The sequence below is a fragment of the Tubulanus polymorphus genome, chromosome 4, assembly GCF_964204645.1.
Source record: "Tubulanus polymorphus chromosome 4, tnTubPoly1.2, whole genome shotgun sequence".
Lineage (NCBI taxonomy): Eukaryota > Metazoa > Nemertea > Palaeonemertea > Tubulaniformes > Tubulanidae > Tubulanus > Tubulanus polymorphus.
In genome coordinates this window covers 2,705,211-2,829,857 of record NC_134028.1, presented here as the reverse complement: position 1 = coordinate 2,829,857, position 124,647 = coordinate 2,705,211, and the positions used below count along the sequence as shown (strand labels likewise).

At 36.1% G+C, this 124,647-nt stretch overlaps 7 protein-coding genes and 1 long non-coding RNA gene across 19 annotated transcripts in view; 2 read left to right on the top strand and 6 right to left on the bottom strand.

Moving 5' to 3' along the window:
• Nucleotides 1-16,240: 16,240 nt before the first annotated feature.
• On the bottom strand, nucleotides 16,241-32,853 carry LOC141904734 (PDZ and LIM domain protein 7-like). 5 transcript variants are annotated; one of them, XM_074793382.1, is made up of 15 exons: nucleotides 32,628-32,853; nucleotides 31,110-31,261; nucleotides 28,362-28,449; nucleotides 24,629-24,711; nucleotides 24,230-24,270; nucleotides 23,878-24,040; nucleotides 22,189-22,437; nucleotides 21,513-21,532; nucleotides 21,032-21,197; nucleotides 18,980-19,507; nucleotides 18,471-18,740; nucleotides 18,204-18,384; nucleotides 17,998-18,118; nucleotides 17,761-17,876; nucleotides 16,241-17,638 (listed from the first exon to the last, which is right to left on the bottom strand). In XM_074793382.1, the coding sequence occupies exons 1-15, from the start codon at nucleotides 32,739-32,741 to the stop codon at nucleotides 17,552-17,554; spliced, it is 2,379 nt and encodes a 792-aa protein (XP_074649483.1). In that variant the 5' UTR covers nucleotides 32,742-32,853; the 3' UTR covers nucleotides 16,241-17,551. The 5 variants fall into 5 exon arrangements, with proteins under 5 accessions (XP_074649483.1, XP_074649484.1, XP_074649487.1 ...); XM_074793383.1 differs by lacking the exon at nucleotides 23,878-24,040 and adding an exon at nucleotides 23,329-23,359; XM_074793386.1 differs by lacking the exons at nucleotides 18,980-19,507; nucleotides 21,032-21,197 and adding an exon at nucleotides 20,544-20,565.
• A 353-nt stretch (nucleotides 32,854-33,206) lies between these two features.
• LOC141903273 (E3 ubiquitin-protein ligase MARCHF8-like) lies at nucleotides 33,207-45,711 on the bottom strand. 2 transcript variants are annotated; one of them, XM_074791362.1, is made up of 3 exons: nucleotides 45,613-45,711; nucleotides 40,968-41,246; nucleotides 33,207-38,142 (listed from the first exon to the last, which is right to left on the bottom strand). In XM_074791362.1, exons 1-3 carry the CDS (start codon nucleotides 45,658-45,660, stop codon nucleotides 37,693-37,695), a joined length of 777 nt encoding a protein of 258 aa, XP_074647463.1. In that variant the 5' UTR covers nucleotides 45,661-45,711; the 3' UTR covers nucleotides 33,207-37,692. The 2 variants fall into 2 exon arrangements, with proteins under 2 accessions (XP_074647463.1, XP_074647464.1); XM_074791363.1 differs by lacking the exon at nucleotides 45,613-45,711 and adding an exon at nucleotides 44,627-44,737.
• A 1,295-nt stretch (nucleotides 45,712-47,006) lies between these two features.
• On the top strand, nucleotides 47,007-51,227 carry LOC141903274 (PDZ and LIM domain protein 7-like). Its single transcript, XM_074791364.1, has 4 exons — nucleotides 47,007-47,210; nucleotides 49,303-49,454; nucleotides 49,860-50,017; nucleotides 50,102-51,227. The coding sequence occupies exons 1-4, from the start codon at nucleotides 47,109-47,111 to the stop codon at nucleotides 50,137-50,139; spliced, it is 450 nt and encodes a 149-aa protein (XP_074647465.1). The 5' UTR covers nucleotides 47,007-47,108; the 3' UTR covers nucleotides 50,140-51,227.
• A 339-nt stretch (nucleotides 51,228-51,566) lies between these two features.
• On the bottom strand, nucleotides 51,567-58,786 carry LOC141904194 (PDZ and LIM domain protein 3-like). Its single transcript, XM_074792744.1, has 9 exons — nucleotides 58,577-58,786; nucleotides 57,982-58,133; nucleotides 57,490-57,622; nucleotides 56,559-56,728; nucleotides 56,124-56,251; nucleotides 54,487-54,628; nucleotides 54,100-54,185; nucleotides 53,657-53,760; nucleotides 51,567-53,479 (listed from the first exon to the last, which is right to left on the bottom strand). Exons 1-8 carry the CDS (start codon nucleotides 58,682-58,684, stop codon nucleotides 53,660-53,662), a joined length of 1,020 nt encoding a protein of 339 aa, XP_074648845.1. The 5' UTR covers nucleotides 58,685-58,786; the 3' UTR covers nucleotides 51,567-53,479; nucleotides 53,657-53,659.
• A 253-nt stretch (nucleotides 58,787-59,039) lies between these two features.
• On the bottom strand, nucleotides 59,040-62,335 carry LOC141903929 (vacuolar fusion protein CCZ1 homolog). Its single transcript, XM_074792316.1, has 11 exons — nucleotides 62,144-62,335; nucleotides 61,965-62,062; nucleotides 61,770-61,860; nucleotides 61,303-61,425; nucleotides 61,134-61,217; nucleotides 60,880-61,055; nucleotides 60,200-60,492; nucleotides 59,793-59,904; nucleotides 59,552-59,707; nucleotides 59,342-59,469; nucleotides 59,040-59,230 (listed from the first exon to the last, which is right to left on the bottom strand). Exons 1-11 carry the CDS (start codon nucleotides 62,273-62,275, stop codon nucleotides 59,175-59,177), a joined length of 1,449 nt encoding a protein of 482 aa, XP_074648417.1. The 5' UTR covers nucleotides 62,276-62,335; the 3' UTR covers nucleotides 59,040-59,174.
• A 2,766-nt stretch (nucleotides 62,336-65,101) lies between these two features.
• On the bottom strand, nucleotides 65,102-67,158 carry LOC141904545 (uncharacterized). Its single transcript, XR_012619141.1, has 5 exons — nucleotides 67,098-67,158; nucleotides 66,677-66,908; nucleotides 66,414-66,588; nucleotides 66,200-66,326; nucleotides 65,102-66,111 (listed from the first exon to the last, which is right to left on the bottom strand). It is a non-coding gene; the product is annotated as an uncharacterized LOC141904545 (long non-coding RNA).
• A 37,695-nt stretch (nucleotides 67,159-104,853) lies between these two features.
• Nucleotides 104,854-107,160, top strand: LOC141904078 (MIF4G domain-containing protein A-like). 5 transcript variants are annotated; one of them, XM_074792530.1, is made up of 5 exons: nucleotides 104,854-104,962; nucleotides 105,425-105,514; nucleotides 105,606-105,724; nucleotides 106,146-106,409; nucleotides 106,643-107,160. In XM_074792530.1, the coding sequence occupies exons 2-5, from the start codon at nucleotides 105,430-105,432 to the stop codon at nucleotides 106,859-106,861; spliced, it is 687 nt and encodes a 228-aa protein (XP_074648631.1). In that variant the 5' UTR covers nucleotides 104,854-104,962; nucleotides 105,425-105,429; the 3' UTR covers nucleotides 106,862-107,160. The 5 variants fall into 5 exon arrangements, with proteins under 5 accessions (XP_074648631.1, XP_074648633.1, XP_074648629.1 ...); XM_074792532.1 differs by having other exon boundaries at nucleotides 104,859-104,962; nucleotides 105,428-105,514; XM_074792528.1 differs by having other exon boundaries at nucleotides 104,859-104,962; nucleotides 105,303-105,514.
• A 2,839-nt stretch (nucleotides 107,161-109,999) lies between these two features.
• Nucleotides 110,000-124,647, bottom strand: part of LOC141903179 (ras-related protein Rab-37-like) — a 22,607-nt gene continuing 7,959 nt past the window's right edge. For 2 of the 3 annotated variants that reach the window (XM_074791210.1, XM_074791212.1), the window contains exons 4-8: nucleotides 119,593-119,659; nucleotides 118,287-118,339; nucleotides 116,751-116,873; nucleotides 115,338-115,414; nucleotides 110,000-113,993 (exon numbers count right to left, since the gene is read on the bottom strand). In XM_074791210.1, coding sequence (XP_074647311.1) covers nucleotides 113,894-113,993; nucleotides 115,338-115,414; nucleotides 116,751-116,873; nucleotides 118,287-118,339; nucleotides 119,593-119,659 — 420 coding nt within the window. In that variant the 3' untranslated portion in view covers nucleotides 110,000-113,893. Of the gene's footprint in view, nucleotides 113,994-115,337; nucleotides 115,415-116,750; nucleotides 116,874-118,286; nucleotides 118,340-119,592; nucleotides 119,660-123,197; nucleotides 123,265-124,647 lie in introns of all 3 variants that reach the window. The other variant, XM_074791211.1, reaches the window with a different exon arrangement.

The window sequence follows — 124,647 nt, the reverse complement described above, 5'->3', positions numbered from 1 at the left end:
AAACAATTGTCTTAGTTGTTTTTGGTTCTTTTCCCATTCATCATAGGACAGACGGATAATCAGTTCCCCTTCTACGAAGAACAGATGGATACAAATCTTAAAAGAATAACAAGCAAATGTCACTTTCAAACTTGGTGGCAGCACCATACGGTCCCCTAGCGGGAATTCTGCGAACTAGAGTAATAATGCATGGACGGTGCCCTGTAAGACCAAGTTTCCAAAAATTTCAAAATGTGGAGACGGTGTCAGCAACGCCAATCTTCAACTGCTAGATACGAAATACAGCTATGTATACAAATTATAAGAAAAACAAGCGAATGTCACGTTCAAACTTGGTGGCAGCACCATACGGTCCCCTAGCGGGAATTCTTCGAACTAAAGTAATAATGCATGGACGTGTCATGTAAGAACAAGTTTCGGTCGTTTCTTTTTCATAGTTCACAAAAATTCCAAAAGGTGGAGGTGGAGGTCGTGTCAGCAACGCGAATTCTCTGCTTATCTTCAGGAGTGCAGTGATGAGAATAAAAACAATCCACCATATTTAGTAGCCAATAGTTTATTTTAGAAGCAATTAATTAGGGTATAACGATGTATACAAACATATTATTAGCAGGGATTTCTATTTCCACCTAATATGTAAAAAACAGTTTGTGATAAAATTGGCAAGTGATTTTATCAATCGCCCCATCATACAAAAAAACGTACTTGTATAACAACTATAATAATCAAAACTATAATGAAAATTATTTACTTTGGATGTGATGGACGTGCCTAGCAGGGTACCAATTATACATATAACCACCGAAATATCTGAATGGAATGCTAACTTACATAAATCCATTCAGAAATAACAATCTCAACAGCTTGTTAACAGATATTAGTGACCATTTAATAACAACGAAATGAATTACAATAATTTCAAAGCATTGACAAAACATCTCAGTGTAGTCAGTGTATACAGTATAGAGAATCTTAACATATCAATCATTGATATGTATGGAAGACTTGGTAGAAACTAAGCAGTACACACTTTTAAATCATATCTAATACAAGGGCTCGAGCGCTATATTAACATATTATAATTATAGCTTCTCCTATATTGAATAAGAATACTACTGTTTGTATTTAAAAGATATTCAGTAGTTGTCTTTAATATTATCCATATTGAACGCGTATATATTCTTTAATCTGAAGTATTATTGATTTAAGGTTTCAAGTCCATGTGATTTAAGAAAATAGCTTGCAAAGGAAGATTTTGATAATTCAATACTTTTATTGACACTCTATAATTCTGATGCATGATTGAAGCTTGTAATCAAATTATTTAACAGTCTTTGGATGTCTAGCTTCATCGTGTATATATTGCCGTTTTGCGCACATGCATCCTCATTGAAGTTTTTTTGTCTTTATTCAAGAAATCCCGGCCCTTGCATATAATAGTGTATAGCTTATCATGTAAATCTGTATAAATGCGAACTAATAATCTTTTTTTGCTGTATTTAAAGATGTGCTTACTCGACACTCGAGTTTTTGTAAAAAAGAATATTTTGCCATTTAAAGACAGTTCGTTCTGTTGAAAGCAAGTTAACTGCCTTCAGTAACATTGCTCTAATTCGATACCAGCTTCCTGAAATATTTACTTTCCTGAAGGAATTATATTCTTGGCAGAAACGTCAGAATTCATCAGATTTAGTGGGTTAGAATTGAATAATTATGGCTGTAGGACATGGAAGAATAGATCTTTCCAGTCACAGAATCGTTTTGTTAGATTTCTTCTCACTGATTGTTCTTATGACACTGTTTTCTTTGATCTTCAAATGATGTAAATACACATAGTAATTATAATATAGAGGAAGCTTGTGTCTGATAAAAAATTGAAAAAAAAAACAGTAATCCTAGCTTTCAGCGTATACAAGTGTGGCAATTTATTTTTGTAGTAAAGAGTTTGCTCTGTGTTTATCCTGTGTCAGTCTCTGACGTTTTGTATAGTGACCATTGGAGCAATGTTATTGATAATAAATAATGATTAATGTGTGCTTTGAAAGCATATTGTATTTAAAACAATTGTCTTAGTTGTTTTTGGTTCTTTTCCCATTCATCATAGGACAGATGGATAATCAGTTCCCCTTCTACGAAGAACAGATGGATACAAATCTTAAAAGAATAACAAGCAAATGTCACTTTCAAACTTGGTGGCAGCACCATACGGTCCCCTAGCGGGAATTCTGCGAACTAGAGTAATAATGCATGGACGGTGCCCTGTAAGAACAAGTTTCCAAACATTTCAAAAGGTGGAGACGGTGTCAGCAACGCCAATCTTCAACTGCTAGATACGAAATACAGCTATGTATACAAATTATAAGAAAAACAAGCGAATGTCACGTTCAAACTTGGTGGCAGCACCATACGGTCCCCTAGCGGGAATTCTTCGAACTAAAGTAATAATGCATGGACGTGTCATGTAAGAACAAGTTTCGGTTCGTTTCTTTTTCATAGTTCACAAAAATTCCAAAAGGTGGAGGTGGAGGTCGTGTCAGCAACGCGAATTCTCTGCTTATCTTCAGGAGTGCAGTGATGAGAATAAAAACAATCCACCATATTTAGTAGCCAATAGTTTATTTTAGAAGCAATTAATTAGGGTATAACGATGTATACAAACATATTATCAGCAGGGATTTCTATTTCCACCTAATATGTAAAAAACAGTTTGTGATAAAATTGGCAAGTGATTTTATCAATCGCCCCATCATACAAAAAAACGTACTTGTATAACAACTATAATAATCAAAACTATAATGAAAATGATTTACTTTGGATGTGATGGACGTGCCTAGCAGGGTACCAATTATACATATAACCACCGAAATATCTGAATGGAATGCCAACTTACATAAATCCATTCAGAAATAACAATCTCAACAGCTTGTTAACAGATATTAGTGACCATTTTATAACAACGAAATGAATTACAATAATTTCAAAGCATTGACAAAACATCTCAGTGTAGTCAGTGTATCCAGTATAGAGAATCTTAACATATCAATCATTGATATGTGTGGAAGACTTGGTAGAAACTAAGCAGTACACTTTTTTAAATCGTATCTAATACAAGGGCTCGGGTGCTATATCAACATATTATAACTATAGCTTCTCCTATATTGAATTAAAATACTACTGTTTGTATTTAAAAGATATTCAGTAGTTGTCTTTAATATTATCCATATTGAACGCGTATATATTCTTTAATCTGAAGTATTATTGATTTAAGGTTTCAAGTCCATGTAATTTAAGAAAATAGCTTGCAAAGGAAGATTTGGATAATTCAATACTTTTATTGACACTCTATAATTCTGATGCATGAGTGAAGCTTGTAATCAAAGTATTTAACAGTCTTTGGATGTCTAGCTTCATCGTGTATATATTGCCGTTTTGCGCACATGCATCCTCATTGAAGTTTTTTGTCTTTATTCAAGAAATCTCGGCCCTTGCATATAATAGTGTATAGCTTATCATGAAAATCTGTATAAATGCGAACTAATAATCTTTTTTGCTGTATTTAAGGATGTGCTTACTCGCCACCGGGTTTTGGAAAAAAAGGATATTTTGCCATTTAAAGACAGCTCGTTCTGTTGAAAGCAAGTTAACTGCCTTCAGTAACATTGCTCTAATTCGATACCAGCTTCCTGAAATATTAACTTTCCTGAAGGAATTACATTCTTGGCAGAAACGTCAGAATTCATCAGATTTAGTGGGTAACAATTGAATAATTATGGCTGTAGGACATGGAAGAATAGATGTCACAGAATCGTTTTGTTAGATTTCTCTCACTGATTGTTCTTATGACACTGTTTTCTTTGATCTTCAAATGATGTAAATACACATAGTAATTATAATATAGAGGAAGCTTGTGTCTGATAAAAAATTGAAAAAAAACAGTAATCCTAGCTTTCAGCGTATACAAGTGTGGCAATTTATTTTTGTAGTAAAGAGTTTGCTCTGTGTTTATCCTGTGTCAGTCTCTGACGTTTTGTATAGTGACCACTGGAGCAATGTTATTGATAATAAATAATGATTAATGTGTGCTTTGAAAGCATATTGTATTTAAAACAATTGTCTTAGTTGTTTTTGGTTCTTTTCCCATTCATCATAGGACAGACGGATAATCAGTTCCCCTTCTACGAAGAACAGATGGATACAAATCTTAAAAGAAAAACAAGCATATGTCACTTTCGAAATTGGTGGCAGCACCATACGGTCCCCTAGCGGGAATTCTGCGAACTAGAGTAATAATGCATGGACGGTGCCCTGTAAGAACAAGTTTTCAAAAATTTCAAAAGGTGGAGACGGTGTCAGCAACGCCAATCTTCAACTGCTAGATACGAAATACAGCTATGTATACAAATTACCAGAAAAACAAGCAAATGTCACGTTCAAACTTGGTGGCAGCACCATACGGTCCCCTAGCGGAAATTCTTCGAACTAAAGTAATAATGCATGGACGTGCCATGTAAGAACAAGTTTCGGTCGTTTCTTTTTCATAGTTCACAAAAATTCCAAAAGGTGGAGGTGGAGGTCGTGTCAGCAACGCGAATTCTCTGCTTATCTTCAGGAGTGCAGTGATGAGAATAAAAACAATCCACCATATTTAGTAGCCAATAGTTTATTTTAGAAGCAAACATATTATTAGCAGGGATTTCTATTTCCACCTAATATGTAAAAAACAGTTTGTGATAAAATTGGCAAGTGATTTTATCAATCGCCCCATCATACAAAACACGTACTTGTATAACAACTATAATAATCAAAACTATAATGAAAATGATTTACTTTGGATGTGATGGACGTGCCTAGCAGGGTACCAATTATACATATAACCACCGAAATATCTGAATGGAATGCCAACTTACATAAATCCATTCAGAAATAACAATCTCAACAGCTTGTTAACAGATATTAGTGACCATTTTATAACAACGAAATGAATTACAATAATTTCAAAGCATTGACAAAACATCTCAGTGTAGTCAGTGTATCCAGTATAGAGAATCTTAACATATCAATCATTGATATGTGTGGAAGACTTGGTAGAAACTAAGCAGTACACTTTTTAAAATCGTATCTAATACAAGGGCTCGGGTGCTATATCAACATATTATAATTATAGCTTCTCCTATATTGAATAAGAATACTACTGTTTGTATTTAAAAGATATTCAGTAGTTGTCTTTAATATTATCCATATTGAACGCGTGTATATTCTTTAATCTGAAGTATTATTGATTTAAGGTTTCAAGTACATGTGATTTAAGAAAATAGCTTGCAAAGGAAGATTTTGATAATTCAATACTTTTATTGACACTCTATAATTCTGATGCAAGAGTGAAGCTTGTAATTAGATTATTTAACAGTCTTTGGATGTCTGGCTTCATCGTGTATATATTGCCGTTTTGCGCACATGCATCCTCATTGAAGTTTTTTTGTCTTTATTCAAAAAATCCCGGCCCTTGCATATAATAGTGTATAGCTTATCATGTAAATCTGTATAAATGCGAACTAATAATCTTTTTTTGCTGTATTTAAATATGTGCTTACTCGACACTCGAGTTTTTGTAAAAAAGAATATTTTGCCATTTAAAGACAGTTCGTTCTGTTGAAAGCAAGTTAACTGCCTTCAGTAACATTGCTCTAATTCGATACCAGCTTCCTGAAATATTTACTTTCCTGAAGGAATTACATTCTTGGCAGAAACGTCAGAATTCATCAGATTTAGTGGGTTAGAATTGAATAATTATGGCTGTAGGACATGGAAGAATAGATCTTTCCAGTCACAGAATCGTTTTGTTAGATTTCTCTCACTGATTGTTCTTATGACACTGTTTTCTTTGATCTTCAAATGATGTAAATACACATAGTAATTATAATATAGAGGAAGCTTGTGTCTGATAAAAAATTGAAAAAAAACAGTAATCCTAGCTTTCAGCGTATACAAGTGTGGCAATTTATTTTTGTAGTAAAGAGTTTGCTCTGTGTTTATCCTGTGTCAGTTTCTGACGTTTTGTATAGTGACCACTGGAGCAATGTTATTGATAATAAATAATGATTAATGTGTGCATTGAAAGCATATTGTATTTAAAACAATTGTCTTAGTTGTTTTTGGTTCTTTTCCCATTCATCATAGGACAGACGGATAATCAGTTCCCTTTCTACGAAGAACAGATGGATACAAATCTTAAAAGAAAAACAAGCAAATGTCACTTTCAAACTTGGTGGCAGCACCATACGGTCCCCTAGCGGGAATTCTGCGAACTAGAGTAATAATGTATGGACGGTGCCCTGTGAGAACAAGTTTCCAAAAATTTCAAAAGGTGGAGACGGTGTCAGCAACGCCAATCTTCAACTGCTAGATACGAAATACAGCTATGTATACAACTTATAAGAAAAACAAGCGAATGTCACGTTCAAACTTGGTGGCAGCACCATACGGTCCCCTAGCGGGAATTCTTCGAACTAAAGTAATAATGCATGGACGTGTCATGTAAGAACAAGTTTCGGTCGTTTCTTTTTCATAGTTCACACAAATTCCAAAAGGTGGAGGTGGAGGTCGTGTCAGCAACGCGAATTCTCTGCTTATCTTCAGGAGTGCAGTGATGAGAATAAAAACAATCCACCATATTTAGTAGCCAATAGTTTATTTTAGAAGCAATTAATTAGGGTATAACGATGTATACAAACATATTATTAGCAGGGATTTCTATTTCCACCTAATATGTAACAAAACAGTTTGTGATAAAATTGGCAAGTGATTTTATCAATCGCCCCATCATACAAAAAAAACGTACTTGTATAACAACTATAATAATCAAAACTATAATGAAAATGATTTACTTTGGATGTGATGGACGTGCCTAGCAGGGTACCAATTATACATATAACCACCGAAATATCTGAATGGAATGATAACTTACATAAATCCATTCAGAAATAACAATCTCAACAGCTTGTTAACAGATATTAGTGACCATTTTATAACAACGAAATGAATTACAATAATTTCAAAGCATTGACAAAACATCTCAGTGTAGTCAGTGTATCCAGTATAGAGAATCTTAACATATCAATCATTGATATGTATGGAAGACTTGGTAGAAACTAAGCAGTACACTTTTTTAAATCGTATCTAATACAAGGGCTCGGGTGCTATATCAACATATTATAATTATAGCTTCTCCTATATTGAATAAGAATACAACTGTTTGTATTTAAAAGATATTCAGTAGTTGTCTTTAATATTATCCATATTGAACGCGTATATATTCTTTAATCTGAAGTATTATTGATTTAAGGTTTCAAGTCCATGTGATTTAAGAAAATAGCTTGCAAAGGAAGATTTTGATAATTCAATACTTTTATTGACACTCTATAATTCTGATGCATGAGTGTAGCTTGTAATCAAATTATTTAACAGTCTTTGGATGTCTAGCTTCATCGTGTATATATTGCCGTTTTGCGCATATGCATCCTCATTGAAGTTTTTTGTCTTTATTCAAGAAATCTCGTCTCGTTGGATATAATAGTGTATAGCTTTATTATGTGAATCTGTATAAATGCGAACTAATAATCTTTTTTGCTGTTTTTAAGGATGTGCTTACTCGCCACCGAGTTTTGGAAAAAAGAATATTTTGCCATTTAAAGACAGTTCGTTCTGTTGAAAGCAAGTTAACTGCCTTCAGTAACATTGCTCTAATTCGATACCAGCTTCCTGAAATATTTACTTTCCTGAAGGAATTATATTCTTGGCAGAATTTTCAGAATTCATCAGATTTAGTGGGTTAGAATTGAATAATAATGACTGTAGGACATGGAAGAATAGATGTCACAGAATCGTTTTGTTAGATTTCTTCTCACTGATTGTTCTTATGACACTGTTTTTATTGATCTTCAAATGATGTAAATACACATAGTAATTATAATATAGAGGAAGCTTGTGTCTGATAAAAAATTGAAAAAAAACAGTAATCCTAGCTTTCAGCGTATACAAGTGTGGCAATTTATTTTTGTAGTAAAGAGTTTGCTCTGTGTTTATCCTGTGTCAGTTTCTGACGTTTTGTATAGTGATCACTGGAGCAATGTTATTGATAATAAATAATGATTAATGTGTGCTTTGAAAGCATATTGTATTTAAAACAATTGTGTCTTAGTTATTTTTGGTTCTATTCCCATGCATCATAGGACAGACAGATAATCATTTCCTCTTCTACGAAGGACAGAAGGATACAAATTTTCAAAAAAAAAAACAAGCAAACGTCACGTTCAAACTGGGTGGCAGCACCATACGGTCCCCTGGCGGGAATTCTGCGAACTAAAGTAATAGCCCTGTAAGAACAAGTTTTGGTCGTTTCTTTTTCATAGTTCACAAAAATCCCAAAAGGTGGAGGTGGTATCAGCAACGCGAATTCTCTGGTTTCATCTAGCTTATCTTCAGGAGTGCAGTGATGAGAATAAAAACAATCCACCATATTTAGTAGCCAATAGTTTATTTTAGAAGCAATTAATTAGGGTATAACGATGTATACAAACGTGTACTATTAGCAGGGATTTCTATTTCTACCTTATAAGTAGAAACAGTTTGTGATAAAATTGGCAAGTGATTTTATCAACTTTTATGAAAATGATTTACTTTGGATGTGATGGATGTGCCTTGCAGGGTACCAATTATACATATAACCACCGAAATATCTGAATGGAATGCTAACTTACATAAATCCATTCAGAAATAACAATCTCAACAGCTTGTTAACAGATATTAGTGACCATTTTATAACAACGAAATGAATTACAATAATTTCAAAGCATTGACAAAACATCTCTGGTAGTCAGCGTATCCAGTATAGAGAATCTTAACATATCAATCATTAATATGTATGGAAGACTTGGTAGAAACTAAGCAGTACACACTTTTAAATCATATCTAATACAAGGGCTCGAGCGCTATATCAACATATTATAATTATAGCTTCTCCTATATTGAATAAGAATACTACTGTTTGTATTTGAAAGATATTCAGTAGTTGTCTTTAATATTATCCATATTGAACGCGTATATATTCTTTATTCTGAAGTATTATTGATTTAAGGTTTCAAGTCCATATGATTTAAGAAAATGGCTTGCAAAGGAAGATTTTGATAATTCAATACTTTTATTGACACTCTATAATTCTGATGCAAGAGTGAAGCTTGTAATTAGATTATTTAACAGTCTTTGGATGTCTAGCTTCATCGTGTATATATTGCCGTTTTGCGCACATGCATCCTCATTGAAGTTTTTTGTCTTTATTCAAGAAATCTCGGCCCGTTGCATATAATAGTGTATAGCTTTATTATGTGAATCTGTATAAATGCGAACTAATAATCTTTTTTGCTGTATTTAAGGATGTGCTTACTCGCCACCGGGTTTTGGAAAAAAAGAATATTTTGCCATTTAAAGACAGTTCGTTCTGTTGAAAGCAAGTTAACTGCCTTCAGTAACATTGCTCTAATTCGATACCAGCTTCCTGAAATATTTACTTTCCTGAAGGAATTACATTCTTGGCAGAAACGTCAGAATTCATCAGATTTAGTGGGTTAGAATTGAATAATTATGGCTGTAGGACATGGAAGAATAGATCTTTCCAGTCACAGAATCGTTTTGTTAGATTTCTGTCACTGATTGTTCTTATGACACTGTTTTCTTTGATCTTCAAATGATGTAAATACACATAGTAATTATAATATAGAGGAAGCTTGTGTCTGATAAAAAATTGGAAAAAAAACAGTAATCCTAGCTTTCAGCGTATACAAGTGTGGCAATTTATTTTTGTAGTAAAGAGTTTGCTCTGTGTTTATCCTGTGTCAGTCTCTGACGTTTTGTATAGTGATCACTGGAGCAATGTTATTGATAATAAATAATGATTAATGTGTGCTTTGAAAGCATATTGTATTTAAAACAATTGTGTCTTAGTTATTTTTGGTTCTATTCCCATGCATCATAGGACATACAGATAATCAGTTCCCTTCTACGAAGGACAGATGGATACAAATTTTCCAAAAAACAAGCAAACGTCACGTTTAAACTGGGTGGCAGCACCATACGGTCACCTGGCGGGAATTCTGCGAACTAAAGTAATAGCTCTGTAAGAACAAGTTTCGGTCGTTTCTTTTTCATAGTTCACAAAAATCCCGAAAGGTGGAGGTGGTGTCAGCAACGCGAATTCTCTGGTTTCATCTAGCTTATCTTCAGGAGTGCAGTGATGAGAATAAAAACAATCCACCATATTTAGTAGCCAATAGTTTATTTTAGAAGCAATTGATTAGGTAAAACGATGTATACAAACGTTTACTATTAGCAGGGATTTGTATTTCTACCTAATAAGTAGAAACAGTTTGTGATAAAATTGGCAAGTGATTTTATCAACTTTTATGAAAATGATTTACTTTGGATGTGATGGATGTGCCTTGCAGGGTACCAATTATACATATAACCACCGAAATATCTGAATGGAATGCTAACTTACATAAATCCATTCAGAAATAACAATCTCAACAGCTTGTTAACAGATATTAGTGACCATTTTATAACAACGAAATGAATTACAATAATTTCAAAGCATTGACAAAACATCTCAGTGTAGTCAGTGTATCCAGTATAGAGAATCTTAACATATCAATCATTGATATGTGTGGAAGACTTGGTAGAAACTAAGCAGTACACACTTTTAAATCATATCTAATACAAGGGCTCGAGCGCTATATCAACATATTATAATTATAGCTTCTCCTATATTGAATAAGAATACTACTGTTTGTATTTGAAAGATATTCAGTAGTTGTCTTTGATATTATCCATATTGAACGCGTATATATTCTTTATTCTGAAGTATTATTGATTTAAGGTTTCAAGTCCATATGATTTAAGAAAATGGCTTGCAAAGGAAGATTTTGATAATTCAATACTTTTATTGACACTCTATAATTCTGATGCATGAGTGAAGCTTGTAATCAAATTATTTAACAGTCTTTGGATGTCTAGCTTCATCGTGTATATATTGCCGTTTTGCGCACATGCATCCTCATTGAAGTTTTTTGTCTTTATTCAAGAAATCTCGGCCCGTTGCATATAATAGTGTATAGCTTTATTATGTGAATCTGTATAAATGCGAACTAATAATCTTTTTTGCTGTATTTAAGGATGTGCTTACTCGCCACCGGGTTTTGGAAAAAAAGAATATTTTGCCATTTAAAGACAGTTCGTTCTGTTGAAAGCAAGTTAACTGCCTTCAGTAACATTGCTCTAATTCGATACCAGCTTCCTGAAATATTTACTTTCCTGAAGGAATTATATTCTTGGCAGAATTTTCAGAATTCATCAGATTTAGTGGGTTAGAATTGAATAATTATGGCTGTAGGACATGGAAGAATAGATCTTTCCAGTCACAGAATAGTTTTGTTAGATTTCTTCTCACTGATTGTTCTTATGACACTGTTTTTATTGATCTTCAAATGATGTAAATACACATAGTAATTATAATATAGAGGAAGCTTGTGTCTGATACAAAATTGAAAAAAAAAACAGTAATCCTAGCTTTCAGCGTATACAAGTGTGGCAATTTATTTTTGTAGTAAAGAGTTTGCTCTGTGTTTATCCTGTGTCAGTCTCTGACGTTTTGTATAGTGACCACTGGAGCAATGTTATCGATAATAAATAATGTGTGCTTTGAAAGCATATTGTATTTAAAACAATTGTCTTAGTTATTTTTGGTTCTATTCCCATGCATCATAGGACATACAGATAATCAGTTCCCTTCTACGAAGGACAGATGGATACAAATTTTCAAAAAAACAAGCAAACGTCACGTTTAAACTGGGTGGCAGCACCATACGGTCCCCTGGCGGGAATTCTGCGAACTAAAGTAATAGCCCTGTAAGAACAAGTTTCGGTCGTTTCTTTTTCATAGTTCACAAAAATCCCAAAAGGTGGAGGTGGTGTCAGCAACGCGAATTCTCTGGTTTCATCTAGCTTATCTTTAGGAGTGCAGTGATGAGAATAAAAACAATCCACCATATTTAGTAGCCAACAGTTTATTTTAGAAGCAATATTGATTAGGGTAAAACGACGTATACAAACGTTTACTATTATCAGGGATTTCTATTTCTACCTTATAAGTAGAAACAGTTTGTGATAAAATTGGCAAGTGATTTTATCAACTTTTATGAAAATGATTTACTTTGGATGTGATGGATGTGCCTTGCAGGGTACCAATTATACATATAACCATCGAAATATCTGAATGGAATGCTAACTTCAATAAATCCATTCAAAAATAACAATCTCAACAGCTTGTTAACAGATATTAGTGACCATTTTATAACAACGAAATGAATTACAATAATTTCAGTGCATTGACTCATACATCCTCATTGAAGTTTTTTGTCTTTATGCAAGAAACCTCGGTCCGCTGTATATAATAGTGTATAGCTTTATTATGTGAATATGTATAAATGCGAACCAATAAACTTTTTTGCTGTTTTTATTTTCATCACTGCACTCCTGAAGATAAGCTAGATGAAACCAGAGAATTCGCGTTGGTGACACCACCTCCATCTTTTGGAATTTTTGTGAACTATGAAAAAGAAACGACCGAAACGTGTTCTTACGGGACACCGTCCATTCATTATTACTTTAGTTCGCAGAATTGCCGCTAGGGGACCGTATGGTGCTGCCACCCAGTTTGAACGTGACATTTGCTTGTTTTTTGAAAATTTGTATCCATCTGTTCTTGGTAGAAGGGGAACTGATTAATCGTCTGTCTCATGATGAATGGGAATAGAACCAAAAATAACTAAGACAATTGTTTTAAATACAAAATACTTTCAAAGCACACATTAATCATTATTTATTATCAATAACATTGCTCCAGTGGTCACTATACAAAACGTCAGAAACTGACACAGGATAAACACAGAGCAAACTCTTTACTACAAAAATAAATTGCCACACTTGTATACGCTGAAAGCTGATATATATCTGTATTTAAAAATGTGTTTACTCGACACCAAATTTTTGTTAAAAAGGATTTTTTGCCATTCTGTGGAAAGCAAGTTAACTGCCTTCAGTAACATTGCTCTAATTCGATACCAGCTTCCTGAAATATTTACTTTCATGAAGGAATTACATTCTTGGCAGAAACGTCAGAATTCATCAGATTTAGTGGGTTAGAATTGAATAATTATTGCTGTAGGACATGGAAGAATAGATCTTTCCAGTCACAGAATCGTTTTGTTAGATTTCTCTCACTGATTGTTCTTATGACACTGTTTTCTTTGATCTTCAAATGATGTAAATACACATAGTAATTATAATATAGAGGAAGCTTGTGTCTGATAAAAAATTGGAAAAAAAACAGTAATCCTAGCTTTCAGCGTATACAAGTGTGGCAATTTATTTTTGTAGTAAAGAGTTTGCTCTGTGTTTATCCTGTGTCAGTCTCTGACGTTTTGTATAGTGACCACTGGAGCAATGTTATTGATAATAAATAATGATTAATGTGTGCTTTGAAAGCATATTGTATTTAAAACAATTGTCTTAGTTGTTTTTGGTTCTTTTCCCATTCATCATAGGACAGACGGATAATCAGTTCCCCTTCTACGAAGAACAGATGGATACAAATCTTAAAAGAAAAACAAGCAAATGTCACTTTCGAAATTGGTGGCAGCACCATACGGTCCCCTAGCGGGAATTCTGCGAACTAGAGTAATAATGCATGGACGGTGCCCTGTAAGAACAAGTTTCCAAAAATTTCAAAAGGTGGAGACGGTGTCAGCAACGCTAATCTTCAACTGCTAGATACGAAATACAGCTATGTATACAAATTATAAGAAAAACAAGCAAATGTCACGTTCAAACTTGGTGGCAGCACCATACGGTCCCCTAGCGGGAATTCTTCGAACTAAAGTAATAATGCATGGACGTGCCATGTAAGAAAAAGTTTCGGTCGTTTCTTTTTCATAGTTCACAAAATTTCCAAAAGGTGGAGGTGGAGGTCGTGTCAGCAACGCGAATTCTCTGCTTATCTTCAGGAGTGCAGTGATGAGAATAAAAACAATCCACCATATTTAGTAGCCAATAGTTTATTTTAGAAGCAATATTGATTAGGGTAAAACGACGTATACAAACGTTTACTATTATCAGGGATTTCTATTTCTACCTTATAAGTAGAAACAGTTTGTGATAAAATTGGCAAGTGATTTTATCAACTTTTATGAAAATGATTTACTTTGGATGTGATGGATGTGCCTTGCAGGGTACCAATTATACATATAACCATCGAAATATCTGAATGGAATGCTAACTTCAATAAATCCATTCAAAAATAACAATCTCAACAGCTTGTTAACAGATATTAGTGACCATTTTATAACAACGAAATGAATTACAATAATTTCAGTGCATTGACTCATACATCCTCATTGAAGTTTTTTGTCTTTATGCAAGAAACCTCGGTCCGCTGTATATAATAGTGTATAGCTTTATTATGTGAATATGTATAAATGCGAACCAATAAACTTTTTTGCTGTTTTTATTTTCATCACTGCACTCCTGAAGATAAGCTAGATGAAACCAGAGAATTCGCGTTGGTGACACCACCTCCATCTTTTGGAATTTTTGTGAACTATGAAAAAGAAACGACCGAAACGTGTTCTTACGGGACACCGTCCATTCATTATTACTTTAGTTCGCAGAATTGCCGCTAGGGGACCGTATGGTGCTGCCACCCAGTTTGAACGTGACATTTGCTTGTTTTTTGAAAATTTGTATCCATCTGTTCTTGGTAGAAGGGGAACTGATTAATCGTCTGTCTCATGATGAATGGGAATAGAACCAAAAATAACTAAGACAATTGTTTTAAATACAAAATACTTTCAAAGCACACATTAATCATTATTTATTATCAATAACATTGCTCCAGTGGTCACTATACAAAACGTCAGAAACTGACACAGGATAAACACAGAGCAAACTCTTTACTACAAAAATAAATTGCCACACTTGTATACGCTGAAAGCTGATATATATCTGTATTTAAAAATGTGTTTACTCGACACCAAATTTTTGTTAAAAAGGATTTTTTGCCATTCTGTGGAAAGCAAGTTAACTGCCTTCAGTAACATTGCTCTAATTCGATACCAGCTTCCTGAAATATTTACTTTCATGAAGGAATTACATTCTTGGCAGAAACGTCAGAATTCATCAGATTTAGTGGGTTAGAATTGAATAATTATTGCTGTAGGACATGGAAGAATAGATCTTTCCAGTCACAGAATCGTTTTGTTAGATTTCTCTCACTGATTGTTCTTATGACACTGTTTTCTTTGATCTTCAAATGATGTAAATACACATAGTAATTATAATATAGAGGAAGCTTGTGTCTGATAAAAAATTGGAAAAAAAACAGTAATCCTAGCTTTCAGCGTATACAAGTGTGGCAATTTATTTTTGTAGTAAAGAGTTTGCTCTGTGTTTATCCTGTGTCAGTCACTGGCGTTTTTATAGTGATCACTGGAGCAATGTTATCGATAATAATTAATGTGTGCTTTGAAAGCATATTGTATTTAAAACAATTGTGGTTTAGTTATTATTTGGTTCTATTCCCATACATCAGGACAGACGGATAATCAGTTCCCCTTCTACGACGGACAGATGGATACAAATTGAAAGAAAAAACATGTAAATGTCATGTTCAAACTTGGTGGCAGCACCAAACGGCCCCTAGCGGGAATTCTGCGAATTCAAGTAATAATGCATGGACGGTGTCCGTAAGAACAAGTTTCGGTCGCTTTTTTCATAGTTCACAAAAATTCCATAAGGTGGAGGTGGTGTCATTAACGCCCATCTTCAACTGCGAGATACGAAATACAGCTATGGATACAAATTAGGAAAAAAAAGCAAATGTTGCGTGGATACAATTTAGAAAAAAACAAGCAAATGTCGCGTACAAACTGGTGGCAGCACCATACGGTCCCCTAGCGGAAATCCTGCGAACTAAAGTAATTATGCATGAACGGGTCCTGTAAAATTTCGGTCGTTTCTTTTTCATAGTTCACAAAAATTCCAAAAGGTGGCGGTGGTATCAGCAACGCGAATTCTCTAGCTTATCTTCGGGAGTGCAGCGATGAGAATAAAAAACAATCCACCATATTTAGTAGCCAATAGTTTATTTTAGAAGCAATATTTATTAGGGTATAACGATGTATTCAAACATACTATTATCAGCAGGGATTTCTATTTCCACCTAATAAGTAAAAACAGTTTGTGATACAATTGGCAAGTGATTTTATCAATCGCACATCATACAAAATACTTGTGTAACAACTGTAATAATCAAAACTTTTATGAAAATGATTTACTTTGGATGTGATGGACGTGCATAACAGCGTACCAATTATACATATAACCATTGAAATATCTGAATGGAATTCTAACTTACATAAATCCATTCAGAAATAACATTCTCAACAGCTTGTTAACAGATATTAGTGACCATTTTATAACAACGAAATGAATTACAATAATTTCAATGCATTGACAAAACATCTCAGTGTAGTCAGTGTATCCAGTGTAGAGAATCTTAACGTATCAATCATTAATATGTATGGAAGACTTGGTAGAAACTAAGCAGTACACACTTTTAAATCATATCTAATACAAGGGCTCGAGCGCTATATCAACATATTATAATTATAGCTTCTCCTATATTGAATAAGAATACTACTGTTTGTATTTGAAAGATATTCAGTAATTGTCTTTAATATTATCCATATTGAAAGCGTATATATTCTTTAATCTGAAGTATTATACAAGCATATTCAGCACGACGCAGATTAAACCAACAATATCATCATCTTAGCAAAGAAGCTGAAAGTCTATGTACAAATAACTATCTTTATAGGTAATTATATTTACTTTTGGCAATGACAAAGCATTTCTATAGACACATTTTTTTAAGACTTTTTATAATATCAGCGTAAATTATAGCACTCATACCATAAGAATAATCAACCCAAATAGCGCTATATAAGACAGATGTGAAAAGATTTAAAAAATTCACAGTTCAATAAACCCAGATCTGAACAATAAAAATTAGACATGCATCGTAAACTTTATATATATGTATATATATATTCATCAGATATAATATTATTCATCACACAAATGGATTTAAACAAATCAGTGAATAAAAATAATAATACAGCTATAAAGTTAATTCTCTTTTATGTATAACTCACTACAATAAATTAACAGCGCAAAAGGCACCAATATCTCTCTTAAAAAAATTGTCTTCCCTGTTGTCTAAGTTTCATCACACACAATGTGGCTACAATCAACACAATCCCTTTTTGACTTAGGCGAAATCCGCCTTTTGCTCATACATTAGCTTTGTATTCGCATTCGGCGCAACCACTCCACGCAAAGTTTTTAAGAACAACGCACAATTTAATCTGTAGTGGGTTGACAAGGTTTAGAAGCGCCCAGAGGCGTGTTTCTTGCAGTAAGGTTTGCCATTCTTAGCACAGAATGCTGATCCTTCCAAGTTCACCTGACAAGCCTACAGAAAAAGATATTAAAAGTTATACCAGTGAAGCTCAAATCAAGGGGTATATGTCAAAGTGATATGCCTATGAGGTTTTTTGGAATGAAAAGTTTGAAAGTTACTTAGACCGAACTTACCGAACAATTGAAACATTCTGAATGGAAATTCTGGCCAATGGCTTCAACCCATCTGTCACCGGGTTCGATGGGGAACTGACAACCATTGCATTTCATCTGGAACATCTCAGCCCAATCTGAAAACGCAATACATGTACCACTAGATCAATCTTAAAAGAGTTTTGCATGGATTAAAGGCGCAAAAAGTATCTTTGGACGATCTTCTATCCATAAATAATGAGTTCTCCGAGTTCTCACCTTTCTCACAGTAAGGCAGACCTTCCTCCATGTGGAAGCCTCCGCTTCCAATTGGCTGACGACAATGAGTGCAAAGGAAACAGTGAGGATGCCATGTTTGACTTAAAGCATTCACACAATCCTTAAATAAATATCGTTTAACATTCATTAACGAGGGACAACATTTTCAAAATCGAAATCATTCTGACATTTCAAGTAATACGTACTCCGACGATGGTTTGTTTACATTTTGTGCAGTGAGGGGCAAAATATTGTTCATAATCGCGTTCACAGTACAGACGGCCATCAATCTCAATAAATCCAATATCAATCAGTTTCACATTACAGTTAGCACACGTGAAATGATCCGGACACCAACTCTGACCCAAGGCCAAGACAAAAGGCCCCCTAAAAACATAAACAAAATGAAAAATTCAACAATTTTTTTTGGATTTTCTGTGACATATTGATAATTTGGTTGAACTTCGATTTACCTGATAGGAGCGCTGCATCCATGACAAACCGGGATTCTAGTAGCAGAATCAGTTCTCAGTGCAGCATCGCCTTTCTTACCAAACCTAGGGTTTCCTCTAGTGCCTCCGGGTGCAGCAGGGCCTCTCGCCGGAGGAGCACTGCTAGCCGGACTCCATTTTGGAGCAGGTGCCTGGGGTAATGGTGGAGGAGCGTGGGTAGGAGCTCCGTGATATCCACCTCCTCCTGGACCGACGTGCATTTGATTGTAGTCTCGACCAGGTTCATTCAGGCTACAAAAAATACACAAGGATTCTGTTCAAATTCATTGTATCGCATTGTATCAATATTTCATTAAGTCTTATCATTTTTTCAAAATCTCAAATAATACTGGTTTTATTACCAGTAGGCACTTATATTATTAAGAGATAAACATTAAGAAATCAATGAGAAAAAGTTAATTTGGATAGAGAGTAACAGTGAATGAGAAATAGTGAATGTCGTTGAAGTAATTTTCATACAATCATCCTACCCAAACTCTGAGGCACTTTGATCTAAAGGCGGTGCCAAGGGCTCCATTTTGAGGGGGTCACTCGTAAAACTAGTATTTGGATTGAAACTCGAGTAAGATTTCTGTTGTAATGGTGCGGCCACCGGTTCAAATTTAACCGGCCCACTCGCGAACGCAGGTTTAGGCGCACTGTATGGTTTAGCGGTTGAGAACTGCGGTAGTGGGGGTCGAACTGGTTCACTCGTAAATGTAGTTTGTGTAATCGTCTGCGGTGCATTGTTATTTGTTTCCTCATCTTTCTGTCTGTATACATTTTTCTGAACGGTAACTGGCTGAAATTCTTGCGCGTCAAGCTGTATTTGTAGGTGGCGCATCGTACGTCCCATTTTTGGTGACGAAGCCGGTGGCGAATCGCCTTTCGCATTGACTGGTGATTTCCGAGGTGATTTCACCGATTCTTGCTCCTTAACGAGTTTGTAGGTTTCCGATGGCCGATAGATTTTCGTACCATCCGGTTTTGTGTCACTAGGTGTTTCAGAGTTAGTAGATCTAAAGACAACAAACATGCAAAAATAATGCGGTTAATTAGGTGGCTAATAAAGAAACAGGTAATCAAATCATTAAATTACAATCAAATTCTCATGCAAGTTCTGAGTTAATTACTGAGAAACGATAAATCACATGTCAGGACAATGAATATTGTTCAAAATCATGCATTTTAGACATTAATACAAAAAACATCAATGCATCACATAAATTAAGAAAAATCCCACTAATGAAGTTGAAACATTGTAGTCTCAGCACATTTACGAAATTTGAACTATTAGACATCAATTGTGGGATTTCTCTTAATCATAATTCTTATGGATAAGTGTTTCAATAACTATATAGATCATTGAATCAGTATATAATCTATTGTGTTCACTCGGGTTAAAGTCTGAATGATTTCTAGATATTGTCAGCAACCTATAATTTAGCTGCATATCATCATCACTTGACCCAGACTAACAACCGAGGCGCTGGCCCCAGAATATCAAAGGATATTTCTTAGTGAAACTTTGACCTCTACACTGCTAGAAAAGTGAAGATGACTGCAATATATTCACAGCCAAGACACACCATAAACAGCTACGGACTACAACCTCTATACACCGTCCGTACTTACTAAGCCCATTCATCTTTTGAGCCGTATTTCGTGGCTTTATTACTGACTGGGGGTATTTTATTCCTGAAATTATTTTGGCCATTCATCTTTTTAGAAAAACTTCACGAATGAATATAGCATTTATCTTATCATGCTTTCTTTGTATCCATTTTTGGAAAAATGCATGCAAATAATATGGCATGACAACATTTCACAAAATTTATCACCCTTCAATGGAGAAAATTGCGATATTGATAATTTAGATTCATGATATCGTTGCATGTCAACGCTGTGATAAATAACATAGGAGGTAAAATATTCCAAATAATGCAAATCTTGAGTATGCATCAAATACAGAACGTGGGGAGTTGAAAATATCCGGGTGAGACAATAAAAACAGAAAAGCTTCAACTACGAATATCTAGTGCTATTTTACAATACCTCTTATGCCAAGGTGGGTTTCCTGAAATGTTAGGGATAGCTTAAATTTACAAGTGCTGATAGATTATAATATACATATGTAATTAGAGCCCACTCCACACAGTTTCTCAAACCGGTAGTTATCAGTTACATTAACGAGTCAATTATATGCTTTTGAAATAACCAATAACTATCGGAAATTACTAGAAACTGAGTGATCTAAGCAGGGGCGGATCCAGGATTTTGAATGAGAAGGGGGTGTGCTCCTAGCACCCTGGTAGATCCACGCCTGCCAAGAGGTTATAGGAGAGATAGAATGTGATAAGCTGGTAAACCATGGGCAGCAGGAATTTGAAGTTGAAAACTGCAAAACGTTGAGATGAATTGAATTCGTCCACAAATGAACTCAGTATTGCAGTTATCAATCCAAAAATAAGAGAAGAGTAGTTGGTTGATATATATATATATATATATATTTGAGTTCCACCACCAGCTGAGTTTATTCTTACGGGTTGATAGATTTCCATTGCTGCACGCTATCTGAAGCGGCGTTTTCAGCCGAGTAAAGCCCGATAGGTGAATTGTATTGTTTAGGAACAAATTTAGACTGTGATTTGGGAGATTCGCTGCGTTCTTTCGTAAGAATCGGTGACATTCGTTTTCCACCGGGATGTTCTGTAAGATACCACACCATGTTCATAACATATCAAATGTCAACAGCTTAAACAAGGCACCCAGTAATGCGAGAACTAGGTTCCCAGACCCGACTACCGCTGCGTCTCACATAGTAGTAGTTTTGACCACAATTTCAGATCGAAAATAGTAATTTAATTGGAAATGAACTAGAAATTATTCTGATTTTTAGAGGATTTAGATAATTTTGGCAGTAATTGAGCTCTTAAAATAGTAGTTTCTACTCTCAAATAGTATTGGTAGTCAGGTCTGGGTTCCTATTCTGTAAACGCAGTCAAATTCAAGTTTAACACTCACCTTGAGGGTTGTAAGTTCCACTGAAAATGAAATTCAAAAAGAGATATTAGTGCCAAACAATTTATTTAAGTAGGTTTCTAGAATAAGATGCGAATGAATATTTTTTTCCAGTAATTCATAGCATTTCTGGGTCATGGCGCCATACCAGTTCAATAAGATGCGTCAAAACAGATCATATAATAATATAATAATAGTGTGATTAAAGAATTTTCCGATATTGCCTACATTGATAGAAGATTATTCAATTGATTCAGATAAAAAGATTTAATATTTAGCAACAAGAAGAAATTTTTAGTCGAGACAATAGTTTATCAAATCTACTTTAGGCTAAAAGAAATGAAAGTTCATTCAACATCCAACATGCAGACAGAATAATAATATACGGGTACGTATGTTACAGACGGCGAGCATATTTTCAATTCATTTTTAACAATCCGTTAAAAATCGAACATTTGAAATCTAGTTTAAATCTGGCAGCCAGCATGCAAAACATTTGGAGCAATAAACTCTAACTCTGCATTCTATCAGGCAAAACAGCATCTAAAATGCTTTCATAGATGGTATCTGATGGCGCCAGAAAAGTAAGGATAATGCAAAAGTTCCCATTTGCCATTGAAGTGATTTTTAACAGCTAAGGCAGGCATTTTGCCCGAATGAATCCAAGTGTGTTTAATACCTGTCTAATTGTTGTTGTAATAAACGGAATGTACGTGAATGTGTTGTAACATCCTGTTTATCATCCACACCTTCATCTTCTTGTTTAATCAGTTTCAACGTCTCTGAACTAACCACAACCCCCGGCTTACCGTTGGTCATGTTGCTAGGCGGTGGCGGTACCGGAGGGGGAATCTCTGGTACAGGTGGGGGCGCTTCGGTCGGCGGCGATTTCTTCTTAATGGAATTTTGCTCAAATGTTGGACTTTTCCTATGGTTTATATAAAATAAGCAATGCCATGCAAATCAATCCGTTTAGTAATAAAAACTAGATATCGAAATTCAGTTCTAAATGACTTTCACCAATAAATAATCGAAAGAATTAATTATGATGAAGATATTTATGGTATTGATGATTTTTTCACAATTGGTGAAGTTCATTGTAAAGGTTTATCATGAACAAACGTGCATTAAATTGAATATCATTTTCAAAGACAAAATTAAAATGTGTAAATATCTATAGGCCCTGTAATATACATTGTATGGGGATTTCATTGATATCTATGGACAAAATAACATTTACTCATGAATTGTGAAAAGAGTGAAAAAGCAAGACATTTTTACTAAATCTAAAAGCAAACTAAGAGATATGTTGTATACAGAAAATAGTTGATTAAGGTAAAGGATAAGAAGAGATAAGTATTGAAAATAATATTCAATCAGAACGAAAATAAACATAGAAAACCCAGTATAAGTATAACCATTAGACTCAGCCCAAGTCGGATCCGTTCAACTCGGATGTTTTTTCAAATATCTTTTGTGACACTATATATGAAATACATAATATTCAACTCAGATATCACTTAAGTCGGACACATTTTTACGACCCCAAAAGATCCAACTTGAGCAGAGTTTACTGTATATTCAAAATGTATGCAAAAACTTCTCAAATATGAAAACTTAAGAATTTGATGAAATTAAACATCGATTTTCACAGCATTAATTCCAATCAGATTTTCGTCAAATCCACAAGTTCCAAGCCATGATGATATATAGAAATTTCTCTCGATTAAAAATGCCAAAGGCACAAAAAATAAGCGACGAAATCTTGAAAAAGGGGGAAAAAATAACAACACTTTTTCGCACAACAAGTTTTTGCTACCTTGGATGATATGGCGCACCACCTCCATAACCTAAATAATCAAATATAGATATATAATGATATACATAGACTCCATGCCTTCCTCTGAGTGACCATTTATACCAATAACAAGGTCCGTTATTTTCACTTATGCTTATCTGAATATTTGGATTATTTAACAACTAAATATTTCGAGTCAAAAATCGAAAATAATGAAAAGTACACCGAGAAAGATGCTATAAAAATTATTTTTATGAAATTTGCTGAATTTTCAATAAAAGACGCAAGCGAAAGAACAGACCGAACCATTGATACCACATTCCCTGAAATAATGGATGATTATGAAGCATATAGGCATTAAGCATGATTACAAAAGATGTAAGAATTTCGCATGAAAACCCAAAAGAACCCAGTAACAGAATATTCCTGAATAACCTAGATTTTCAAGGTAGGTTCAGGTGTCTATTCGGTCAGCTATTCGAGAACTGGGAATATAAGGATCCCATGCACGTAATTCTTACATACTAGTAAGTACAGAAGATTCCCGATGAGGTTTCATTCATTCATTACCGATTATCGATTTTGCTCTTTTCGAGGCTCTGCGTCGTATTGTCAGCCGAATAAAGTCCGATCGGTGAATTGTATTGCGATGTTTGCACGACGACGGGAACAGTGGCGCCCTCGTCAGACGAGGGTGCCACAACTTCTACATTAACGTTCACTTTTATGGGTTCTGAAACATTTACATTCATCACAATTTTTCCTCGAGATTTTGATGGAAAACTTCCCCGCCCCACGGGTCCCCTTTCATTATGTTCACTTATTATTCATAATTGGAAATTGGCTTCAATATTTTTTTCGTCTATTTCAAACATTTTCAAATTATATTTAGTAAGTACAATAATCATTTTTTGATGCAGACCTGGAGAAGTGTCTTCATAAGATCTGAATGGCTGCGGAGATCTGAAACATAAACAAAATGAAATCCATGAATGATATATATTCTAACTTAACTAAAGGTTATCACTTCCTTATCCACTGGTCAGCACGAAATTGAAAATAATACAAATGAAAATATTGGAAAATAACTTAAAGAGATCTTTATGCAACTGAATGAAAATTTATCATGCTTCTTGAGCTGGCAATTATCTACTATCACATGCAATCATTTGCATGACAAACTACTGCGAGTTAATTTCCTAAAAGTCTAATATTTCTACGCTTTTTCGCTATATACATACCCGGCACTAACCACGGGGCGATATAAACAAAATTATTGTCTATATAGTGCTGCCATCTCGTTTTTGATATTGAAACTAACCTGTTTAATGAAAGATTTGACATTTGACTACCGATTCCTGAGGCTGGTGAAGAGGAATAATTTGAAGCGGGATTATTATATGCCTGAAACGATAAAAATGTGGAGAAAAAAACATGAAAATCAACGAATGATTCAAATTGCGATGATGCAGGAATTTTCTTTCTTCGATCTATGAAAATGATTAGCAGTCTTGCTAACAACTTCGTTCATTTCTACAAATATTGAAGATAAATAACGACTTAATCCGAACAAAAATTAACATTTTTTCAATAAAACAAATATGTGGGTTCCAGTACACGTATAATATGTTCTATGTTACTACACGATGATAGGATTTCCTGATGTAAAAACATCATCGAGAAATGTTGAAACGAAGAAGCCTAGTTGGGTTGTATCTGAACGGTTGCGTATATAACTAAATCTGGGAGGTGAGGATAATAACCTTGAATGAGAAGGTTATATAAGTTGTAAGGAGGTTGGTGGTATACCGTGGTATATGGTGGTATATGGTACGCGTATACCGTGGTATATACGCCATACGTCGGTATATATCAGTTTAAATCTATAACAGTCTACGCGGCATGATGTAAAAATTTCCCTCTCTCAGAAATGAATAACAAGAACAGACAACGTTTAGATATATATGAAATCGACTAGCTTAGACAGTTTGCCGAACCATTATCCCATAGATCTAAGTACTGTAGACTTATTGTATACTGGGATCAGAGGTAAAATTTTGAAAAATTCGAAGCATTCATCTAAGGCATTGTAAATATTGAATTTCGGAGACTGAATGTGTGACTCTTCCTGGGTTAGTCCACTAGAAGCCCTGAATAGGCAGTCTTAAGTTACGAGCAGTCATCTCATGCTCATAGCTCTAAGTAACGTATAACGTATGAACATTTCTAATAGCATGTCGAGGAGGCAGGTATATAGGTAAAACTGTAAAGGTCATCTGAACCCGAGTTTGAGGTAAGGGAATGAATGAACAGCTGGGAAGAATAATAGACTCAGGCTCCATGGAAGAATCCAACATCAAATGGATTCAAACTCTAACTAATCATGCATCCTCGCTTCTTCATGAATCCAGCAGAAGGGCTTAAACGTGTAGGTGAAGCTATGTAAAAATGAAGTACAGCCTTCAGCATACAATTTCTATTCATCTTTAAAAAAAACCATTGACTATAAATTTATCACGCGCTATGACTGCAAGGAATCTCGTCTCCATAACAAAATACATTAACATCTCAAATATTCAAGCAATGCAAGATTGTTTTATTTCGTTTATTTTGGGCATTGATAAATTGATAAAGTAGTCCATACAGGGCGATACTAGAAAGCGCATAATTCATTTCATTAGAAAAACCGGTGGCATTAGTAATGCATGCTCGGCTTTTCACTGCATTCTTGTCAATAAGCCATTTCCCATTTAATACAACGCGTACATACAACGACACACATAATGTTATCAAAACGAAATTAAAAAATGAGACAAAACATTGCATTTATACGCAGAAAAATACCGTAGATAGGCAACATATTTCATAGCTATTCACACGAATATAAATAGGTATATATACGTCCCATTTCATGGCGGTTACCAAGAAAATGTCTCGAGCAAAAATGTATGTTTGGAGACAGAAATTCCTCGGACTGAATGACTAAACATAGGAGAATGCATTTACCGGAATACCGACCGACCGAGAGAGATCCGGTGCCATATGATATCATAGAAGGCTTTGTTCTAGGAACAATGAATAACTTAATATATTTTTCGAATGCGTAATTATAATTGGCCAATAAAAGGGATAACAGGGAAATTATCACAGTCATTCAGATTACTAATGCCTGTATGATAAAGGAAATGAAATTACCCTATATCATTATCACATTCATTTTTCAGTCTCATTACTACTATGTGGGGCGTTCCATGTTTGGTTTCCCCCAAAATGATGTAGGGACCACACATATCCTCAACACTCGTGCAAAATTACATTCATTTTTGCTGTAAACTGTAGAATTCGACATATTTTAGAAAACAGAATTGAACACGACTAAAAGATGTTCTCACAGATATCCAGTCAGATAAAGATTCTGTATTGATGAAGTGGAAATTTCAAGTAAGAAAGACATGTTTACAGAATGTGGTCATCATTTTTCGAGAGAACGAAGTACCTCTCGAAATAAGCGAGATACGCAATCAGATTTAAAACAATTCTAAACTTTACGAACTCTGATGAATTTTTTTTTAACTACATTCATTTTTTCCATAATGATTTTTAAGATATGTTTATATATAAGTAATAATATTCACTGCCAAGCCAGTTTGTCCGAGGTAACAATGTGCCAAATCTTCTCCTAAATTTTCTTACAAAGAATATGACGAAATAGCATATAATCTATTGCGATAAATTCAGCATTTATGTATAAGATCTTCTTATTTCTCTCAGGTTCGTACTACTCGTTCCAGGGGCCATCTATATACAGTTCAGTGATATATGATATGTACACTACAGCCGCTGTATGAAGAAAACGCAAATACAAGAACAGCAGAAACCTAGCAAACTCACCTGCCATTGCTTGTTCTATAGGCTAGATTTTACAGGCTTTCGAAATCATAACTGAAAATTGTGGACTTCCTTGTGTTTTGGCGATCTTTACTATCAATCTTATTAGGATGGATTGCAGTAATTTCCTTTTGGTGTTTAGACATACTAAGATTAAACGTTACTCTCAAAGACAGCGTCGATTGATACTTCAATAGTATCTTATATATTGCATTTCAAGATTAAGCAATGTTAGAAATTTTGCTCGATATTCTTCATATTTCAAACAAAGCTTCTTAATCTAGGCTGGAATGAGAAAGCTCGCAATGATTCACGTCCGATCGCCGGTAAGATTCAGTTTACAGAAATTTGAAAATAAAGTCTAATATTTCATATGTAGGGTAGTATTTAGTCAGTTTTCTAGGAAAAGTGTACAATTTTTTCTCAGTCTACAACCACTTCAGCTGCTACGAATTACATTTTACATGAAATTTGCTACAACGAAACCATACACCAGTTTTACACAGATAGCAGTTGAGGATAAACCTGGAATTTCTGTATATCCGAGCACACAGAGGCCTGTACGGGAGAGAGGGGGAGAGAGAGAGGGAGGGAGAGAGAGAGAGAGGGAGAGAGAGAGGGAGAGGGAGAGGGAGAGGGAGAGGGAGAGGGAGAGAGAGGGAGAGAGAGAGAGAGAGAGGGAGGTGGAGAGGAGGTATCATCAGTGTTACAACTCACTAAACAGAGGGTATAGAGATGACTGGTTATCAATCATTTTGAAAACAGACTGCAGTCTTAGGCAAAATCGAAGAATTCATTTCAAAGACAAAAACTTCTGACATTTTAAATCTAATCATAGATTCAATGTACTATTATTTCTCGATTCATCTTGCTAGGTAATTGAAAAGGTCAGACGACAGTTGTTGAAAGCAAATTAAAATTGTTACTTAAAAAAAAACAAAATTTATCTCCACGTACACAAGATAATAACCACCGGAATATAGGCCTACTAACATAATCACCCGGAGATCCATTTTATCGTTAGACCTTATCGCTCTAGAATAAACTGTGGTATATACATGAACGGTACCCATTAACCGGAAATAAGCATTGTTAAGTACCTTAGCGGGCAATGCTAGGTCGAATTCGCCCAGAATGCCAGGTATCTATGACCACGGAGGACTTACTTGTGAACTATATGGACTTGGCTGAGCTGCCTCTGAGAATGTTGGATAGCTGTATGAATCAGGAGCATAATAGGACGAAGCACCTCCCCTGAAATATAAACAAAAAAATACATATGCTTCATTTGAATCAAACCACAAAATTGTCTTTGTATTTTAATTTTACATTTTTCAAGAAAATAAAAAATGATAACTTCAACTCGATTTTGCCGTGGATTTCTCTAAACAACAATTTGAAATGATTTTCAAAGCAGAATATTCTATCAATTAATTTATCATGAACATACAAATTCCTCGAACATTTCAATACAAAATCAATTTTAAAAGGCTACTCAAGCTACTTAAAAATGTTACGTTATCACACTTACCGACGAAAAGGATACATCTTAAAATTAATATATATCTAAAAACCCGAAAAAATAATAGATCCCGAATTCGAACTGATATTTCCGAAACTGATACGAATTCTTCGCTCTTCGTTCGGATTGCCCTTCAGTCAGTCTATCTATGATACATCGGTTTCTTTCATATCACATCTCACTGAGTAACAAACAAACCACTGATTGTGTATCAGACTGCCAGTGAGAGAGAGGGAGAGAGAGAGAGAGGGGGCTCAACTACTGAGGGAGGGTTAATTACTGAAAACTGTATATAATATCTATATATAATCCACCTGTTTGTTTGTGATATATTAGTGTATATGAATTGCATAAATGTACAGTTATACCTATAGGCCAACTTAATCACGAAATTTTTTCAAGAAACTGCACTTTTCAGGGATAGCTATGGTAACATTTTAGCATCGCTCGAGTCTCTCCATGATTGGTTTGAAGCTGTATTGGTAATCTGATCATTACTAGTCAGGGGGGTTTCCCAGCTTTATAGCGAGGCAATATTTCTATCCTTTGCGGGGAAGATATCGACCTTTATGAACACAAAAAACTAATATAGAGGTAAATGTTGCGATCGGATGTTTTCTGTATATCGGAGAGTTGTTGGCTTTGACTGACATTGACTGCATCAGTCAAGCGCTAGATACAACCGAGCAAAGTGCCTACATCAATGGGTGGTGAATGGAAAAACTTTCGCCAACATTTAATGTTTCACCACACCGTGGTGGCACGTTATAGCTATATGTATTATAGGGCCTGGAAGGTTAATACAACCCTGCGGCTTCCAGTCAGTCAGTTCTCAATAACGCAACGACGGATCTTTTATACGCACAATAGCGTAGATAAAAGCGGGCATAATACGCCGAGTCGGGAGCGCTGAAATCAACGATCAGAACTCCATTCATTCGGTATCTCTTTCTTATCAGCGACATAAAAAAAACCACGAATCTATTTCTCGGGAGAAACTTATCTAACTATTTGCGATGAAATTTTATCTGAATTTTAGCCACCGCTGAAGAAGACGCGAAGTCATCGAGTTCATATCGCAATGAGCAATGATAGGCTTTCGTACAGGTCTCAATACACACCCTATACTACTCATCTTTTATGTGAAGTAGATTCACAGACATTATTTCACTGTCAACTCTTCTGACTATAAAGATGACATACGTCAAACCAAATCTTATCAATCCCATTTTCTTTTTTATTGTAAACTGCAGGATAATTTAAGAACTAAATATGATATTGTAAATCTAAACCTAGACACTTTTCTTTCGGCCTTTACTAATCCCAATAAACCAATCTTCTTAAATATTGCGAAATTCATATATCATGGGCTTGTAAATATCACTTAAATAATATTGTATATATATATATGTTAGACATTGTATTAGTTCTCTCTCCTTTTATTATTTTTCTGTTAGTGCACATCTTTGTGTCACACATTTTTGTTTTTTGTCTGTTTGTTGTTATCGTTGTTTTCTTCATTCACAATCTTATACTTTGGATTTATGATGAATAAATTGAAATTGAAATTATCAATCGGTATTCCTCAGGGTGAAAGCTTTTTTAGTAGCCTAATAAATAACGTTAGAAGAAAATGCCAAAGTTCATATTACAAATTTTAGGAATAGAGGCATTACATACTAGACATATAACCAGTTATATTCTGACATCGATCAGACAATTTCGGTATAACCAAATGTTTGAATACTTGATATACAGTACAAATGTGCTTTTAAATGCGCTGGGACGAGCACAAATAAACGAGTAATAGGTTGTCTATACTGTGTATTAAAGAACAGGTAACTATGTGTAGGCTTTATAGAGCTTTATTCAGGTTAATATCACAAATTTCCCATCAATAGTCCGTTTGTAGTACGAGTTACAAAACCTAGATCGAATAGAACGTACTTTTTTCTAACCTCTGTCACGGTACATTGTGTGATAGAAGAACAGTCACGATACAGGCCTTATATTATATTGCGTGATCATTCAATGATCAGCTTGAGAAATATTTGAACAGTTCTATTAACTATCAAAACTATTGAGGATACTTCCGCTTATGATAAGCAATTTCCTTCTATCTGTATTTAATGGGGAAATGCTTTAAAAAAAGGGGGGAAGATTGTGACTGAAATATATTTCTAATAGCTGTTTCCTTCTTTCAGTTTACAGCCATTTAGGACCAGCCATTTCCCCCAGGTGCGTTGGGAACTCCTGGACAGCCTAGATTTGAAGCCACTGACCGGATGGACAAGTTGGGAGTTCTGTTTAGCTTAACTCCTTTTAAAGCAGGAGACTGAATGTTAACCCAAACTTAATATAAATCATTTAGTCAAAGATTTTAAACCCGTACCTCTGCAAGACGAGTTCTAGATAATTTCCACTATTAATCACAGCTTGTTGAGCCTCTTTATGAAACACACTCGTCGTGTCGACACCAGATATCTTAGCGACCACATCTCCAGCCTTTAATCCACATTTATCCGCTAAACTACCCGGTGTTACCTGGAATAAAAAAACCCCATAAAATACTCATTCACTCAAACTTTTCTTCTCAGCGGTTTTGTGGCATATTCCTAATGTAGGTTAACTTTGTCTGGAATCCATATTTGGTCCAAAGTACTTATTTGAAATTTGATTCAGAAAACAACTCATTCCTAGTAGGCTAGAGCTGAGTCCCAGAATCAAGAGGAAAATCGAAACCTTAATAGAAATGTGAAGGGTGACTGATAGAAATGACTGAAGTACATGTAGCCTAACAATGACTGATAGTGAAAAAAAATATTTTCAATAACTATCTAAAGACGCATTCCATGCATACAATAGGATCTTATGTAAGTGAAGTATCACCACTTAAAACGGTAAAGGCCTGAACCCGGAGGCCAGGCTGACAGTTCATGAGTCAAAAGCAATGTTCAGCATACATAATTACATAATGTATGTATAGGCCTAGGTTCTGGGAGGAGATATATGCGGGGCTTGAATCATTAATTTGTTTCACATCTGTTGACGAGAGGTTAAAACAGTCCGTCTGTTAGACAGACGAAAAATTAATAATTCTATCAATAATGCTGTTAACAAAATACTGTAGATCAGATTTCATAAAGGCCTATTTAACATTAAATCGTTTTATACCAATAAATTCAGCGCCAGATCCCTGGGTATTTGACAGCTGGATTTTGCGCATATTGTTAACGTTTAATTTATGGCAGTTAGGACTAATGCATGATTTTATATACCGGTAGGCATGGAGAGGTATCTGATTAATTCTTTTAACAGAAAAATCTGTCAGGCACTCTAACAGTTTTGGGAACATGTCATGAGTCGTTCTTTCTCCTGTGGGATCTAGTCTCTGTGCCTCCCTGCCAGGAGTTGAAATGGCACTTTCAGAGAAGTGTCCCATTCAGGCTCTGAACAGTAGCCATACCGGGGTATGTAACATAATTGCACAAATAAGGACACCAATAATGTCAAATAACTTTGTCCTAGAATAATATATACTTAGGTCAAACTAACAATGTTTGTGAAGTCCGGTACTTGAGATTGGATATCAGCTATCTATTTATATGAGTTTTATGAGTCACACAAAATCAGAACAGGTTATTGGCAGTTTTAGCTCTTCAGTAGTCTTAACCCTCTCCTTGTCGCCCGTCCTTTAAGTTTAGTTTGAACTCAGAATCATTAGTAAGAATCTTCTAACTCAAATTTTCGTTCCAGGCATCATATGATTTTCCAAAAAGATGCGAAGGCCACTGGAGCCTACAGTTCAAGTATTGAGGCATCACACACATCAAGCGAGTGATTGAGTATATGATTGCCGTTTCATCAATAAATTCAAATTTAAATTGATATAGACTAGAGAATAACGTACCCGTTGTATAGTTAATGGTCTACTGAAATCCTTTCCGCCTTGTAATCGAAATCCCCACGGTGTGCTCGAATCCGTACGGTCTAACTTAGCACTTATCTGCATTCCGGCCGACATGTCGACGCGTTTGAAAAACCGAATAAATGAAAAGTTATCGAAAGTTAACGAAGTTTATACACGACGATACGATGCGGAACAGCCCAACCCCAGCTGATTCATTCATTCATTACAATCACTACTCCTACGCCATCTGGTGGAAATTCCTCAACTCGCGTAATGACGTCATCCATACTTCCATATTTGGAGGTACTACACGCTACGCTCGCGGCATGAATGGGACAATTTTATGAATGGCTGATGACGTCATTTACTACGACTTCAGATATTTGACAATCACTCACAATAAATCGCGTGTTATCATAGTAAAGAAAACTGTCCCGGGAGTGACGTTCAAAGGAAATGAAACTTCCAAATTTATCACTAACTTTCCAACAAAAGAAAAGGAAGGGAATTAAAAAATAAATACTCAAGATTGAATTTTTACTATCAATAATTTTATTTATTGTATTATATGAAACAACCATAAAGACATTTGACTTTTGACAACAAGGAAGAATTGTCGGAGTATGAACTCATATCACTAACAGAGCAGACCACGCATAATTGATATCTAGTCCTTTAATACGAATGTAACTAGTTAATAAATAACTTCACAGATAATAACAAAACAGAAACATCTTAAGGACTAGGTATCAATCACTGGGTTATTGATATACAGAGCAATGGATCATTCACAGAAAGGGGACATGTTTCATAATTTGAAGAATTTACATGAACAAAGTTATAATCATCACATTTCCCCTGTACGTCACAGGACAAACACAGAGAGAGACGCATAGTCTGCATTAAAACCCTACATGAAATCAAAAACCGTAATGAAATTTGGATTTTTATTGCCAGAACAAAAACCAAATCATGAGAAAGTTTTTGATAATTACATCAATAAATAAATAAATGAATAAATATATGCAATGACAAAACTATATGGACGCAATAAGTGTGACTATAAGGCTAAACAAAAATGATACCTTGTTTCTCCGCAGCGGTCGGGTCATTTTTGTAAAATATGATAAAATTCATACACAGTTCATTTCTATAGCGGCCGGGTCTGTTATGGTGAAATTGATCATGACTTTAAAAAAAGTAATGTATAGGGTAGATAGGCGGCCGGCCGGGTCAACATTTAAGCTCAGCAGAGCGGAGAAACAAGGTATCAATTTTTTTTGGCCTAATAAACACAGTTTTGAAGAAAACAGCAACATGTTTGCACTATCCCGTCGTTCTTCAAGAGATTCTACAATGAATTGTTAATCCTTCCAATAGGTTAACGTGTTATGATGGCTTACTTTCGCATTCACTTCCGAGAAGTGTGACGTAAAGATCACGAAATGTCAAAGATTACCATTACGCACACCCTGGTCCAGTTTCACAGCCAATTTCACAGTTAGCATCACTGGCTATTGAGACTATATCAACATCGAATAAATGTGAGATAGCTTTAAACACATCTCACTCGCATTACTAAACATACTTATCAGAGTAGATTGAAACCCACGATAATAGACTAGACTCAAAACAATAAAGATACAAATTCATAATAGAGGTTCACAATCACAACTTGAAACTACAATGAAAACAGAGGCAGGTTTCGATTGGTTTGATTCCAGGATTACTCTTCTGGCGCATTCATTTCATTTATTCCTGAATAGTGTAATCCAGGTCTGTGTCAAGGGTGTTTAGGGGTAGCAAACGAACCCCCTATCATTTTGAAAGTGCCCTTCAAAAAGTCATAGAGTCAACAAATTTGGAATGAAATTTTCATATTTTTCAAGTAATCTATTCTCAAATGATTTATTCAGGTTCTGAAGGGATCCTATTCAAGATCTGTCCTTTTTCAATAGGAATGTGCCGATTCTCATGGTGAAAAAGTGCCGTTTGTCTTGAAATAGATCTGCCCCTCAAAAAAGCTTGGCACAGTCCTGTAATCTGAATTAGAAGCGTTCGGTTGAGTTTGTAATCTGCGAATTGATATTTCATAAATCAGAATACATTCAATCAAAACCTGCCTTTACTATATTTTAGTTCTATTTTCTATTCAGAGGGGGCAGCACCATTAGAAAACGAAGCTCGTATCCCTGGGGGCCAGGGCCGTAGGTGTACAGACAATAGACAGTAAAACTAAATGAAAAATTTATCAGCAACAATTAAGTAGTAAAAAACATCTACGTTCCGATCGTGAAGAGTTCTGTCAATATACTTCCCTTGCAGCTTGTATTACGTTTAGTGGATAACCTTGTCATAGGAAAATACAAACAAATTTTGCTTCCACGGACAATTCGACGAGCATTTCTGTTCTAGTAACCATACCACGAGACCGGTTGCTGATTAAACCAATTCTAGGTTCACAAAAATATTTTCGACAACGGCATATGAAGTAATTATCATTTTCATCAAGACTCAGAAAATCGAACATTGCCTTTTGTGATCAAGTTTATCAGTTACGCTTCAAAAAGTCTTAAAACAAAATTGCATCATTCTGACATTAAGAAGAATCTGAAGCGACTTATATTTTGTGTTTTCCCAGTGAATGAGCGTCATTAATTCCGTGTTTGAATTTAAGTCAGTCTACATAATAATTCATGCGTACAATTACTGCATACAGACATTTTATATTCTAATACATATCCGATAAAATTCTGCTTCACGTTCAAACCTGTTGGTCAATAAAAAACTCGAATGTCTGCACAATGTATCGGAAATGTCTGCGAAAGTGGTACTCGCAAAATCTGTATGCTACACGTGCACCCGTAAGTGCAGTGAGGTTGTTGAAAATTGAAAGTCGATTCAATAACTACAATCGAAACCAATTCCGAAACAAAAACGTCGTCCGAGGAAATTTCACCTACATACATTCGACGGCGAACGATACAAAATGAAACACAGCAAAATCAATGGTGATGTTTAAAAGACTCGTTCGCATCTATTTTTTTCAAACGCTCAAAATTCAACAGTTTCTTTTAGAATTTTATACACACTTGTCAACTATATGCACTTCTTATAAAACTACGACTTTATCTGAATGATAATTATAACAATATTGATTTTGTAATAATATCATTGAATAATGATCCATATTTACACAATGTCTTAAAACGGCGACTACAGTTTTTCAATACACATAAGCGTATACAGAGTATAACACGGGCGATATTCTGCACATTGTAACTAACATTACTGCTGAAAAAATAGGAAGTCATTTTTACTTAAAAATAAAATCATTTGAATAAATACCTTTTTGACATTTTTTGGGATTTTAACTAATTCTAAGACCACGAATAACATTCAGGTTTGTCCATAACATCGGATTGAGAAATACCCTTAAAAAGTCAACTAGACCTGCAATTAGATGAGCTTGTCCCGAAAAGAGTTTTGCAATTATCGGAAGCATTTTCATGTAGATGTGAAAGATTGTCACATTTTACGATTTCATCCTTCTATCGCGGATTAAACGTTCTTCAATGAATACAACTGTCTAAAATCTAAAAATGATTCCCTGTAACTGCCTCTACGCCGATGTCGCCTCCAGGGTAAGAAAGTACGGATATTGTTACCTGATTATTAAGTGTTTTATACTTCATAAAAGAGAAAGCGAGATATAGAGATAAATAGCAGGTATACCTGGCCAGAAATAAAGAGACATATGCATGGCTAACAGCAGTATCATTATAACTAGATGGCACACCTTAATCTATTTATACCTGTACCATATATAAACCCTGGCGTCTATAGTTTAATCTACTCTTTGTCCAAGCATTTGTAGATACAATCTATCATCCAAGATAAATATAGTAGACCCCCGCCATAACAAACTCTGATGTAACAATTCATTTTGATAAAACAAAAATTACTTTTTTTGTACCGAGAAAATTTGATTCGATAATATCCCGCACGAATGACTGGAATGTTTTGGTCGTCCATAGTTTGTGGTTACGAGATGCGTGCCAATACTAGGGATGTCTGGATATATCGAGTTAAAAATTCTACCTGCCTCGATTCAACAAATATTGAAAATATAGTGTGAAAAAAATCAATATTCTACAAATATAACCATCGTTTAGGCCACTGCGAGATAATATTTCTAATACGAAGTATCGAATTCAGCAAGAATATTCAAATACGGCTAATGTCATTACCGATATGATTGTGGTTGATTTTATGCAGAGCAGGTGGAGGAACTGAGGAGTGTCATCAGCAATACGAGAATAAATTACCATCTAATAGCAACAGCAGTCGATAATCAATTAATTTAGTATTAATACATGAAATATCACTCCAGGTGACCATAAACAGAACTATCTTTTTTAAGTTATTCAACATTGAACAATGAAACATTCACAGAAAATAGGTATTTTCTATAACTAGATATTTCTAGGTACCAAAGGTATCCAATCATACCAAAATCAATTGTTTATGTACCGAACCATAATTTAATATTTCTAGGCATAACTATCTAGACATCTGGGGTTGTGCGGAGTGGCAACAGCCTGTTTGACGTATATATCCATATTCTTATAATATTCTAAGATTGCACGTATTTACACAAACCCTTCGAGGAGAATATGCCGTAGATGTTATTTTTCGAGAATTTATGGTAAAATGTTCAATTTGTAACATATCACCATGTGGTAGAAATTCAGCAAGCATTCAATAAATAGGAAAATATTCCGAGTCGAGATATATTCAGATAGGCTAGTCACCCGAGCGCAAAACAAACCCATAAAATACCACAATCTAACTCGATAATGAAACAGTTCAGGAAAATTGCGAAAATCATCTTTGTTCTCATTAAGAACTCATATTAGAAAATCAGTAATATGAAAATAATATCATAGAATCACAGTTAGTACAGTATGTGGCATAGATCCTCGCATTGCTGCCCCGGCAAGTGAGGAACACATCAATTCATCATCTTTTCTTCATTTCAGGTATTTACACATTTTCCAAGCGACTATACAATTTCAGATTCTTGTACGTGTATATCTACAGATTGATCCGCCGCAGCAGTGGCGCCCCCGACACCACCACCGGCGGCGGCAGCGGCAGGCGATGCGGCGATCTTCTTCAGGAAGTCCACGGTATGATCGTTTGCAGCAGGCTTTGTACCTTCAGGACAGTTTTCAATATATATAACTCTATTATACGCCCTCCACCTTCGACATAGCTGCATGTACATTTTACACTGCACATACATGAATACTAGTCCACCAGTAAATCCAATAGCAACGACAATTAGTTTTGTCCAGAACGGCCACTCTAAGATGCCAGCTTTGATTTCCTCGGTCGTGCGGTCAATTAGCACGTACAACGACCATATTACACATGTCACAGCAATTATGTGGAAAGTCACCGAACAGAATACTTTTCGTCTCTCGACGGCTGTCATGTCTAACCTCTGCCACTGAAACAATTCAAAACATATCATATTTCAGATTCAAATATTTCGCAATTTTCTAAACAACAACAGATCGTTCCTGGATATAAGGATTTTAAGAGAAAATTTCAAATTTCGTCTGCATCAAATAAAGCGTTTCAAAGCGACTGCATCACTTTCGTATTCCAATTACTGCTGATTCATTGTAAATCGGTACCTTAAATCTCAGTAAACTGTCGATTCAGTGGTTTTGTAAGCAAATTTGTATCCTTATATGCAACTAAACTATTTTTATAAACAATCGGTAACCACCTATTAACGTAAAAAAAAGATCCTGGTTTCAACTGTACTGATTTAGGCATAGTCTACTGTACAACTATTTGAATATCTCATTGACAATTCTCAAAATCGCAGGAGTTTTAAAGAAGATTTTGCTCAAATCAAAGGAGTTTGAAGCACCTTCACAAGCATTTTCCATTTAGAAGGAGGATTCGAAGGGACACTGTTAGAGGCGGCGATCAAATTGCAAAATTCAGCCCAGAATTTCAAAGAGCCTTACACAAGATAGATATCAACTTTCAATTCATCAAAAAAGTATAAACTGATTTCGATAACTATTCCAGGATTGTCAGGACTAGTACAAACCCTTTCTTAAACCCATCGTGATGCAGTGTTACATTTAAAGTACATATAATAGATGAACCTATTTTCATTAATACAGAGGCTGTACATTTTTTTGTCAGTTTCCAATTATTTCAGCAGTTTGCGCGACATCATTTACTGAACGCATAGTTGATAATAAATAAATAAATCATGTTGTCTCGCAATGATCAGCAAATATAGCTTTAAATATTTGATGATGAAATTCGTGAAATGGTTTTTTATTTCTCGTCGCGAAGCTCTTGACGATATGATTGATTTTCACCGGAGTGTACGATGAATACCATAAATTTTTGCTTTTCATTTTCTATTTCGTTAAATGAAAAAATGCAGCAGCAGCAGCAGCAGCAACAAAAGAAAATGCCACAACAATATGACGGCTATTCATCTTATACTAAAAATGTAGATTAAATCTACTGCGTTTGACGCAAATTCTTTCTATTCCATCCGACAGATATACCATATAAATGCTTTCTATAAATGCTACGCTTAACGAGGATGATTGAAATAGAAGGGTGGGGCTACCTGATACAGTCATTAAACAAAAAACTTTAAGGGGATTAAAATTAACTGTGCATTATTCATAACCGATAGTTTATTACACATGAAGCACGGGTCGGTAATTAATTGAACATTCTCTGTAGACGTATATCGAGAATGAAACCTAATTGTACGAGGTTTGACCGAACTGAACGAGCCATATTCGCATTTACAGATATGAACCAGTTCGATCCCGTGTGGGTTAATTTTGTGGCGCATTTTTACCAGCTGGTACAGACAACACGCAACTGGATGACTGACCAAGGCCTAAATTGATTTATAGTGTCATTTAGCGTCAATAGAAAAACGTTAGCATTATAAAGCGTTTGCAAACTGGTGCATTTTTAATAATTTTTAATAACATGGTGTACGTAACTTTTTGGAGAAAAAATTGGAAGGACAAAAGGAATTTTTTCAATCAAATTTTTAACTCGTTTTCCCCTCTTTCCTTCCATTTAATCAAATAACCCATATTGAAAACAAATTCTTAAATATTACAATTTTTTTTCGCATTAAATCTTGGGATCAATAGAATAGAAGAGTGAAAGATATTTTTTTTGAATAAAATTCAAAAAATAGGAAAAATAACGAAAAATAACTTTTTGCAAATCATTAGATGCAAAATTAAGAAAAATGTTTTGTCCAAAAATCTACTTAAAATACACAAATGACAGCTAAAATTTTCTTTATGAAACCACGTTCTGAGCGGTGGAAACATACTCAAAGTAATTAAAGGAAAAACGCTTCATAATCGAAAATAATGAAATATATGAATAAAAAAATTCCATTTGCTCTCGAGTACCAACAGTTAAGAGGTGTTGCTAGGGAATGGTTAACGCCGACCGTATAGCTAGCCAGCGACTACCAACACTGCACAAACACTGCAGTCTACGCGGCCTGTTGCTATAAGACGGGATGAATTCTACATTCATTTATTCAATCATCATTTCATCGCGGAACGATGCAAGATATCGACAGAGTTCTGAGAAAGAATCATGAAAAATTCATCTATCTATGGCCTCCAGTTATACAATTAAAGTCATAATATTAGCGCATACACAAAAACACTATTTGAGGAAGCACAAAAACCTCAATTGTACTCATTTGTACAGCAGATGTACCTCAGCAAAGATTCCATTTGCGTGAGAACTCTGTCGTTTTAGATGCTATAACTTTAAACCAATTCTTAGAATAATTAACTTTGTTTCTTAGTTAAAAACAGTCTAAAACAGTTTAAAACTGCCTCCCAGTGTTCTCTGTATGCTGGGAGGGGCTGCCTCCATTCTACAGCGTGTAGGCTTTACTTCAGCATAACATTGTGGCTGCTGAAGTTATTCAGCTTTTATTCCCCCCCTAAAAATGGCAAAATAAAGCTTAATGTTGATTGGTAATAAGCCGCTATAATCATAATAAGCATTGATAGAATTGACTTGATATATATATATATATATATATATATATATATATATATATATATATATATATATATATATATATATATATATATATCAACTTGATATACATGTATAGAAAAATTAGCAGAAATTTCAAACATGGGTGGATGATTTTCAGAAGGATGGATATAAAAATGTCCCTTTGAAACCCCTAATTGGAAACACTGACCCTCGCGACGCAACTTTTACTTAACTTACTTTTCGAAAAGGTTTCACTTTGGCTTTCATTACGAATACATATTTACACAGTTCACATGATTTCGTGTCGGCACTTTTAATCCACTGTTGTAAACACATCTGATGCACGTATTTCAAACTTCCCGAACATAAACACGGAGAAATTAACGGTGAATCGGGCTCCGACTCGCAGTGGCATATCCGACAAATATCTGCACCCCAATTGGAAACGTTCGAAAGCGTCGAGTCGCATCTCTCCGCAGCCGTCGGTGGACTCGGAGAGTTCGGATGTAATGTCTCCTGAAAATATACAATAAAATGATTTCTAAGTTAAATCAGGGGGTGCCACATTTATTCGACTTACTTTTTCCCTGATTATTCCCTGACATGCATGTTGTGTTACCTGACTCGAAGAATCCAAGCTAAGAATCGAATCAATGACCACAGCAAAATATATAACACATATACAAAAACTGTTTGATTCTACAAGCGATCTCAATAAATTTACCTGACTTTTAAGCTTCTTTTCCGACTTTTTGATAAAAAAAAAATTCCCTGATTTCTAGGTACGTAAGTGGCCACCATTTAAATGAATCCGGTGAGATAGATTCATCAGTCAGCTATAAACAATACTGGGTAAATAAATCTTCAACGAAATAGAAAAAAAGGAGATGAACAGACGAACATCAAACACTAGAATCGATTCATTTCTCAAGTATTTTGGATCAATGTGTGGAGAATTAAATCTAACATCTCCAAAACGCTCGGAATGCATCTGACGGTGTTTTCTCGGCATCCAGCTCCCCTGGCGCTGTGATAATGTCAATCTATAGAGAAGTTCTAAACAGTCATCTTCAGGAAAACAGGAAAATAGTATTCCTGAAGATGACAATTAGAACACAGTCAAAACGTGAAATAAACTACTAGCGCAAGGGAACGATCTCAGACTTTATACCGGTACTATGTTTCATTATCATTTTGAGATCACTTAGATTATGGTCATAACACGATTATAGTGTTTGATCAATGGTTGTCTTAAAGTGGTATTCAGGATAAGATGCTGGATACGTCCCTTACGAACTCTAAGAGAAAAACAGATTCCGTATATTTGAATAAACAGAAACCAAACAAAAACTTGGGTCATAATAAATACCAGTTCTGAGGTAGCATTATTGATGTCTCTGATAGATTAGCAGATAAATGAACCCGGCTTTTCAGGGCACTGATAAAATTAGTAGTGTCTCATAAAAACAACTTGAATTTAGGAGAGTGTCATGAAAAGATTGCTTACAAAAGAGGTGATTTACTTATAGCTCCTAAAGGTCAATAGGGATACCTTACATAGAACTAAACATAATCATAGATATTACCTGAGCATTGAACAGATTAACAGCAGTTAGAATAACTTCATTCATTTGTTTATTCTTCTGTTTTTCCTTGTCGGTCATTGTTCCGCCTTAACTATTAAATTCTATATTCGCGATTGTTACGTTACAATTTACGGATCCTGAATACACCGAAAATGACGGACATTATAAATCATTTCAATGCAAAATAATAAATTGAATATCGATCTGGCGGTGAAGTTATCCTATGAAGCGGCGATAGTCGTTGCATCGCGATCTACAAAACGAACGTCATCCGAGCAACATTCATCCGAGGATTCGATAATGTTTGAGGATAGATAGAATTGTCACGTCGAATGGAAACCAGCGACGATAGTTAATAATAATGATATCGTAATGTATAAATTACCACATGTTACCTATAAGTGCGATACATAATCATCAGTTGAATATAGCGGTCACAGCCATTAAAACATTCCATTCAATATCGCCAGTTAAAGATCAGTATCGACAAATTTCACTCTAAAAGATGTCCATTAGTTTCACACGCCACAGAAACTAATAAAATGTATATATAATTCACAACAAATCAGATTCGATTGATAGTTTTTTATCTATGATAGAAATCATCCGACAATTCACGAATATCAACTTAATTACAATCACGATCGCAGAAACCAATCATTCGAACAAAATAGCCTTCTACATAAACCATCTTAGCTAAAAATCATCGAATTCCTCGGTTGAAATGTTGTCCAGTTGTTCGGCAAAAACTGAACACCGGCATGCACGAATACCGAGGTGTTCGAATAAGGCCCCGGGAGTCGTACAGCCGTCAGCAGCCTGTCTGTATTGATTGTTCAGTTGATAATGATTCGTTTCCATAACGTTGTATGTCGCAACCGACCCACACACTCACACACACACACACACTCTCTCGCACGCATGACAACCTAACTACGACCTGTATATCATCGACTGATGATGAATTTTTAAAACCGGGAAGTATTAGACGTCTATCAGCTTCTATTATCGATTCACATTGTTACAGACGACTTTTTAATTCTGTAAATTCTCCAGTAAATCTTCTTAATGCGTGGACATAGAAATTCAAACCTTCTACAACACAACGGGGAAAAGAGTTAAGGGATCAGTTTCTTACAAACTTCAGTTTTTTTTGTTTCTTCTTATCCTACTTTAGTTACATAGTGTTCTCCATTTATAACAGGTTTTAGAGGTTTGGCAACCGCTTTCATTTTAACATCCATCCCTCTGAAAATTAGCCACCGCTTATAAAATATCTGCTGCCCCTATCACAGGTGGATGTCAATATTCTGACAATGCTAAAAAATTGCTTCGAAATATATTGAGCTTATGTGAAAAATAGATTAGGCCTACACCAAAATTAAGCTAATTTTTCTGTACTTTTTGAGGGATCGAAAACCTTGCTTCTTCATCAACTACGATCTCCTTTATAATTCCAGCATATGGGGAACACTGCATAAAATGAACCCACCAGTGATTTATCTATTGATCTATTCACATTATGTAAGGCTACGCTTTTCTTTATAATCAGTGTATTAATAATGATGTTCCATTACCTATATATGTAACTGAAATTGAAATGTATGCAATAACTGTTTTCTAATCAACCGTTTTAATTATCAAATGTGGTAAAGGAGACGACAATCAAATTATCGGATAAAAGTCTGTCCTTAAAGAGTGTAGAAATTCAATTAGCTAGTTGTATAGCTGTGCAGTTCCCATGCAACCAAAACTGCGGCAATGGAGGCGGATTACGCTTGCAGCAAATGAGGGTCAAATATGTGCATTCGGACAGTGATATCGGCAAATTCAATTCAAATCTATCCATAACTGCTTGTATCTTAATGAAATAATGTGTTAATAAAAACTACACTGATGCATGAACCCTGAAGATCTACCATCTGATCTGAGTTCATCGAGAGACTTGATTTTCTGAATCTTTCATGAAACATTGTAACTCTCGTAAAGGAGATACATTTTAATTCAGACGCTGCTGACACATTGAGCTGTACTCTTGAGCTGTACGCATGATCATCTGATATATAATTTCTAAAAGTCATGATAACACAGTCATCTACAGAATAAATATCATGGGATTGTTTAGTAGCAGATTTTTTCCTTGCTGTGATTCAAACCAGAAGACGCCTCATGAGAGGCACGTGAATTATGGAAATCTGTCACACACCCTGCTGGACAAATCAATCATGAGTTTAAAAACAATTTCACCAAACAATTTACCAATTTTGATTTACATAATAGTACACCAGTTGATTTGGTTATTTTACCCACCTCAATGCCCATTGTTACATTTCACACAACCACAATCTTCAGGAGAGAGAAAGTGTGTAACAGCATCACAGTATCTTCTTTACATTTACAAGTCTGTACACCTTAATAAACTACTTCCTCTGTCTGCTGACAATTAGTTATTAGGAAAATTATACAGCCAACCCCCACTTAAGAATTGCTCATAACCGATGATTTCATATAATTGACATAAAGGTGCGGATGATAACCTGTGGTTAAGAGATCATTTGGTAAAAATGTAGATCCACACCTCTCACAAATGACGTAATCTATTGAATTAAAAATCACTGTATTTCTCAGAATTTCAAGACCAGGATCCCAATAATGCAGTGGTTTATGACATGTCCACTTGTTCTTATAGTTCCGGCCTATGATGTCACCAGCAGTGAGTTTATAGCGTCACTGTAATAGGGGGGAATAGTAATATGAGGGGAATCTTAAACGGGGATACCTCCATAACTATGATAGGGTTCCCAGAATAAAAGGTAGGTATATCAAAATATATCTAGGCCTACAGAGTAACACGTTAATGCTAATATTTTTATTAGGAACTGTACCGTTGGGCCTCAGGGCTAGGGTTATGGTAAGGTTCAAGGTACATATAACCATTAGGGATACCTAAACTGCAGTTAATATGGCATAAAATGGAATCTGCCTTTCTGTCTTGTGAGGTAAGACCACAGCACTCGGCTTTTCGCCGTGGTGGGTGTGTACTGATTGGCACTGATGGATTATGGTCATCGTTAGATTAAGGTACATAACCGTCATTAGAGACACCGTTTAAAACTGCTCTATCTCAAGGTCCACAGCTGACCGATTCGATAAACTGTCAGTGGTGTCCGCAACACTCACCACAATCACGACACAAAAAAAAAACAATTAATAAACGCTGAAAGGCCTATGCACGTAGATTCACTGGTAAACCAATAATCAAATAACAATTCTATGCACAATCAACATGAAAATACCTCCGTTTCAAAGCCAGACCAATGACATAAAACTTTAAAATTCATCATTTTCTAGGCAAAACTAAATTTTTTCAGGATGTCCATATTGAATTGTTTATTCCACAAGCTTCCAGAGCGCCATCTATTCGAAGTACATTCGCTTACCAGTGTCGCGTTCTTGAATGAAATCAGGATCGAACCCCGTAATTAGAAAAGTTTCGAGCGGCCCGGAAAAGTGTCTTGTCCTTTCGTTCTAGGTGGCAAACTCTTATTTTGAAATATCAACACGATATACCGGTATTGTCATTTCAAAAAGACGTAGCATTAGCTACGTCAGAGAAACCTCACGCATGGGGCTCGTATCGTGGAGTCCCGTGTGGCCCGCCGCGGCGTTGATATGCCATGGCCATCGTCCTCGACTAGGACTCTACGACCCAGGACAGGGTCAGTCAGTGTACCAAGAATCTCAGTGAAGTAAAGGGTTGGAGAGTCACCTCGATATTTTCCCACTTCTCTATTGAAATAACCGATGAACTAAAGAACTGGCCGCACTTCACGTCGCATGTCCGCTAGTTTTGTATCTATTCATTTCTTGAAAAGGCTGAGTCGGTGAGATGAGTCGAAATCGATAGTAAAAATCGTGAAGATTTTGATCGTTGCGTTCTGAAAATTTTACAATACTATATAAGAAGACCGTAACGCAACCGCTGAATGAATGGAACAAATCTAGAATAATTACATCATCTTTTGTATTTTTACTGATCCCCGTAAAACTTCAACGACACATGATCCAGAATTTCCTTGGATCTGTCAATTTTTCGTGAACTCTCGATGGCGAGGATAAACAAAATGTCAATGCAAGTAGGGCAAGAATTGTCCCCTGGAATTGTCAAAAGCAGGCCAAAAATGTCCCATAAAATTTCCGTCAACTTTTACAAAAGCTAGTCCTAATATTCTGATCCAATCTCAATCTGACCGTCCCCATTGCCGAGTGCAGCTAGTCCTTGAGGATATCATCAAATCTTTCTCGATCGTTCTGTCATCATGGTAATGTATTACAATTCAGATCACATTGACCGTGGACATGATTCAATTTTTTATTGCCATTTCCGTGGTCTGAAGTTAAATGGTCATTAGCTCTCGGAATGTCCCGGCACTAGCGGGTTCCGGGCCTGTGGACTGGATTCGAGGATGTACGTATAGTGTTTTCGTACTAGAAATGTTTTACCTAAAAAGAGCTGCGCGCTAGGAAAATTCCTGGCTACACCGGGCCTGGAAACCACGCCCATTTTTAAGGGCGATGAACGTGAATTAAAGGATGTTTCGCAGCTTTTGATTTACCCTATATTTATGTTAATTCCGACTCCACCAAACTACGCGCCAATAAACTACTAACACTTGCAGCGCACTCCACATTCAGTGACGTCAGTACTCGGGTGTCCCAGTTAGCCAGCTTCCCAGTGCTGCTATCACTGTGGTACGATTCCTCCAAATTTTAGAATTTTTTAAACACGAAAATGGCCCAGGAATATCAACTAAGGAGGAATGATAGTTCCGCATCGTGGGGATTTCGACTGAACGGCGGGGCTGAATTCGGAAAACCTTTGTACATTCAAAAGGTAAGACTCGATTGTTGCAGCATTGAGGTATATCATCTTCTCTCTCCCTCTCTCTCGTGTTGTAACTGAGTTGTAAGTACCCTCAACTGTGTTAATGTCATATTAGAATTTCAGGTCAATTGCGTTATTTCATTTTGCCCCCCATAAAAATTCTAGAACAAAAACATTCGTAGGTAAAGCCGAAACGAAACTAGCTTTTGCGTTCTACAAAACAGTTATCCTGTTCATTAAGGAATTATTGATGATCGAATGTGAAAAGTAATTCTCTGACAGAGATTTTGTAATCGGCCCACGTATAATGCATTATTCCCCCTATATCAGCGTACGAAGCTGAATTCCGAGATAACTATCCAAAGGTCACGACGATAAACATTATTTTATTCTACCAACGCTGAAAGTATCGAAATTACGCCTGTAAACTGATACGTGTAGCTGAGATAATGGTACGATACAGAGTTCACCCGTATTCAGACGGGTTCCGTAATTACACACGTGGGAATATAGAAATTAACTAATTCATATATAGGCTGTGTGTATTTATGAACTAGCTGAACGAGAAAAAGATAGTGCGGAAGCTAATCTTGTGTGACCGAGTGATGGCCTATTGGCGCAATCAGTGTTTTTGATTAGTGTCACCCGCGGTAGTCTATTTTGTCATTTTAGCCCCCGATTTCAAAACCTAGAGCAAGCAGCATGTACGTAGTTCGTTGGCTTTCAAATAAAAAAAAAATACTTTTCATTCGGTAAACAGATGGTACGCTCCAGTCTATCATTGCTGGGTGCCAAAAGCTTGCGAATGTATCTCCTTAGATTTGCAAAACTCTTGGCGTAAAAAATAAAGTTTTTAGAAAAAAATATAGATATACAAATGAAAACAATTTAGGCGTGAAAGAGAACTGTTACACGGTATTCTAACTGGTATCCGGTATATTCTACTCTTACTCTTAGCCTTCTGCCAGAAGTGACAGAAAATGTTTCTATTTTACATTCACGAAACTCAACAAATTCACATTACGGTATAAAGTCTTAGAAAAAACAATAGATTACTATATGAAAATGCATATTATTCATTCGACTATTCGGCATTGTGTAAAATGGGATCCTACCACTTGTTGCCGTAGGGATGAATGAGAGATGTAACATAAGTACGAGCCCCCATATAAGGACAGGAATGCATCTTGTTATCGCATCCCCAGTGCAGTTATACTACCGCTATACCACAGTACCACACCACGCTGCTGATCTATATACCCTACCGTACATCTATCCGGCTCAGTACTAGTTAGTTATTTCTATTACACATCTAGGGATGCTAATATCAGTATCTAAAACAACTCCCACGTGTTCTCCATTTTGTTACACTCACTTAACTAGATTACGCAAGCAGATGTCACGGTCTAGGAGAATTAACAATTTTCGGTTCAATTTTCTCAAAGAGATTTTTGCTGAACCCAGTGGCCTTCTCGGCTGCACTCGATTGACTTCCAGACTGTGCTAAATTAATCTGCAAATATCTGAATCTTATTTAATTGGAATCTATGTTTTGGGTAGTAGGATTTGCATGACGCTAGGTTCCATGATGTCCTTGGGAGCTCTTTTGTTTTTGGATGCGGTGAAAAGAAAGACGCATCGTTGTTTCTCTCGTTTCTCTAAACCCTTGGAGTATGCTGAGAGCTCAAACAACAACTAACACTGTCAGTTATTTTTGTATCAGGAGATTTATACAGGTTGCAGTCAGTGTATACCCCCAACCATACCACCAACTACTTGCATAACCACCAGAGAAAAATATTTTTGCAAGTTATTATGCTAATATTACATTCAAAAAGCATTCCATAACATTAATACGCCAATGAAACGTTTTGAGGGATCTAAGAGTAATTGTGTGGAGATTTGCGGTTAAGATTTCTTGTTTGAAACTAAACACAATTTTGCGGGCGTTATCCTTTATAGTGTGTTTCTACTGTCAAACTGTTCGTCTGTTAGGCACGAACGGAATACGGTTTACGAGTTTCGCCCAGACGAGGCCTTATAAATATCCATTTTAATCATATATAGTCAAAGTCTTACCCGTCTCCCCCTTTCTTTATAGATAACGAAGAACAGTATAGCCCATAAGGCAGGTTTGCAACCGGGAGATGTTTTGCTTCGTATTGCTCGGACACAGGCCTGCGGCATGTCACATGAACAGGCCAAAATGGAAATCATCAGATCTGGATGTGATTTAGACTTGTTAGTACAAAAGTAAGTAGGGAAAACTTCACAAATCAGGCCGTAGATTCAGGCCATTTCGGAATATAGTGGGAAAATGCCCTTATATGAATTTCTGCCATTGTAAAAAATAACAATTCTACAAACAATGTTCGTCAGTACACCATGTATACAGTCTTACGACATTTCATCAAGAGTGTATGATTAGCCCATGGCACATGGATAGGCATGACTGAGGGTGCCCTGTCCAGAATATCACGTGCCCTTCTAAATCCGGAATACAATGGAAAATGGTTGCTGGATCCACCCTGGAATTAGACTTAACCTGGTTAATGTATACTCAGTTTAATGTTCTAGTTTCTAGATGCTGGATGATCGTGAAATTTGAAATATTCTCGATTATGGTAGATTTAATTGTTTTGATTGTGATGATTTTAGGAATGCTATGGATATTGCGGCACAACCGGCCAATGTTGCTCCGAAACAACCCGAAGAAGAAAGTATTCACTGGGAGGGAACTGGTGAAGAAAATAAACATTTACAATCGAGATCTTTTAGAATGCTACAAATGCATTTAGACGAGTCTGAAGCAACAGGTATTTTGCCATAAAATGAATATAAAATGATCATCATAAATTCTACGAAGTGTACATTAAAATCTTTTTTTTGTAATTTTTCAGGAGAAAGGCCTCCGACGATCCTCGACCAGCAAGACTGAACTAAACCGGAATGCGAACCGATGAATGTGCAAATACTCAACCCTGATTCACACTCTTTAATCTGCGGTTTTTGACGAACGGTTGGAGAGTGTGTTTCAACATAAACTACCGCAATAAAGCTAATTGCAATCCCTCGCCTCTGATGTGCTTGCAAAAGATAACGAAGTTAACCCGTCTCATTTCGTAGGATTTTAACACCAATCTCAATTTCTGGATACGTGACGTGAAGGACGCGTATGATATGATGTGTTTTATAATCAAAACATTCTATGTTTAGAATTTAATGTGTGAAATAAGATATATTTTCCGCCTACGAACCGAGCTATTTATAAATTCAAACACGATAAGAAGATGTTAATTAAAACGTGGCATGATTATTTATTCACGTAAACTCAGCAGCACGTGCTTTATCCCTAAATAAACTCGATTCAACAAATTTCGCGCGCACGAATGTGGTGGAACTCGACACTTTTCAATTACCTCCTTGTTTTCACACGTTTAACCCAGTAACTGGCAATTTAAGTTATATTTTTGGAATTTCGGTAAAAGATGTATCATGGAAGGGCTTGAAAGTATCTTTAAGCGGGTGCATAGAATTTTGAATGACACATTATACATGCACAGCGCACAACACGATATAAAGAAACATATTTTTGCTACGCGCTGAAATACGTACGGAACGCTGCCCGGAGCTTTTGCCCCAGGTCGGATCGACTGTAGTTTATTTGTCCAAACTGCAGGAAGATTTCTTTTTATTGGATGTCTATTTTATTCATAGGTGGATAGTTTTGTAATAACGTTGGGAGTCGCAGCCGCTATTAAACGGGGTCTGTCTGGTCAATTGGTGCTAAATTTCAATAAAGGTTTTAGTTAGAAGAACAACAGTATTTCCATATTAAATCATATTTAACACAATTATCAATTATTTACTAATTATCATCATTATTAACAAAGCTTACCAGTCATAACTATGAATGGACTCGATCGTGTTTAAAACGCGAAATCGTTATTATTTTGAGATCTATCGATATTATATCCATACTCAACTGATTGTAAAAAGATATGATACACGTGTTGTCTTTAAAAACATTGTTCGTTGTTCGTTTTTCTTTCTGGATCCAGATTTTGTGATGGAGGAAATCTGCGAGGATTACGTTTTCTAGAGAAGGAATGGTCATCATCCATCATGTACCGTGATACAGTCGTTTTCCTAGGCGAAGGACGATTACCCGTTGGTTCGAACTATGGCAGGTGATTTTACACTGGAGTTCTTTTCCTAGAACTCTTATGACAAAGCCGCGTATCTTTTTAATTCCAAGAGAAGAATTCCATGTACAGAAACCAAGATTCGCTTCCCATCACCACGATAAAAACATGAAAGTAACAATTTATCCGTTGTAAATAAAGAATAGCAAATAATGCAATATTTATTTGTTCATTACATTAATTATCTAAATTGGTGAACATAATATGTAGCAATATTAATAAAGTCTATAACGAAAAGATCTTAGCCGGATAAGAAACATTCCTTGATTACGTGAGGGAGCACCAACATATGGCATCATTGAAATGATATTTACAACACAGTTAATGATAATTTCTCATTAAAAAGACTGATACAATCTCGATGTAAAAATGTTTAGCACCACTGATCTCATAACTTTACATATATGTCAATTTTCCACTAAATTTCGAAAGGTTTTATGATGAACAATAATCATCTATGTTTCTAATCGTTTAAAGCTCTACTGATTTGAAGAGGTGAAGAAATCAATGATAGATTCAATATCCAACTCTTACATACACTTTCACAACTTCCTGATGAGAATCTCTGCACATAACCTCTATAATAACATAAATAATCCATGTTTATCTTAATATAATAATTGAAGAGTAGAATACGTGAAATGTCTAGTTTACAAGAGTATATTGAAAGACTAGATATACATGCAAAAACCGAGCACTGGCAGCTGAGTATTTTTCTAATAAACTATTGAATTAGTCACTGGACATACAAACTGTCAAACAAGTCGCAAATGTAACTAAACTACATTATTCTAGTAGAATCTATGTTATTTTTTGTCCACATTAGACGACAGACGATAGATGTGAATAGGTATGGATTAGTTAAGCCATTGTCTCACAGCACCAAAATCTCGGAGGTGCGGGTTACTGCATAATCATTCATACATACAAGTATATATAAATATGGAGGAATATGCCTCGTCATTTACCGGGTACACGTAGTATACTCATTGATTCAATGGACACATTAGTTACAAAGCGAACTCTCGAGACAAAAACAGCTTAAGACTGAAATTAGGACTTTTCTATCTGAATGCTGCAGTCGAAAATGTATTAATACAAATAACATGTAAGCAGTATACATGTATGTTTATCACAATTCAGACATATCAAAAGAACATCAAACACCTGATCCCCCATATTAGGAAGACTAAATCTTACAGCAGAAATATTTCATTTTAGCACTGTGTATATATATATATATATATATATCACAGGGCGATCATCCATTATCATGCGAATGTACGGTACAAGAGACTGCTTGCCTCAGATCTCGCTGGACCAATTCTCTCAGAGGTACCGGTGCGCAGATTCTGGGGAAGTCAGAGCTTGGATGGGTGGTTATCACCATGAAATGGAGTAAGAAAATCTGTAACATATCATCCGGAGCACGCGATTATCCTTATCATATAAGGGGTAAACGGAGACTACTGTAGATAGGCTTTTAATTTTCTATCGATCCAATGTACATGCATTTGAGAAATTAGATTTCTTCCAGGAGACTACCCCGGTACCTTTGTGAATGGATGATCCCCTTACAGGACAAACTCCTACAATAGAACTTCGTTAAAATGAACTTAGAAATAATAATTAATCGGATACAAACACAATACGAACTTTCGATAAATTTTCATAACGCGTGTATTGGACTGTTTGATATACAGATATCTGATCCGCTTAAATTTCGTTAAGAGTTTGGGTAAGAAGGTTCACACTTGTAAACACATTCAGGTACTACTGCACCGAACAATCATTTTTAAAATTCATTATAAACAGAAGATAACTGAGGTCGAAGTCTGCACATCAGTTCTCATCATCATCGTCGTCGCTGCTGATGGGTTGGTCTACGAGCGAGCGAGCGAGTCAGAGTCAGTCGGGTGTATATGTTCTTTTAATGATGGAAGCGCGAATTTATCCGGTATTACATTAGTACAGCAGAGGTATTCTATACAACCCCTGGTTTTAGACTCCACTGGGTTTCATATGCATTCTCCTCAACTGATATATAAACCACTATACAGACGACTGACTTACCTATAATAATAGATACATTCAACTCATTAGACAGTGCTGCCTACTAGATGGCATTCCTCAAACTAAAATTCCCATAAAAATAACTATTATATTCGTATATAAATCATATTTTAACCTTGACATTTTCGGCTCAACGATAAAAGACTGACTTGACAAATATCTCGACGCAATCCTTACTTTTTACTTGTATTGTACTTCAGCAGTGTAACCTCCGTAGCCTGGTCTTGTCGCTTGCTTAGCATGAGTTTCGCAATACAGTTGATTTTCGATGAAGAAATAACCTGCAGATATACGAGAAAAACCACCATTACAAAATAGGTTCTCTCAACAGAACCTGGGGTGGGCGCAGGAAAACCTATACAGCCTAACCGTGGTTAGTGGCTTGTGCGTGGTTAGCCTACCCAGCTTAAGATAAGAAGCCACACGAAGACAATGGTTAGCTGGCAGTGTTTTCCTGTGCCCATTTGTGCCTAACCACTGTTCGCTATCCACGGTTAGCACTAACACGGTTTCCCGCGCCGGCCCCAGGAGTATAGTGGTTCTTCAAGAGCCGAAAGTTTCGATCTCGATCTCGTCACAGAAATTTATATCGCTTTTGTATTTCATTGCGAAAAACTTACCAACATTTTTCAGATTAACTCCGCATCGAACACATTTCAAACAACCGGGATGCATCGGTATTCCTTTTACTTTCACGAATACACCGCTGAAAAATTGACAAAAACAGAACTAATAACGCATCACCTATGTTTCATGTCTGGCAAAATGAAAGTTTTGAAAAAAAAGTTGTTTTTTTTTTAATGGCATCTTCTAAGCCATTTTGAAGGATTCATTACATTAATAATTTGTTTTTGACCACCACCTCCAATTTTTACAGTCTTTCTTCATTTCCAAGGTCCTTTTTCAAAAATCACTGCTATTCAAAACCTCGAAAAATCAATTAATTACTGTAACGAACCCTGCGACAGTGAAAATATAACTGTGGAACTAGTTTCAGGGATACTTACATGATTGTTCCGTCACAAGCCCCACATCTCATAAGTTGAGTAGCAGGTTGCTGGGCAGGTTGAGTGTTCGGCGTCGGGGCCATTACACTACGGAATCCCGCCGGGCCAGCACCAGCTCTTGTCTGCGGTTGGTATGGTTGACCTATGCGAAAGAAATGATGAGTTTCAAAACTTCAGAGAATCATAGCATATTCTTCATTCGATTAATGCAGGTACTTAATCATAATCAAGCCAGTAAATTGAGAATGAACAAAACATCAGAAAACTTATTATGTAGGCACGTAGTTAATGTATAAAGAGAATTAAATAGTGAAAATTGAGGAGATTAAAATGAGGTAACAAAGTATTATACATAAAATATAGCAGAAATATGAAGCATACTTCAGTGATTTGTTAGTTATGCAGATATTAAAAGAAAAGAAACATCAGGCAAATATAATTCAATATCATATCATATGATGATTATACTATAAGAACTATGTATTCAGTGATGAAAGCAAAATTATAAGCCAATGCTGTAAGTTATCAAGAGCAATGGATGCAGAACAAACCAAAATGATTTGCTTAAATGAGAGAATTTCATCAAATAACCCAACTCCCCAACAATATCCGAGCCCAGAATAAGATACATATAGTATATTTCAAATTTTCAAAACCAAGGAATAACGCGAAAAAAAGGAGGAGCAGGGTTGAAAACAAGACAGGAGCAGGAGATGTTCAACAGTAAGTAGTAGTGTCACTATCAGCTTTCTAAAGCGATTTGAATGAAAATGAAAAAGAAACAAACAAATAAACTCGAGGCCATACTAATTAATACTGCCTTACCCGTCATCCTGTATGGAAAAATCAAATGAAAATCAAAAATCTATTAAAAACTTTCAACGATAATTTAAATGAAATAACAAGACCGAGAGTCTGTTTCCCGAGCTACACATACTTCACAAAAAACCAGGCATTTATGGTTTATTATACATCTATTTCTATAATCAATCCAGTAACAATTCCTCGTAGCACTCCTAAATCTAAACGAACTAGCATTCATCTCTTGCACAAGAACTGAAGAGACAATCGCCATTTCATTGAACTAAAATTATATCTACCCGGATCACACTATTCATACAATAACCGAGACCCTCTCCCCTAACCCACAGGTATCTGGGCCTGTATTCCAATACTGAACTCGTTTGACCCCACATTATCAGAAAATAAGTGAAAGAATTACAAGAATGTTGTATTTAAGCAAATATTTCCGCAAATACCAGATACAAGCACAATGTATAGAATTGGAAGATATTTACACTAAGTCGAAGTGGGCAAAGGCTTTGTGTGGTAAATTAGTGATAACATGCAAGCAGCGATGACTGACTGACTGACGTGGTACTGACTGTTTACACATTACTATAGTGAGATGGTTATATATTGTAAACCTAATATCGTACCGAGGTGCACCTAAAATTCAGGTTGATAAAAAGTTGTTTTCCAATTCCTTAAACTTTTGCTTCGATTTGGTGGAAAGAATTAAATAACTTTGATTGAAATGCTGCCGCTGATTGGAAAACAATCTTACATATCAGTTCGCTGAATGCTACATTACAGGCATCAGCAGCAGCAGCAGCAGGCCGAACACCTCTACTCACCACTGGGGCTATGACCTTCCCCATCATACTCAAGGTCATGTTCTAACCGACGAAAACAACGTGATTGGGTATTCGGGTTTGAATAACCTAAATGTTGTACCTCATCCGAGTCGCGCTGGTGTCCATCACTATGATTTAAGAAGATTCAAAATGATATTTGCCCAAAACTGTAGGAACATCAATTTAATATCGATTGGTGGTACATGTGATGAGAGGATTTGAATTCGATCTAGTAAAGGAAGGTCTGCGTTGAACAATCAAGTAAATCTACTGGAAATCAATATTACCCTGGTACAATAAGTGTGAGGGAATCATTTCATGTGACCTCAATTACTGATCCTTTTTTAGTTGTCTAATGCATCTGGACTTGCTTCGTATGTCCCATATTAAGATTTTTATGGGTGTTAAGCATTTGTAATTTATATAGATACGTACTGGGCAAGATCTTGTTCAGCTTTCTGATAGACGCTTTCAGCATTCTTATTAGAATAAAGTCCTTTTGGAGAATTAAACTGAGCGTGAACGATCTCGGGTCCTGAGCCGTGCCTTCTACTGCCGTACGGTGCCGCGCTACGATTGTGACTACTTCCAATATTCAATGATTCCTAAAAACAGTGAGAAAAAAGTAATTCATCACTTGAATTGAAAAAACCTTTTATACGGGAAGATGCAGGGAGACAAGGAATTTCCCTTAGGCCAACAGCTTTCTTAAAAGTCCCCTTTCAATTCGAGACATTTCTTTGAGCACCTTCTAACAATTTTTCTTATGATTTATTTCAAAGTTTTTTTAAATTCTTTATTCAATCAAAATATGGCCAGTTTAGAAGACAGTTTTTTAATGTCGTTTAATTTTATCCTCATCTTTCATTAGAGCAGGACTTTCATGATAGACTGGCGTAGAATGATAATCAGCTTATAGGATCAAATACAGGCTAAGCTGCAATAGAAATAGATTGAGAGCTGAAAATAACTCAAGCAAACACCTACACACACACATATATACTCCACAGTGAAATCGGATAGAATTTATAATCTATGCATCGCACATAGAGCTAAAGGAGAGCTACCCGTAGCTGTTGGTTGAGCAGCAGAGAGTGGTTGCACATACCACACTATCATCATACAAACCCTCATACCAGTTCGTGTAATAAATTGATACTATAAAGAATAGAATATTTCTACAACAGATTCTTGAATTGCTGATTTTAAATTCCACTTTCATACATACAATTGGGTCACATTTACTGTAGTTCTTAAAAAACAGTGAGTTTCATATTTTCTAAACAAAACTGCGTCTGCCAATGTAAGAATTGGCACATCATCGGGAAACCGACAAGAGGGTATAATGCCTAGTAGACGTAATTACCTGATGATCATGTTTCAGTGATGTTTTCGTATAAACCGGCTCAGAATCGTGATGAAACTGTTGTGTGTTCGGTTGATGTGGTTTAATATTGGACAGTTGAGTCACCTGTGGACGCCAGATCGTAGCTCCTCCTCTGAAAAAAATTCACCGACGAACAACTTAACACACGAGATATACTCTAAATACGAACATCAAATACAGCAGAAATATGATGATGAACCAATAAACCTTAGACAGGTTTCCATTAAACGTATTCCAGTTTGGGAATACCAATTCCGGATTAAAAACGCCACTGGCCATTTGTATCAGGTTTTAGGATTTACACTATTCCGGAATAGGTAAAGCATAAGCTTATTCTGGTTGAAATATAGGCCTATGCGCCAGAAGAGTAATCCAGAATTAGTAAGGACCAATCAAAAAACCTGCCAGAATTTTACTTATATTCCGTTTGTAAAGATCATTAATAAACCAGCTATGGGTTCTTCATTTTACCTTTCAATCATTAATTCAACAATATTTCCAGATTTCAAAATTTCCTGTTTGGCTTCGTCATGACTAATATTGTCGGTCGGTAGATTATTAATTCGAAGGACAGCATCACCGGGAAATAATCCTGATGCTTCAGATACACTGCCAGGCTGACACTAGATAATAAAATGGAATAGGTTAAAATGAACTCAACTAAAACTATGTAACCTAACCTAACCTAGCCTAGTCAGGGTTTACCTCCCAGAAACATAAGTAAGAAAAGTTGCCTCAAAAGAGTTAACCTCAATCAAAACTATCTAAACCCAAAGTGAAATGAGTTGCTTCAAAAAGTTAATGTCCAGAAACACTAAAATTAAGAGCCCAAAAAAAGAAGAGTCACCTAGAACAGTAAGAAGTCCCACAAAACAGTTAAAAAAATAACATACCATTAGTGTTATATTCAATTTTATAAGCCTACACAATTTAAAAGACTCTTATTAGATGCATCGGGATATGTTAAAACTTCATATGTGTGATTTTATGGTAATATCAATAAAATATATTGATTGAACATTTACAAAAACTTTTTTCTAAGATTGACGTGATCACGATGACTCACCGACTGAACGGATAAAGGCGTCTTAAAATCACTGCCTCCTTGTAATCTGAATCCCCACGGCTGCTGTTCAGCCTGTCTGTTTAGAATAATCAGTTTCCTTTCGCTCATCTTTTGGTTGAAATAGTAAAAACTGTGACAATATTCGAACAAACACCTCCCGAAATGTCAAAATGTGTTCTCCACGATCTTAGCGAGTCGGTGACTCGTTCACAGTCACTACAGTTGCAAAACAAACTTTTAGTTATAGAATCGTTCGGTGGTGGCAGCACCATCCGATTCCTTGCCCGCTTGCAGTCACAGCCGGGTGGGCTCAAAACTCAATGCTCAAACCCCGTATCCTACGATGCACCTCTATCTATAGGTGTCCTAATGTGATTTCCACCTTGGTCGTTGCAACATAAAACCACATTTCTAACTTAGATAACGCAGAAATACATTAGAAAAATAAATATCATTTATTCCTATAATCATATTTACACAGTATAACTTATTACATTTTTACATAACAGACAGAATATCATGTATAAAATGAAATTGGATTATGACTAGAAAACATTCTCACAAACTCGAACAGTTATCTATCTAACGGTTATCTATTTCAATCTAGAAAGAAAATATTGCTGAAATTACTAGCACACAATCGCTTGACTTCCTCTGAAATAGAGATAAAACGACTACTACTAAATCTGACTTCGAAGAACTTTTGTTTTCGAAATTGCTAAATTAATGTCTTGCAACGATCAGAAAATTGATTGATCTACTCACCGTTGATAAGTATCAAATTAGCATTCTTTTGATAAATGACCACATAGAATTCTCTTTGGTCGGACCTTTTACCGACAACCCAATAATCTGAACACGTTTTGATTATAGTTTCTCCATCCTCACACGTTCTACAAGGCAGAACAGAATTTCATAAAACATGCTGTACGTGAAATAACTGAATTTCAATTTAGTAATGAATTCAATGTTCACCTGGTCATATCATGGTTGATATCACCTATCAGTCGTAATATCTCCGGCGGAGTCGTCACGTTCGGTGATTTCCTTCCATCTGAGTGTAACGTCGTTTTCTGAGCTAAATTCATGTGGTTGAAATATATGTAGCGTATTTGTGGATCTGAATGCCCGCTGAAAAGTCAGAATATCAAAAACTTGATCATTTTGTTCAGCAAATTTTTATACCAATTTCAGCGGATGAATATTTTCTAGTCACCTAGGAGGTCTTTTTGCGTACTGTTCACTAATACCAGACGCTAGCTCACTCAATTGTGGTCCGAGAAAACTGTCCAGTTTCCTAAAGAACTCAAGATCCATTTGAAAAGAGGCTGAAAATTTAGACGAGATTAACAAATTACGTTTTCAAGCAAAATACAATAAACTTGGTCTTATAAGGTGGATGTGTCTAAATTATCAAGTAGTCACATATAATACAGTGCACATGTGGAAGTCAAAGTTCTAAATACAGTAAACCTTGCCTAACTCAAACAAACTGGGACCGGTAAAATTGGTCCGAGGTAAGCGAGTCATAGATAGGAAAACATGTTAATTTAGTTATGTTACAACATAATTATCACATGTTATAACATGTTAGTAAGGCAAAATTAAATGTACAGCACTCACCATCAACAAGAAGGCAAACGTTTGCGCTTAGTGCTTTATAGACCAATAGATGACATTCTTCGCTTTGCAAATCAGTATTGACGAAAACTCGAGGCACTTTTCCGATATTACTGGCATCGTTTAAATTTGCGGGTCCCGTAATGAATCGACCGTAATGTACAGCACCTGTTTGATTGCTAGCAGACGGTGACGATTGACTGCTGCCTTGTAACTCGAGTTCAGTGAACGGCGGGAACAAACTCGTCGTCAGATATTTATACATTATACGCATGTCTTCTTGTTCTAAACCACTCCTGAATAAATTACAACAATGGACCATTCATAAAGTACGTAGGCGAGTCAATGAGGAATGACCTTTATGTCAAAAAGCGTAGTTATGATCTGCATACATAGCTAGGTAGCTATTACAGGAAAGCACATGTCCTTAACGAATCATAATGCACTAGGTTGTAGTAGTCTTGATTATTTGACCAGGTTGAGGAAAAAAACTCTGATGATATTTACACCGGCATAAGTGTTAAGTTTTTAATCAACTAGTGTACGTAAGATAGGAGGTGCATACACAAGGAAGGATGCCATTTTTTCATCTATTTGTACAATCAATGATACAATTTAATTAGATTCAATACATTTTCTAAAATTGTCATCAAGTCACGTGTCAATACTCCTGCTAAACTTACCAAACAAGTTGATCATTGTAGAGAAATGCCGAGTAGTGAATCTGTGGAAATGTGGCTTCTAGGTTGTTGATGAAGCACTGAATTTGAAGATAAGTGTTTTTATCCAGAGGCAGAAAGTGAATACCATTGAATACATCCAGCAAATCACAGGTGTTTAGTTTCAGAGTCAACAAATACTGAAATCAAATAAGCATAACGATGTAAGACTGGTGAATCAAACTGCAATATAAATCCGACTGTTCAGATGAACTTACACGTGAAAAGAAATGATCGAATCTCTGTTTTAGGCTTTGTACGTTTCCCTTTTTACAAACGCTGTAAAAACTGCCCATAAATAACTAAAGAAACACAAACACAGGAATTGAATCATCATCACTGGAATATCATAATGATACAGAAATTTTTCACAAAGTTAGAACATACTCGGAACATTTTATAAGCTTGTTTTAGGACGCTTTCGTAGATATGATCTTGAACATCGTCTTCTAAATATTCTGTATGTGGTTGACCATCTTTTATTTTCTCAGTGGTCGGAATATTGACTGTCTGAAATACACGATTGGTATGAAGGATACTGCTGGAATTCATAACAACAAACTTTGGTTATAGTAAACGGATTCTAATCAAATAAATTGATCAATTAATTGATATTAACTTCTCTGAAGATGGGGTTTAGATTCAACCCTGAAATTGTTAGAAAATAAACTTTTCTACATATCAACTGTGGGTTTTAATTTGTTAACAAAGTTTGGGGTTATGATAAAATCTTTTAATAGCCAATGATGACTACATCCAGTATGAAATAAAGTAAACTCTAGTAAACACAATGATGAATATCTTAGTGGGAGAGTGATCGGGGAAGGGATGAAAGGAATAGAAACGGATCTTACCATCACCATCCAGAAATCTTTCTCCGGTTCGTAGAAAATCTGTCTACGTTTCTGCGAGTGAACTGACTGGCAGGGTTTGTCCGAGAATGTTCTTAGGATAAAATGTTAATAAATATTAACGATTGACATGATAGTTCGATTACAAAGATATCGTGGAAATTGACAGTAAATAAATAAATTTGATAAAAATCTTACTCCGTAAACTTGATAACTGCCTCGCATAAACCAATGTCTTTAATTTTGGTATCGATGTCAGTAGCTGGTGGAAAATAGAACATAATCTTATTTTCTTCCTGAAATCGAGAAAAACGAATTTACAGATGTTTCAGGTTCAATTCATGCTTGATTTGAATTTACATTGATTCTTCACGTACTTCGCCTTCTTTCGGAGCATACGTCGAATTGAAAATGAAGAAATTGTTTAAGGTAACATGGGACTGTGCAGGCGCGTTTCTTCCTGCCATCGCTGACAAATTCAATATTTGCGTGGCCACGATATTGAACATCCAGCCCGAAAAAAATTCGAAAAACTAGGAGCCACTTCTTTATTTCCGGGTTAGTGTCAACGGCAGGGCAGGGTGGTGGATATTTCACGTGCATCAAAGGGAGGTTGTTGATCTACCGCGAATATGGTGGCAGCACTGTACGGTCATGAGCATAAGTGGCAATTAATTGCAAGTTGTCGATTGCTCTCGTTTGCTCATTTAAACAAGATTATTGAATTTGTAAATTTTCTACCGTGTGATAAAATATGTAAATTTTGTGTCCCTGTAATACCTGTAACGGGTCTGAGTATAAATAAATAAGTATATAAATATACTAAGCGGATGTCCTGGGTTCGAATCCAGTAATTATTGTCGCTGATTCTGTGGTCCTGATGCTGAAAAGATGATGTACAGGGTGGGGTGTCGCGGGTTCGAAGTAAGTAATTGCTGATACTCTGATTCAGAATAATCTTGTAGTGATGCTCAGTGCCCGACGGTAGGGATATCAAGATTTCTAACGTGATCGCCATCTATTGCAATTTGGCTGAACCGACTAGACATCTCTTATTTGTCTCACTGACTCTTCTTCAATGTGCTGAAATCAGACTCGCCATCGGGTGGATTTCTATGCTACTACAGTAATGATGCCTTATATCCACTAGATGGCGAGTGTGATTTTAAGGGATTAAAGAAGAGTCGGTGAGACAAGTAAGAGCTGTCTAGTCAGTTCAGCCAAATTCCAATAGATGGCGATCATAGCATCATTGACAAACTAGGCAAATGTCCCGAGTTCGAACCCTGAAATTACTGCCTAAGTTTTCAGAGTGGTTCTGATGCTGAATAGAGGATGAACAGGGGTGTCCCGGTTTTGATCCCCGTGTAGACATGGGTTGTTTTTCGAAATGTTTCACGCAAGACAGCAACATTACAAGTCTTATTTACTCCGCATTGTTTTACTAAATTTATTTTAGGAAGGCATTTAAATCTAAAACGTAAATAACGTTGGTCTTCATAAAATGCTTTCATTTTCTTTCAGAAGTAACGCACCCGCCTTTTAGAGAAAGTGTTTGGTGTGGTAAAGCATCGAACTGAAACCCTCGCACCCGGAGAAACACACTAGAGTAATATGATGGTTTAAAGCTGTGGGTATAGTTTGGTGTTGGGGTAGTGTGATCTGTGTGCTTTTGTGGCCAGTACAACAATCACAACGATCACAGTAGTTTTCCAGAAACTAGGCAACATGCGAGCACCCGGTAATAAACATTTCAGTTTATTTCCAAACCACATTTTCCAATGCATTTCTTTGAAAGAATCGAATTATTAAGATTTCATCTTTAATTTTCGATCATTCATCATCGTAGAATATATACTAATTTTCCGTTTCAGGAACGAGCGGGGCGGGCCGCGATCGCATGTGTGATCATTCGAAGGCTTAACGACTATTTCTTTAATTAAATCCTCCAAAAGTTTATGAGTTGAAATAAATGAATGACATACGTGGCAAAATATCAATATATCAAAATCTTTCATATGTTCAAAGATCCATTTTAACCCCCGAGGTCCCCGGGTATGCTGAAAAAATTCGTTGAAACACTACAGATACACGAATGAAAATGCGAAAACGGTGTCAGAAATCGATTTGATCATGTAGATGTAAAATCGTAAAGGTGGCGGGTTCCGGTAGGCTATATGACGTTTGTAGGTTGAGAGCCGCGAACGCTGATACAGCGAGTGTAATACACATAAATGAACGCCCCGATTAATGCCGTCCAGGGCCCGGTTTCACGAAAAACTTAAACTCAAATTTTTGGTGTAATTGCCATTGGTTACTTCATGTTTTCAATGAGGACAACAATTCAAACTTAACCGTTTTAGGCTTAAACTTTTTCGTGAAACTGGACCCAGCTTGTCATTATTGATACTTTTGAAAAGGATGCGTTCCAACTACACGATCATGTGAGAGCCAGTGGTCTCTGTATCCACAGTTATGTAAAGATGTGACCATGAATGACTTGGGTGATTACATTCAAGGTCTTTGTATGTTGGACGCACGAATTTCAGCGGATATTGACGATGAAACAGGTTTGTATGTGTCCAAAAGTTCAACAAGGTACTTCGGAGTTAGTCCAGTCAACGATTTAAAGGTTAACAGCAGTAACTTAAAAGTCATTCCGTGCACGAACAGGGAGCCAGTGAAGTTGTATAAGAGCTGGTGAAATATGATCAAAATATCTAGTTCTAGTGATTGGTCGGGCACAAGAGTTTTGGAGACGCTGGGAGTCTTGCGTAGGTATATCAGCAAGAAGACTGTTACAACAATCCGAACTTGAACGAGAGACTGGGTTAGTGTTTTTGCTGCGGATTCGCCGAGATTATTACGGACCAATGAAATATTCAGAAGATGGTAATATCTAGATTTCAGAATTGAGTTAACCTATTTAAGGGGTAAGGTGACAGACACTCCAGTGAACCGGCTCGCCCTTACTTGGATTAACTGAGACCCGCTAGATCGGCTCGAGTTGAAGTGAAAACCCGAGTTAGGTTTGCTGTAATTATCTATCATTACACTTAATGTGTTAGTATAAACTGGAAAATATAATCTGGACGATCAAGTTTAAATGTGCATGGGTAGACCGAGTTCTTCTAACTAAATCAATTAAAACGAGTACAGGTGATTGACTGTAGACAATAGAATATTTCAAAGAGTTTAAAAGTGTCTGAGTCAATGCGATACTATACTTGATTAGTTTGATAAGAGTTAAAAGAGCCGAGTCCACTGTAGATCACAGAAAAATAACACAAACAATTTGTAATGAACAACTTAAACCACAAACAGGTTTTAGTCGTTGCGATTAATAGTTTAATACGTATTTAATGTATGTATATAAGTAAACAAAGAGGTCAACCAATTATCAAACACCAATCACAAGCCCTTTAAATCAATTAAGCACAACAAAATCAATATATCTACCGATGTAACAAATAAGACAAGATAAAACTGGTCAAGTGCTTTCCACCTCGTTTTTACTATTCTTCATCAAGTTGAGAATACAGCTCCTCTACAAATTCTCATGTCATTTCATAGAAATCGATATGTATTTACAAAAACGAGTTAAAACGCAGTGTAATTAACAAACACGGACAGAAGTCTACACGAAGAAATCAAGGTCAGTCATCATGTCATGTCAAGTTCAAACACACTACAGAACTGAATGCTGCATTTCAGTTCCACCTCAAAACTACATCAACGATTCTTTAGAAACGATCAAAGATATTCTAACTTGTTTTATTAAAATCAAAATAAATCTCGAATTGATCACACACATATTCATACACAGGGTCAGTTGCCCACACATAAGAAATCTCCAAGTTCCAGTAACGCATTTGAGTTCTCCAAGTTCAAGCAATGCATTTGAGTTGTCTAAGTTCCTGCAACGCATTAGAGTTTTCCAAGTTCCAGCAACGCATTAGAGTTGTCAAAGTTCCAGCAATGCATTAGAGTTCTTCAAGTTCAAGCAACGCATTAGAGTTCACCAAGTTCCAGCAACGCATTAGAGTTCACCAAGTTCCAGCAACGCATTAGAGTTCTTCAAGTTCCAGCAACGCATTAGAGTTCACCAAGTTCCAGCAACGCATTAGAGTTCACCAAGTTCCAGCAACGCATTAGAGTTCACCAAGTTCCAGCAACGCATTAGAGTTCTTCAAGTTCCAGCAACGCATTAGAGTTGTCCAAGTTCCAGCAACGCATTAGAGTTGTCCAAGTTCCAGGAATGCATTAGAGTTCTCAAACGATCACAGGCGCCAACTGATTATTGAAGTCAACATCGAGTTAAATTAGACGTTTCACACATTTTCACCTACAAGACAAAACAAACAAACATTAAAGGATATTTTCAACAATCAATAAAACATTGACACATTAGTCATTTTTCGATTACAATATACCTGATTTATAGTCTGTTCAGGTTCATGACTCATCCATTCTTTCATTCTTTCAACTTATGAAGTATATTATGTGAATCCCTGAAGGTATTTTTCCATCTCTTAGTAACATAACATCTCTAGATATTTCCTACACACAAAACGAAAACTCAAAATATGAATAATTTTTGAATAATGTGAGATTTGAAAATTGATTCATGTAATTTCAAAGTTATACCTGATTTAAAGTCAGTTCAGACTTATGACTCCACCTTCCTTTGCAACTGTTAACTTTGTGACTCTACTTTGTAGCTGAGGCAGTACTACTGATCTCAGCGGTGACATTCAACTAACTGATGCCTGGTGATTGTCGCATCTCTGGTGACTCAGTTCTGTGGACCTCTCAATATTTGCTACAAGAAAACACAAAATACATATGAATACCGGCAATTTTCAATTTTTGAGATCTGAAAATTGATTTATATAATTTCAATATTATACCTGAATTATAGTCAGTTCAGACTAATGACTCGACATTCCTCTGGAACTGTTAACATGTGACTCTTAATTGTTACTTCGTTAGAGGCATAGCACAGCACCACTGATCTCATCTCACTAGCGATGCACTTATCTCACTGGTGACGCCCTGAGAGACATTATTCTGTACTGTTCTCACTGGTGATTGTCTCATCTCTGGTGACACTCAGTTCTGTGGTAAACATCTCAATATTTGCTACAAGAAAACACAAAATATGAAGTTTTAGATTTTGAGACTTTGATTTACAGTCAGTTCAATGACTCATCCTTCCTCTGGTATTGCATGTCTAATGATTTGCTACAAGAAAACACGTAACAGACCATCATAATGTTTGAGACTTTTCCTACAACAAGAAATCCATGTTTTATCTACCTTAATATATACCTGATTTATAGTCAGTTCAGACTAATGACTCGACGTTCCACTGGAACTGTTAACCTTCTCGCGACTTTTTTGCTGATTTTGACGGAGATGAATCAGTACTCCTGATCTCAGTGGTGACATTCATCTAACTGATGCCTGGTGATTGCCTCATCTCTGGTGACTCAGTTCTGTGGTAAACCACTCAATATTTGCTACAAGAAAACACAAAATATGAATAATTTTCAATTTTAACACTTTGAAAATTGATTTATACAATTTCAATATCATACCTGATTTAAAGTCAGTTCAGACTAATGATTCGACATTCCTCTGGAACTGTTAACTTTCTAAGTGACTCATGTCACTTTGTTCCTGACTTTGAGGGAGATAACTCAGTACTTTGAGGGAGATAACTCAGTACAACTGATCTGGCTGATCTGACGCTCTAATCTCTATATAATCACTGCGACTTAATCTTCACTATATTTTTACATTATATTCAGGCATTGATTTTTTTTCACAATTCATTTTTACCATTTTACAATTAATTGATTCATTAACCTTATATATTTTTGTCTACAAATTAGGTATTTAAGATTGTTTGTAGAATTAAAGCTTTTCAATGACAAACACTTAAACATTATCACAAATTATATCCACACACAAACAAAGATAGATAGCACTCTACATGCCGATCATGCGCATGGACCCGCGGGTGTGCATGTGTATCCCCTGAAAAATACATAAACACAATTTGTGTGTCTTTATGTATTTAGTGCCATTTCATGCAAGTGCGTTAGTGCATGGATGCATCAGTGCAAAGTGAGACGTCAGGAACAAATTGAGACGTCGGGTACAAAGTGAGACGTCAGGTGCAAAGTGAGACGTCAGGTACAAAGTGAGACGTCAGGTACAAAGTGAGACGTCAGGTGCAAAGTGAGACGTCAATTGTTTTCACCGGTGTTTATGATGATCGATCTTCACTTTATAGGCTATAATGGACAAGAATTGGCTCCAATGTTTTGAAGTTTTATTAACTCAGGTTTAGAGTTTATCAGCATTGATAAAATACTGTGACTCATTCAAGTTCATAATTAGAACAGAATGTAGTAATCAACTTGCAGCAGTAATTCCCATTCTGTTTCTTCATTGACATGTGAAGTTCATAGGAAATTATATAATAATTTCACATCATTCTTTTAAAATTATAATTCTTTTCTACCTATTATTCTTTTATACCTAAAAATTGATTGAGAAAACTTATACAAGAAGAAAATGATACAGAATTAGTATCAGTAAACATGTATCCAGAAAGGAGAATCCAGCTGACAGTAGTTCAAGGGGGTGTAATCCCAAAGACTTGAATGATATTCAGCTTTGATAGCATGGACCAGAATTCTTGTGGTAAAACTTGGTGGCGTCCACAAGAAAAAAGGGTCACTCAGTCAGCAAAGAAGAAATGCAATGTAATCTAACCCAATCCGTCATTTAGCACAATTTCTTTGACTGCCTAATGGAAGCAGTAACTTAATTCAACCTACTATTAGTATTTTTCAATAACACCTGACAATCTGCAGGTGCAAAGAACCAAAGGAAGGCTATCAAGCAATAGCATCTTTGAATATAACAATCTTAAAACGCAACTCCGTTATATGATAATAAGTCGCTGATACCATCTATACACAGTACCAACATCGACAACATTTCAATGATACAACCAACACAAAGCTATCGATGGATAGCTGCTAAGAATATTTATACATTTTAAACGTTAAGTCGCAATAAGGACGATCAGAAAACATAAAAATCAATCCCAATTCACCAACATATATCACAATATATACACAGTACCAACACCAGCGACATTTCAATGATACAACCACCACAAAGCTATCGATGGATAGCTGCTTTGGATATTTTTACATTTAAAACGTTAAGTCGCGATAATGGGAGATCAGAAAACATAAGAATCAATCCCAATTCACCAACATATATCACAATATATACACTGAACCAACACCAGCGACATTTCAATGATACAACCACCACAAAGCTATCGATGGATAGCTGCTTTGAACATAAGAATTAATCGGAATTCACCAACATATATTACAATTTATACACTGAACCAACACCAGCGACATTTCAATGATACAACCACCACAAAGCTATCGATGGATAGCTGCTTTGAACATAAGAATTAATCGAAATTCACCAACATATATTACAATTTATACACTGAACCAACACCAGCGACATTTCAATGATACAACCACCACAAAGCTATCGATGGATAGCTACTTTGAATATTCATACATTTAAAACGTAAAGTCGCAATAAGGATGACCAGGACACATAAAAATCAATCCCAATTCACCGACATATATTACAATATATACACAGTACCAACACCAGCGACATATCAATGATACAACCACCACAAAGCTATCGATGGATAGCTGCTTTGAATATTCATACATTTAAAACGTAAGTCGCAATAAGGGAGATCACAGAAAGCAAAACTCACCAAAACTCAATATCACCCCAAAACAGAGTGTTTTAATTAACACCACCAGCAAGCAGCAGTATTAAAGGCTGTCATCAGTGATGTAACACACTGACAATTCAGTTTGTTTGTCACGTTTCTACATGACAGTTGAAGAAGACTCCTTAACTCCATATCACCCCAAAACAGAGTGTATTAATTAACACCCAGCAGCAAGCAGCAGTATTAAAGGAGGTCATCAGTGTTGTAACACACTGACAATTCAGTTTGTTAGTCACGTTTCTACGTAACAGTTGAAGACGGAAGGAGGAGACTCCTGAACTCAATATCACCCCAAAACAGAGTGTGTTAATTAACACGCACCAGCAACCAGCAGTATTAAAGGCTGTCATCAATGATGTAACACACTGACAATTCAGTTTGTTTGTCACGTTTCTACATGACAGTTGAAGAAGGAAGGAGAAGACTCCTTAACTCAATATCACCCCAAAACAGAGTGTATCAATTAACACCCAGCAGCAAGCAGCAGTATTAAAGGAGGTCATCAGTGTTGTAACACACTGACAATTCAGTTTGTTAGTCACGTTTCTACGTGACAGTTGAAGAAGGAAGGAGAAGACTCCTTAACTCAATATCACCCCAAAACAGAGTGTATTAATTAACACCCAGCAGCAAGCAGAAGTATTAAAGGAGGTCCTCAGTGTTGTAACACACTGACAATTCAGTTTGTTTGTCACGTTTCTACGTAACAGTCGAAGAAGGAAGGAGGAGACTCCTGCACTCAATATCACCCCAAAACAGAGTGTATTTATTAACACGCACCAGCAACCTGCAGTATTAAAGGAGGTCATCAGTGATGTAACACACTGACAATTCAGTTTGTTTGTCACGTTTCTACATGACAGTTGAAGAAGGAAGGAGAAGACTCCTTAACTCAATATCACCCCAAAACAGAGTGTATTAATTAACACCCAGCAGCAAGCAGCAGTATTAAAGGAGGTCATCAGTGTTGTAACATACTGACAATTCAGTTTGTTTGTCACGTTTCTACATGACAGTTGAAGAAGGAAGGAGAAGACTCCTTAACTCAATATCACCCCAAAACAGAGTGTATTAATTAACACCCAGCAGCAAGCAGCAGTATTAAAGGAGGTCATCAGTGTTGTAACACACTGACAATTCAGTTTGTTAGTCACGTTTCTACGTGACATTTGAAGAAGGAAGGAGAAGACTCCTTAACTCAATATCACCCCAAAACAGAGTGTATTAATTAACACCCAGCAGCAAGCAGAAGTATTAAAGGAGGTCCTCAGTGTTGTAACACACTGACAATTCAGTTTGTTTGTCACGTTTCTACATGACAGTTGAAGAAGGAAGGAAAAGACTCCTGAACTCAATATCACCCCAAAACAGAGTGTATCAGTGTTTTGTAACACTTAACTTTCATCATCACCAATTGATTTAGCAGTAATTCACCCACAGTGTTTTGCAACACTTAACTTTCATCACCACCAAATGATTCCGTAGTAATTAACCCAATTTCAGTGTTTTTGAACACTAAACAAGGAATTTCAATCAATCTGATTTCAGAATGTAATAATTCATATTGTAATAATGTTTAATGTAATAATTTTAATTGTAATAATGTTTAATGTAATGATTTATATTGTAATAATGTTTAATGTAATAACTCAAGAAGTTAAGGGAAGGAGGTAAGAATTAACTCGCAGCAGCAAGCAGCAGTATTAAAGGAGGCCATCAGTGTTGTAACACACTGACAATTCAGTTTGTTTGCCACGTTTCTACATGACAGTTGCAGAAGGAAGGAGAAGACTCCTTAACTCAATATCACCCCAAAACAGAGTGTATTAATTAACACCCAGCAGCAAGCAGCAGTATTAAAGGAGGTCCTCAGTGTTGTAACACACTGACAATTCAGTTTGTTTGCCACGTTTCTACATGACAGTTGCAGAAGGAAGGAGGAGCCTCCTGAACTCAATATCACCCCAAAATAGAGTGTATTAATTAACATAAAGAAGGAACTTGCCAGTTTTTTAGATGGCCATGTGTAATTTGATTATGTAATTATGTAATAATTCATGATGTAATAATGTTTAATGTAATAATTTATATTGTAATAATGTTTAATGTAATAATTTATATTGTAATAATGTTTAATATTATAATTCAAGAAGTTAAGGTAAGGAGGTAAGAATTAACACCCAGCAGCAAGCAGCAGTATTAAAGGAGGCTATCAATGTTGTAACACACTGACAATTCAGTTTGTTTGTTACGTTTCTACATGACAGTTGCAGAAGGAAGGAGGAGACTCCTTAACTCAATATCACCCCAAAATAGAGTGTATTAATTAACATGCACCGGCAAGCAACAGTATTAAAGGAGGCCATCAATGTTGTAACACACTGACAATTCAGTTTGTTTGTTACGTTTCTACATGACAGTTGCAGAAGGAAGGAGGAGACTCCTTAACTCAATATCACCCCAAAATAGAGTGTATTAATTAACATGCACCGGCAAGCAGCAGTATTAAAGGTGGCCATCAGTGTTGTAACACACTGACAATTCAGTTTGTTAGTCACGTTTCTACGTGACAGTTGAAGAAGGAAGGAGAAGACTCCTTAACTCAATATCACCCCAAAACAGAGTGTATTAATTAACACCCAGCAGCAAGCAGCAGTATTAAAGGAGGTCATCAGTGTTGTAACACACTGACAATTCAGTTTGTTAGTCACGTTTCTACGTAACAGTTGAAGACGGAAGGAGGAGACTCCTGCACTCAATATCACCCCAAAACAGAGTGTATTAATTAACACCCAGCAGCAAGCAGCAGTATTAAAGGAGGTCATCAGTGTTGTAACACACTGACAATTCAGTTCGTTTGTCACGTTTCTACATGACAGTTATCAACCTTCAGGTGCAAAGAACGAAAGTGAAGCTATCAAGCGATAGCATTTTTTAATATAACACTTTTAAAGTGTGTAATACGATAATAATTTGCTGATACAATATATACTGAGAACCAACACCAGCGACATTTCAATGATACAACCACAAAGCTATCGATGGATAGCTGCTAAGAATATTCATACATTTAAAACGTAAAGTCGCAATAAGGACGATCAGGAAACATTAAAATCAATCCCAATTCACCAACATATATTACAATTTATACACTGAACCAACACCAGCGACATTTAAATGATACAACCAACACAAAAGCTATCGATGGATAGCTGATTTGAACATAAGAATTGATCAAATTTCACCAACATATATTACAATTTATACACTGAACCAACACCAGCGACATTTAAATGATACAACCACCACAAAGCTATCGATGGATAGCTGCTTTGAATATTTATACATTTAAAACGTAAAGTCGCAATAAGGACGATCAGGAAACATTAAAATCAATCCCAATTCACCAACATATATTACAATTTATACACTGAACCAACACCAGCGACATTTAAATGATACAACCAACACAAAAGCTATCGATGGATAGCTGATTTGAACATAAGAATTGATCGAATTTCACCAACATATATTACAATTTATACACTGAACCAACACCAGCGACATTTAAATGATACAACCACCACAAAGCTATCGATGGATAGCTGCTTTGAATATTTATACATTTAAAACGTAAAGTCGCAATAAGGACGATCAGGAAACATTAAAATCAATCCCAATTCACCAACATATATCACAATATATACACTGAACCAACACCAGCGACATTTAAATGATACAACCACCACAAAGCTATCGATGGATAGCTACTTTGAATATTAAAACTTTTAAAGAGTGTACTAATTAACACCCAGCAGCAAGCAGCAGTATTAAAGGAGGTCATCAGTGATGTATCACACTGACAATTTAGTTTGTTTGTCACGTTTCTACATGACAGTTGAAGTAGGAAGGAGAAGACTCCTTAACTCAATATCACCCCAAAACAGAGTGTATCAATTAACACCACCAGCAAGCAGCAGTATTAAAGGCTGTCATCAGTGATGTAACACACTGACAATTCAGTTCGTTTGTCACGTTTCTACATAACAGTTGAAGAAGGAAGGAGAAGACTCCTTAACTCAATATCACCCCAAAACAGAGTGTATCAATTAACATGCACCACCAGCAAGCAGCAGTATTAAAGGAGGTCATCAGTGTTGTAACATACTGACAATTCAGTTTGTTTGTCACGTTTCTACATGACAGTTGCAGAAGGAAGGAGAAGACTCCTTAACTCAATATCACCCCAAAACAGAGTGTATCAATTAACACCACCAGCAAGCAGCAGTATTAAAGGCTGTCATCAGTGATGTAACACACTGACAATTCAGTTTGTTAGTCACGTTTCTACATGACAGTTGCAGAAGGAAGGAGAAGACTCCTTAACTCAATATCACCCCAAAACAGAGTGTATCAATTAACACCACCAGCAAGCAGCAGTATTAAAGGCTGTCATCAATGATGTAACACACTGACAATTCAGTTTGTTTGTCACGTTTCTACATGACAGTTGCAGAAGGAAGGAGAAGACTCCTTAACTCAATATCACCCCAAAACAGAGTGTATTAATTAACACCACCAGCAAGCAGCAGTATTAAAGGCTGTCATCAGTGATGTAACACACTGACAATTCAGTTTGTTTGTCACGTTTCTACATAACAGTTGAAGAAGGAAGGAGGAGACTCCTGAACTCGATATCACCCCAAAACAGTGTATTGATTAACACCCAGCAGCAAGCAGCAGTATTAAAGGAGGTCATCAGTGTTGTAACACACTGACAATTCAGTTTGTTAGTCACGTTTCTACGTAACAGTTGAAGAAGGAAGGAGGAGACTCCTGAACTCGATATCACCCCAAAACAGTGTATTGATTAACACCCACCAGCAAGCAGCAGTATTAAAGGAGGTCATCAGTGTTGTAACACACTGACAATTCAGTTTGTTTGTCAAGTTTCTACATGACAGTTGAAGAAGGAAGGAGAAGACTCCTTAACTCAATATCACCCCAAATTAACAGAGTGCATTAATTAACACCCAGCAGCAAGCAGCAGCATTAAAGGAGGTCATCAGTGATGTAACACACTGACAATGGGAAGGAGAACACTTTCAATGGAATTCTATTATTAATATTCCATAGCTATCATTCATTAATGTTAATATCAAAGATCGAACCAGCCAGTATCATAGTTATTGAACATTGACATTTTTCATATCACCCTTAAAAGCAGGAAGGGAGGTAGAATGTGCCACCAAATCAGTATGTGTATCAATATTTCAATACGTGTATTAATGTTTCAGTTCATGTACCAATATTGCAGTACATGCATTAATGTTTCAAGACAGCTGAACCTCACAGCAATTTACATACCATACAACACCAATTAACGTCACTGATAATGGAATTGGAAATTGATTACAGCAGCAATCAACAGTATTTGAACAAGGCAGCAATCAGTGTTTTGAGTCACTGACAATTAACTTCAATGATAATGCGAATTGGAACGTCAATGATATAGCAACCCAGAAATTCATTACAGCAGCAATCAACAGTATTTGAACAAGGCAGCAATCAGTGTTTTGAGTCACTGACAATTGATGTCAATGATAATGCGAATTGGAACGTCAATGATAGAGCAACCCAGAAATTCATTACAGCAGCAATCAACAGTATTTGAACAAAGCAGCAATCAGTGTTTTGAGTCACTGACAATTAACGTCAATGATAATGCGAATTGGAAATTCATTTCAGCAGCAATCAACAGTATTTGGAGGAGGCAGCAATCAGTGTTTTGTGTCACTGACAATTGATGTCAATGATAATGCGAATTGGAAATTCATTTCAGCAGCAATCAACAGTATTTGGAGGAGGCAGCAATCAGTGTTTTGTGTCACTGACAATTGATGTCAATGATAATGCGAATTGGAAATTCATTTCAGCAGCAATCAACAGTATTTGGAGGAGGCAGCAATCAGTGTTTTGTGTCACTGACAATTAATGTCAATGATAATGCGAATTGGAAATTCATTTCAGCAGCAATCAACAGTATTTGGAGGAGGCAGCAATCAGTGTTTTGTGTCACTGACAATTGATGTCAATGATAATGCGAATTGGAAATTCATTTCAGCAGCAATCAACAGTATTTGGAGGAGGCAGCAATCAGTGTTTTGTGTCACTGACAATTGATGTCAATGATAATGCGAATTGGAAATTCATTTCAGCAGCAATCAACAGTATTTGGAGGAGGCAGCAATCAGTGTTTTAAGTCACTGACAATTAATGTCAATGATAATGCGAATTGGAACGTCAATGATATAGCAACCCAGAAATTCATTACAGCAGCAATCAACAGTATTTGAACAAAGCAGCAATCAGTGTTTTGAGTCACTGACAATCAACGTCAATGATATAGCAACCCAGAAATTCATTACAGCAGCAATCAACAGTATTTGAACAAGGCAGCAATCAGTGTTTTGAGACACTGACAATTGATGTCAATGATAATGCGAATTGGAAATTCATTTCAGCAGCAATCAACAGTATTTGGAGGAGGCAGCAATCAGTGTTTTGTGTCACTGACAATTAATGTCAATGATAATGCGAATTGGAAATTCATAACAGCAGCAATCAACAGTATTTGAACAAGGCAGCAATCAGTGTTTTGAGTCACTGACAATTAATGTCAATGATAATGCGAATTGGAAATTCATAACAGCAGCAATCAACAGTATTTGAACAAGGCAGCAATCGGTGTTTTGAGTCACTGACAATTAATGTCAATGATAATGCGAATTGGAAATTCATTTCAGCAGCAATCAACAGTATTTGGAGGAGGCAGCAATCAGTGTTTTAAGTCACTGACAATTGATATCAATGATAATGCGAATTGGAACGTCAATGATATAGCAACCCAGAAATTCATTACAGCAGCAACCAACAGTATTTGGAAGAGGCAGCAATCAGTGTTTTGAGTCACTGACAATCAACGTCAATGATAATGCGAATTGGAACGTCAATGATATAGCAACCCAGAAATTGATTACAGCAGCAATCAACAGTATTTGGAGGAGGCAGCAATCAGTGTTTTAAGTCACTGACAATTGATATCAATGATAATGCGAATTGGAACGTCAATGATATAGCAATCCAGAAATTCATTACAGCAGCAATCAACAGTATTTGAACAAGGCAGCAATCAGTGTTTTGAGTCACTGACAATTGATGTCAATGATAATGCGAATTGGAAATTCATAACAGCAGCAATCAACAGTATTTGGAGGAGGCAGCAATCAGTGTTTTAAGTCACTGACAATTAATGTCAATGATAATGTGAATTGGAAATTCATAACAGCAGCAATCAACAGTATTTTGAAGAGACAGCAATCGGTGTTTTGAGTCGTTTGTACTCGAAATTTCAAGAATGAGTAGATAGGAGATCCTGAATCTCAACATCGTCCCTACATGAGGTGGAGGAGGAGGAGGAGGAGGAGGAGACAATTCATAATTCTCTTAGTATACCTTATTATTTCATACCTATTATTCATTTGATATATGTATTAAAAGTGTGAGGTCACATCAACTAGCCAGTATCATAGCTATTGAACATTGACATTTATCATATCCCTAAAAGCCGAGGAGAAGAGATAAAACGTACCACCAAATCAGTATGTGTATCACTGTTTTAGTACATGCATCAATTTTTCAGTACATGTATCAATGTTTCAGTACATGTATCAATGTTTCAAGATGGCTGAACTCCACAGAAGCTTTCAGCATCATTCAGTGAAGTTATTAAGTTGATATAGAAGCAACTACCATACAGCAATAACCAAGAAGAAACATTATTTCAAACAAATTATAATTATTTTACTAAGCCTATTATCATTCTATTCCTATTATCATTTCATACCTATTATTATTTAACATATTTTTCTATATCTACCATTATTTCATATCTATTATTATCTTATACCTATTTTAAATATCAAAGAGCGAAGAAGGTCACATCACCCAAGGAAGGGGAACAAGCCACCATATCAGTACACATATCATTGTTTCAGTTCATGTATCAATGTTTCAGTACAAGTATCAGTGTTTCAAGATGGCTGAACTCCACAGAAGCTATCAGCATCATTCAGTGAAGTTGATAAGTTGATGTAGAAGCAACTACCATACAGCAATAACCAAGGAGAAACATTATTTCAAACTAATTATAATTATTTTACTAAGCCTATCATCATTCTATTCCTATTATCATTTCATACCTATTATTATTTAACATATTTTTCTATATCTATCATTATTTCATATCTATTATTATCTTATACCTATTTTAAATATCAAAGAGCGAAGAAGGTCACATCACCCCTAGGAAGGGGAACAAGCCACCATATCAGTACACATATCATTGTTTCAGTACATGTATCAATGTTTCAGTACAAGTATCAGTGTTTCAAGATAGCTGAACACCACAGAAGCTATCAGCATCATTCAGTGAAGTTGATAAGTTGATGTAGAACCAACTACCATACAGCAATAACCAAGGAGAAACATTATTTCACAACAAATTATAATTATTTTACTAAGCCTATTATTATTCTGTACCTATTATTATTTAACATATTATTTTTATCTATTATTATCTTATACCTATTTCAAATATCAAAGAGCGAAGAAGGTCACATCACCCCTAAGAAGGGGAACAAACCACCATATCAGTACACATATCATTGTTTCAGTACATGTATCAATGTTTCAGTACAAGTATCAATGTTTCAAGATAGCTGAACTTAACAGCAATTTACATAGCGCTCGCTATGTATAGTCTTAGTCTTAGACACTTAGAAGTCTTAGACTTTGACCTATGTCATAAGCAGTCTTAGACTTGTACCTATCCTATAAGCAGTCTTATAAGAAGTCTTAGAAGTCTTACACTAAGTCCTATCCCGCAAGCAGTCTTAGTAGTCTTACACTTAGACCTATCCCACAAGCAGTCTTAGTAGTCTTACACTTAGACCTATCCCGCAAGCAGTCTTAGTAGTCTTACACTTAGACCTATCCCGCAAGCAGTCTTAGAAGTCTTACACTTAGACCTATCCCGCAAGCAATCTTAGAAGTCTTACACTTAGACCTATTCCGCAAGCAGTCTTAGTAGTGTTTTGAGTCACTGACAATTAACGTCAATGATAATGGGAATTGGAAATTCATTTCACCAGTAATCAGCAGTATTTTGAAGAGACAACAATCGGTGTTTTGAGTCTCTTGTACTCGAAATTTCAAGAATGAGTAGATAGGAGATCCCGAATCTCAACATCGTCCCTACATGAGGTGGAGGAGGAGACAATTCATAATTCTTTTAGTATACCTTATTATTTCATACCTATTATAATCAGCAGTATTTTGAAGAGACAACAATCGGTGTTTTGAGTCTCTTGTACTCGAAATTTCAAGAATGAGTAGATAGGAGATCCCGAATCTCAACATCGTCCCTACATGAGGTGGAGGAGGAGACAATTCATAATTCTTTTAGTATACCTTATTATTTCATACCTATTATTCATTTGATATATGTATTAAAAGTGTGAGGTCACATCAACTAGCCAGTATCATAGCTATTGAACATTGACATTTATCATATCCCTAAAAGCAGAGGAGAAGAGATAAAACGTACCACCAAATCAGTATGTGTATCACTGTTTTAGTACATGCATCAATTTTTCAGTACATGTATCAATGTTTCAGTACATGTATCAATGTTTCAGTACATGTATCAATGTTTCAAGATGGCTGAACTCCACAGAAGCTATCAGCATCATTCAGTGAAGTTGATAAGTTGATGTAGAAGCAACTACCATACAGCAATAACCAAGGAGAAACATTATTTCAAACAAATTATAATTATTTTACTAAGCCTATTATCATTTCATACCTATTATTATTTAACATATTTTTCTATATCTATCATTATTTCATATCTATTATTATCTTATACCTATTTCAAATATCAAAGAGCGAAGAAGGTCACATCACCCCTAGGAAGGGGAACAAGCCACCATATCAGTACACATATCATTGTTTCAGTACATGTATCAATGTTTCAGTACAAGTATCAGTGTTTCAAGATAGCTGAACACCACAGAAGCTATCAGCATCATTCAGTGAAGTTGATAAGTTGATGTAGAACCAACTACCATACAGCAATAACCAAGGAGAAACATTATTTCACAACAAATTATAATTATTTTACTAAGCCTATTATTATTCTGTACCTATTATTATTTAACATATTATTTTTATCTATTATTATCTTATACCTATTTCAAATATCAAAGAGCGAAGAAGGTCACATCAACAAGCCAGTATCATAGTTATTGAACAGTGACATCACCCCTAGGAAGGGGAGGTAGAACAAGCCACCATATCAGTACACATATCATTGTTTCAGTACATGTATCAATGTTTCAGTACAAGTATCAATGTTTCAAGATAGCTGAACTTAACAGCAATTTACATAGCGCACAACACCATGTATTACAACACCATGTATTACACCACTATGTATAGTCTTAGACTTAGACCTATCCCATAAGCAGTCTTAGATTTGTACCAGTCTTATAAGCCGTCTTAGAAGTCTTAGACTTAGACCTATGCCATAAGCAGTCTTAGAATTGTACTTATCCTATAAACAGTCTTATAAGCCGTCTTAGCAGTCTTACACTAAGACCTATCCCACAAGCAGTCTTAGAAGTCTTACACTTAGACCTATCCCGCAAATAGTCTTAGAAGTCTTACACTTAGACCTATTCCGCAAGCAGTCTTAGAAGTCTTACATTTAGACCTATCCCACAAGCAGTCTTAGCAGTCTTACACTAAGACCTATCCCACAAGCAGTCTTAGTAGTCTTACACTTAGACCTATCCCGCAAGCAGTCTTAGAAGTCTTACATTTAGACCTATCCTGTAAGCAGTCTTAGTAGTCTTACACTTAGACCTATCCCATAAGCAGTCTTAGGAGTCTTACATTTAGACCTATTCCGCAAGCAGTCTTAGTAGTCTTACACTAAGACCTATTCCGCAAGCAGTCTTAGTAGTCTTACACTTAGACCTATCCGCAAGCAGTCTTAGAAGTCTTACATTTAGACCTATCCCACAAGCAGTGTTAGTAGTCTTACACTAAGACCTATTCCGCAAGCAGTCTTAGTAGTCTTACACTTAGACCTATTCCGCAAGTAGTCTTAGAAGTCTTACACTTAGACCTATTCCGCAAGCAGTCTTAGAAGTCTTACATTTAGACCTATCCCACAAGCAGTGTTAGTAGTCTTACACTTAGACCTATTCCGCAAGCAGTCTTAGTAGTCTTACACTTAGACCTATTCCGCAAGTAGTCTTAGAAGTCTTACATTTAGACCTATCCCACAAGCAGTGTTAGTAGTCTTACACTTAGACCTATCCCACAAGCAGTCTTAGTAGTCTTACACTAAGACCTATTCCGCAAGCAGTCTTAGTAGTCTTACACTTAGACCTATTCCGCAAGTAGTCTTAGAAGTCTTACATTTAGACCTATCCCACAAACAGTGTTAGTAGTCTTACACTTAGACCTATCCCACAAGCAGTGTTAGTAGTCTTACACTAAGACCTATTCCGCAAGCAGTCTTAGTAGTCTTACACTTAGACCTATTCCGCAAGTAGTCTTAGAAGTCTTACACTTAGACCTATTCCGCAAGCAGTCTTAGAAGTCTTACATTTAGACCTATCCCACAAGCAGTGTTAGTAGTCTTACACTTAGACCTATTCCGCAAGCAGTCTTAGTAGTCTTACACTTAGACCTATTCCGCAAGTAGTCTTAGAAGTCTTACATTTAGACCTATCCCACAAGCAGTGTTAGTAGTCTTACACTTAGACCTATCCCACAAGCAGTGTTAGTAGTCTTACACTAAGACCTATTCCGCAAGCAGTGTTAGTAGTCTTACACTTAGACCTATTCCGCAAGTAGTATTAGAAGTCTTACACTTAGACCTATTCCGCAAGCAGTCTTAGAAGTCTTACATTTAGACCTATCCCACAAGCAGTGTTAGTAGTCTTACACTTAGACCTATTCCGCAAGCAGTCTTAGTAGTCTTACACTTAGACCTATTCCGCAAGTAGTCTTAGAAGTCTTACATTTAGACCTATCCCACAAGCAGTGTTAGTAGTCTTACACTTAGACCTATCCCACAAGCAGTCTTAGTAGTCTTACACTAAGACCTATTCCGCAAGCAGTCTTAGTAGTCTTACACTTAGACCTATTCCGCAAGTAGTCTTAGAAGTCTTACATTTAGACCTATCCCACAAGCAGTGTTAGTAGTCTTACACTTAGACCTATCCCACAAGCAGTGTTAGTAGTCTTACACTAAGACCTATTCTGCAAGCAGTCTTAGAAGTCTTACACTTAGACCTATTCCGCAAGCAGTCTTAGAAGTCTTATATTTAGACCTATCCCACAAGCAGTGTTAGTAGTCTTACACTTAGACCTATCCCACAAGCAGTCTTAGTAGTCTTACACTTAGACCTATCCCGTAAGGTCTTAGAAGTCTTACACTTATCCCATAAGCAGTCTTAGATTTGTACCTATCCTACAAGCAGTCTTCGAGGTCTTACACTTAGACATATCCTACAAGCAGTCCAGTCTTAGAAGTCTTACACTAGACCTATCCCATGAGCAGTCTTACACTTAGACAAATCACTAGAGGTATCTTACACAGTGTCAAATGAAAATCTTCTTAACTGCTTTTCAGTATGAATTCTTTATACCATCATCATCATCATCACCATCATCATCAAACCAAACCAGAGAGGAATGGGAGGAGAGAGAGGAGAAAGAGGAGAGAGGAGGAGAGAGAGAGGAGAGGAGAGAAGAGAGGGAGAGGGAGAGGAGAGAGAGAGGAGAGAGAGAGGAGAGGAGAGAGAGGAAGGGGAGAGAGGAAGAGAGAGAGGAGAGGAGAGAGAGGAGAGGGGAGAGAGGAGAGAGAGAGGAGAGAGAGAGAGAGAGAGAGAGAGAGAGAGGAGAGAGAGAGGAGAGAGGAGAGAGGGAGAGGGAAGAGGGAAGAGGGAAGAGGGAAGGAGGAAGAGGGGGAGAGGGAGAGGGGGATGGGAGGGGATGGGAGAGGGAGGGGGATGGGAGGGAGGATGGGAGAGGGAGAGGGAGAGGGAGAGGGAGAGGGAGAGGGAGGGAGAGGGAGAGGGAGAGGGGAGGGAGAGGGAGGGGAGGGGAGGGGAGAGGAGAGGGAGAGGGAGAGGGAGAGAGGGAGAGGAGAGGGAGAGGGAGAGGGAGAGGGAGAGGGGAGGGAGAGAGGAGAGAGGAGAGAGAGAGAGAGAGGAGAGAAGAGAGGAGAGAGAGAGAGGAAGAGAGAGAGAGAGAGAGAGGAGAGAGGCAGTTTAACGTCGTCCTCAGGACAATTCTAAAACACTGGTAAAGGTATAAAGCCAAGATTGGATAAATTCTTCTTATGGTTGTATTAAATAAAGCAATTTATGAAAATGTGGACTAAACTATATTAAAAATCTGGGCTAAATTAGCTTGAATCGATGTATAGATATTATGTAGTTAAGAAAATTAAAAGGTTTTAAGATAATATTTAAAATCCAAGTTTAAAAGATACCTAAAAAGTATATTTACATGTAGAAATTATAATCAATAAAAAAACATAAAATACACAAATAAAAACCAACAACTATTTACAATTTTACAATAGAGTTAGTACAGACAAAATGTGTCGATCAATTTGATGAAATATCTAAATTTTTAGTTTTCATCATTATTTACCTATAATAATAAAAGCCCAAGTGATTTTAGAATAACTGGGCCAGGCCAATCACTCACTCGATGATCACCAATTACTGGTACTACACAATCACAGAAAGAGTGGGTTTTACCACGCGGTATATTAGGCCAGGTGCACCTCCCAATGATAATGCCAACTATTATGTTTGGCTTCTTGTGAGTTGATATGTACATTGATATTTATTGAATGAGAAAGCTGCAGGTAGTAGAGAAGAGCGATAGAAAAAATTGCATGCAGAAAACAAGTGCATACGAGACACAGGAGATTACTGAAATTCAATACGGCTACCAGTCAGCCATCTTGATTGTGAAAATGAAAAGATAAATCCAATTCAGCCACCAGTCAGCCATCTTTATAATGAAAATAAAATAATGAAATCTGATATGGTCACCAGTTAGCTTTACAACCAATATGGGCACAAGTCAGCCATTTTAGTGTGATTTCAACCATTGTGGTACCTTACACCTTTTCCAATCATGGCTGCCAGTGAGCCATCTCGATTCAGACTTCGTAGCCAAAATGAATATCAATCATTACCATAGCACTCTAGCCCAAACTTATTCAAACTACACCCCTAGTTTTGAGAATTAAATATAGCTGCCAGTCAGCCTTCTTGAGCATGCATGTTACCAATGCTTCACTTAGCACCCAACATCGTTTCCATTGTAATAATGATTTCGAGTACTAGACTAAATAATAGTTTTAACTATCAAATCTGGCTGCCAGTTAGCCATCTTAAGTGCCGCTATTAATGTGGATAGATGGACAGGCCACAGCCATGACAATACATTGTGCAACTAAAGACTAAAGAGAAATAAGTGAAACATGAAAGATTATGGGGGAAATATGAAAATGAAACAAGGTTAGAAATAATCTCATTCAATAAATATAGCTGTTTATATGAAATGTGTTTGAGAACCTTAAAAGCGCTGACATCAGTGGTCCAGGGACACCATGCCCTTTGAATGAAATGCTTGACAATCTGACAATGCGCCCAGTGAACATATACAGAAACCACAATCATAGAATGAGTACCAATACAAACTGAACAATTTCATACAATTCAATATTAGGCTAACCCCAATTTCATATAATGATGATCCATTGAAGCATCTTCCCAAAATAACTAGATTCTATGGATGGAAGACGATGGACAAAAAGTGAAAGCAATAGCCTATATGTGCTTAAAGGTTCAAGAACATCAAAAGAAATGTTTGAAAAAAAAAACTTTAAAGAAGAACCCCATAGAACTTAGAACAGAAATAATCACCCAGAAAAAACTAGAAAAATCAATTTCTTTCATTTCTCTATTTTCCTAAATAAGTTAAAAACCGATTTAAACAATCTACTCTTTCCTTCAGTTACAATCTATCCTATAATATACAAATCATATCCTGGAAAAAATCATTCAAAATGAATCCCACACACATAGGCCTACATGTAAATATAAAACTGATATCAATTATGCTCAAACGCTCTATTGAAAAAAAAACTGACTTGTAAATACTTTTGTCATGGCGTCGAACGAGAAACAAAGGTCAAAATAGATCTAACAATATCATCTTTTAATAAAAATATTTTTTTGAAATTCAAAGAAAGAAATTTTAATATGGATATATTTTACTGATAATCCTACTAACTTTATAATTAATGTATATTACTGATGACCTGAGAGTAATTCTATCAATTACAAATCTACCCTCAGTTCATAAAACGATAAAAATAACCTCGCAGTATTCTATCATAATTAAAACTGATCAATATTACTGTAAATATATTTTACTGATAATCCTACTAACTTTATAATTAATGTATTTTACTGATGACCTGAGAGTAATTCTATCAATGAAAAAATTACCCTCAGTTCATAAAACAATAAAAATAACCTAACAGTATTCTATCATAATTAAAACTAATCAATTTTACTATAAACATATTTTACTGATAATCGGACTAACTTTATAATTAATGTATTTTACTGATGACCTGAGAGTAATTCTATCAATGATAAAATTACCCTCAGTTCATAAAACAATAATAATAACCTAACAATATTCTATCATGATTGAAACTAATCAATTTTACTATAGATATATTTTACTGATAATCGGACTAACTTTATGATTAATGTATTTTACTGATGACCTGAGAGTAATTCTATCAATGATAAAATTACCCTCAGTTCATAAAACAATAATAATAACCTAACAATATTCTATCATGATTAAAACTAATCAATTTTACTAAAATATATTTTACTGATAATCCTACTAACTTTATGATTAATGTATTTTACTGACGACCTGAGAGTAATTCTATCAATGACAAATTTACCCTCAGTTCATAAAACAATAAAAATAACCTAACAGTATTCTATCATGATTGAAACTAATCAATTTTACTATAAATATATTTTACTGATAATCGGAGTAACTTTATAATTAATGTATTTTACTGATGACCTGAGAGTAATTCTATCAATGACAAAATTACCCTCAGTTCATAAAACAATAATAATAACCTAACAGTATTCTATCATGATTGAAACTGATCAATTTTACTGTAAATATATTTTACTGATAATCCTACTAACTTTATAATTAATGTATTTTACTGATGACCTGAGAGTAATTCTATCAATGACAGATTTACCCTCAGTTCATAAAACAATAAAAATAACCTAACAGTATTCTATCATAATTAAAACTAATCAATTTTACTAAAATATATTTTACTGATAATCCTACTAACTTTATAATTAATGTATTTTACTGATGACCTGAGAGTAATTCTATCAATGATAAAATTACCCTCAGTTCATAAATCAATAATAATAACCTAACAGTATTCTATCATGATTGAAACTAATCAATTTTACTATAAATATATTTTACTGATAATCGGACTGACTTTATGATTAATGTATTTTACTGATGACCTGAGAGTAATTCTATCAATGACAAAATTACCCTCAGTTCATAAAACAATAATAATAACCTAACAGTATTCTATCATAATTAAAACTGATCAATTTTACTATAAATATATTTTTCTGAAAATCCTACTAATTTTATAATTAATGTATTTTACTGATGACCTGAGAGTAATTCTATCAATGAAAAAATTTACCCTCAGTTCATACAACAATAAAATTAACCTAACCTAACAGTATTCTATCATGATTGAAACTGATCAATTTTACTGTAAATATATTTTACTGATAATCCTACTAACTTTATGATTAATGTATTTTACTGATGACCTGAGAGTAATTCTATCAATGACAAATTTACCCTCAGTTCATAAAACAATAAAAATAACCTCGCAACAGTATTCTATCATAATTAAAACTGATCAATTTTACTATAAATATATTTTTCTGATAATCCTACTAACTTTATCATTAATGTATTTTACTGATGACCTGAGAGTAATTCTATCAATGATAAAATTACCCTCAGTTAAAAAAAAATCTATCATAAACTGTTTCAATAAAAATAATTTTTGAAAATTGGAAAAAAAAGAAATCTGATGAAGCATTTCATAAATGTATTTTACTGATGATCCTGAGAGTAATTCCATCAATGACAAATTTACCCTCAGTTCATACAACAATAAAATTAACCTAACCTAACAGTATTCTATCATAATTAAAACTAATCAATTTTACTATAAATATATTTGTCTGATAATCCTACTAACTTTATGATTAATGTATTTTACTGATGACCTGAGAGTAATTCTATCAATGACAAATTTACCCTCAGTTCATAAAACAATAAAAATAACCTCGCAACAGTATTCTATCATAATTAAAACTGATCAATTTTACTATAAATATATTTTTCTGATAATCCTACTAACTTTATAATTAATGTATTTTACTGATGACCTGAGAGTAATTCTATCAATGATAAAATTACCCTCAGTTAAAAAAAAATCTATCATAAACTGTTTCAATAAAAATAATTTTTGAAAATTGGAAAAAAAAGAAATCTGATGAAGCATTTCATAAATGTATTTTACTGATGATCCTGAGAGTAATTCCATCAATGACAAATTTACCCTCAGTTCATACAACAATAAAATTAACCTAACCTAACAGTATAATCCTATCATGATTAAAAACATCTGAACATTAATGTATTTTATAGATGATCCCAAGAGTAATTTTATCAATGATAAAAACTTGTTTATTCCAAACCCTGGAAACAACAGACTTTGAATATACCTTCAATAACTAAACTTCAAAATAATTATATAACTTGACCCAAACAAAGTTAAATAATGAGACTTAAATATACTTAAATAACTAGACTTAAATAACTAGAAATAGACTTAAATAACTAGACCTAAATATACTTAGATAACCTGAAATAGATCTAGACCTAGATATACTTAAATTAAAAAGAAAATTAAATTACTAAATAGACTTAAATAACTAGATCTAAACACAATAAACAAATAAACTGTGATCAAAAAGTGAATACAATACACTCACTGACAAACTGAAAATATCTTTAAAATAAACTAGAAAAATCAAGAAAAGAAGATAAAAAGAAAGTATGAGAAAAAGCTCTCAATCACATTTCATATGAACAACAAGTACAAGCTCTTAGTGCATGCATTATAATGTATTACCACTGTTTATATCTGTGTTGCGGACCACGTAATTGTGTCAAAGAGTATTCTGTGATAAAACCTGGACCTTCAGTTATCCATTTCAAAATATCTTGGGTTCCAATATATGATAAAGTCAAATAGGCTATAAGATAAATGATTCATCAAATTGATCTGTAGGTTAGTTTTAAAAAACGAATATAATCTAGTTCTTAAAAAATATTAAATGGTTTTAAATTATTCACAATTAAAATAGTTTAAAATAAGTAAAAATAAAACAATTTAAAATATCATATACATAAAGTTTGTTCTGTGATATTCAATAATGTTTTACAACGCAGATTTTTTTAGATATTCAAGAGTTGTTAAGATGATGATGATGATGATGATGATGATGCTGGTTTTTGTTTGGATTTTGTGATCAACTTCTGTCCTCTAAAGAGGAATTATCTTCCCTTCTGTGACTGTCCTCTATAAAGGAATTAACTTCCCCTCTGACTGTCCTCTATACAGGAATTAACTTCCCTTCTGACTGTCCTCTGTACAGGAATTAACTTCCCTTCTCTGACTCTCCTCTATACAGGAATTAACTTCCCTTCTCTGACTGTCCTCTATACAGGAATTAACTTCCCCTCTGACTGCCCTCTATACAGGAATTAACTTCCCTTTTCTGACTGCCCTCTATACAGGAATTAACTTCCCCTCTGACTGTCCTCTATACAGGAATTAACTTCCCTTCTGACTGTCGTCCTCTATACAGGAATTAACTTCCCTTCTCTGACTGTCCTCTGCACAGGAATTAACTTCCCCTCTGACTGTCCTCTATACAGGAATTAACTTCCCTTCTGACTGTCGTCCTCTATACAGGAATTAACTTCCCTTCTGACTGTCCTCTATACAGGAATTAACTTCCCTTCTGACTGTCGTCCTCTATACAGGAATTAACTGCCCTTCTCTGACTGCCCTCTATACAGGAATTAACTTCCCCTTGTGACTGTCCTCTATACAGGAATTAATTTCCCTTCTCTGACTGCCCTCTATACATGCATTAACTTCCCCTTGTGACTGTCCTCTATACAGGAATTATCTTCCCTTCTCTGACTGCCCTTATACATGAATTAATTTCCCCTTCTGACTGTCCTCTATACAGGAATAAACTGCCCTTCTCTGACTGCCCTCTATACAGGAATTAACTTCCCCTTGTGACTGTCCTCTATACAGGAATTATCTTCCCTTCTCTGACTGTCCTCTATACAGGAATTAACTTCCCTTCTCTGACTGTCCTCTATACAGGAATTAACTTCCCTGCTCTGACTGTCCTCTATACAGGAATTAACTTCCCTTCTCTGACTTCCCTCTATACAGGAATAAACTTCCCTTCTCTGACTGTCCTCTATACAGGAATTAACTTTCCTTCTCTGACTGCCCTCTATACAGGAATTAACTTCCCTTTTCTGACTACCCTCTATACAGGAATAAACTTCCCTTCTCTGACTGTCCTCTATACAGGAATTAACTTCCCTTCTCTGACTGCCCTCTATACAGGAATTAACTTCCCTTCTCTGACTGTCCTCTATACAGGAATTAACTTCCCCTTCTGACTGTCCTCTATACAGGAATTAACTTCCCTTCTCTGACTGTCCTCTATCCAGGAATTAATTTCCCCTTCTGACTGTCCTCTATAAAGGAATTAACTTCCCTTCTCTGACTGTCCTCTATACAGGAATAAACTTCCCTTCTCTGACTGTCCTCTATACAGGAATTAACTTCCCTTCTCTGACTACCCTCTATACAGGAATTAACTTCCCTTCTCTGACTGTCCTCTATACAGGAATTAACTTCCCTTTTCTGACTGCCCTCTATACAGGAATTAAATAGGAATTATTATGTATATCCTCTATACACTTGGCAATTTTGAATATCCAAGATTTGAATAATATCTAATTTTAATTAGAATTATCATTTCAATTCATCTTTACTGATGTTTTAATACTTGCTGATCCTAGGTCAAATCCCAGCGATTTTATTTCAAAATATGAATGATTATTTCTCAAATCTGAATTTTCATTGAGATTATCTAAAAATATCTCAATCTTATCTTTTATTCGATAGCTCAATTATTTGGTGTCAACCCTAACTCCTCTATCTCATCAACGCTAACTACTCTCTATCTCCTCTGCTCAATAAACAAGAATTATGAAGTCAAATTCTGAACCTGATGATCATTAGTATCATTATTAGCCAATACAACTTCACCGACTTGACGACAACAAATTCTCCTATCAGAGATCATTCTTTTATTCTGCACGTTTACTGAATCTTTACAGAATTTTATAAGGTTCTATTTATCGCATCTATCAATTATTGAATTCGTGTATTGATCATGGATCAAGTGAATCATTTCATTTCACACCCTAATAAAGAACCATGGGTGCAGTAGGATCAACTGAGTACAGTTTACCATTGAGCATTGAAATGGATTTGTAACGGAATTTGCAATAAGGTATGAAGATGAAATCTTGGCGCACACAACACCACTGTGTAGCAAGCGAGTTCAACTATGACGATATATATGGTAATAAATCGATTAGTAGAATGGGGAAAAATTTCATTGAAATTTTGCATAATCCAAGTGATGCCCTTCTGAAGGGCTTTCCCTGTGATGTCATCATCAGGGAACGAGGTCAAGCATCGATCAGTAGAAATGTGGAAAGCTCCTTCTCCTAGCACTCCCAAACAGTTTAAAGCTGATGGACAAAACTTGCCATATTAATTCCAACACCTATCTACCTCCTAATGACAAAATATCAACTGTGTATATCCAGTGGTTACAATTTGACACCCAGAGCTAACAGAAAGTTACTCTCAAAACCGTTCTACAAAGATGTAATGAAATTGATTACCGTTGTCTTTGCTGTGATTTCCATGGGCAACATTTGATCCAATGTCCCGTAGTTATTCGTATGAATACAAATTCCTATTCCTAAACGAGTGAATATTTGAAATCCTCCCAATCACATTTTAAAGGATTTCCTTTCGCAGCTGTTTGGCAATAGACATTAACATTTCAATTTTTCGTGATAAATCAAATAAATCTTTAAATCTGTAATTAGAAAAACAAGTATTTTAATAACAATAAACAATGATTTTAAACTTGACGTATGAACGTCATAGTATCAGGGGTGGGATAACAAAGATGTAGTTTGATAAGAAATCGCATTATGTGTAAAACATAGCTGTTCCTTGTTCGTGTTTTTGAGTGAATTGGTGATTAATAACCAAGAATACTGCCACTGAAAAATGGCAAGGATGGATACAGATGGTAAAGACGGATGCTAAGGCTAATTATCCTTATGCACGAGTTATTTTGAATGCAGGAATGGAACTGCAAGAGTTATTTTGAATGCAGGAATGGAACTGCATGAGTTATTTTGAATGCAGGAATGGAACTGCATGAGTTATTTTGAATGCAAGAATGGAACTGCACGAGTCAGTTTGAATGCAGCAATGGAACTGCATGAGTCATTTTGAATGCAGCAATGGAACTGCATGAATCATGTTGAATGCAGGAATGGAACTGCATGAATCATGTTGAATGCAGGAATGGAACTGCATGAGTCATTTTGAATGCAGGAATGGAACTGCAAGAGTTATTTTGAATGCAGCAATGGAACTGCATGAATCATGTTGAATGCAGGAATGGAACTGCACGAGTTATTTTGAATGCAGGAATGGAACTGCAAGAGTTATTTTGAATGCAGGAATGGAACTGCATGAGTCATTTTGGATGCAAGAATGGAACTGCATGTGTCAGCTTGAATGCAGGAATTGAATGGTGTGGGCGGGTTTGGTAGGAACACAGCGGGACGTACAGTCAAAAAACAAATGAAAATAATTTAAAATAATGATGGATTACATGATGGAATGAAAATGAATTCATCCAAGAAAATAAATAAAGTTGATGAAATGATGATGACTTTTTTTTTGTTTTTTGGTTTTAAAATTTTTTTTGAAAGAACCGTAAAACTCTCGATAAAACTGGAGATCTGGTTTTTTGTTTTTTGAATTTTATTTAAATAAAAAAGTATTTATAATGCAGGACTGCACGCCCACTGGTTCCTAATGCAAGGGGGTTGACAGATATTTTGTGGCACCGCGCGAACTGCAGACCGACGAAGAATGAAATGAAACGAAATGAATGAGTTTTACTTTAACTGTCGCTGATCAAAGTAAAAATCTCTTTAAATATACTACAAGGCGTTCACGCAATCCGTGCACTGGATACGAAAGGTGGTCTCAAAAACTTATAAAAATGAATGATGAAAGGAGTGCCGATCTGCAGACGTGTTTGGGCTGGTGTTGTTGCCCGGAGTGATGGCGAGTGAAGGGGGATGGTATTTTAACTTCTCCGTTGTCTTTTATTTCTTACAAATGTAAAATTGCCATCAAAGGCCCCTTCAACATCGCGGAGCAATTGTAAGGGATCTTTCATTCTGATGTTTTTCGACCAACCAGGGCCACGTGCAACAAGCTCGACAGCGGGGGCGGGTGGTACCCCCGCTGGAGCGCCCGATGTTCCCGCCTGGGCTGGCATATTATCATTATCATTATCATTATCATTATTATTATTATCATCATTATCATAAGAAAGTCTCTTGCGTTTTTTTTGTTGCACACCCACAGGTGTTTGTGGTGGTGGGGGCCCTGGTTGTGGAGCTCCAGGAGTATAAAATAACTCCTCATCACTCGACTCCTCAAAAGATGGTGGTGGTGGAGGAGTCGCACGTTTTGATTTTTTTTTATTAGGCCGCCCCGAACCTATTGCATAATTTATTTCCTTTCTATTTTTGCGGGGCGACCTGCGCGGTGCAGGAGTCTGGACCTGTGGCGCCTCTGTCGGGGCAACCACGGCAGGGGCGACCTCCTGCTCCACGATAACAGGTGGCACGACCTCCGTATCCGAAGATACGGTGGGCGCAACCACCTGCACCGCAGGAGCAGGGTCCACCACCTGCGGAGGAGCCAATTCAGGTGTTGGTGGAATTGGCTCCACCGGCTTATGAGACGACATTAGATCAACACACCTTTGTAATCTTTCTTGTAGACGGGTTGCCGCCTCATAAGTGTGGCCAGACTCACTTTTCTTTTTTATCACATCTCTGACAAGTCTTTCAGCTGAAATGAAAAGAAAAACTATTAAGGATCACGAATATTACACATTAATACCACGTAGACTTAATTTCTGTCATTACGAAAGTGATGAATACGATTTTGTTTACTCATCACTGAAATCATACCAACAACTGTTAGAAACAATCATCTTTACAGTTAATTGCCAGTTTATCTGATTCATTCCTAAATCAAGAGTTTGAAGTCAATTTCGGTTTTGTCATCGTATCTGTTGATGCATCACTAGTGGATGGTAATAGTTTTGGGAATGCATAGGTAAAATTGGTTCATACCAGCAACTGGAATTATGGTATTCAGGTTTCAAAACTATATAAATTTGTTTTGGAATAACTCATATCACGATTTAACAGAAAACCAGAGAAATCTCAAACAGATGTCAATATTATGTTCACCTGCGCCATCGTTTGATGCAGATTGTTGCTGAAAAGCTTTCAAATGTATCTTCTTCATTCTTCATATTATTAAATTTGTTATTATATATCGTTTTCATATAACACTCATTGCTTTCAATACAGTTTGGGTATAACAAATGAATAATAATAAGTTGGTGTACCATGGATAAATACAATGAACAGAAGAGGAAATTTAAAAAAGATGAAAACTGCTCCTCACAATGACTAACAGATATTCTTCACTCAGCCATGTCAAATCAAAACAAATTCTGGCATCTCAGCTATTAGATTAGACTATTTGTAATTTGGGTGAAACGAAAATCATTGGAACACTGGTAATCAACACGTCGATGAGCGTGGCCACGCATGGAATTCCAGTTGTAAGAATCACTCTATTCCTCATTTGAAAAACATGTAGGACTTTGATGCTGTTGTGCATTATCATGAGTGAGACCAATACAGAGTGGACACAATCCTCGCTCGAAAGCCCAGAATATCAACAAATTCTGAGAAGACCTGGTCAACATGCCAGAACCAAGCGATGATAACTAGCCTCCCATAGACTAGCAGTTTGACGTTAAAGGAGTCCGGAAGTTAAATCCATGAAAGGTCCCGACCACATACCAAATCGGATCCTAAAATAGGCTGCTGTGAAACTCACCCCCGCAATGACCGCTTTTTCCAGCAGTCACTGACATCAGAAGAATTACCACTCGACTGGAAGAAAGAATTGGTTACGCCAGTCGTCAAAGAAAGGAGACAGGCACCAGTCAAAAAACTACAGTATCTTTAACTTGCGTGTGCTGAAAAATGATGAAGCACATGATAGGCCGACGCATACTGAACCAGTCCACCTAGATAAAGAATCTATCCTCATAGGTGTCACAGAAGGCCGATCCTAAGAGTCACAACTGCTGATCACTATGGATGAAAATCAACGCATTAGATTTCAGCACTACAGTGTCAACAACCTCATTATTTATGGATTGAAGCATTTTTCTGCCAATGCACCCAAAAATTACAGGTAGATGGATCTGGTACATCATTAGACGACGCTAATGTCCTGTCAGGAGTACCCCAAGGAACAGTCTTGGAACTGCTGTTGTTTCTGATCTATATCAATGACTTACCAACAATAGTTAAGTCCAGCATTAGATTATTCACAGACGACTGCATCATCTACAAACCCATAAAGTCGATTGCTGACCAGATAGAACTACAGCATGACCTGGAGGTACAGCATGACCTGGAGTTTTTGAAAATGGCTCATAGATTCGAGTCGAAACGTCAAACTATCAGATAGTTTTTCTTTTTTATTGTGGGTTTTTGTCGACTAATTGATATTGGACAGCCACTTGTCTATGGAAACCAGCACAGAACTTGTTTTTCCCCCCATAGGCGACTGGAACCCTGCACGCCATTTAAATATGACAGACCCCTGTGACACTAAAACGTGCTAACGTGGTCGTCGAGTATATAATCAAGATCAAGAATGGGAATTTGGGCCTAGATGCTAGCACATCTTAGCCATAGATATGATATATGTAGTATGATAATAAAACCAGAATGTGGCAAAGCTTTCGGGTTCGAGTCTAACTAAAAATAATTTTCTATAATTTCCCCATTTTTGTTCAACTACGTGATGTATTTTTTTGATGATTTACGTGTAGATGAAACAATGGAGGAACCAAGAAAAGTAATTGGAAATCAAGAGTCATTTTGAAATCATAATGAAATATATCATCAGAACTTTGCGGGGACAAAAGTCCTACTAGTATCAGGGTGACTTAAAGAGAAATTCAAGATAGCCCACTTTTGACTGAAATAAGTTGTCTCAACAAAGTATTTTTACTTGACAGTATAAGAAGTGAGAATCAGATGGAATGACACGATGAAAGCATACATTTGATAAAGGCAATAACGATACATCCGTTGTTTACCGTTTTAGACACTCCAAACTTCGGAAATCATTTTTCTCGGTGAAATAAATAGCTGGGGTGGTCATAACAACAAAGAGCAATTAAATATCTATTCTTTACGATTTGTTCATAATTTTATAATTTGGTTATTCTGGAACTCTTGACATCGAAGGTGTTCGTAAAAATGCAAGCATGTTTCAGGGTGGCTTCTTTGTTTTGTTTTTCCCTGACTTGTCTCTGACTACTCCCAATGTGTATGTTGTTTTCCCCGACTTGATCTGCTAAGAATCAAATCACTAAACAGTCAAATACGAATGTCACGCAAACCATTTGATTTTCAAACAATCTAGCAATTACAACATATTTCCCTGATTTCTAGATTTTTTTCAAAATTCCCCGACTATTCCCTGAAGAACAAGCCATAGGTGACAACGGTTCTCGCGCTCAGACTCAAATTCGAACTCCAAAGTTACCAGGGGTTATAAAGCATTTTGGATATGTTAAACCTAGGGCCAATAGCTAAATTTTGTCAAGACAAATTTTGGATTTCGACCCCTTTCTTCAGTTATGAGGTCATCTTCAAAGTCATGTGACTAATAAAAAGACTAATAAGGTACCCAGTGCTGCCAGTAGGTGGTGCACCAGGCGCATTCTTTGCACTACACAACTAGACCCCCTATACTAACATTGTATCTAAGTTTCATCAAGATCCGCTATGAATGCCAAGTAGCTGACAGACACACAGACGGGTCACACAGAAGCCCGAGAACCAGTGGCGTTGGAAGTGCAGCGACAGCAGCAGCGAAAGCCGTGGCAATAATTTACTGAATGACTTTTTTTTCTTTGAATACCACATTTTGGAAGAAATTAAGTAAATTTGCCGCGACAATATTCAGAACGTGTCCAAAATCGGCATTTGGCCGAGGCAATCAAAAATTGCTTCCAACGCACCTGAAAACCTACAAAATTCCTTTGACTTTTCCCTACCCTGTTTTTGTTAGAGTGTTCCCAGTGACTCACACAGTTATTGATAAGACACGATATGAAAACAACATCCTTGGCTGAGAAATGAATACCAGGACACTAATACTTATATATTTGATGCTTTTCGTGGAAAGACAATCTGTTTTTTTTTTAAATGAACAACAGGGATACGATAAACGAACGCTTTTACGGTTCAGGACATTTTTACAGTCCAGTATCACCTGCTGATCTTCACACAATAAATCTCTGGAATATTCTCAACGGCATTCAGAATGAGGATATTGATACGACAATCCGTATTCCGGATGAATCAGAAGAGTTGGAGGGTCCACAGTTTACTGGTTTTTTTTACACCATAAAGATCCATTACGTTATGTTGAAGGAGTCGAAGTGCGTTAACTCAGTGCCACTAACAACGCCTGGTGGAATCCTTGCTCGCCACAGTAATGTTGCAGGAATCCATTTTGTATACTGGCGTCTAATTATATCTAATCTAATTTCAGGAGTCAATTTCTGCTTTTCACCTAGGTTCTCCCATCATATGTACTTTTCATGTCTTTTTAGGCCAAACTAGAATGTGGTAATTACACGCACATCTCCCCGGGATAAACAAACAATAAAGGTGCAAGAAATTGATGACGGTAACAAACATGTTGCACACGACTTCATAAATAGCCGAGTTTACTTAATTGTTCATTGAGTTTGTAAGAATTATTTGTCCAAGTCAGGAAAAGATAAACCTGTCTTAAAACTCACATCAAGTTTCATGGATATCCATCAGATATTGCAAGCTGTGTATTAAAAACAAAAATTCAAGATGGTTGCAATGGCAGCCATATTTGAAGTCCGACAACCTCCATTTTCGATAGGGGCGGACATCTTACCTGCCCCAATATTCACACCAAATTATAGGGAAATTCATCAAGAACTATTGGCTGTATCATGCTAACAAGCCATATGACAGCCATATTTGATGGCTGATGACAACCATTTTCGAAAGGGGTGAGCAATTCACCTGCTCTAATCCTCACACCAAGTTATATGTGAATCCATCAAGAATTGCAGAATTGCGCTAACTAAGTCTCAAGGGGACAGCGGACACAGTCTAAAACACCTCCACCAGGGTGACATAATAATGATGGCGGCTTGTTTCCCATCACTTTCTTATCTGTATCAGAAAATGAAAATAGTACTAAAAATAAAATTTGAATTTAATGTACATTGAATATCATTATCATGTGGCATCGTAGTTTTTTTGTGAAATTATTGATCCATTGAAAATGAGCAATCTCGAATTTCCTCAGACATCAAATATTAGCGATCACAACAAATTTATAATCATAATGTCCATCACAACAAATGGCTTGCTGTTTAGGTAAATATATTGACAAACAAGTTGAGGATTCAACTATGTGAATATTCACTAAAAACTGAAAACCCGTTTACCATGACCTCATTATGTGCATGTTCAATTGCTATTGATTATTTATGATAATTTTTATTTTTTTGTCGAGATTGTGTTTCATTTAAGAATGTATAAGCTATGTTACGGAGCAATCAAGAATTGAATTGAATTATAACATGACAGTTAAAATCAGTGGACACTTTCCTCAAAATAAAATCTACACTTGAGGATGAACGAGAAAAAGATGGCCGCCGATTGCGCAAAAGTTTGCTAATTGCAATATCTGTCTGCTATGATGAAGATTCTTTCCAACAATAAACACATCACGAATTTCAACACAAAATAATACACCAAGCTACAGGTTCTAGATTTCTTTTTGCCGAATAAAAGGTCATTGGACAGCCATTTTGGTTTTCACTTTCCAGATTCCAGATTCTGAGCTGCAGATGCGTCTGGGGTAGAAACAAGTATAAACGAAATATCAAGAAAATCCATCATGTTTCCTCAAACTGTTATTCATATATTTTAAGAAAATGCTCAGTAACAAATAATAAAGCCAAAATAATTACTTTAATTTGTTCATATTCTATCATTTTAACTTTACACAGTACATGGTAAATCATATTCAATTTTCACATATTTCAAAGTTTTTTTTGCATTTTTTTTATGGCAGAAAAACAAAGAATTTCATTCAAATTTCATCAGAAATCGAAGTACAGATATAGTCGCACATTTATAGAATTTTTAGTTTTAATCGAAGTACATAATTGGAAAATTTTGGTTCCAAATCATTTGAACAATCATTCAACCAGCCTGAACTCACTGTTCTTAACCAAAACATCACATTTCTCCATGTGATTATCATTTTAGTTACCAACAAGGGAAATGCAGTAAATACATCAGTTCTCGAGGATATTACAAATATAAGGGTTCACCATTCGCAAAACCTATCTATATATCATGCGGCCATGTTAACAAACCAATTCACTGCTGGCTACATCCAACGATTCTACGATTAAAACATATTGATTATGACATCTGAAATAGGCCCATTTTGACAATGTAAATACCGTTATAACAATGTTTTTATCCATTGATAACTACAATGCATTATTTGAGGGCTTCTGTGTCAACATTCGTGTTTCTAAATAACAATTAATTTTCAGCATTTTTTCTATCTATTTTTATTTTGTATAAGGGCCTATAAAAATTGTATTGTAGTTTTGATGATAAATTTTCAATTGATATGAACTACATCATAAATAATGGAGCTTGCCTGCCCGGGGCAAACTTCGGTTACGAAGGTGACAACTTGAAACCTAATGTCCGATAGTCAGAACTATAGTCCGGAAACGGTTGACACAGGATTGAGCACGATCGCTGTAGTTCGCACCTAGTTTCAAGATGGCCGACACTGAAATATGTTACGACCTTTATAGTGCATTTGGTTATTAGCTCCGATCTTTAATTGACTTACTACAAAAACCAAAGTTCGCCCTGGTTAGACAAATTGTTGATTAATTCACTGTTGATGTATTCAAATTCAAAATGACTTTATTGAGCTATTTTATCTGAAGGTAGTAACCTCTATCGAGGCGGCACTTTTGGGTACATTCTACAGAAACTTTATCATACATTTGAATTGGAAATTGAATATCAAATATAATTCAAGTTTTGGTCACACAGAATTTTATTGAATAGATATTCAATCGAAAGCCATGAGTTCTGTAATTTTTCTAGACATTCATACGTGGAACCTCAGAAATATTGCCCTGGGCCACTCAGGGTATTTAAGGTAAAGGATCAGTGACTGGACCACTGCACCTCGATGAAGGCCTATTTCACATATATTCACAACTTATTTCAAATGAGCCACTTACCCCTTGAATACTGAATCCTTCGGACACAGTGTATTTAAGAATTCAAAGGTTTTTGCGCTGTTTTTGTCACCGTAAATGTGGATTACCAGTATGTCGAGGATGAACATAAACGCCACTGTCGTACACTATACAGCTATGCGGGCAAGCGGGTTTAAATGTTTATAAAAACAGACGATTGATGCTTTGCCGAAGTGGGCGAGCGCATTTGTCTTTTTAATTTATATTATGGACTTTTTTCATGACGCGGGCGGCATTTGACTTTCTTAAGAAACTAGGGTATTTCTTTGTGTGGCCTAATACCTCCTACGACTTCATTAAGAGGATATATTACACTACTAGTTCTGATCATGGACGTATAAACTATACGTCCATGTTCTGATGTAGTTCTGGAGTTGTATTCAAAAATGTTCAGCTTATATTTGACGTAATCTAAGACAGTATTCTGATAAGACGCTACGTTTGAATACATTTCAACACATTTGAATACATCTTTCTGGGTATTCATCTCAAATGGATTTTAACCACTTACAAAAAGCGATTTGTCTTGAAATCAAACACCAAAATTCATTTTCACTGAAAACCTGATTTTAACTATTCATATAAAAAAAGTACAAAATAAGTTTTGGCCTCACTGAAACCTCACCAAATCTTCAAGTACTGTACAGTCATTAGTTACAACTTTGCAATTGATAGCGATAAAAAATATACTGGGACAAACCTGAATCGAAAAATTGCCTATAAAATCCTAAAAAATAATATCATAATATGATAATTCATTTATCATTTTGAATTACATGTATATGAACTTTACAATAATAATACAAATAAACAATTCAAGATGGAGGGACGCATGAAGAGACCTATTAAGGTTTATGAAAGAAGTTGATATTTTCATCGATAAAACCCTTTTCCAATGAACGAGGTTTGATGAGACTAAGATGGCCGCTGATTGCGTAATATTGGCTAATCGAAAAACCGGTTTCATTGAGTATCCCTTCAACAAATATACCCATTTCAAATTTCAAAGTAATACGGGAAGCATCAGGCCTAACAATGATATTTTTGGTGTAAAAAACACAAGAAAGCCATTTCGTTTCTGATCAAAACATGTTTTTGTGATGATGAGATCAAGGGTATAAATGTATAACCAAAATTCAAGACAAGAAAAAATATGCAAAATGTACTTTTTTGACCAAGAAACAACAAAGGCTAACAGTTATCTTAATTCTGATAACGGCAAATACTAAATATATATTTACTGAATATTGAATTTCAACCAAAAAACGAATTCTGACAATTCTGATTTCTCAATGTATCATTTTATTTAAAATGTTTACAACGTAAATTGTATTCAAAGTACAAATATGCCAAAATTTACTTAATTTTCATTTCAAACAAAAAAACGAAGCAAAGAATTTCATTCAAATATCATCAGTAACCACAGAAACCGAAACCAATAGAAACCGAAAAATCAACAATCAGCAGTTTGTAGAATAACCATACTGGCTTGATGCACTGGTATCGCTGGTACTGGGACGATGCACTGGTATCACTGGTACTGGTTTGATGCACTGGTATCACTGGTACTGGGATGATGCATTGGTATCACTGGTACTGGGATGATACACTGGTATCACTGGTACTGGCTTGATGCACTGGTATCACTGGTACTGGCTTGATGCACTGGTATCATTGGTACTGGGATGATGCACTGGTATCACTGGTATCACAGCCGGCTTCAAACAAATTTATTCTAAATATAATAAACACATTTTCATAAAAACACGTTGTCATAAAAACCAAATATATAAATCATTAGATAATGAATAAATGAGGGATCGATAACACTTACATTTAGTAAATTGTTATTGTACGTTACGCGATTATTCAAACTTCCTCCCGCAACCAGGTGACTTCATACAAATCAATCAAATCCATTTACTACAAAATATTAAATATATTATCATTCACTCATAAAACAAAATATCATTAAACTGTGAATAATGAATAATAATTGGAATCTAGGCCTATTTCACGTATACCGATATTCATTAGATATTTCAAATGAGTCACTACTTACCCCTCGAACGTTGAATCCATCGGTGGAATAATTCACTGTAAATATAACGACACCTACTTCCCCGCAAAAAACTGCGTTCATATCATTTCTGTTGAAGTTTTAAGTTGTGATGTTACGAGGGCTGGGCTGGAGAAACGCTACACCGGGGCCTGCTAAAAAGCTAGGCCGGCTCTGAATAAAACACTTGCCAGGGTTGGAAATATACAAGGCCCGGGCAGGAAAAAAATGCTAGGCCTAGGCTGGAAAAACACTAGGCCGGGGTTGCTAGACTTAAGACTAAGAGATAGATAAATATCTGGGTCTGGCTGGTACCTACCGTAGCTTTTAGGCCCGATTGAAAATAATTTTTTCAACAAAAAAGAAACCTTTTCTAACTTCATCAGGCCTAACTCAATAGCCTGGTAAAAGTGCAGATCCGCACCTCTCTTGATTGACGCAATCTGCTGAATGACACTGACAGAATCCTGTCTAAAATCTTTCTACTCTCTTAGTGAAGATATCTTAAAATTAACCAATGGCAATGTACTGAATTGCTGATGACATTTTGAATCTGAAACAATGATATTGAACGTAATTGATTGAACCGTTTACGCTGAGAGGTGCGGATATGCACTTTTACCAATAGCCTAACTCGCAATGCTGAGTTTCAAATTCAAACTTCACATAAAAGGCATGTGATGTGGCCTGTGGATGGTGCGATGCCATGGTCTGACTGGTTCGCCCAGCTATATAACACATGATAATGATGTCAATTATGACTGAGGCCTATTATCTATTAAACAGTTTCAATCTGTTTATTTGCTGCTTTCTGAAAAGAATTAAAGAGCATCAATGATACATGCTTGGAGCGCATGATGGAAATTCTTTACAAACGTCAAATTTAAACCCGGAAATAAGTTTTGATATCATTATATTAAATCCCATTCGTCAGAGTCACATTCTATTAAATTCAATTCAATTTTGTTCCATGAATATTTGTCTCGAATAAGGCAAAGGAATGGAACTTCAATGAGACATCAAGGGTAGATTTATTTGTTATTACTGCAGTTAATTTATAATTTAGACTGTTTTAATGAAGAAATAGAAATAATTTCCTTTCCATATTGAATTTTTGTAGATGCTTGAATGAATTTTCAAAATCAAATGAAATTGTATTTTTCAATGAAGAATAATTGAGTTATCACTGAATAAAAGGAATATTAAACTATTCTTAGATTATATAATTGAGAATACAAATTAATGATTTAAGAAAGAACCAATTTTTTTTATATTTAACTGAGATTTGACCTAGAATCAAATTATTGAAAAATTATACATTTGATATATTGAAGTCGATATTTTTGTTATCAGAAATAATTGAACTTTCAAGTAAGTGAGGTATTCAAATGAATAGAAAAAAATCATCTGAATAGAAATGGATAAGTATTTAGCAGTTTAGCTACTCTAGTTAAAGATTTCGGATTCGAAAAATTCTATAATGAAATTTCAGAGATATGTGCTAGATTGTCGTGTATTGAATATTCGAGATAACCGAGATAAGTAATTAAGATATGTGACGCTTAATAATTGAGATAAAGGATTGAGTAAAAACTTACTTATGATGCAGAACAGGTCGAGGGACCCGCTGTTCTTCACCGCCTCGACCTGTACCGCCTGCAAGATCTCTAAAACGAATGTGTACGACATTTTTCTAATTCAATCTTTATCTTCTTTTTCTTCTGCTGCTGTATGTGTGTTCCTGATGTTGCTGATGCTACTGGCTTGCTTGTTGTTTCGTTGAATGCTGCTGCAATATTAATAAAGAAAAATTAATACCAAGTTGATAGATAATCAATCAAGAATCGAGAGATTTTATCGACAGAAAAAATAAAATGGACGCAGAACTTACCGGAAAATGGCCGAACTGGAAAGACTGACCCCGTGACCGGGCCTTATATACCGACACCGGTGTGACGTCATATTGCACAATACTGACCAATGGCTAGTAATGATATTCCCGCCGAGAAGTAAAGAATGAGAATGCCACCAAAACGCCATTAGATTCGAATCCTGCAATAGTTCGCGATACTATTTCATATTAGGGGTGCTTCCACGTAGGAAAGCGCCGATGCCCATGGGCCAGTTGCACAGTCTAAAACCAACTTAGTTATGTGGCCAGTTTAACAACGTTATTAAGACTATTTTAAGTGGCCAACTGACTAAGACTTTATAGTCTTGAAATGTAAGATCACTTAGGGACTTAAGTACAACAGATACAGCTGGACCTTAAACTGAGCGTTGTTGGACAGGGATTTCCTAATTTAGGAGCGATTTCGCACGTTCGCTGATCTTTTTGAGTTAAATGCACCAATTCATAATTATCATCGAGGACTAATCTCCATTTAGTCATTAATAGAAATACTAACGTAAAAAGAAATCTTAAAGGGTCCTAAACTTTTTTTTCTGGCATATGGGTTTAATGATATATTGAATTAGACCATAATACGAATTTCGATAAACATGCTACACTTGAGCTTGAAGAGGAGAGGGTCACTTTGGAATCAAATTAGTCAGACAATGAATTACAGTAAAAGTTTGAATATTTTCAAATCAAGGATGATTTTTAACTTAGTTCTTTATAAACCAACTACTACATTTTATTCTAACATTCCTTTTTCGTCAGTACGGCATTCGGCCGTGCGAAACTAGTAACATACAAATTGTTGTAATATATTTCTGAAAAATAAATGAATAACAAATGATAATTTGTTTTCAATTGTTTTGGCTATGGGCCCACATGGAAAAGGAAGGGCTCAGCCTGTCCTGGACGACAGCCACCTCTTTTACCTTCCAAAGACCGGCGTGACTCGCGATGGAACGAGCCGGCGATGCGAGACTCACGTTCCCGAGTCACGTTCCGCGATTTAGTCATTGTAATTCCATCTTGTGTGATTTAGTGTTACGGGATTCCGGGGAATCCCGAAGAGTGTAAAGCAAAGATTTCCCGATTTTCACGAAATAAATCGACTTTTACTCAGATTCTAACAGTTTTACGCGTAGAATAAACATTAAGGTATCACTTATTTTTCAAGTTTTTAATGCATTTGTTAGGAACTTGGGTAAAATTTGGATATTGTTGTTTTACAAGCAAAGAAACAGAAATGAGAAAAGGGATAAATGTCATTCTTTGTCAAAAGCAATTCTAATTTTCTATGTATTATCTAAAAACTGAACTTTATGGATGATAAGCGTGAACTATATAGAAATTGGTCAATAAGAATAAATACCCTACAGCCCTGCCTGCCTGGTCTGCTGGTATGGTTCAATTCCTAGCCACAGTGACAGTAGTGTGATTAACCTTACACAGCACATAGACCAAACCCTTTCTCAACTTTTCGAGTCTTCTTTTTTAGGCCTTAATTTATTTTCGTTTTCACTCCCTGCTTGCATTGTCCCAACCTAGGACGTGAAAGAAGTGAATCCTTACTATTGCTGCTGCGTAATCCTACTTTAAGGTCCTATCATATACACTTAGCAGATATGTCATCAGAATACACGTTTGAAGACTTCTGCCTTGATCATTATTCAGAGCAAGCGCAACCGTATATACGCCTAGCTTTAACAAGTATGTATAATAGTAAGTTGTACCACTACGGGTCAAGTTTTATAGTATAACTTACAATTTACTGAAAGACAAATTTAACCGATATTTTCAGATCCGGCTCGATTAAATTGCGATGAACTGCGAAAAGTTGCTGAAGAGATCACTTATAAAGCATGCATGATAAATGGGTATTACAAAGTGGTCGCCACTGCCTGTCAAAGAATTTGTGATGTATGTAAACAGCTGCTTCCCCGTACTTTCAGTGTGGCCACTGACCTGGAAAACTGAGGGAATCAGAAAAATCTAGAAACAAATCATGGAAAATTAAGGGGATTTCTTGATTAATACATTATTCACGAAAAATGAATAAATTGGAACATTTTAAACCAAGAATTTCTTCAGAAAATTTTCTGTTATAACTTAATAATTAGGGAAAACTCAGGGAATTCATAAATTGGCAGTAAATGGCCACCCTTTGAATCTGCATCAGTTCAAAAATTATTTTTAGAAATCTTAAAATGACAGTAAATTAGCCACTGACTACGTTTTAATGAATTTGGAAATTGGTACCAGAATTAGCTGTAAGAGAAGCTGACCAGGTTTCAAATAGCTATATCACTGACCCCACACTATGTGCTATCATTGATTTCAGATTGAATTTGAAATGGAAAGCGGCGACATCATCCCGTCGTATGAATTCAGAAAAGCGATTATATCATCATGTAGAAATCTGTTCAATGATTATGACAATATGAGAGATGTCGGAGTTCAACATTGGATTCTGTTCGTCAGATTAGTCACAAAATTATACGAGAGAATCCGTCCACATGGTCGAGGTCTCACCGGTCTGGTGGAGCTTCTGTTCGACTGTCTCCTCAAACTCAGTGTTACGCCTAGTGTGGATAACATTGCTGAGGTAATTGCATCGACGTGTCAAGGTTTGATACCGCCTGCCGAAGCTCGCGCCAACACAATTTGTAAATTCCATAAAAAATCTAATGCGCTCATACATTGGTATTATTGCTGCTTAAAATTATCTATTTGTTTGTATCGGTGTAACCTGGGGTACTTTTTACTTGTCTATCACTCCTGGATGGGGAGAGAGACAATGACTTTCAAAATACACGATTATCTTAAATCTAATTTCAGATCGATTTGCTTTGTGGTGTATTTCATGAAGTGGGATCCGATTTGTGCCAGAGCAATAGACATAGGATGAACGAAGTCATGGGAAGAATTCGTGACGCGATCATTGAGCCCGATACTGATTCCGACACGAGGAATTCTCTAATGGAACTCATTGAATTACGAGCTCACGGATGGAAGTTATCAGAAAGAGCCGTACAATATTACTACGGCAAGGGTTGACATGCCTTTTGAAAGTCATATTCTGGAGCAAAATTAGGCTAATGTTTTATTATATAATGAATTAGTCTGGTTGAAACCAAGCATCTGCAATATTCATTCCAGTCATTTACATACAATAGTTATGTTTGTGTTTGTGATAAGCATGTTATGGTATTTTCATTGCGATCGTCAAATTTTGTATTGACTAGTGTGTTTTGCGCTCTGCTCTGGCAAATCATGATTCTTTTAGTTTCCTGCATTTTAACACAATCGTATTTATACGTACTTATAATGAAATAACATTTGATGTTATAAAATATATGCCTTTTATTTAAATTTAAGTGTTCTCTTAAGTCTGTTCTGCTCTTTTGATGTGGCTGTCAACATTCAGATTTTTTGGAACCCGGCCCGCAAATTGGTAAATAGTTTGTCCATTACGGCAGTTCAATGACTTTGGCAAGCGAGTTAGTTATATGGTAGTTCGCGTTATATCCGCTATCGTTATACATAGGGGCAGCACTAGACGGTTGAGTTTCTGACATCTATTTTACTGTGACGGGCGAATTTTTGGAACCCGGCCCGAAAATTGGTAAATAGTTTGTCCATTACGGCAGTTCAATGACTTTGGCAAGCGAGTATTATACTAGTTCGCATTGTATCCGCTATCGTTATACATAGGGGCAGCATTAGACGGTTGAGTTTCTGACATCTATTTTTTTATGCGACGGGCGAATTCTCAATCACCTATTTCGTCACCGCTAATGCTTTATTCAATCAAATTCTCTTAATCATCTAACACTTTGAAGCCACTTTCTCAATAAAAATGATTCTCACATGGGTTAGTCGTATAGGCAATTGTTGTGGTTTGAAATTGAAATGATGGACAGTTACTGAGTCTACTATCATGGGCGCAATTCCTTTAAAAATGCTACTTTTTCCTCACCAAAAGTGCCAACCTTTGCCTTACAACACACTACAAACCACAATTTGTTCATGTTATTTTGTTCATCATCGTTTCTGATGGAATACTGTGGTCGATGCCCAGTATAAAGTAAATCAGCGGAGGTGGTGAGTCTATTTACATCAGCCCTTTCCTAGACTCTGCCGTTTTAGGGGCAGTTTATACATGATGGGTAGATAATATTGAGGTTAGCGGTTGGCTAACACCTTGGAATTCCAAGCTAACACTGGTAATCTAACAATGACGATGTATAACAGTATCTTTCTTGTAGGTCCTTGGCTGAACCCAACCCTAATGAAGAACTAGAGGGAATGAATAGCCAAATTGAATTACGACATTCATCGAAGACATTTTAGACATGTAGGGTGCCATTCTAAAATGGACTGGGAGAGTTGTGGAGTAAAAAGGTTTGCTTTGTCTGAACGGTACTAGAGCATGTCCAACTAATAGGAGTCGCTTTACTGCACTTTAACATCACATGCTGAGAAATTATGTAAAAAAGTACACATGATTTTTGATAATAAACCTTTAATTTATTACAACAACAATAGGCGTTATAACTCTGTACAGTCGACAAGTCCAAACTTTCTTCATTTAGACTTCAAAAAATACTGATATAGTTTACAAACTTAAAAAAAAATTGGATTCTAAGTTTTTTTTTGATTTCAGAAGGAAAGTTAAAGCCTTTGTACATCTAAATGGATTCGAAAAGGAAGTTCATTCACATGGAATTTTAAAAATTCAAATACATGCGTAGTTTCTCAGGTCTATTGACATAATCAATGCTATCGTTACATGTATTTTATTTCACAAAAATACTGAAACCGAACACTGAACTGAATAGATACAGGTAAACACTATTTACTTGAAACCACATGCTCCAAATAGGGTTTTACGTTTCAAGTCAAGCGATGTTTGGAATAGACTCCAGCTATATTAGTGATATCACTGTTCCTGTATGAAATTGATACTGTTGTAAACTCATGAAAGATGCACAAGTATCCAACATTTCATATTGAATACGAATGAATAATTAAAATTCATGGGTTTTTCTGAGGATGACATAATCTAGTCTGGCTTGTGCTGAATCATGATGAACTCATAAATTAATACATCCAAATGTCATATAATATACTACAGTAAACCCTGCCTCACTCGGACAAGGCCAACTCGGACTTTCGACTAACTCGAACAAAAACGAAATCATTTCTCTGACTTATTTTCCAACCCTTGACTCATACTTTGCTAACCTCGGACCAATGTTACCGGTCCCACAGTTTGTCCGAAATCAGGCGAGGTTTACTGCAGCAAATTAGAAGATCAATGGAGTTCTTGGTGGATGTGAAATAACTTTCACGTAAAGCTTAGAATTTTGACTGCTTTGCTCGAAAGTGTTCGGCATGACTATAAAAGGCTACTAATCAACACCTAACATCAACAAAAGTTCGTGTTTCTTTTTATCATCTGTCAAATGAAAGTGAAATCGTTTATTTCCTACCTATTGTTAAATGGTTGCCACGACAACTGTGTTTTATCGTTTGGATGTTAAGGAAGTAAAAACGAATGCCGTTAACGGCATTGGATTGAAATAAATTGCGTGAACAGAAATGCCCGGCAAGTAAAGACATATCTGACTGAAGTCTGTTTTCACAGTAAACTATGAATGAATGATATTAGTTGGAATAATCATTAAAACAGAAATAGGCACTGTTCGTATTGACATACCGGGTACCGTTCATCTCGTACCAACGAGGTACCACTCTTTATTTCTACTAACCAAATACAAGCCTGCGGTAATAACATTTCTGCCCGGGTTTTCTTGGCTTTTAGCTGGCTGTGCTTTTTGATCGGTTTATTTTTAGTCGGAAAATCATTAGCCAGAAATATGTTTTCTAAGTGTTTCTGACTGGTATTAAATCGTTGAAGAGGTCTAACAGAGGTCTAGTGAGCTTATGCTAGCATATAGCCCACGTCTGTAAAGACTTGACATGTACAAAGCAGTGTATTTGAATACGAATTTGGATGGGTATGCATAGCAATATACTTCACATTATGTTTCACAACTGTTAAAATAAGAAAAGCTTGGACTTTTGAATATTACATAAAAATATATGTATATTATATATATGTATATGTATGTATTCATATATGTAAATATAATTATTACGATAACGATTTTTTGCCATTGATTGATCAATCATTCACATATAAGACAAACTTACATTCTTTATGGGCAGTACATTATTCTATATTACATGTACACATAGTCGTAAGATTTCTTCGAAGGAAATCTCAGACAAAAAGACGTATAGCATCACAAATCAACTGGCAAAATTTACTTTACTTCATACAGTTATTAACCGTTAAATTCTGATATTTATCATGTAGGGACTGCTTTTTGACTGGTATATGTATATATCTATACTATTTGAAGCGCCGTTTTTCAGATTTTTGCTCAACAAGCATTTGACACATACTTAATTACAATAAACATCTTTTAGTGTCCAGCATTTCATTTTACCAGATTTTTGACAACGCAGAAAATCTATAGAAGAAACCGCTTGCATCGACGTACTCAACATTCAATAATTTCTTCATAAAGGTTTAGTTTTAAACACACACACACACACAACACAAGCATGAAGACTGGATAAAAGGTCGATACCCCTGTCTCAAAACTATGAAATAACAAGTTATTCATAGATGCACTTCACAGCTCTTGACATTTAAAAAGTTAAACATTACAAGACGCCCATCGGAACTCTCAGCCATCAACAAACTGAGCTCCTACAGTATTGAAAAATGATGCCATTATTGATGAGATGATGTTGTGTATAACATCAAAAACTTCAATTAATCCTAGATACTAACTTTTGATGTGATCGCAAATACAACTCCTTCTAAATAGAAGTGAATGAAATATCAAGGCAGTATGGCTGATCTTGATCCCACAGAATCAGAAATGATTAAAAGAACTGTTCTACTTCCTGTGTACAGCTTTTAAAAGTGGGAAAGAAATAGAGACAACAACATCATCGTCAGTGTCATGTTTCTTCCGATTAATTAAGAAGGAAAACGTGTCGGAAAATGTAACATCCGCTTCGATATCATCCTTCCCCCCACAGAAAAAAACTATCATAAAAATGAACAGAATATGCCATCTAATTAGAGCAACACTTCCATTAACTATATGAATTCCCGAAGTAATGAAGGAGGTATCAAAATATTCAATATTTTGCAGAAACTAACCACAGACTGGAAGGTTTTTCGAAACTTCAGCAGTCATCACTGAAATACTCGCCTTTGAAAATTGCTGGCACTGTTTTACACAGATGGAAGAGATATTCATCTACCAGTAGACGCTTTCATCCATCAAATTAGTTCGACACGAGCTTCATCACGAGCTCAATCACCTCAATGAAATGTACCTGCTCTCAGATTCATGAGATTCGAGATTGAATAAAGAATCATTTGACCAGCATTAAGAGAGGTGAATGTCGCACGCGGGTGTAGATTAGATTCGCGTTGATTGTTCATAACCTCCTTCAGATCAACGTCGATAGTTCAACCCCGGTCAAGTGTTGACCAAATCCTGCAGCTCTAATCCGATCAGCTAATAATCGTCAGAAGTACATCAACATCCAACTTCATATTCACAAGAATTTCACGATCTTAATCTATCAAAACTCACCGTGAATATTCCAGAACTGAGTCTTGTTTATCTTATAATCATTATATTACGTCACTTCAAAACAGAAAGATTGTTTTGAAACCTACCGGAGGAGTAGGGTATTCAAAAGGCAAATTCTGCCATCCATACATACTACAGTAATAGTTTGGAGCCAACTCAAATAAGAAGTCACAGACACCGGCTAATGAAATGAAACCAGATACGCAGTCATCGAAGAATTTTACAAAGAAAGAAAGTTGGAATTTGAGAATGTTTTTGTTTGGATGTTATTTAATGTTTTTGTATGATTACTTCGTTCAGATATTATTGAAGAATTCAAGAACACCTGATTAGGAGAGCATCGCACGCAGCTAACCGGAGCTAACCGATGATGACAAGAAAAACAGATCAGGAAATGTTTTCACTAACCCCGCCACGCGTTGAATCAAATACCACCACAGAATCTGGTAGAACTGCAGACAACCTGTCACCAGGCAACCTGTCATAGGCTAGAGTTAATTACCAGGTGATGTGATCCCACAACGGATGCTTGCATTAGTAACAAACCATTCTTATAGCAAAACCTTTATAGTCGATGTGATTTACAGATCTCTTTATAAAAAAAAACGATGGCAGTTGAATAATGGTAGGACTCGGTTTTCAAAAACTTTTGTTCACTTTATCTTTTGAAACCTAAATCACAGTATTTTTGGCCCGAATGAATACCAGTAACACCTACGAGCCTGTGATCTATTCATAAAGCGATTTATCATCATTTGTATCTTTAAATTCTCATTTAACAGATAAACGCACATATCGGTGATCAAAATAAACATTCCAATCGCAACAATGATAAATCATAATTCCTGCCGGTAACATAAAAAAGCCGAAAGTGATTTATTTGATGAAACAGACTGATACAAATCACGGGTAAGGTTGGTAAGATTTCTCACAGGACATCAGGAAGTCAAATTGCGATGATTCCGAAGACATTTTTTCAGATGGCCAATATGCGCTGTAGTAATGGAACAACCGCACAAACATCGCTGGACTGACTACCGTTCGATCTGGTATTCTCAGAGGAATGAGGTTTAGCTCATGAATGAGCCGACCGAATAACAAAATGTGAAATCATCCGTCAAGTGGGAATACGCCGCCGCATGTCTATCAGGTATTGGCTTACCGCAACTAAGATACAGTAACTTTTCCTCACTTTCCTCGCATCCAGATCACGCAGTCAACTAGCTTCCTTCCAAAAAACCCACAAGACAACTTACATTGTAAGTCGTTACGAACTGCAAACTGAATTTCATCTAAATTCTAAACAGCTCGAATATGAAATACCGACAGTAGCTGATGGGAAATTTGATTTTCTTATGCTTGCTCGCTGAACTGAATATTACGCGGTATTCAGAAGTTTATCACAAATCTAGATGAATAACATCACTGTGGCTAGTACAGTCATATCACATGCATAAATCATATAACTACCCGTAAAGCACTCATGTCACCGTTTATTTTTTTTCTAGGGGGGATTAATGGATTGGAATACAAACCAAAAATTCACACATTGCATGTATATGCTACTATTGCATGAATACTGCAGCGACATAAACAACAAAATTCAGCATTCTTTGATGAAATATTGATTTTACATAATACGGCTATAATAATGAGGTGGGACAGATTAATCATCACAATTATTGGCGGCTGACGTTTTTTTTTCTGTTGATAATCTAAACGCATGATAACAGAGGATACATGCACCTACCATTAACTCATGTATGTATGTATGACGGTATCATTTACAGAAAATGTTCATCGATAATAGAATTTTAGGCACAGGGGCGGATCTAGGAAATTTGGAAGCAGGGTCCAGAAGAAAAGGCATTTTTCAGATAAACCAGTCATGTTCTCCCTCAGTATTAGATATGTTGGAAGAAATATGTACATACATCGGAAAATATGCAATTTCCGAAAGGTTGAGTTTCAAAATTTGCGGATTTTAGAAATTCGATTTAATTTCTAATTTTCAAAGATCTTTGTCTCAACGAAAAGGGCAACCTAATGTGTAGGCAGGGGTCTGGACCCCGAAACCACCCCTAAATCCGCCCCTGAGGCATGACAAAATCAGCTCCGTATCATAAGATATTTAGACATAGCGGATAGACGACAAAGTCGCCAGGATTTCCATACATACCCTTACCACAATCATATAGACGTAGTTATAGAATCACATGCAGAGTTATAGTAGAATGTCTTCACGAGGAAATGTCGTTCGAAGTATTTCGCGATTCATTCTCGTGATGTCTCGCAAAATTACAAATATATAACACAAGGCAGAAACGGGTGTTTTAACATCATCGGTCGCCGACTGAAGGAATGTTTTTTTTTTGTAATCGGTACATTTCGAATGTACGTATTAACTACAGCAGCTTCCGGTCTTCTTTTCTTGTTCTATGTAATCGGCTACGCTGAACTTCGGATCGTTTGGCGATCGCGTCTTTTTCATTTTCAAATCTCTGCGAGAGAAACAAACAAGAGAATGATAAAATATGCGATTTGCGTCGTCTTCTTCGTCGGCTCGGGGAACCGCGCGACAATTTCTCATTTTCACCGATGACGAAAAATTGAATGCGAAATTGAAACTCGCTCGGTGCTGAGATAAGAATGAAATATGAACACGAAAACGAAGATGACTTTCATGGAATAATTTTCGACAAAGTCATTTATCCGCCCTCTTAACATGCCGTGAGTTTCTGCTTGAAATCCCTGAACAATAAACACATTATTTAAGGCAGAAGCGTTGAACATTCGTCGTTAATAATTTACCAAATACGTTTGACAGTTATACAAGGCTGCAGCCATGTTAATGATGGAACCCAAAACACTGAACGCGATATGCTCAATTACAGATATGTCTGCATAAACTCCTCAATGACCACACAGCTCATATACCATACACGTATAGGAAGAGACAATATCGATATGGATAAAAATGGACCTAGTAACCGAATCTATTTAAGCTGAGATCATCTAAAGGATTGGTTATGATGAATAAAAAATTTGTGTATTGTCGATTGCTAGTTTTGCCTGTAAAATGGTATAGTATAGAAGCCTTAAGTTTGCATTTAACCCCTACAAGACAGAGAGAACATGAATCTAGAAATCGAAAAACCACTGAGTTCAGTAACAATAATACACTGCATGGAATTCTCTCATGTTTAGCTGAACTAAATAGAAATCTAGAGAAAACTTAAGCGGTTTTTTCGGAAAGACGGATATATGTTATAGATATGCTAACAAAATATATGCATAATATGCATAATGCATAAGATTCATCATAGAAATTCCCTTGAAAGTGAAATAATTTTTCACCGCTCTAAACCTACCAGCAATTTATCATGGATCGCATTTCCCTCAATGAATTACTGCTCTATTTGTAAACCTGAAAATCTATTCCATTTCCTAGCGTCGTTTTTCACGACACATTTTTCAAGCTAACGCATTTCAACCGCAACGCGACTAAGTGAGATTTATTTCGCAATTTTACACTGAAATCGAATTTAAAAATTCAATCTCAATCAATCAATGATTCTTTCTATACGTCGTTAAATACTGTATCGACGTCTGGAAAAATAAATCCGTCAATCGGAGGACGATACGAATACGAAAGCGCGTTCTATATGACAACTATTCATATATGGAAACTGTGTCCGATTTTATTTACAAGTCAAGGCACACCTACTGGTGATGTGTGTAACAGCGTTAACGACGCTGTACAGTGTCGTGTAATCTGTTTTATTGCTAGTGTCAGCCACGAGTTGGAGAGCGATGCCAGAGCGAAGGGACGATCAAATACATACCTGGCAATAGCCATAAATGCTAACTCGACGTTCATACCAGTTTTGGCGCTCGTCTCCATAAATGCGACGTTGTGGTCCTGAAATCGAACGATAAAACAACAAACATTAAATAGCGATAAAAAAAAAGATGTAACGCAGTAGGAAGAACTTTATCCGGTGATTTCTCCAATAAGCGCTGCACATTGGACCACCGAAGATGCATGCACTAGATCCCTATAATGAAGTTATGGAAAAATGTTCAGATGTTCATGAAAATGAATTTCTATTTGACGCTACATTTTCAAAATTCAAAAGCACAGTGCAAGCAGCATGTCACGAAGAGATGCCAAGATAATAAGACGCCCATCATCAGACCTAATTCCCAAACCACACAACGGCAATTTCTGACTTCTTTACAAGCTAATGAGTGCCGTGATGGGGCATTATCGGCGAGTTGGTGTGATTCATTACGCCAATTACTGCAGCAGACATGGAAAAGAAGTTCTACCATTTTCATCACTTCTCAATTCACTGTTGCAGTAAATTACGATGAAGGAAATGGTGCACCGATGTACTCGGGATTCAACTATATGTCCTTAGGGGTAATATAATACCCGGCATTCTAACCGTTAAATGCCGGCTTTATTGCCATAGAAAATACCGTTCTTTGGTAGAAATAAGCGTAAAACTGTTTATGATTTGATGGATTTTATCGGTTTAAAGCATTCGAGTTAGTATCATGCCTGAAACGAGTAGCGTCAGGAACGGATCAACAAGTGCCTCTTCAGCTTAGCGAGCCATCCTCCAGATCATAACAATCCGCCAAAAAACCCAGTTCACGCAACATTTTCAAGAGACTGCGCAGCGTAAAGGAGCTCTGAAAATGATTGGTGCAATCGTGCGAGCAATATCGATGAAAAATGAATACTGCTACTGCATCGTTAGAGGAAAGCCTAAAGGCATTGGAACACTCTAGACTGATCTTAGAATATAGTCATTTTTCTGTATTCAGATCTGCGGCAATATGTTCAACGCCGAGTCCAATTCATATTCCGATGATGTCGATGTGGTCTTTCGCTATTTTGCCTAATTAGGACCAAGACACAATTATGTATATCACAGTCCCCAGTAATGAAGAGATGTGCACATTGACAACATCCAATTTACATTATCCTTTCATCCGATGAACATGTTTGATGTAACTAGCGTTTATGTTGTTATGAGCAATGCCTGTTCGCCGCAGGGTACGGTCTAATTGTATCCGGTCATCTTAATGTACTGGACCCTGAACGCTGGAATATCTAAATCATCTAGTGTTTCAAAATGTGTCAAAGTATTCCAGAAGATAATGACAATGGAAATGAATCTTAGCAAAGAATCAGAGGTAGAACTATTCCTCGTGACAGTCAGTTTAGCTGATGAAATGAAACATACCTTCGCTAATTTTTCTCCATCCTCACGACGTATGACTCGTTCTGCAGCCATATCCGACTTGTTTCCTAACAACATAATCACCACATCGTCCTGAGCGTATTCGTTTATTTCACTCAACCATGCCTGCAATAAAACCGCATGAAAATGATATTCATTCAACATTGCGAATATTCCGCGGAATCTGCCGAACATCAACCTCACCGAACGGTTGGGCTTCAGAACCGAGAAAGACCATAATAGTACGAATAGCGCGTTAGAATAAATCAGGTGATAAAAACCCATTATGTACAAATTCAAAAACGAAATTTATCATAAAAAATTGAATAACAATTGATGACACAACGTTTTAAACTCTTTATAGAAATTATCCTCAGATATCATAGACCATTTCACATGCATGGAGAATTTTGTTTTACAGCTCAACTTTTTTTTTAAGTGTCACCATGGACCATTCATGGTGGTCACAGAGAGCCTACTAGATATAGAAGTACATGTGACCTCTCATAACGGACCATTTCTAATAAATCTGAGGTTTTTTACTGGGGCTTTTTTAGCAACTGTTAAGTAACTTATGTAACTGTCAGTTAATGATACTTTTAAAGTTGTTCGGCAATTACTCTTACACGACGACGACTGAGTGTAGATTGAGTGGTCACGTAAAGAGTAACTAGTCTTCACAGTTTCTACTCGACCAGCTGAGAGAGAGGCCAAGAGATATGAAAAATAAATTGACATCTGTGTCGAGGCACCTTCGGATTGATTACGGGTAAACAAGTGATTTTCATCTCACCGGGAGGGGTTGGTACAGCTGCTGTCAGCGTGGATGCAAATCCAGCTTAAGTGTCACAGTTAATTAGTCAACGAAACCAAACTAAGTTATATACAAGATAATTCCATTTGTGAAACTGTTGGGTTTACGCGCAATGGTACCAGCATCAAATTATGCATCACAAACTATTATCGCAGTTCAGTTAATAAAATTGAATAATTCCAAAAAAATTCATATGATCTTTAGAGATAGAGAACATTTTTTCAATTCACAGTAAAAATGAGCCATTCCCCCCCCCCCCCCGGAAATCAATACGGTAGCTATGAACAGATAAAGTATTAGCAAATATTCATTTGGTATCGATTTACAAGTTTTGAATGATGTCAATTGGAATAAAAGTCTACAGATCGATATAAAATCAATACAATGTCGGAATAGCAGACGGTTTTATTAATTAAGCAAATACATTAACTCAATTTATAAATCATGAGGAATGTCTGTAGCCGAGAGGCTAATATATGACAGAATGCAATCGAATTTCGGAAAGGTTTTCTACGACAATCTAGTATAGAATGATGTTTAATCAACGAGTAAATTAGTCTCCACGTCCTTTCACTTGTTGAGACTTGGAAATATTTGCAGTGACAAAAACTCTAGCAAAAGAAGTCCCGGAACTGGTAATGTTAGCGCAATACGCGATCATTAGCTCCAATATAGTCAATTATCATACGTACATGGAATGTTACGTATTCAATATATTTACTTACTCGAATATTATCGAAACTCGACTTGTTTGTGACATCGTAAAGTAGAAGTAAGGCTGTAAGTAAAATGTGCATAGAAATTCATTACTAGTAAAATCCGATTAAGGATGAAACAAAAAATAATCTCATATAATAAACAATAACCTTGGATTAAACATCGATATATATATGATAAAGGCATGCAGGTATTGAATAGTTCCTAATCCGGGAATGCGTTTAGCGACTGCGAATCTCTAAAGGGATGTATACAAACAGTCAGTAAATATCACTGACCAAAAATGATGTTTGACACGTAATCTATTACGAGCTATTATCAGTTTGACTGACTGATCGTCCGGGGACTAAGCTATATAGCGGAGCTAGATAAATGAGAAGCTATGGTACCGGAGTGTTTAATCCCGCTGAGCTAAGCCGCGTCGGACTACTAAGAAATTACCAATTAGCTCTTTTTCGAAGTGGAGGCTATTTGGCAAGTTCATGACGGTGAATTTCAACCAAAAGGACATCGCAGAGAGAGAAAGAGAGAGACGCCCTACTGCAGTCAAATGAATAAAATTATTAACCGATGAGAGGAAAAAATGTTGCCATTGACACGCATAAATAATTCATGTGGAATCCTCCTGAAGTCTGTTTTATATATATATATATATATGATTGATCATACATAAAAACAACACGCACAACACAGAGAGAATCAATGAATACAAAAAATACAGGGTTGATGAATACAAAATAAAGTTGATAAGCAGTGCATCTATTGTGATTCACGGAACCACAGGAATTCGAAATTCAACTGTTGGATGGCGAGTTGTCTTCGCGCGGTTAAGAAACCTTCGATTCAGTCATTCGTGATTAACCCCCGAGAAACAAGTTTTAATCATGACTTGAATTAGGGACGCGTTCTCCTTCTACCTGACTCATCGAAGACTACTATTTCATTATGTTTTCAACGTGTAACTTCGTACATCGGTTAAACAGATCCACGGCAAAGAATACAAATTAGTCGCCAATCACCACACGATGGCAAGATCCGTCTGCAGAATTTCGATTACGTCTCAAAGAGCCGAGTTTCTAGTCTGGTTTACAGCGACTAAACTTATTCCCTTCAGCGGTTTAGATCAAGATGTAACAAAACGGAACGATTGCCTCTTCATGCATTCATAAACTAGAAATCGGATACATATCTTCACCGATTAGAATACGACGCAGACACGACGACTAAAACGTTAAAAATGGGGCATAAAAAGCGAAATTAAAATATCGATAAAGGAGTTTAACAGACAACAGATATAAACATCGATTGAAGTACCATGAGCGTCGCGGTAATACGCGTGCGTAACGCTACGAAATCTTTCTTGTCCAGCCGTATCCCAAATCTGAAAAAACACATCATACGCAACACGTTCAATTTTAAACATTCAAGTTTTATTTGTTTCAACCGATAAATGACTGTCTAATTCAACTGAAGAAATAACCCACAATATGAAGAAAAATCTACGCGAGTATTTGACGTTTCAATTCAATCCTATGAGCTTGAAGACCCCACTACCTCGGTGTCTCACTTCGTAATAGTTTTGACCACGATTTGAAATCGGAAATGGTAGTTTAATTGAAAATGATCTAGAAATCATCCTGATTTTGATAGATTTTAGTATAGATAGATTTTACAGATAGGTTATGGTTGTAATTGACCCCTTAAAAGAGTAGTTACACCTCAGAGAGAGTAGATTACAACCTCACGGTAATGGTAGTTAGGTCTGGTCATAGTATTGAGTCGAAACGTCATCAAATACACTCCTAGTTTTCCCTTCAAATTGTCGGTTTCTCTTCACCTGAAAGTTTTAATTTGAGCACGTCGCATTAAAACACAGTGTAGCAATTCGCAGGCGTTCTCTTGTCGTCGTGTAGTCGCGAAAACATCTAAATGGAAAACAATTAAGAACGTCGAAATAATTACCGCAAATGGAATACGCTGCGCAGGCATCGACCGATCAAATAATAGAATAACGACTAAGAAATAAGATTAGCCGGGAACGTCTTATAAAAAAAACTTCATCAATCTCGGAGAAGGTAACAGACAAACTCAAGTGGTCCATACATCAGTAACCATGGCTACTGACATCGTTCCCGGTTAATTACACGGAGATTCAGTCGAGTCATGACGTGCCCACACGGAAAATACCCTCTTCACAAACCGACAATAACCACAAGGGTAAGTGTTCCAAAGTTGACACGCGATGGGATGACACCTTGCTTTTGATCCCAGCCCATTTAAGCCCATTTTGTCCTTGAATATTCAAATTATGGAATGGTGCTGTGGGTCCAGATTATTTCTATTTCTCATTTTTTTCATTTTAAGGACCATTTTGTTCTTGATTAACTACATGGAATCGCATTTTGGCTCCAGGGAAGCTTTTTAACTTCTTTTTTCCATTTTTATGGAAAGATACTCCACAGAACTAACCATTCGTCGTATGTACTGCGACTGACCTCAGTTCAGCACGGATGTACGTGGGAGGATGTTTGTAGTGGGGCGGAAAATAATGAACACATAAAACGGACACAAATTGACACTGTCGTCGTAGTGTAGGTCTACGCGTAGGTCTGCGACGTTTCTCTGCCATTAACATGAAAAGGAATCAATTTCATCCCTTTGCTACTGTAGCTCATTATTACTGAAACACGAACATGAACGCCGGGCAGACAGGTCTCTGATATACCAAATACCCGATATCACGAAACCGGCGTGGATTACAGGTAAAAGTCTCGCGATATCAATAATTAATGTCAAGTCATACGTGCGATAGTCGTTATACAAGCAGTTTGTCTCGGTCTATCGCTGAATTCTGGTTTAATTGAAATACCTGACATCATCAGCTATCACGCTTTAAGCCGCACTCGGAGCATTTTAAACCGATTGTTTCGACGATCGGTCGGCTTTCGTAAAGAACTGAACTCGTCAAAATCGCGAACAGAAGGCGCTGAGTAAAGAAACGCGATTCATCGCGAAAAATTATTTCTTCATTTGTGGAAACCTCGAAAAGAACTAATACAACCTTGAGAATAAGATTTCCTCGAGAGATTAAGGGCGTAATCTTGATGAAACGTGCTGTCTGCGCAACGTTGAAATAAACTAGTACTAGCTCAACGAAACCTTTCAAACTCGTTTTTCTCTTCGTATTGTTGCAGGGTGGCGCCACTATCCACCTATTTACAAAATCAATGAGTATTCCCTGATGTTACAAGACATAATTCCCCTGAGTAAATCCCAAAAATCCACATTTTTCATTGAGTCATGTAAAGAAACGCGTGGCCAATCCGAATTCCCCGAGTTTTCGAAGTATTTGGTAAAATTTGTCAGATTTCTTGAGTTTTTCCTCATTTCTTCCGGATATTTCAGCGTAGGTTTTGTGTATTTTCGCCGTGCGTACTGTAACGAATTGAAATTCAGCTGGCAAATACATCCTCAATTCCAATCTAAAATAACATGTTTTATGAGATTTCGTGAGGTGATTTTTATGCCGTTGAGTACCGAGCCAATAGCGTGAGCTCTGTCACAAACATCTGACCGTCCATGTGGTTGTCACAGTTTGTATTTACGCAACAAATCTACGTTCTAGCTGTCGGTCATGGAAAAAGTTGGTTAGTCTGAAATGACTGCGACAGCTAAAACAATTTCATTCGATGAAAAGCCGCATTAAAAGCTTTCGCAACGAAACAGAGATTTTTTTACACTCAACGAAAAAGTCAGGTAGTCATTAGAAGAATCATTTGCAGATCCCTTCTCGAGAAAGATCTGGATTCGGAGTCTAACAAATTCTGTGAAAGTTACTTTGAAGTTTAAATCGCTTTCTTAGAAAACGAGCGGCGATGACAGAAAAATAACAGACGCAGCAAGAGACAGGACCAAATCTGCGAAGATAGATTTAACAGTTCTCGGAAACGTCGTCGAGTGTTAATCGCTTCAAACAGATTAAAGTGAAATCGAGATATGAGACAAAAATATCCGTGTGAATGTCAGAGTGGAATAACCGCGGTGGGCTATAGGGATCGGAGAAAAGAAATTGGATAAGGCCATATTTTGAAAATGATATGGTGTGGGTTGTTTTCTCAGTCAGTTGATAAACCATCGGAATTATAGAATTTCCACAAAATATCTTGTTTCAACGGATCTTTTCATCCGGTGTCTACAGTTTACAGATATTAAAGGCATCGATGCTCAGTACAATTAATCAAAGAGTATAGAGTTACTCGATATTATTTCCCTACCACCATCACACCTACCCATCACCACCGCTTCTAGCATTAGACAGAGAAATATAATGACTCGCTAACTATGGTGCATACTACGCCGATAACTGAAGTTATTACTATCATCTTGTATGTCAAACATAATAACAAATCAAGTCTCAGTGAGTCAGGTGTGTTATTGCTGATGATTACTACTGTATAATATATACCTGTATGTGCCTATATAGAATAGTTTTCATTGATAATTCAGATAAAACCAATTTCCATGATTTATTCAGAATCGAGAGCTTTCCATGGTGACTGTCATAATAACAATACGACCATAGAGCAGCAGTTTATTCCGCAATCAGCGAGTAGGAATATTTCAGCAATTATCGCGATAGAGCATTAACATCACAATGAATTTTAGAAAAAAATTCATGGAAAAAAAGGTGAAACGCTGAACAAGTTTCAGGTTTTCTTTTCTTCCCAGAATTTTACCTTGAAATGAAAATTAGATTACACACAGCACGCGCGATTTATTTCCTGTCGGAAAATCGGCGGAATTAATTAATGACTTTGTTTTGAACCACTCTGCAGGTGTGGCGGGTTATAAGCAAGCGATTACGTTGTTGTTTAGATGTTGCTTGTTTTAGGAATAGATGATATAAATCCTGCACATACCGTGTGCATCTCTGTAATATGCACGCGTAATACTACGAAATCGTTCCTGTCCAGCCGTATCCCAAATCTATTGAAAAAAAGATAAAAATAAACAACAACAAAAATTCAAACAAAACAAATATATCGAACAATAAAAACTGCTCACGAGGATCATTCAACTGGAACAAACTTCATGTCATACTAAAACCCTCAATTATAGAAGAAATGTTTATGTAACGCAAACGCAACATCGAGCTGTTTAACTACTGGCCAAGTGGACCACAACTTATTGGTCTATACTGGTTAGCACGATTGGGTTCAATCCCCGGTGAGTGAATGCGCATTATTTCAAGTCTTTAAATCATAAATGTACACTACAGAGGAAAACAGAAACAGAGAAATATGATTCTAAGCATTCCCTGCATCATGTGCATTTACAAAAAAAAAACAAGAAACATGATTGTGGGAAACAAAGTTCCTGAGATCTGTTTGTTTCTGTGTTTTCCTGAGTCGTGCGCATTAGGCTTAAGGCGACTGATCTTCCAGTAAATCAAATTTTAAAACAATATTGTTTTAGAGTCAAGATGTGTCTTCATGAAGACTTGATAAGTCAGATGTAAATGGATATTTCTTTTATAATTGAGGCCTTTATTCGTTACGGAAATCAATCGTATAATCTTTAGTTATCCTGGATTCAGGTGTCTTATAATCTTCAATCGCGGCGAAGTGATGCTTCAGATCGCGCATGAGTTCACTTAATCATTGTTACCCCGAATATACACCTGAAGGTATCTCCCCCCCCCCCCGAAACAACTACTAACCAACCAACAACGGAATGTCATCAGCAACGCACTCTGACAACCGCATTGAACCAGTCAGTCAAAATTGTTTCCATAGCAATATCCGCCTGGGGACTCGTGGCTATAACAGTGGCGGGAAAAGAGCAGATCGCCCCAGAGAGATGATTATTTGGCAACTCGAGATCCTCTTAGCAATGACATATGATACAGAATGAATACATACGCTAGATTAACTCGAGCTTGTGTCATGTAATCGTTACACATTCACGCATCAAAAGAAGCACTTTTTTGAAACGATATGAAATTCATATACCGGCTGATTCTGATCTGTTTATCGCTATTAATAGTGATGAACGAATAAATCTTGGAACATTTAGATAAATGAAGAAGTACAGGCTAAAAAATGGTGGACGGTGATATGGACATAGGATTTAAGCTTTCTATATGACGGAATTAAACTTGTCAAAAACAACAGGCATTTATAAACCGAGTTATAATGAATATGGATATTAACACAGATTACAGCGCCTGGAATTTATATCCTGACAAATTCGATATAAATCTAGACTATTCAAATTGACAACTGGAAAGTTGTATTCAATTCTAAATCTCCACAACTACCCAGTGCAAATCACAATATGAAACGACGACCTTTCAGGTAGTTGATTTCA

What these genes read in the sequence shown, in the direction of transcription:
- LOC141904194 (XM_074792744.1), bottom strand. Translation starts at nt 58,684, where the DNA reads ATGAGCGAAAGGAAACTGATTATTCTAAACAGACAGGCTGAACAGCAG. An exon ending in CGCCTTTATCCGTTCAGTCG is followed by an intron (nt 58,134 to 58,576) that starts GTGAGTCATCGT and finishes TTTATTATCTAG; the next exon opens with TGTCAGCCTGGCAGTGTATC. An exon ending in GTTGAATTAATGATTGAAAG is followed by an intron (nt 57,623 to 57,981) that starts GTAAAATGAAGA and finishes AATTTTTTTCAG; the next exon opens with AGGAGGAGCTACGATCTGGC.
- LOC141903273 (XM_074791362.1), bottom strand. Translation starts at nt 45,660, where the DNA reads ATGATGAATTTTAAAGTTTTATGTCATTGGTCTGGCTTTGAAACGGAG. An exon ending in GGTCTGGCTTTGAAACGGAG is followed by an intron (nt 41,247 to 45,612) that starts GTATTTTCATGT and finishes GTATATTTTCAG; the next exon opens with GAGACATTACATCCGAACTC. An exon ending in AAGTGAAACCTTTTCGAAAA is followed by an intron (nt 38,143 to 40,967) that starts GTAAGTTAAGTA and finishes GAATTGTTTCAG; the next exon opens with TGGCAGAGGTTAGACATGAC.
- LOC141904078 (XM_074792530.1), top strand. Translation starts at nt 105,430, where the DNA reads ATGTCATCAGAATACACGTTTGAAGACTTCTGCCTTGATCATTATTCA. An exon ending in TATACGCCTAGCTTTAACAA is followed by an intron (nt 105,515 to 105,605) that starts GTATGTATAATA and finishes CGATATTTTCAG; the next exon opens with ATCCGGCTCGATTAAATTGC. An exon ending in CCTGTCAAAGAATTTGTGAT is followed by an intron (nt 105,725 to 106,145) that starts GTATGTAAACAG and finishes CATTGATTTCAG; the next exon opens with ATTGAATTTGAAATGGAAAG.
- LOC141903929 (XM_074792316.1), bottom strand. Translation starts at nt 62,275, where the DNA reads ATGTTCAATATCGTGGCCACGCAAATATTGAATTTGTCAGCGATGGCA. An exon ending in TCGATCATTTCTTTTCACGT is followed by an intron (nt 61,056 to 61,133) that starts GTAAGTTCATCT and finishes ATTTGATTTCAG; the next exon opens with TATTTGTTGACTCTGAAACT. An exon ending in TACAATGATCAACTTGTTTG is followed by an intron (nt 60,493 to 60,879) that starts GTAAGTTTAGCA and finishes TAATTTATTCAG; the next exon opens with GAGTGGTTTAGAACAAGAAG.
- LOC141904734 (XM_074793382.1), bottom strand. Translation starts at nt 32,741, where the DNA reads ATGTCGGCCGGAATGCAGATAAGTGCTAAGTTAGACCGTACGGATTCG. An exon ending in GACCATTAACTATACAACGG is followed by an intron (nt 31,262 to 32,627) that starts GTACGTTATTCT and finishes TTTTTATTCCAG; the next exon opens with GTAACACCGGGTAGTTTAGC. An exon ending in TGGAACTTACAACCCTCAAG is followed by an intron (nt 21,198 to 21,512) that starts GTGAGTGTTAAA and finishes GGTATCTTACAG; the next exon opens with AACATCCCGGTGGAAAACGA.
- LOC141903274 (XM_074791364.1), top strand. Translation starts at nt 47,109, where the DNA reads ATGGCCCAGGAATATCAACTAAGGAGGAATGATAGTTCCGCATCGTGG. An exon ending in AACCTTTGTACATTCAAAAG is followed by an intron (nt 47,211 to 49,302) that starts GTAAGACTCGAT and finishes CTTTCTTTATAG; the next exon opens with ATAACGAAGAACAGTATAGC. An exon ending in TTAGACTTGTTAGTACAAAA is followed by an intron (nt 49,455 to 49,859) that starts GTAAGTAGGGAA and finishes TGATGATTTTAG; the next exon opens with GAATGCTATGGATATTGCGG.